Source organism: Myxocyprinus asiaticus, chromosome 50 (assembly GCF_019703515.2).
Source record: "Myxocyprinus asiaticus isolate MX2 ecotype Aquarium Trade chromosome 50, UBuf_Myxa_2, whole genome shotgun sequence".
Classification (NCBI taxonomy): domain Eukaryota; kingdom Metazoa; phylum Chordata; class Actinopteri; order Cypriniformes; family Catostomidae; genus Myxocyprinus; species Myxocyprinus asiaticus.
Window position 1 is genome coordinate 10,726,408 of NC_059393.1, and position 144,179 is coordinate 10,870,586.

General features: G+C 38.2%; 3 protein-coding genes and 1 long non-coding RNA gene across 8 annotated transcripts; 3 read left to right on the plus strand and 1 right to left on the minus strand.

Annotated features, from left to right (window-relative positions):
- The first annotated feature begins 8,588 nt into the window (after positions 1 to 8,588).
- Positions 8,589 to 13,201, plus strand: yju2b (YJU2 splicing factor homolog B). The gene is made up of 10 exons (XM_051694914.1): positions 8,589 to 8,825; positions 9,155 to 9,211; positions 9,309 to 9,362; positions 9,479 to 9,561; positions 9,658 to 9,713; positions 11,328 to 11,388; positions 11,489 to 11,631; positions 11,852 to 12,024; positions 12,112 to 12,250; positions 12,368 to 13,201. The coding sequence occupies exons 2-10, from the start codon at positions 9,209 to 9,211 to the stop codon at positions 12,874 to 12,876; spliced, it is 1,221 nt and encodes a 406-aa protein (XP_051550874.1). The 5' UTR covers positions 8,589 to 8,825; positions 9,155 to 9,208; the 3' UTR covers positions 12,877 to 13,201.
- Positions 13,202 to 16,957: 3,756 nt separating this feature from the next.
- Positions 16,958 to 61,351, plus strand: LOC127438855 (complement C3-like). 2 transcript variants are annotated; one of them, XM_051694766.1, is made up of 43 exons: positions 16,958 to 17,095; positions 17,220 to 17,255; positions 17,534 to 17,560; positions 20,953 to 21,142; positions 24,193 to 24,358; positions 24,469 to 24,539; positions 26,061 to 26,152; positions 26,436 to 26,518; positions 26,632 to 26,719; positions 28,135 to 28,237; positions 28,352 to 28,466; positions 28,738 to 28,853; positions 32,553 to 32,696; positions 32,800 to 33,015; positions 33,088 to 33,288; positions 34,853 to 35,011; positions 35,138 to 35,267; positions 36,904 to 36,969; positions 37,185 to 37,433; positions 38,136 to 38,457; positions 40,462 to 40,547; positions 42,516 to 42,655; positions 42,843 to 43,052; positions 43,222 to 43,288; positions 44,204 to 44,290; positions 46,875 to 47,078; positions 47,205 to 47,280; positions 47,361 to 47,520; positions 47,627 to 47,737; positions 50,855 to 50,999; positions 52,029 to 52,192; positions 52,505 to 52,660; positions 52,839 to 52,898; positions 55,407 to 55,497; positions 55,593 to 55,644; positions 55,724 to 55,811; positions 56,435 to 56,524; positions 56,632 to 56,737; positions 56,917 to 57,006; positions 57,101 to 57,184; positions 57,294 to 57,374; positions 57,459 to 57,606; positions 60,960 to 61,351. In XM_051694766.1, exons 1-43 carry the CDS (start codon positions 17,019 to 17,021, stop codon positions 61,102 to 61,104), a joined length of 5,292 nt encoding a protein of 1,763 aa, XP_051550726.1. In that variant the 5' UTR covers positions 16,958 to 17,018; the 3' UTR covers positions 61,105 to 61,351. The 2 variants fall into 2 exon arrangements, with proteins under 2 accessions (XP_051550726.1, XP_051550727.1); XM_051694767.1 differs by having other exon boundaries at positions 16,998 to 17,095; positions 17,223 to 17,255.
- A 24,436-nt stretch (positions 61,352 to 85,787) lies between these two features.
- Positions 85,788 to 96,236, plus strand: LOC127438857 (platelet-derived growth factor subunit A-like). 2 transcript variants are annotated; one of them, XM_051694771.1, is made up of 6 exons: positions 85,788 to 86,393; positions 86,827 to 86,923; positions 91,513 to 91,620; positions 91,705 to 91,892; positions 94,541 to 94,661; positions 95,741 to 96,236. In XM_051694771.1, the coding sequence occupies exons 1-6, from the start codon at positions 86,331 to 86,333 to the stop codon at positions 95,749 to 95,751; spliced, it is 588 nt and encodes a 195-aa protein (XP_051550731.1). In that variant the 5' UTR covers positions 85,788 to 86,330; the 3' UTR covers positions 95,752 to 96,236. The 2 variants fall into 2 exon arrangements, with proteins under 2 accessions (XP_051550731.1, XP_051550730.1); XM_051694770.1 differs by having other exon boundaries at positions 85,789 to 86,393; positions 95,738 to 96,236.
- Positions 96,237 to 129,344: 33,108 nt separating this feature from the next.
- Positions 129,345 to 139,519, minus strand: LOC127438858 (uncharacterized). Of its 3 annotated transcripts, none has more exons than XR_007896822.1 (7): positions 138,788 to 139,519; positions 138,642 to 138,710; positions 138,490 to 138,561; positions 135,390 to 135,517; positions 135,183 to 135,294; positions 135,016 to 135,097; positions 129,345 to 129,686 (listed from the first exon to the last, which is right to left on the minus strand). It is a non-coding gene; the product is annotated as an uncharacterized LOC127438858 (long non-coding RNA). The 3 variants fall into 3 exon arrangements; XR_007896823.1 differs by having other exon boundaries at positions 138,642 to 138,713; XR_007896821.1 differs by having other exon boundaries at positions 138,642 to 139,519.
- Positions 139,520 to 144,179: the final 4,660 nt, after the last annotated feature.

The following is a 144,179-nucleotide window of genomic DNA, read 5'->3' on the forward strand; positions in this document are numbered from 1 at the left end:
TACATTTGTATTGCACTGTATCTGAAATGTATACATTTACTATGGGTACACTAAAATTATTCCTAATTTTAGACAGCGTCCCTATTTTTGTCAATACCGAAACATAATAAAAAATCTGTAATAAATAGGAAACAACTAAGTATTCTTCATTTTTGTTGATTCAACATAAAATAATCCATTTTATTATTTTTTTTGGTGCCTATATTAACTTTTTAGTAATTTCAGAACTATAATTTATTCCCTATTATACTCTAATTTATGCAACTAATGTAAAAATCAATCACTTTTTTTTCTTTGCTAAATGTTAAATATTGAAGATTGTTGATATTCATAGAATAATATGAAACATGTCCCATCCTGGTCACCATAAAATTAAAATTAAAAAACTGTGTTTCGGTTGTGACCTGATGTTTTGGTAGTGACCTTATTTTCATGGAACACCCTTTATTTATTTGTTGTCGCGTCAAATCACTTAATGACACTTAGCAAGTATGTTCAGGTATGTTCAGTTTTTAGGCATGTTGTGGTCTGGTGTACATTCACCTTCAGTTTGACATACAAGTTGGAGTTGTTTTCCTGCAGAAGGTCTATAGCTCTTTCTGTGCTTTCTTCCATGACCTATGCTGTTTTTGACTTGCGTTCCATCTTGCACGAGTGTAACTTTTCTCCCTGTCTGTTAAGTCTTTTACATTTTTAAATTTTCAACTATTGTAGCCCATCCTCCTCAAAGTTTGATGTGTTGAGCATTCTGAAATGCTATTCTGCTCACTACAATTGTACAGAGGGGTTATCTCCATATACTTTATCAGTTCGAACCAGTCTGGCCATTCTCCATTGACCTCTATCATCAACAAGGCATTTCCGTCAGCAGAACTGCCGCTCACTGATGTTTTTTTGTTTATGGCACCAATCTGAGTAAATTCTAGAGACTGTTGTGTGTGAAAATCCCAGGAGTTACAAAAATACTCAAACCAGCCTGTCTCATCATGCCACGGTCCAAATCACTGAGATAACATTTTTTCCCCATTCTGATGGTTGATGTGAACATTAACTGAAGCTCCTGACCCGTATCTACATGATTTTATGCACTGCATTGCTGCCACATGATTGGCTGATTAGATAATCGCATGAATATGTACGTGTACAGGTCTTCCTAATAAAGTGCTTGGTGAGTGTATGTGTTATGTATATGTATAAATTCTGTATATTTTTCAAGTCTTTATATTTTCAAATAAATTCAAGAACATTTTAATATCACTACCAAAACAAATATGTCAATACTAAAACAACCATAGCTTGTTCGGTAATGGCAAAACAAATTTCGGTATTGACTGTTTCGGGTTTGACAATACATGCTAATCTTGCCCTTATATTAAAATGGCAGCACAGTAGAAGTCTAGACATCACTCATTTGAACAAAGGAAAGTCAAGTTAAGTCATTTTTACTTGTATAGCGCTTTTCACAACACAAATAGTTTCAAAGCAGCTTTACAGAAAATCATGCATTAACAGAAAATGAAACTGTAATGTCTATAAAGTCTTAGAGTCATCATTGTGTAGTTTGATTAAATATGATTGTAAATAGTGTATAAAAATAAATAATTAAATAATTATATAATAATTGTATTTATAACACCAGTGAGCAAGCCGAAGGCGACTGTGGCAAGGAACACAAAATTCCATAAGGTGTTGGTTCCCTATCTGTCACTTACTGAGGGGAACTGGCCCCCACAGTGAGCCTGGTTTCTCCCAAGTTTATTTTTCTCCATTAACATCATGGTTACTTGTGTAACCTCCGTTCCCTGATGGAGGGAACGAGACGTTGTGTCGATGTAGTGACACTAGGGGTCACTCTTGGGAGCCCGAGACACCTCTGGTCTTTGATAAAAGGCCAATGAAAATTGGCAAGTGGTATTTGCATGCCACTCCCCCGGACATATGGGTATAAAAGGAGCTGGTGTGCAACCACTCATTCAGATTTTCTCTTCGGAGCCAAACGGTCATGCTCATTGAGCTGAATACTACTGTTCATTCACCTCTGCTGGATCTGACGGCGCATTTCAGCGGCTTCTCCCTCCTCTGCACTGGTGCACTGCAGAGAACGCCCCTGGACGCTTCGGCAGAAAAAAACTAGAGAGTATATTTTCTGAAAGAGTTTTTCCCCTCTAAAAGAGTATATATTTCTCTAAAAGAGTGCACACACGGAATGTCTTTTTAAAGACGCGTCTTTTTAAAGATGCCTTTCCGATTGTGTGTTATTCCTGATTGCGGTCGTTATCTCTCAACTTCGGATGGTCATGTTCGCTGTCTTTCTTGTCTGGACGTGACACACACGGAGGCAGCGTTTGCGAATGGTTCATGTTCTCACTGTGAGAACATGACCATGGCAACGTTGCGTCGCGGCTTGCTTTCGTAAGATGAGCTCGCCAGCTTGTCTCACGGTGAGTCTGGCTTCTTGATCGGAGCCCGTGAAGATGATGAGCTCTCAAGCGCAGCATCGGAGAGCGGGCTTGTCCAGTTGGACGCAGATCCTCAGCTGGGCTTCCCCAGGCCGATGCCGAAATGACGGACATGCTTTCCCGGGCGGCCGCGAGCGTCGGGTTAGAGTGGAACCCTCTGCTCTTCCCTGAACCCTCGCGGCTTGATGATTGGTTTCTGGGCTCGTGGCGCCGCTCAAAGCAGCCACGCCCCGCTCCAGTGCCATTCTTCCCGGAAGTGCATGAGGAGCTGACGAAGTCATGGGAGGCACCTTTTACTGCCCGGCCCCAACTCTGCAGTTCCCCCGCTCTCATTACCCTCGATGGCAGGGCGGCCAAGGGCTATACGGCGATTACCCCGGTGGATAAGGCGCTCGTGGTGCACCTATGCCCGCAGAGCGCCACCACCTGGCGTGGACACCCTAAGCTCCTGTCCAAGCCCTGTAGGCTCACGTCATCCCTGACAGCTAAAGCCTACAGTGCTGCTGGACAAGCTGCCTCTGCCCTGCACACCATGGCTCTCCTGCAGGTCCACCAAGCCAAGGCGCTGAAAGAACTGCACGAGGGTAGTTCCACCCCAGATTTGATGCAGGAACTGCGCTCGGCGACTGACCTCGCTCTCCGGGCGACGAAGGTCACGGCGCGGTCTCTCGGGCTGACGATGGCCACACTAGTGGTCCAGGAGCGCCACCTTTGGCTCAACCTGGTCGAGATGGGCGAGGCCGACAAGACGCAGTTCCTTGCTGCCCCCATTTCCCAGGCGGGCCTATTCAGCGACACCGTCGAGGACTTTACCCAGCAGTTCTCGACGGTGAAGCAGCAGATGGAGGCAATCCGGCACATCCTACCCCAGCGCGGCTCAAGATCCTGCACCCCATCTGCTCATCGCCAAGGGTGTCCCCCTGTGGTGACTGCACCGGCTCCGCCGCAGCCCGCCCCTTCAGCCCGGCCCCAGCGTGGAGCCCACCGCAGGAAGCCGATGCCACCCATCTCACAGCCGGCGCCCACGGAGGTCCTCGAAGCGCCCCTGAGACGGGCGACCCAGGGACGAGGGAACCCACTCATGTGGAGCTGGTAAGAAGACCACTCCATCCCCCGGTGGAGGGCCGGATGGAAAATCTTTTGTTGCCTTTTTGTTTGATTTTGCCGCACGCCCAAGTGGCTGCGGTACCTAACAGTTCAGCAAAAGAGCGACTTCCTTCCTCCCTGGGTCACATACCTGGTGTGTACGGTCGTCACCACGACTACCATCCACGGGCTTTTTCTTGCAGGATTGGCACTCCAGCGGTGGCCTTTCCGCCCCTGAGCGCCCAGCTGTGGCACACAGCCACCCCCGATGTGGCAGTCTCCACGGGTTATGAGGACAGGCCTCTTCCTCCCCTGTCCCAGGCTGTTCCGGGGGTGGTCACAAGGAGCCAGGTAAGTGCTTCGATGTCCCTAGACTCAGCACGGCCACGACATGCTATGGCACCTCGTGCTCTGCCCCACCGCGAGGCCCCACCTGCCAGTACGTCCGACGACATTGTCCCCTTGGTCCCCCTCGCGCGGAACTTGGACGCGTGGCTCGCGCTTTCCAATCCGTCGCGATGGCTGATCCGGACCGTCCAACTCGGCTACGCGATTCAGTTCGCGAGGTGCCCGCCCAGGTTCAGCGGTATTCACTTTACCTTGGTCAAGGGCGAAAACGCTGCCACCCTGCGCACGGAGATCGCTACCCTCCTACAGAAGGACGCGATAGAACCTGTCCCTCCAGCTGAGATGAAGAAAGGGTTTTACAGCCCCTACTTCATCGTACCGAAAAAGGCGGTGGGTTGCCGCCAATCTTGGACCTGCGAGTACTGAACCGGGCTTTACACAGACTCCTGTTCAAGATGCTGACGCAAAAACGCATTCTAGCAAGCGTCCAGCATCAAGATTGGTTTGCGGCGGTAGACCTGAAGGATGCGTACTTCCACGTCTCGATGCTTCCTCGACACAGACCCTTCCAGCGGTTTGCGTTCGAGGGTCAGGCGTATCAGTACAAAGTCCTCCTTTTCTGCCTGTCCCTGTCTCCTCGCATCTTTACGAAGATCGCAGAGGCTGCCCTTGCCCCGTTAAGGGAGGTGGGCATTCGCATTCTCAACTATCTCGATGACTGGCTAATCCTAGTTCACTCTCGAGACAGGTTGTGCGCACAAAGGGACCTGGTGCTCTCGCACCTCAGCTGACTAGGGCTTTGGGTCAACTGGGAAAAAAGCAAGCTCAGAGCATCTCTTTTCTCAGATTGGAGTTGGACTCAGTCTCCTTGATGGTGAGCCTTACGAATGAGCGTGCCCAGTCGGTGCTGGCCTGTTTGAAGTCATTCAAATAGGCTCCTGGGGCATATGGCATCCTCGGCGGTGGCCACCCCGCTCGGGTTGATGCGTATGAGGCCGCTTCAGCACTGGCTCCAGACTCGAGTCCCGAGATGGGCATGGCACCACGGGACACATCGCGTGGCCATCACGTCAGTCTGTCACCGTCTTTTCAGCCCTTGGACCGACCTCTCGTTTCTACGAGCAGGTGTTCCTCTAGAACTGGTCTCCAGGCGCGTCGTGGTTACGACAGATGCCTCCAAAATGGGCTGGGGCGCTGTTTGCAACGGGCAAGCAGCCGCCGGCCTCTGGAGGGCCCACGACTGCATTGGCACATCAACTGCCTCAAGGTGTTGACAATTCTGCTCGCCCTGCGGAGGTTCCGGCCATTGATCCAGGGCAAGCACGTGTTAGTTCGGACAGACAGCATGGCAACGGTAGCATATGTCAACCACCAAGGTGGTCTGCGCTCTCGTTGTATGTCACAACTCGCTCGCTGTCTCCTCCTCTGGAGACAGCAGCACTTAATTATGGCATATCTCGCCCGGAACATGCCGCCACCGGTAGGGCTACGAGCCCATTCTACCAGAGGTGTAGCGGCTTCCTGGGCCCTGGCCAGAGGTGCCTCTCTAACAGACATTTGCAGAGCAGCGGGCTGGGCAACACCCAACACCCTACAACCTCCAGGTGGAACCGGTTTCGTCCCAGGTAGTGGCATGCAACACAAGCGGATAAGCCCGGGATAGCTGGTCGGGTGTATCGCTTGCACATAGCACCTTCCACCTCCCTTGGAGCTGAAGATATGCGCCATTAATTCCCAGTAGTGTTCACAAACTTTGTTCCCTGGTTGACTTCCTCCGAGCCCTGTAGCAGTCGAGTTTTTGGAGAGACTCGCTGCCGGCCCAGTACACGTGCTAATTAAGAGTCCTGTTCTGGGGTAGGTGCTCCACATGTGGCGGTTCCCTGTAAGGCTAACCCCATGCGATATATATCTTCCGCTAATTCGTTTCCCTGTTGGCAAACTGCGTCTTCCTTGGGCAGAGCCCCTCTGCATGTCTCCATGTTTGTAGTAACTCCTCCCCCATTGGGCAGGATCTACCTTGAAGACTCTCCACATGGTTGGAAAGACCATGTGACGTATTCTTCCACTTAAATATCCCCCCCTCTCTTTGGGCGAGGTGTGGTCTCCGCTGTGTCTTTGCCTTGGGAGGGACACCCCCCGACTAGACCTGGCGGCCCAGTCGGATAATCCCCCTTCTTTTTTAGGGAGTGGAAAAAAAGAAGGGGAAAAGAGGCCACGACTGGGTTAAGCCTGTCTCTATCTTTTGGGCAGTCGACTTGTCCCCAAAAAGGGCCGTTAGACACTCATAACTATGTTGGGGGAGGTTACGTGTTGACCTGGTGTGCTGGCTATGAGGCACACAGTAGTCTGCCACCACACACCGCAAGTTCACGTAACACAGTTCAGCCAGTTGTGGCGTTTCATATAGGGACCCCTAGTGTCACTACATCGACACAACATCGAGTGAGTGACAGATAGGGAACGTCATGGTTACTTGTGTAACCTCCGTTCCCTGATGGAGGGAACAAGACGTTGTGTCTCTCCTGCCACAACGCTGAACTACCCGCTGAAATGGCCGGACCTTATATCGGCTCCTCAGCATAAAACCTGAATGAGTGGTTGCATACCAGCTCCTTTTATACCCGTATGTCCAGGGGAGTGGCATGCAAATACCACTCGTCAATTTTCATTGGCCTTTTATCAAAGACCAGATGTGTCTCGGGCTCCCAAGAGTGACCCCCTCAGTGTCACTATATCGACACAACGTCTCGTTCCCTCCATCAGGGAACGGAGATTACACAAGTAACCATGATGTTAATGGAGAAAAATAACCTTGGGAGAAATCAGGCTCACTGTGGGGGCCAGTTCCCCTCTGGCTAACATCATGAATATAATGCTAAATATTAGTTATTTATGTGCAGTGCAAGTCATGGTTTAAAATTAGTAAACTAAGTAAGTGTTAAGGGCCAGTGTTTAAACAAAGATTTTGTATGACCTGTAAGATTAATGACTAATGTCTTTGAAGTTCATCCTGGATTAACTGCAGAAGTTCACATAGATGCATTGTCCTTTTAGTTGGCTGATGAAGGGTTTTGTTGGCAATTTATTGATAGTCTATATATTCCATTTTAAGAGAGTAGTCCATCATTAGACAAAGGTGATGCAGGTGACCAGTGAGATGCTTCGCAGTTCAACTGGCAGGTCATTTTGGTGAGGTCTATCCTAGGTCCAAGGTTCAGGCAATGGCATATGAACTGTCCCATGTATTATGGTTGGAGTTGGCTTCAGTTATTTGGAAAGTTACGAAAAACACATAATATTTCAAACATCACATTTTGTGTTTTATAAGACTAAAAACAAGTTTGGTAATTACAATAAGATGCACAACTTGCATAATTTCAGTAGTTCACAAATGACAATAGTCATACTGTTCATGTGTTACACTTGCTATAGTTTACTTCCATGCTGCTTCTTAGTCAAATAGCAATGTCAAATGTAAATCAAGTCAATCACTGAAACATCAGCGCCACCTTGAGTAAGAAATAGCATGTATAATATGTGTGTACATGCATATGATACTGATAATTCACCATTGTCACACAGAAAATCAATGTGATATAGGCACTTGTATGAATATAGTACTCATGTGTCTTGTAATAAACAAAGAAATAGATATCATGTGATAGTAAACTTATATAGATATGATTTATCATAAAAATATGTTTTCTGGAAATGCAACAACAACAACAACAACAACAACAAAAAAGCAACACTATTACACACCTAGGGTCTCTAATTATCCTATACACTTTTGGTACTTTGGCGGAGACCTAGCGCATGTGGAGGCTTCACGCTATTTTCTGTGGCATCCACGCATAAATCACCACCCGCCCCACCGAGAGCGAGAACCACACATTATAGTGACCCAGAGGAGGTTACCCCATGTGACTCTACCCTCCCTAGCAACTGGGCCAATTTGGTTGCTTAGGAGACCTGGCTGGAGTCATTCAGCACACCCTGGATTCAAACTCACGACTCCAGGGATGGTAGTCAGCATCAGTACTCGTTGAGCTACCCAGGCCCCAGGGTAGGTCATTCTTGAAATACCCTCAGCTTAAGCAAGGAGGGTCCTTCCTCTCAAAGATACATTTCTCTGCAACCAGTAATGGAATTTCTTCTTTGCCTTTCCAACCACTGGGTCAAAGTTCAACCTACATCTGACACTTTCATCTTTACATAAAACTATGCCTAAATATATCACCTGTGACTTAACTGGGATACCATACAGAGAGGGAGAGGGGCAGGTTTTAAAAGCGAGTGGATGAGGACCCTGGTCACTAAAGACCCGAGGTATGCGTTTAAGGGTTAAACCAAAGTGGTTCTAGCAAGTCAGTCCACTGGCGGCCATCTTTGGGACGCTCTCGGGAGGCTATTTCCAGTCATGCCAGTGCAGCTCCTATCTACTTGAACGTGGAAAGACCTAAATCTAAAAAAACGGTTGGTCAAGATTACGATCAAAGAACATATTTAAAATCAGCAATAAAATCTGACAATACTGGTTTCATAAATTGTGATTCGTTACCTCATTTTACGCTAAAAACACGATTTTCCCGGCTTGTATAGCTAATGCGCATGCGCATCCTCGAGTTGATTGACAGGTTATGCCTGTATATAAAAGGTGATTGGCTCTTTTAACTGTAAGGCAGGACTTCCTTTCTACATCCGTTGGGCGCTTCTTGGTTGAGCGTTCCAATTTCTCCTATTCATTTTAATAGAAGAGGCCCGTCTCTGCTGAATAGTCTCTGGTTAAACTAACCTTAAGCATATGCTACAGAAATATGACTAGACTAACTGTAGCATTCCTCCGCTCAACAGATGGCGCCCGTTCAGTTTTACCGTGACAGACGAAGCAACGAGGAAACTTAGACGCTGTTTACATCAGATGGGAATTTGGTGAGTATCAAATGCTGGAAATTAAATACATTTGCTGTTATAATTTTCATTGTGACGTGTTTTATTGCAAATGTTGTATATATGAATTGTTCAAATAGTAAAGTGGTGTGTTGTTTTGATGTTTTTTTTTCCATCTGGTTTGGTTATTTAGACACGTCTCAGATATCGACTGATCATCACACTCACATACATGTACAATGCCAAAAAACACGTCAGAGCCATAGTACTTTATGCTAATGTTAAGGCACTTGTGTTATTTTTAAGAGTCTTTGTGATACATCATTCTTACATGTATCTATATATGTTTTCTCTATCTTTGTTTCCTGCAGTTCGGTTTATTGATACTTACTGACATCATCTGGAGCTGATCTTAAACCAGCAGAATGGTATGCACCCTATTTTCCCTTGAGCTTTTCCACTGTTGTTTGATTTCACTTTTCTATCATAAATATTAGTTGTGTTAATGCTTCTTTTTGGTTCTAGGGTGAGAGAAAAGGAGTGAACAAGTACTACCCTCCGGATTTCGATCCAGCCAAGGTGAGAACGACAAACAGTTTCTCCATTCAGTGGACTCAGTCTGACAGGAGTGTTTTAGAACAGACCTGTGTGTTAAAATTATTAAGATGTGTAACTGTCTCACACTCATATGACAGCATGGCTCGATCAATGGCTACTGGAAAACCCACCCGCTTCGGGAACGAGCCCGGAAACTGTCTCAGGGCATCCTCATCATCCGGTAAAAAAAACACCCCCCCACACACATGTACTCATTTATAGGGATCTTTGTCTTTTAAATGGCTTTGACTGTGTTTATATTGTCTTATTCTTTTAGATTTGAGATGCCCTATAATATTTGGTGTGATGGCTGTAACAATCACATAGGCATGGGTAAGACTTTGAACTTGTGCTGTCAACACAATGACATAGATAGATAGGTAGGTAGATTGATAGATAGGTAGGTATGTAGATAGATTAATAAATAGGTAGACTGATAAATAGGTAGGTAGGTAGATTGATAAATAGTTAGGTAGATAGATAGATAGACTAATAGGTAGATGGTTAGGTAGATAGATTGATACATAGATAGGTAGAGAGATAGATTGATAAATAGATAGGTAGGTAGGTAAGAGAGAGAGAGAGATAGATAGATAGATAGACTAATAAATATGTAGGTAGATAGATTGATAAATAGATAGATAGATGGGTAGGTAGGTAGATACATAGATGGGTAGGTAGGTAAGAGAGTGATAGATAGACTGACTAATAAATAGGTAGATAGGTAGATAGATTGATAAAAACATAGGTAGGTAGGTAAGATAGGTAGGTAGATAGATTGATAAATAATAGGTAGGTAGATAGTTAGTTAGGTAGGTAGGTAAGATAGATAGACTAATAAATAGGTAGGTAGATAGATTGATAAATAGGTAGGTAGGTAGATAGTTAGGTAGGTAGGTAAGATAGACAGATAGATAGACTAATAAACAGATAGGTAGATAGATTGATAAATAGTTATATTAATAGATAGTTAGGTAGGTAGTTAGTTAGGTAGGTAGATAGATAGATTGACTGATAAATAGATAGGTAGGTAGGTAGGTAGATTGATAAATAGTTAGGTAGGTAGATTGATAAATAGGTAGATTGATAAATAGTTAGGTAGGTAGATTGATAAATAGGTAGGTAGATAGATAGATAGACTAATAGGTAGATGGTTAGGTAGATAGATTGATACATAGATAGGTAGGTAGGTAAGAGAGAGATAGATAGACAGATAGACTAATAAATATGTAGGTAGATAGATTGATAAATAGATAGATGGGTAGGTAGGTAGATACATAGATAGTTAGGTAGGTAGGTAAGAGAGCGATAGATAGATAGATATAGACTGACTAATAAATAGGTAGGTAGGTAGATAGATAGATTGATAAAAACATAGGTAGGTAGGTAAGATAGGTAGGTAGGTAGATAGATTGATAAATAATAGGTAGGTAGATAGTTAGTTAGGTAGGTAGGTAAAATAGACTAATAAATAGGTAGGTAGATAGATTGATAAATAATAGGTAGGTAGGTAGGTAGATAGTTAGGTAGGTAGGTAAGATAGACTAATAAATAGGTAGGTAGATAGATTGATAAATAGATAGGTAGGTAGATAGACAGATAGATAGACTAATAAATAGATAGGTAGATAGATTGATAAATAGTTATATTAATAGATAGATAGGTAGGTAGTTAGTTAGGTAGGTAGATAGATTGATTGATAAATAAATAGGTAGTTAGGTAGGTAGGTACTGTAGATGGATAGATAGATAGGCAGGTAGATAGATTGATAGATAGGTAGGTAGGTACTGTAGATGGGTAGGTAGGTAGGTAGATAGATTGATAAATAGATAGGTAGATAGATAGGTGGGGAGCTAAATTGAGAGACAGGTAGATGAGGCCTCTGCACATGCTCATGGTGGATGAATTGAATGTTAACTAATGAGTGAATTTGTTTTCTTGCTGCAGGGGTCCGATACAATGCAGAGAAGAAGAAAGTGGGGAATTACTACACAACTCCAATATACAGGTGATGTAGCATTCAGATTTCTTGCAGTTTGATTAGCTGATGCAAGGTACAAACCCAACATCTCATCTCAAACTGTGAGCTTCTGTTTGTCTAACCACAGGTTCAGGATGAAGTGCCACTTATGTGTGAACTACATAGAGATGCAGACAGATCCAGCCACCTGTGATTATGTCATTGTAAGTGGAGCCCAGAGGAAAGAGGAGAGATGGGATATGGCTGAGAATGAGCAGATTCTCACTACTGGTGCGAAACACGCACACACAGACACACTCTTATACAGTGGCTCCAAAAAGTTTTCTGTATGAATGTTATTAAATTATATAGCAAAATACGAAAGCAAGTGGCATCTGCAAACAAATGATGCTGGACTTTTTTATCACAACCAACTTTGTTGTGGTGTAAATAGTGGTTTACACCTTAATTATGAAGTTATTTGATTTGTTTTAATGTTTATGTATCACAGAGCACAGTGAGAAAGAGAAGCTGGAGACGGATCCCATGTATAAATTAGATCATGGGGGAAAAGATAAGGAGAAGCTACGTGCCGCCATACCATCTCTCACTGAGCTTCAAGAGCACCAGTCCGGCTGGAAAGACGACTTTCAAATCAACAGCACACTCCGCAGGAAGTTTAGGGTGTGTACATGTTGGCCACTTCAGATTTGGTCAGATTTCGGTCCCTTATGAAGCATTTGTGTGTTCATTTGTGGTTTCTATTTGCAGAATGAGAAGAAAGTGAAAGCTGAGGAGGAGGAAAAAGACAACGCAGTGCGACAGAGGACTGGTCTGTCCATCCCTTTGTTACCGGAGAAAGAAGAGGATAAGAAGCTAGCCTCACTGCTCACCTTCCAGAGCCCAGACTGTAACCTGCTTGTTTACCTTTCAGAAATGTTTTTTTTTTTCATTGTTATAGAATTTTTAATTCAATTGATTTCAGTTTTATTCTTTACCTGGCATTTATTCCATATTCCTTCTCCAGCATATGAAGACCGACAGCACACAAAAAGGCAACAGATATCATCTCGTTCTTGGTTTAGTAGCCCCTCCTCAGCAGCAGGGAGCGCCGCTGGAAACCTCTTGCAGAAGTTAGGCCAGCAGGGTCGAGGAGCAGCTGTTGCCAAAGCACTCGGCTCTTCTACGCCTATTTCTCACATCCTTGTACGCAGGAAGTCAGAGGGAGGCAAGACTGAAAATGGCAATAATACAAACTCATTGTGTGCTAAATCTTGCCCTGATGTAAACTTAGCCAATATGGACACTGAAGAGTGCAACGACACAAACAAATTCAGAACCCAACACGCTCTCTTTCCTCTCACAAATTCGGGGGATGAGAGTAAGGACATAAAAACTCAAAACTGCATTACAGAGACATACAGAGGAAGCACATCAGAACATTGTGGGAAAGAGGAGAAAAATGGTACTGGTTTATGTTCTGGAAAGTCTCTGGTTGCAGATTACAGTGACTCAGACTCTGGCAGTGAGGTCTGATGTAGACTGAAGATTAAATTAAGGCACTGCTTTAGTCATCTTATGGTAACATTTTCTGAATTGAAGAGTCTGTGAGTTCTGTTTTGGCTACGTGAAGCATTGAACATTGTGTTTGTTCTCCCTTTTCACATAATCTTTATTAGTGGTGTTTGCTAATGCAAGCCTCAGTGGTTAAATTAGGATTTTATAGATTGGGGAACCCTAAAATCATGCGAAATATGACATGACATGGTGCACCACCACCACTAACTGTTATGCAAATAATATCATTTGTAATGCAATATATGTATAAAAAGCGGTGCAAAATAAAAGCAATTTCACTAGACAGGTGGATCCTACAGTGTATTTTCTAGTAAACAAATATTTCTAAAATGATTAAAAAAAACCATACAAAATAAAATAGAGTATGCACATAAATAAATATACACATAATTGTGAAACTTTTAAAGCGTGATGATCTACTATGGTCTTTATTTTTCATGCGAGTGGTCCCGGATTCAAAACCTCCCCAGTAGTCGGTTACCCACCTTTTAATTGGTTTGATTTATATGGAACAGGATCAGGGAGCAAGAAGTGGAATGCGTGTCTGTATTCAGAGTTGTCCTGTCTCGTACAATTCCAGCACATGCCACGCCATTACCAGCATCTGCAACTGACTAGAGCACCGCATAATTAACTTCAAAGATTTTTGTGCAAGTACGCACTCTAAATGAGGATGGAATGTGTGATATGGATCGAATGTAAACTTTATCGGAGCACACAAGACATGGAATGGATTAACAGATCCATCAAAATTGAATTTATTTATTAATTTATTTGATCAAAGCTGCTGGTACCCAATTCCGGACCGTTCCAGCCCAGTTTAACTTCTGCATATGAATTTAAGTAATTCTTTAGTGAAAATATAGACGTCCATTTCACGTTTATGAGCACTATGAGAGAAGCTGGTTCACAGTGGCTCCTATGTTTTAGCTAAAAATAACACAAATTCCTTCACAAAAATGGGTTTGGGATGACATGAGGGTGAGTAAATGATGACCGAATTTTCATTTTGGGGTAAATTATTCCTTGGCTAAAAACCTCGGACTGAAGAAACACTCGAGGGGGACTAATATTTGTGTGATGAAAGTTCAAGTAGGTATAGCTGGAGGCAGGAGATCTCCAAATGAGGGTGGAATCTCCAAAAGAGGGCGGAGTTAATCCAAAAGGGGGTTGTGCCAACTCCAAAATGGGGCGTCACTTTCATGCAAGGTTAGCAAGTGGGTATAGCTGCAGGCTGGAGATCTCCAAATGGGGGCAGAATCTCCAAAATAGTGAGTGGTTTCTCCAGAAGATGGTGGGGTTAGTCCTAAAGGGGGTTGTGCCAACACCAAAAGGGGGCGACACCTCCACAGATGGTTAGGGAAAGGGTTAGGTAAGGAGCTCTCTATATCTTTGCTAGTGATTTGGAACTCTGGCTGCAGCTACTGTATATCCTTCTTGAAAAGTTGGCAACTCTACCAACTTTGATGCTTTACAGATGAAAAGATTGACAGTAAAACTCGGAGATGTACATGTGTTATCAGGTTTGGTTTTAGGGCATAAACCAATTGCAACATTACAAACATTAATGAACAAAATCACCATGAAATGAATGAAAATTAATTGTCATAAAAGCAATAGCAATTATGTCGCTGGGTCAATGGTTTCATCTCAAAACACTGAAACTCTTACTTTTAACCCTTCGTGCTTACTGCACAATGTTTCATTGCACAGTGATGTTTTTGCCCCGTTTGACATTAAAAGTGAAATTATCTCTGTACATCCAGTGGTCAAATGCTGATTTAGACGGCTCCATCTTCACCTGGCTAAAGACGAGTACTCGGTCGGTGTGCAATTTCACAACCCTTCCCCTCTCCCTCTCTTCCCAAAGCACTCGAAGAGTAACTGCACGTACATGGTAGGTAGGCTGATTTACCATGAAAAATTTAAAGATTTAAAAAAGAGAAAAATGACAGTGATCAATACGTTATGAACAATTTACTGCCATCGCCTAATTAATATTTAATCATCTAATCCAGGGCTACTCAACTTTGGAAAGGTCAGGGGCCGCAATGCTGGATCCCTGTACCCTCGAGGGCCGCACTCTTAATTTGTATGATTATACACTGTGTGTGTGTGTGTGTGTGTGTGTGTGTGTGTGTGTGTGTCTATATATATATATATATATATATATATATATTACACATTTGTGCTTAAAAGTTTGCATGCCCTGGCAGAAATTGTGAAATTTTGGCATTGATTTTGAAAATATGACTGATCATGAAAAAAAAAAACTGTATTTTATTTAAGGATAGTGATCATATGAAGCCATTTATTATCACATAGTTGTTTGGCTCCTTTTTAAATCATAATGGTAACAGAAATCACCCAAATGGCCCTGATCAAAAGTTTACATACCCATGAATGTTTGGCCTTGTTACAGACACACAAGGTGACACACACAGGTTTAAATGGCAATTAAAGTTTAATTTCCCACACCTGTGGCTTTTTAAATTGCAATTAATATCTGTGTATAAATAGTCAATGATTTTGTTAGCTCTCACGTGGATGCACTGAGCAGGTTAGATACTGAGCCATGGGGAGCAGAAAAGAACTGTCAAAAGACCTGCGTAACAAGGTAATGGAACTTTATAAAGATGGAAAAGGATATAAAAAGATATCCAAAGCCTTGAAAATGCCAGTCAGTACTATTCAATCACTTATTAAGAAGTGGAAAATTCGGGGATCTCTTGATACCAAGCTAAGGTCAGGTAGACCAAGAAAGATTTCGGCCACAACTGCCAGAAGAATTGTTAGGGATACAAAGAAAAACCCACAGGTAACCTCAGGAGAAATACAGGCTGCTCTGGAAAAAGATGGTGTGGTTGTTTCAAGGAGCACAATACTTGTTGATCCCTCTCCAAACATAGCACTTATGGTTGTGACCATAAAGCTCTATTTTGGTCTCGTCACTCTAAATTACAGTGTGCCAGAAGCTGTGAGACGTGTCAAGGTGCCGTCGGGCATATTGTAACCAGGTTTTTTTGTGGCATTGGCTTCTTTCTGGCAACTCCAACATGCAGCTCATTTTTGTTCAAGTATCGTCGTATTGTGCACTTTCACTTTCTGAAAAACTAAACAGGTGCCACATTGTGATGATGTAAAAGTGAAAGTGGAGATTTATAGTAAAAAGGACATAAATATTGATCTGTTTCACACCCACACCTATCATATTGCTTCAGAAGGCATATATTTAACCACTGGAGTCTTATAGATTACTTTTATGCTGCTTTTATGTGCTTTTGTGGAGCTTCAAAGTTCTGGCCACCATTCACTTTGTGTGGACCTACAGAGCTGAAATATTCTTCTAAAAATCTTCATGCGTGTTCTGCAGAAGAAAGAGTCATACACATCTGGGGTAGCATGAGGGTGAGAAATTAGAGAATTTTCATTTTTGGGTGAACTATACCCTTTAGTAATTATTTTAACCATAGGGGGTGTAACAGTTCGATTTTCTGATACAGATCAGTTCTGTTGCCACAGTGATTGTCAACTAGCAAACCATGAGTGTTCAAAATCACATACACCAGAGATGTGTTCAAAACAAGAGATATATCTAATTAGCCCCAAAAGTCCTTCAGTGACTAGTCATAAAGGTTTGTTCACCTCCCTTAGTGGTTTGCGCCAAAGTAGTTGTCGTCACTGCAGGAAGTTTATTTAATTTTTTTCACCTCACAATTCATAGAGATTTGACAGGCTGCTGATAAATATATGTTTCTGATGATGATATCGCAACACGGGCCACAAAAGCTCTCTCGAGGGCCGCATGTGGCCCGCATGTTGGGTAACGCTGATCTAATCCATAAAAAGTAACTGTAGACTATGAGTATTTAAAATTAAATGTAATCCAATTACAAGTACTTGATTTTCATAATCTGATTACGTAATTTAGATTACATTTAATGTTACTACCCAGCACTGACTATGCATTGCACAAGAATTTATCAAAGTTTCAGGATGACAGTGGGCAGGGGTAGTTTAGTAGGAGGAGGGCTATTTGTATACTTCAGCTCTGCTGTTGTTGTGGCCTCATTATTGTGAGTGGTTACTCCAGTTTGAAGATGCAGTTTCTTCCACTGCTGTTATGGATGGCATTGCTCTGTCACATGTCCGATGCCCAGGTTTTATCTCGAACACGGTGTGTTTAACATAACTATTCATGTACAAACTGCTGTTTCCCATTCCTCTCTTGTTATTACAACATTAATAATGCATGAACTTTATACTTCTCTTAAATTGATTTTTTGTGTGTGAATGAACAGCAGGAGGACAGTATGGAGACCTCATGTACGATTAAGGTATGTATCTGTTTTGTATCCTATATATTGGGCTTCTGAGGGAGGTAAGTTGAAAATAAACACTTTTCTTTATGGGTTGTTTTTGTTCTGTAGTAAATGTTCATTGTCATTATTTTCACATTGGTGCAATTACAAATAAATTTGCACATACTCTACCTGTGGTATTACACAGTAATGCAAGTAATGCTTGTTTTTTATTTAGTTTGTCTGGTGTTTAAAATCTGACAGCGGTTCAAATAGGGTTCATCTGTAACTGAGTGTGTTATCTGTGTTTGCAGTGAGCCGGTCCCTGACCTGTCTCCATCGTAAGTACACAACCTCCTTGTCCTATGCCCGTCATATAAACGCACACAAACATGCATAATCAATACAGAGAGCAGGTATTTCCACATGTCTGTTTTCTTTAGTGCAATCAAGAATCTACCTTGTAACTTTCAAATACCAGGACTATATATCACAACTATGGACTAAAACACAGACATTTTATGCTCATTTCAATGAGCTAAGGTGATTGTCTGGGGTATATGTGAAACCTTTCATTTCATCTGTTTCTTTCTGACAATTCATTGACTCTGGTTTTTATATATGTATGTCTCAATTCACCTCACTTGTTTATGTAAATAGTCTTTATGTTTCTGAAAATATACTTACCAATCACATATCTGTTGTCATACTGAGTATCTGTCTTACACACAGTACATTCACTTTTTGGCCAGTGGTTTCCTCCCTAATATAGCTTTATGTGGCATATGACCTGGTTTTAAACACTAGGCACTGTTACATATAAGAACTGATCTTAAAGGAATAGTTCACCCAAAAATGAAAATTCTCTCATTATTTACTCACCCTCATGATATCCCAGGTGTGTATGACTCTCTTTATTCACCAGAATATTTTTTGAAGAAAAACAGAAAAAAAAAAAAATCTTAGCTCAGTAGGTCCTTAAATAGCAAGTGAATGGCTTTTTTTTTTTTTCTCTCTTTGAAGCTCCAAAGATCACAGACAGTCAGCATAAATGTCATCCATAAGACTCCAGTGGTTAAATGAATATCTTCTAAACAATCAGAAGATGGGGACACAACCCATGTTTTTTAGTGGTGTGTTAAGATCCAAGAATTGTGGTTAAAGGTTCAGAGTTTTATGTGTGACATATTGGGCACTCAAATTTCCTTTTGCCTTAGACTCTGTATTTTAGGCAATGGGGCGGCCATCAATATAGGGGATAAACGCATAAAAAATTGGGTCCTGACCAGTGTTATGATTGGTAGACAGATCGTATTAAGGGGATGGGAGTTGGCTGGAGCGCCCTCATTTCGGGAGTGGTGCGTGGAGATGGGGAGGGTGGCAGCTTTCGAGGAGGTGTCATGTAGAAGGCTGGGGATCTGGGGTTCGTTTGTTGGGAAATGGGGCAGTTATTTGCTGTTTTTGGGGGACTCTCGGGGAGGGGCTGTGGAGAGAGAAGCATAGTTTTAAATGTGTATGATTATATATATATTATTTTTTGTAAACTTTTTCTACTTTTGTGTGTGTGTGTGTGTGTGTGTGTGTGTATACTTATATGTGACCACAGGGATGTTCGTTGAGGGTCAGGGTGGGGTTGGTGGAGGGGGAGGGGTAATAGTGGGAGTTAAATGTTGATTCAGTGTATATGTTTTGTTTTTCTTTAAACTGTACGAATCAATAAAAAATGTTAATTGGAAAAAAGAAGCTAAAGTTCAGCTAAATGTTTCACCATACTTCCCACATTAAAATGTATTAGGTAAATGTATTTTAATGTTGAAGGATATGACTTTGTGCATCAGTAATCATTATTTTAATGGCTTTGCAATGCAAGCATAAAGGATGTGAATATGAAAAATATATATATAGGGGTCCCCCATCTCTTTATTCACCAAGGGGTCCTTGGACTGAAAAAGTTTGGAAACCCCTGATCTAAATAATCAGTGATGGAATTTTGTAATCAATTATAATTACTATAATAATATAGAATGTATTGCATGTACATGGTTTATCCATGCAATTTTAAAGGAATATTTCACCCAAAGATGAAAATTCTTTCATCATTTACTCACCCTCATGATATCCCAGATGTGTGACTTTCTTTCATCTGCTAAACTCAAATGAAGATTTTTAGAATTTCTCAGCTCTTTTGGTCCATACAATGTGAATGGGTGCCAACATTTTGAAACTCCAAAAATGACATAAATCAACACTAAAGTAATCTATAGACTCAAGTGGTTAAATCAGTATCTTCAAATGTGATATAATAGGTGTGGGTGAGAAACAGATCACTTTCACATTCTCCTTGTGTTTTTGGTGATTCGCATTCTTCATGCAGATCGCCCCCAGCTGGGCAGGTAGAAGAATTTCAAGCAAAAAAGGACTTAAATATTGATCAGTTTCTCACTCACACCTATTATATCACTTCTGAAGACATGAATTAAACCACTGGTGTCTTATGGATTACTTTTACAATGCCTTTATGTGCTTTTTGGAGTGTCAAGATTTTGGCACCCATTCACTTGCATTATACTGACCTACAGAGCAGAAATGGTCTTCTAAAAATCTTAATTTGTGTTCTGCAGTAGAAAGAAAGTCATACACATCTAGGATGGCAGGAGGGTCAGTAAATGAGAGAATTTTTATTTTTGAACTATACCTTTAAGACATTGAATGTAAAAACTGGTACCAATATTCCACTGTTTGTGGAGTGTAAATTTTCTCTTCAGTTACATTTGTGTCTTCAGCATATTTTAGAAAATAATTATGAATAATACAAAAACATTTGAATCAAAATGAATTATGATGATCAAATGTAAGATTTTATGATGCATTGCAATTAAAAACATTAAGTAAAGAATTGTAATCGTATCAAATTGAGATATTCCTGAAACAACATCGTTGTTGATCCTGGAACAACATTCCCATAAACCAATCAGATTTTAGGGTTATGTTTAGACCTACTAAAGCTAGGGTTGGGGCTGCAACAAAATTTGTATCAACATTTGATCTTTTATTTTTTCATTATGCCATAAAGTTGTCATTTTACACGTACATAACTTTTTTAAAAACAAACAAACAAAGAAACATTTGATCCTAGTCCATTGTACTTATGTGTTTGTGGGGGGTAGGGTTGTTGTGACCTGTCATGTTACCACCAAACAAGGAAACTGCCCAAATTACAGACTGATCTCACAGTGAATTTGGATACAGTAGTTTAGGGTTAGGTTAATCACCCAGACGTCTATATGATGTGTGAGTTTACATCTGGAAGACGTATTTTTTGCTCATATGCAATACGTCTATAAGACATTTCCTTTCAGCTGTCATTGAGACATTAAGCAGATGTCTTTGAGATGTTTATGATTTAGATTGTTTGTTTGTAAATCTGATCTTTTTAAGATGTTTAGCAGACGTTAATTAGATTGCGATCTGGAAGACATTTTTTATGTTGTTTGCTCATCTGCAATACGTCTACAAGATGTTTCCTCTCGGATGTCAAAAGGCATATGATGTCTCAGATGTCATTGAGACATGTATAGTTTAGAGTGTTTGTAAATCAAATCTTTTTAAAATGTTTAGCAGATGTTAATTAGATTGCAATGCTTTCCAGATGAAGACATCTAAAACAGACATCTCGGAGATGTACCTGTGCTATCTGGGCTAGGATTAAATGGTTACATATGTTGTGTGTCAGGTTTACTCTTCTGACTCCAGCAAAGCTGAGGACTGGAACAAAACAGAACATCCTACTAGAGGGCCACAACGTGAACCAGGTTATAAAGGTCTCAATCAAGATCAGTGACTACCCGGTTACATCTGTTCTGCTGGAGGACTATGTCATCCTCAGTTCAGGCAACAGCTACAGCGCTCTTAAAACTATTGAGGTCAGCTCTCTGGAACTAATGTGCATTTGACTATATCTTTTCAAATGTTGAAAAAATTACTTTTGTTGTTGGTTAAAGTTCTCACTTGTATGAAGATATGTTGGTTTGTAATTCATGTATTTATGGGTAGTTATCATGAAATACATTTGGTGATTCACCCTGAGGTGTGACATGTGACTTTGGATTTAGACTTCATCTAAAACAATTCAAACATTTAGTAAATTATTGTATAATTATTATGCCTACAATTGTTATGACTATATTAACTGAGAGACTGCATTTATCGTACTTTTAAGAATTCATTTTTCACACTGCAGGACCCTTTAAAATGAACTAGTTCAGGTAAAAAGGTGATTAAAAATGGTGAAAAAACTTCACATAAAGCAACACATAAAATATACACTTTCCCTCACATTCATATCACTATAAAAAATTGCTGTAAATTTCCTAGTGTCATTCTTAAATACAATTTGTTATTAAAAATGTTGCATTCTGGGAGATCAAGAGCAGGTTCACTGTGAAGTGACTAGTTTTATGGTAAATAACTATTGTTTGCAAAGCATTAGGGTCAAATGAAAATTCAAACTACAAAAATATTTAAAAATAAAAACATGTACAAAAGTTTTTATTCAGACTTAATAGAAGTCTTAGTTTAATTTAGTGTTGTTGTTTTGTTATCAATAGTTGTGCTTTGTTTATAGTCGCCATTATGGTGATTAGCGTTCTCCTAAGCTGGCACCTTGGACCTTCTTTATTCTTATATTATGTTCTTCCAGCCAGTCAATTTGTTTAAGTAAAACATGAGTTGTTGCACTGTGCTACTTGGAAGACAAATTCTAAGGTCAGACTGAATGTCTGATCCTACCTTTCAAATGGCACTATATGTGGCAATAGTGATGCATTACACATAAAAGCAAAAACAATAAAGGATATTTCAGCAAAATTATATCAGCAAATTGAGTGTTTGATGTTTTTGATGAACTTACAGCATAACACGAATTGTTAACGAGACACACCGAGAAATCAACTCTCGGCTCATAACCCCAATTCCGAAAAACTTGGGACAGTATGAAAAATACTAATAAAAACAAGAAGGAGTGATTTGTAAATTATAATCACCCTTTGCTATATTGAAAGCATTACAACTACACATGATATGTTTTTCCTTTTGAATTTCATTGTTTTCTTTTTTAAATGTACAGTAATTTCAAATCAGATGATTGCAACACGCTCCAAATAATTTGGGACAGTCGAGTGTTTATCACTGTGAAACAACACCATTTCTTCTAGTAACACTTATTAAGCATTTGGGCACTGAAGGCACAAGCTAGTTAAGTTTAAAAAGTGGAATTTTCCCCCATTCATCCATTATGCAGGTCTTCAGCTGCACAGTTGTACAGGGTCTTCGTTGCCGGATGGTGTGCTTCATAATGCGCCACACATTCTCAATTGGAGATTGGCCTGCCTGCAATCCTGACCTATCTAACACCCACACTCTCATCTTCACAGCCATGCACTTGTAATCTGGGCAGTATGTGGTTTGAAGTTGTCCTCCTGGAAAATGTAGGGACATCCCTGGAAAAGACGGTGCTGAATCGCATTATATGCTGCTCTAAAATTTATGCATATCTCTCTGCATTAATGGTGCCCTCACAGATGTGTGAGTTACCCATGCCATGGGCACTGACACACCCCTGGCCCATATAGACACTGGGTTTTTGACCTGATGCTGATAACAGCTTGGATGGTCCTTTTCCTCTTTGGCCCGGATAACATGACAGCTGTGTTTTTCAAAAACTATTTGAAATGTGGACTCATCGGTCCAAAAAACACAGTCCTGTTCTACTTTCCATCTAAGATGAGCCCAGAGAAGTCGGCAGCACTTCTGGACAGTGTTGATGTATGGCTTCTCCTTTAAATAAAGTATTAACTAAAAATATCTGTGGATGCAGCGGTGAATGGTGTTGACTAACAAAGGTTTGCTAAAGTTATCCCAAGCCCATGTTCATGATATCCATTACAGATGAATGATGTTTTTTAAGACAGTGACGTATGTGGGATCAGAGATCACATGCATTCAGAAGTGGTTTTTGTCTCGCCCTTTACGCACCGAGATTTGACCAGATTCCTTGAATCTTTTAACTATATTGTGCACTGAAGAGGGTGAAATCCCCAAAACCCTTCCAATTTGTCTTTGGGGAACGTTGTTCTCAAAGTGCTGGATTATTTGCTGAAGCATCTGTTGGCAAATTGACAAGTCTCAAACGATCCTTGCTCTTGAAGGACTATGCTGTTTTTGGAGGCTCCTTATATACTATGACACAATTGCATAACCTGTTTAACATCTCCTGTTTCACATCGCCTTGTTATTTCAACTCGTCAAATTGTTATTAGTCTTAAATTGCCCCGTCTCAACACTTTTTTTGGAGCGTGTTGCAATCATCTGATTTGAAATTACTGTACATTTTCAAAAAACTATAAAATTAACAACATAAAACATCATATAATGTGTAGTTGTATTGCTTTCAGTATAGCAAAGGTTGAATATAATTTACAAATAACTCTTTTGTTTTTATTAGCATTTTTCATACTGTCCCAACTTTTCGGAATTGGGGTTGTACAAAACACAACAATGATGACAACTAACAAACATACTTTTACGTACAAAGTAAAAGCTGAACATTCATACACAAGTAACTTAGACAGCAATCAAAATAAACTAGTAAATATTAAAAAATCTAAGTAATTTCTTCATTACGCAGTGCATGCTGGGAACTTAGCTTTTAATTTCAATTTAATTTACTACTGTTAATTTAATTGTATACTGTAGTTGTAAAAACAGTATCTAGCTGTTAATTTCAGCAACAGCAAGACACCGTTAATTTTACAGTAACTTGCTGGCAACCCTGCTGCCAGTTCTTTACTGTTTTTTGACAGGAAAATCTTTAACAGTGTACATTTTAACCTAACATCCTGATTTAAAAAAGTGTACGATTATACAAGTAATTTTCTAGTTCTTTTCTAACATTATAAAACTGGTCTTTTGTCAGATCAATCCAAATATGGTAAATGCTGATGAAAAGAAGATGAAATATGTGCAGCTGGTTGCTCAGTTTGGTGATTTTCATCGAGCAGAGCGAGTGATAATGGTGTCATTTCAGTCTGGATACATTTTCATACAGACTGATAAACCTGTTTACAACCCTGGAGACACAGGTCAGCTCTCACATGCTGTTGAGCACTTTTCATATCAGTCATTGATAAACAATAATAAGTGTCCATGTCCATTTAAACCACACTTTCCTTCTCTCTCTGGAATCTCTCAGTGCGCAGCAGAGCTTTTGTATCCAATTCTGAATTCTGTGCTTTCGACAGAATAATATCTCTGGAGATTCAGGTGATTGGCTCTTCTATTAACATCATTACTGTACTGGCACAATTAGATTTTTCTTCCTCTTCTTCTTTTTCCTGCTCTTCTTCCTTCTCTTCTTCTTCCTCCTCCTCTTTTTCTTCTGTCTCCTTATTTTCCTTCTTCCTCCTCCTCTTTTTGTCTTCTACCTATTCTTTCTTCGTCCTCCTTTCTGTTTCTTCTTTCTTCTCTTCTTCTTCACCCTCTTCCTTTTTCTCCTCTCCTTTTTCTACTTCTCTTCTTCTTTTCTTCTTTTTCTTCCTCTCTTCTTATTCTTCCTCTTCTCCTTTCTGTTCCTCTTCTCCCTTTCCTCTTCTTTTTCCTCTTCTTTTATTCTTCCTCCTCCTCTTTCTCTTATTCTTCATCCTCCTCTTCGTTTTTCTACTTCCTGCTTCTCTTTTTCCTTCGTCTTCTTTTTCTTCATCCTTCTCTTCTTTTTCCTCTTCTTCACTTCACTTCTCTTCCTTCTTCCTCTTCTTTTTATTCTTCCTCTTATTTATTTTTATTTTTCCTCATTTTCTTCCTCCTTTTTTCTCTTCTTTTTCTTCTTCCCTTTCTCCTTTTCCCATTTCTTCCTCTTTTTTACTCTTTGTCTTTGTCTTCTTCTTTCCTTTTCCTATTTCTTCCTCTTTTTCTTCCTCTTTGTCTTCCTCCTCCTCTTCCTTTTTGTCTTCTCTTCTTTCTTCTTCCTCTTCTGTTTCTTCTTTCTTCCTCCTCTTCTGTTTCTTCTTTCTTCTCTTCTTTAACCTCTTCTTTTTCCTCTCCTTTTTCTACTTCTCCTCTTCTTTTCTTCTTCCTCCTCTCATTTTTTCTTCTTCTTCCTCTCCTTTTTCTATTTCTTCCCTTTTTTTCCTTCCTCTTCATCTTCCTCCTCTTCTTTTTGCCTTCTTTTCCTTCCTTTTTCTCCCCCTCTGGTTCTTTCTTCCCTTCTTTTTCTCCTCTTATCTTTATCTTCCTCTTTCTTTTTCATCTTCCTCCTTTTCTTGCTTTGAATTCTTCTTCCTCTACTTCTTTTCTTCTTCCTCCTCTTCTTTTTCCACTTCTTCTCTATTATTTAATTGTTTATTTTATACTATTCATAAAATTACCATCACTTCTTATTGTTTTTTTTAATTGCCATATGGAACAATGTTTTATGGTGTAATGGCACTTGTTGGTAGAGTAACACTAAACAATAAGGTTCCATTTGTTAACATTAGTAAATGCATTAGGTAACATGATCAAACAATTAACAATATATTTGTTACATCATTTATTAATCTTTGTTAATGTTTATTAATAAAAATACAGTTGTTAATTGTTAGTTCATGTTAGTTCATAGTGCATTAACTAATGGTAACTAACACAACTATTGATTTGAAAAATGTATTAGTATATGTTGAAATGAACTAAGATTAATAAATGCTTAATAAGCATTGTTCATTATTAGTTCATGTTAACTAATGTTGTTAACTAATGTTAACAAATGGAACCTTATTGTAAAGTGTTATCATTGGTACTCTGTTTCAGAACCCATATGGTATAGCAGTACACGGTACTGCAAAAGCCAAAGCAATTGATGGGATACTCTCAAACACCTATTCCCTCTCTACTGTGGCCAAGTATGCATAGAACTGTTAATTTGTGTTTCATAGACTTATACTAACATCTATAATTAATTACACAATTATTATGTGTATAATGATAATTTTTTATAATGTAGTTATACATGTATGATTTATAAATGTATGATATAAATATCAAATAGAATAAAATATATATTCATGTTATAATATTATATATTTGCCAAAATATAATAAAACATCGAATTATAATAGACACTTATTTCATTTTCCCAGTTCATTAGATGTGTAGCATCGGACTAATTATCTTTTCATTTCTTAGAGAAGGCAGGTGGAAAGTTGTTGCAAAGTTTGACCAGGGAAAAGAAAACGCATTCAGTAGAGAGTTTGAAGTAAAGAAATATGGTAAGCCCTTCATACACACTTTTGCTTTTATCAGATTACCAATTTTTCTCTGTGCAGTCCTTTATCTACTGTCATGCCTAGCTTGATTAACTCCATTTCACTTTGTTCCCAAGTACTGCCAGCGTTTAATGTCACTCTAACACCAAAGAAATCCCACCTCAGCCTAGATGAGGAAAAGTTGGAGGTAGAAGTCACAGCCAGGTGTGTTTCACTTCATATTAAAACAACAATCCGTATTTGCTGAAACATCACTTCCTGAAAGATGGCTTCAAAGTTAACTACTGAATTGTTGCTTTTCTGTCTCCTGCAGCTGTGTGATTTGTGACAATGTTTGTTATTTAAAAACTTTTGACACTGGGGCCTGGGTAGCTCAGCGAGTATTGACGCTGACTACCAACCCTAGAGTCGCAAGTTCGAATCCAGGGCGTGCTGAGTGACTCCAGCCAGGTCTCCTAAGCAACCAAATTGGCCCGGTTGCTAGGGAGGGTAGAGTTTCATGGGGTAACCTCCTCGTGGTCGCTATAATGTGTGGTTCTCGCTCTCGTTGGCATGATGAGTTGTGTGTGGATGCCGTGGAGAATAGCGTGGGCCTCCACACACGCTACGTCTCCGCAGTAACACACTCAACAAGCCATGAGATAAGATGCGTGGATTGGCGGTCTCAGACGTGGAGGCAACTGAGATTCGTCCTCAGCCACCCGGATTGAGGCGAGTCACTGCCACCACGAGGACGTAGAGCGGATTGAGAATTGGGCATTCCGAATTGGGGAGAAAAAAAAAACAACTTTTGACACGTTCCTTCTTTTTTTCCACATTTTATAATAAAATTCATCAAAACTATGAATTAATACAAAAAGAAGTATGAGTAGCTATGCAGTGACCAAAAATGTTAAACAAATCAAAACTGGGGCCTGGGTAGCTCAGTGTTAAAATATGCTGGCTACCACCCCTGGAGTTCGCTAGTTCGCTAGTTCGAATCCCAGGGCATGCTGAGTGACTCCAGCCAGGTCTCCTAAGCAACCAAATTGGCCCAGTTGCTAGGGAGGGAAGAGTCACATGGGGTAACCTCCTTGTGGTCGCTATAATGTGGTTCGTTCTCGGTGGGGTGCGTGGTGAGTTGAGCGTGGTTGCCGTGGTGGATGGCGTGAAGCCTCCACACGCGCTATGTCTCCGTGGCAATGCGCTCAGCAAGCCACGTGATAAGATGCGTGGGTTGACTGTCTCAGACGCGGAGGCAACTGGGATTCGTCCTCCGCCACCCGGACTGAGGCAAATTACTATGCGACCACAAGAACTTAGAGCGCATTGGGAATTGGGCATTCCAAATTGGGAGAAAAAGGGGAAAAAATCAAATTCAATTCAGTATTGAAGGTGTTCTCATGTTCGCTGGCCACTATGTGGCTTCTATTTCTGGTTCAATGTAGAATTGTTTTTTCATACATAGAACATTTATTTTTGTCTAAAGGGCTAGTTTCAAGCATTTAAGTATAAGCCTTTAGATCAAAAGGTTTTTAATGTGTCTCCAAACTTCTGATTGGTATAGTGTAAATAAAGCCATTTTCTCATACACAGATGTAATCTCATCTTGGTCTAAAGCAATTTCCCCTTTCTCCCAGGTACCTATATGGTGCTCCAGTTCAGGGTGTTGCATACGTGCTGTTTGGTATTGAAATGAATGGCGAGAAGAAGAGACTCTCATCTATGAAGCAACTGAATGATGTAAGTGAATTAAGAAAAAAACTATTTATGTAGTTTCTACTTAAGTAATTTGAAACATTACAGTAAACCATTCATAGAATGAGGCTATCATTACCCTTTTTTTATGAATTGCAGTTGGATGGAGGGACAGTTAGTTTGACCATGGAGGAGATAAAGAGAGTGTATCCTTATACAAACATCCTAGTGGGGTCTTCTGTGTATGTCAAAGCTTCAGTAATGACCAGCTCAGGTACCACTCACTTCTTTAAAAATTAAGTAAATCAAGAAATAAATGCAATATATTGATAATTCTGCTCTCTCCAAAACATTAACATTGACATGTTTTGGAATTGATGCCTTTGTTACAGCAAATGTATATAATGTCCAGTAATATTATGGATATATATGTCAAAGAAATATTAGCATCTCTTGAGACCATAAAATGCATGTAAATAGTATTATATTAAGTAGTATTATTTAGCTGCAAACACTCTTACATCTTAAGACCTTCTTCTCCTCAGGCAGTGACCTTGTGGAAGCAGAAAAATCTGGCATCAAAATAGTGACGTCACCCTACATGCTCTCCTTCAGAGACACACCTCAGTATTTTAAACCTGGCCTACCGTTTGACATAACGGTAATTTCATTGCTTCTTGTGCTTACTGCTTTACATTTACTGCTTAAAAGGATAATTCATCCAAAAACTTCAAATTCTGTCATCATATCTTCACACTAATTTCATTCCATACCTGACGTTCTTTCTTCGATGGAACACACAAGGAGCAGTTTAGCCAGAATTCTGTGCCGCTCTCTTCCATACAATGAAAGTGGATGGGGACCAGTAGCTATGCAGTCTCGCGTAGCCAGACCTTTGACTAAAACAGCAAAGATCTGGACTGCATAGAAGCTTAAATTGGCCAAAAACCGCCCACTTAGACAGGAAAAAAACCATCTAACTAACATGTAAAGTGATCAATCGCAGTCGGCTTTGTCATTACATGCTGTTTAGGGGCGGGGTTATCGGAGACATACTATAATAAAAGACAGACATGAGAAAATTAATAATTTAGATAATGGCACGGCAATCTCCTTGGTCGATTGCACAGAAAACACACAGGAAAATAGCAGAAAATGTGTAGAGAGTGCAAGTACAGCACAGAAAACCTCCGCACAGAGTATTTCCAACCTGGTCTCATGGTGAAAATGTGACTCTATGTACATTTTTGCAAAACTCATTATACGTGTCTCCAGGTATAAATCACTGCAGTTTCTAGATGAAATTAACACCACAGGTGCCACAACAACTGTGTTTTATTCACATTCACACAAATCATAAGGTCAAAAGCTGATTAGGACTTTATAAACACTTACTTTTCTCTCCATTACTCATACACTGCTATTTTATGATATCGGCACACTTTTACTCTAAAGCATCCTTTGAAAAATTAGACATTTTTTATGCTTGTACCTCCTAGTTATATGCACTTATTATGATACAGTTAGCTTTCAATATACAGTGGCATGCAAAAGTTTGGGCACCCCTGGTCAAAATTTCTGTTGCTGTGAATAGTTAATTGAGTAGAAGATGAACTGATTTCCAAAAGGCATAAAGTTAATGATGAAACATTCTTTTCAACATTTTAAGCAATATTAGTGTATTATTTTATTTTGTACAATTTTAGAGTGAAAAAAAGGAAAGGAGCACCATGCAAAAGTTTGGGCACCCCAAGAGATTTGAGCTCTCAGATAACTTTTACCAAGGTCTCAGACCTTAATTAGCTTGTTAGGGCTATGGCTGGTTCACAATCATCATTTGGATTGGCCAGGTGATGCAAATTTCAAAGCTTTATACATACTCTGACTCCTCAAATCTTGTCCCGACAATCAGCAGCCATGGGCTCCTCTAAGCAGCTGCCTAGCACTCTGAAAATGTAAATAATTGATGCCCACAAAGCAGGAGAAGGATATAAGAAGATAGCCAAGCGTTTTCAGGTAGCCGTTTCCTCAGTTCGTAATGTAATTAAGAAATGGCAGTTAACAGGAATGGTGGAGTTCAAGTTGAGGTCTGGAAGACCAAGAAAACTTTCAGAGAGAACTCCTCGTAGGATTGCCAGAAAGGCAAATCAAAACCCCCGTTTGACTGCAATAGACCTTAAGGAAGATTTAGCAGACTCTGGAGTAGTGGTGCACTGTTCTACTATGCAGCGACACCTGCACAAATATGACCTTCATTGAAGAGTCATGAGAAGAAAACCTTTCCTGCATCCTCACCACAAATTTCAGCATCAGAAGTTTGCAAATGAACATCTAAACAAGCCTGATGCATTTTGGAAACAAGTCCTGCAGACTGATAAAGTTAAAATATAACTTTTTGGCCGCAATGAGCAAAGGTATGTTTGGAGAAAAAAGGGTGCAGAATTTCATGAAAAGAACACCTCTCCAACTGTTAAGCACAGGGGTGGATCGATCATGCTTTGGGCTTGTGTTGATGTCAGTGGCACAGGGGAACATTTCACTGGTAGAGGAAAGAATGGATTAAATTAAATATCAGCAAATTCTGGAAGCAAACATCACACCATCTGTAAAAAAGCTGAAGATGAAAAGAGGATTGCTCCTACAACAGGATAATGATCCTAAACACACCTCAAAATCCACAATGGACTCAAGAGGCGCAAGCTGAAGGTTTTGCCATGGCCCTCACAATCCCCCGACCTAAACATCATTGAAAATCTGTGGATAGACCTCAAAAGAGCAGTGCATGCAAGACGGCCCAAGAATCTCACAGAACTAGAAGCCTTTTGCAAGGAAGAATGGGTGAAAATCCCCCAAACAAAAATTGAAAGACACTTAGCTGGCTACAAAAAGCTTTTACAAGCTGTGATACTTGCCAGGGGGTGTTACTTAGTACTGACCATGCAGGGTGCCCAAACTTTTGCTTCGGGCCCTTTTCCTTTTTTGTTATTTTGAAACGGAAAAAGAATATATAAAAGTAAAATTGCTTAAAATATTAAAGAAATGTGGCATTTTAACTTTAAGCCTTTTGAAAATCAGGCCACCTTTTGCTTGCTTAGCTATTCAAGGCAATAGAAATTTTGATCAGGGGCGCCCAAACTTTTGCATGCCATTGTAGCTAACATGGTAGAACACTGGACTTTGAACTCAGCAGACTGGGGTTCAAGACTGCTCAAGAACACAAGCTGAAACAGTGTCACAAAAGTGACATGAAAAGATGTGCTTGCTTCAGAAAATGTGCTTTTCATTTTGCTTATGCATTTTAAAACACTAGCAGGTTGGGTTTAGGCGTTGGTTGGCTAGTTGCTTCAGAAAAAACTGCTTTCATTTCACTTTTGCATTTTAAAACACTGTCAGCTGGGTTTAGGCATTGGTTGGGTTAGGTTGTCTTTTTTATTGTCTCATTTATATTGTAAAACACTAATGGTTAGGTTTAGGGTAATTTTTTTTTAAGGAATGTACATTTTACTTATTAAAACTCCAAATCCACCTTCAAAAGCTCGTCTGAATACAGCCTCATATCACTGGGTTTTGGCGCCCTCAACTGGACATTTCACTTTCAAACTGCAGCCAAACGTGTAATACACCACATAAATTACATTTTGCAAAAACGTAGCAATACTCACGAAAATTTAAAGACACCAGGCTGAGTATTTCACAGACCTAACCAAGTAAACAAATCAGAATATGCAGTCATGCTCATGGATATCCGCTTTACTTTCTGCAACGTGCCTCAAACAAAACTCTGAATGTCTTTAAAAGATTTAATGTCACTAACCTGGCAAACTTGGACAAATCTGGTGATTATTTGGTCCTCAAAAGTGCTCATTGTATCAACAGTTTCCAGTCAGACTGATAAAAAGTCCTGTATGCTTCTACTCATGGAAGTTCCATCAAACAAGCCAATAAGAATTGCACTGTGTGGCTCAAAAAGCGTTTTCCAATTTTGTGTGCTAGTATGTGCATCTGACGGTTAGAACACAGACTGTCTGATAATGAGACTAAAGGTTATGAAGCTCCAAAATGGAAAAAAGCACCATAAAACGATCATAAAAAGTTTAAACGAACAGATTAGAATTTAAGTTGATATTAACTGAAATTTTTGCCTAGAAAATGTTGCTTGACAGCCATGGTCACCATTCACTTTCATTATATTGAAAAGAGCAGCTTGGAGCACCTGAGGATGAATAAATGATGACAGAATTTTCATTTTTGGGTGAACTATCCCTTTAATTTATTGTCAGCTCATGAAATTAGCATAATTCTTTTGGCCAAATATAAGAAAAGTATAGTTTTTTTTTTTTTTTTTTTTTTCGCTGTTTAGGTTGCAGTGAGTCACCATGATGGATCTCCAGCTCCTAATATTCCAGTTCAAATTAGCTTTCTTCAAAGCCCAATCACTGTACACACCGGTACCGTCAGAACTTCTCTTAACATGCCTGCTATTATCACACCACAGATATTGAAAGTAAGTTTAACTTGTACATAAATAAATACGTGCACAATAGAAATATTATAAAATTGTGTTTAACTGACAGCTATTTTTGGTGAATATGTGGATTCTTGTGTAGGTGGAGACAGTAAGTCCATTACTTAAACCAGAACAGCAGGCTGTACAGGAGATGCGCGTGGAGCCATATTCCCCTTATCTGAGTTACAGTCAAAACTACCTGTATATTTCAATGGGCACCAACAGAGTGGAGGTGGGGAACAGTCTTAATATCAAAGTGCACATCAAAACTTCCTCAACAGAAAACAGAGGACTTGTGGAGCAGCTGACATATGCTGTGAGTGTGGGACTGGGGGGACGTTTTGAGAAGAATACTGTAACCTCAGAATTAACTGCGCTGTTTCTTTAGGTTTTAAGTAAGGGGAAAATAATCCAAGGCGGCAGGGTGAATGTCAAAGGCCAGGATACAACGAACATTCCTCTGCTGATTACCACAGAAATGTTACCTGCATTTCGGTTTGTGGCGTACTACATGTTGCCATGGAAGTTCAGAGCAGAAGTGGTGGCAGACTCGGTCTTGGTGGATGTGGAGGACCGGTGTGTTGGTTCGGTGAGTTCAATTTATCATGTAGAATTGAGAAGTGAATATACAGGTTTCCCACGGTCATGGAAAATATAAGGGAATCTTTAAATGCCATTTTCCAGGCTTGGACAAGTCATGGAAATATACATTGTAAAAAATAAATGTATTTATTTATTTAACATTCATTTTATATTTTTTAATAAAAGTGTTGAATTCCTCATAACAAACATTGTCACACTAAATAAAAGACATTTTCAGCAAATATTGCTCATTATAATAAAAAGATTTTACTTATAAAGTTATGCAACTTCACTTAATTTGCAACACAAGATACTGAGTTTATGCTGAATTAAAGAAACTGTCCAAATTAATCTGGAGTTTAGTAAACTCCTAAGTGAAATAGATTTTTGCTGTGCTTTCAATTTACTTCATTAAAATGAAAGCAACATAATTTCATGCAGTGAAGTACACTTAGATTTGTAAAAGTAAGTTTACTTGGGAAAACATATATATATATAGGTATTTTGCATTACTATAACTGTAACTGTCACTGATTTCTATAACTGTAAAAATATCCGTAATTTTAGCTGAGAAATAATTTAAAAATGCTACAGTAAAAAACAAAAAAAACAAAAAAATAATTAACAGGTATAGTTACCTTAAACTGTAAAAAACGATAATATATTTAACAAGACAATACATGTAATTTTACAGTAAAATAAGGCAGAAAAATAGTTTTTAGATGTAGAAGTATGATTTTATAGTATAATTAACGGTAAAAATTACAGTTACGATCAAAAACAATAATTGGGCGTTCCCAGAACTCCCTGCATGACCCATCACATTTCATTATATTTTATGGAAAAGTTATGTTTCTTCTTAATTTTTTGATATCAGTTATGCTTATATTCTGTTATATTATATGTAGTTTAGTTAATGTCTATTGCATTATTTTAGTGTCACATATAGTGGCCTTCTGTTACTATGGTGTTTAACAATACATTTTAAAGTGAAAAGCAGATTTTTATAGTTCCAGAAGGTTAGTATATTAAGTTTATATAATTTAATAAATGGTAGTGAACCGTAAAATATACAGGCATCAAAATGACATCCCATAATGCCTGAAAGATGGTCTCTGCCTTGTGCATAAACTTTTCAATGAATTTTGAGAGTTAAGAGTGTATGACTTGTGCGTGACAATGGATGAAATGGAAATGCAGACATTATTTTTAATGTTTTTGATTGTTGAATGGGGAAACAAAAACTTTTTGGTGAAAAGTTTAGTTTATAATGCAAATTAAAAGTAAAATAATTAGCAATATGATTATTTTCCCATGAGGGCATCAGTAAAGTCATCTGATAACAATTCATTAGTTACTGAATTACTGCTTGCAGTTTGATTTGATTGGATTGATGAAAAAAAAAAATCTTATCCAGCAATAAAAATGCCTGGAAAGGTCAAAGAAATGTGCATCAAATTCAATGGAAATTTCATGCACATTTCAGCACTTTTGTGGAATAATTTTTTGTACTTATATTTGAATACAATAAATGATTTTCGCTGTTGCAGTGAAGCTTGTGGTTCTATTAGCTCAATGTAGGTCCAGCGGATGGAGAAGAACTAAATAACTACACACCAGGCAGCAGCTTTAAATTCCAAGTTAAAGGTGACCCAGGAGCAAAGGTCAGCTTGGTTGCTGTGGATAATGCCATTTTTCTGTTGAGTAAAAACCGTTTGACACAAAGAAAGGTGCGTGAAGATGCTATTGACATATTACACTTCAGAAATGCAAGAAAATCACAATTTTGCCCAATAGGCCTTTAGCTTTAGAAGCCTTATTAATGGTTGTTACTCTTTCCTTTTTACTCCATACAGGTGTGGGAAGTGGTGGGTCAGGGTGATATGGGCTGCACTGCAGGAGGAGGCAGGGACAGTATGGGTGTTTTCAGTGATGCAGGGCTGATTTTTTATTCCAGCTCTGGTGTTACCACTGACTCCAGCAGAGGTGCTTCAAATTTACAGCATTTAACTACCTGGATATTTCCACTGAATACTATAATGGAAAACATGTGTAATCTCTCTTGCTTATACAAGGGGTCAGAAATTTTCTAACTTGTTGCCTAAGTCCAATGGCCATATTTGTTGTGTTTATCTTTTGTTTGGACACTATGATGTTGTCCAAGTCAAATGTGGTCACCTTATATTTGCTTTTAGGGTTTACTTTTTGTTTAAAAGTACATGCTTGTTGTACTTCAAATCTAGCAATTTTGTGCTGAGACATAAATGCATCCTGAAACCTCCTGAAAGTCTTAAATGAAGATAACTTGAGGATAATAAGTAATCTTGATAAAACTACACACAAAACAATACATAGTGCTTTTTCTGCTTATTGATAGGTTGAAATCAACATAAAATTAAAGGTTCTTAATGCTGACGATACCTTGAATTATCAAGGTTGCAATTCATCAGTGCAATTAGATTTTTATTTTTTCTTTGTTTGTGTAATAATCTTTTATTACAATGCATTAACTTGCTTTACCTTTGACAACAACGTTTTGGCTATACAAATGACCTGATTCCTTGGACAAATGGGAATATGTTTTACCGCCTGACTAATTTCACCCCTGTGTAAATAGCATCTGCCACAAAGTGCAGCTATTTGCACCCCAATAGTCTGGTGGGACTAGAGAAATATATGTCAGACTAGATATTAGGTGTCACTGCAGTGGTGTGGGGTGTAAAGATGGTGTGTGAATGTGTAGTGTCGTCCTAGCGACCCCGGTTCGAGTCTGTCTTTTGTCCCACTCTTTTTCCCATCTGATTTCCTGTTTCCACTCTTAATATTTCCTTTAATACTTCTTAAAATAATAGATCAAAATTATTATAAATGTTGATTTCATCGCAGTGATTTGGTCACGGTGAATGTCAGGGAGTGCAGAAAAGGGTTTGATCTGGAGGCGGGGTCTGACGACCGCACTTGTTCCCGCGGCTCAGCGTTGCTTGTGTGCAGATTGCATCACTGTATTACTAATACTGTAGTAACCATGTTTTTTTTGGCAGAAACCATCATTTTAATGCAATTAACCATGGTATTATTAAAGTAATATGGTGGTAATATAGTAACCATGATTAACTTTGTGGTTACAATAATTTTACTACAAAATACCATGGTGAAACTTTCATGGTGAAAAAAGGTTATTTGTTTCTAAGGGAAGTCTAAAGTTAGGTTTAGGGGTAGGGGGTTGTTGTAGTGTGTCTGTGGGACTCTAAATAAACACAATAAACACACTGCAGTGATGCCCATATACTGTATGTTAGTATTTAAATATGGGTGCAAATAGTATCTGACACTATTTGCACTGGGGTGTAAATAGAATGTGCCTATTTTTTTTTTTTTTTTATCTACAATCAACTGCAAACTCACATTAAGGTCTGATTCTATTTCATCTTGACTTAACACAATCCATTTAAATTCCCATGGCTAAAACCAAGTCTTGCCCTACAAGTACGAAAATAAAACTGATTGTGTATGTCGTATCATGTTGACTTAACATCAAGAAAGATCATTGTTTGAGCACAAGAGTGGGACAGACCTGTCTATGTTTTGACTTGTATTTTTAATGTTGGTTTCTTTTGAACAGGTGGTTGCAACAGTAGATCTAGGAGAAGACGTTCTGCTGCCAGACTGCAACTTAGAGAGCAGCTGGGTGAGCCAGCGTCACTGATAGCTGATGTTTTAGATAGTAACACTGACAGAGCACACGCTTAAGGGCATCAATATCAGAAATTACACACTTTATCTTTAAAAGGGCTTAAAAAAAAAGAAGAAAAGTTAACTCTCAAGGATATACTAAATTAGCAGAGTCCAGCTAATGTTCTAAGTCATTTTGAATTAATTTGCCAATGCGCACCTTTCTTTTAGAGAAGGAGTACTCCGACAAGTTTCTACAGAGATGTTGTGTGGACGGTATGAGGGAGATTCCTATGCCGTACTCGTGCTATCGCCGCTCCCTCTATATCACAGAGGACTGGAGCTGTGTCTTAGCTTTCCTCCGCTGTTGTGCACAATACAGAGGGGAGGAGCTGGGTACCATTACCAGACCTCCAACAACCACCACTCCACCCACCACCACCACCACCCTTATATTATTCGATGCACCTATATTACATAGTAAGTACCTGCACGCCATGACTTTGCCAAAGAAATGGCAAAACAATTTCATTCGTAATTGCTTTGGCAGTGTCCCTCATCTTATTTATTAGGATCTAATAAATAAGATCTACCGGTAATCAGTGTTAATCTCGCCAATTAAATTACTGATGAAAATATTTGTTGATAAAGTTTATTTCCAATGATAATGATGTTATAAAAAAAATACATCATAATGATAAAATATTTAACTAAAACTTACTGTTGACAAAAAAAAAAAAAAAAAAACAAACAAACAAAAAAACTATACTGCAAAATATTAACAATGCATCAGCAGTGTTTATAGAGGACAAAAAGTTACATTTTAGTCAGAATGTGTAACTTGCACTGTGAATACGCCATGTTCGTAACAATCCTGTAAACTGAAAAGTCTCTGAACCACAGAAAATTCACAATTTCTAATGGCTAATACTTAAGTATGCAAATTGTATGGTAGTATATAAGGAGCTCAAACATGAAGATCATTTTTCACATTGTCGTCAACTAAAGTGTTATTTTTATTGAATAATATTATGAGCTATTTTAGGAAAATGGGCTTAAGTAAATGGATGTGAAATGACAAAATACTGACTAAATTTAAAGAACATTTTTGTCAAAAGACAAAAACTATGACCAAAAACTGCAAAAATTAACAAGGACATCAATTTCCACTCATTACTCCAGGCTTTCATATGGATAGATATGCTCATGATGTCATTCGCCCACATTTATACGCATTGCGTCCCGACCGTCCATTGCTTCAAGGGCTTCCAGGGCTTTCAGGGTCTCGAGAAATGTCTGTCAGTGCTCGAGTGTTCGAGAAGTCAGAGACAATTTCCAACGTGAATGCTGTTGTAACTGCAAAGATCGAAGTGGAGGAAGAGGAGTTTGATGAAAATGAATATGCTGACATAGAAGACATTTATGTACGCACCAGGTTCTTTGAGTCATGGCTGTGGACTGATATCAGACTGCCCAACGTACCCAAGTCTGGGAGCAAAGATGGGTAAGAGTCTGGCCTTTGAAGTAGCATATACAACATTAAAAATTTAAATATTTGGAATTAGGGCTGTCACGATTATGACATTTGGCTGATGATTAATGTCAAACAAATAATTGTGATTATGACGCTTAATTGTCTGTTTTAGGACTTTCACAATTAATTGTCATATACACTACCTTTCAAAAGTTTGGGGTCACTTGCCTGAAATGTTTCTCATGATCTTAAAAACCTTTTGTTCTGAAGCTGTATGCTTAAATGTTTGATTAGTTTTGTAGATGAAAATATAATTGTGCCAACATATTAATTTATTTCATTACAAAACTAAAATTTTATAAAAAAAAATAAAAACATGTTTTTGAAATGGATGACTTGGACTGAATAATAAAGAAAAGCAGCCACTAAGTGCCCAGCATATAGATGGGAACTCCTTCAGTACTGTTTAAAAAGCATCCCAGGGTGATACCTCAAGAAGTTGGTTGAGAAAATGTCAAGAGTACATTTCTGAAAATTCTACACAAAGGGTGACTACTTTGAAGATGCTGAAGTATAACGCAGTTTTGATTTATTTTGGATTTTTTTTAGTCACAACATAATTCCCATATTTCCTTAGTTGTGATGACTTTACTATTATTCTAAAATGTGAAAAAAATAAAAATAAAATAAAGTAAGTGAACCCTAAACTTTTGAATGGTAGTGTAAATTGTTATATTTCTTAAGGTGCATGTGTGCTTCATACACCTTAAGATGTCATTTTACATATTTAACTTCAAATATATTAATAAAATAATAAAACGGGGATATATGATTTCCTTTTAAGGCTTTAAAATCTTTCGAATGACATGGAAAAATAATGTTTAAAATATCAAAATATTTCTACGTACTTAAAATATGTCTCTCTCTTTGGTCAACTTACGTTGTTGTTTTTTGACACTCAAAAATACATATTATTTTTTTTAAATACAGTATAATAAAATATTTTTATTATATTTTTACAATATAATATTATGCAATAGTTACATATTTCTGTCCTAATTTCTTCCCCTTTACACTGTATTTTAATGCTTTTTGATTAAACCCACAAGCCCTTATTTCTCAAGAGGCAAAACCTTTGAGATTTCTTTTCATCTTTTTATCACTCCACTGAAATAGAGTAAGCGTGCCTCTCCTCTGTGTCACTGCGTGTCATTAACACAGCGTTTATGAACCCGCTATGGCTGCGATCATTTGCCATTACACGATAGTTTAAAGTGAAACCGGAGAGCTTTGCGTTGACTGTTAATGTTTATATTTATTCGTTTATGCTTTCGCGGGAGTTTGGCACAAGCCTCTGCTAACAGCGCACACGTCAGAGTGCTTGAAAAGTGCTTCATGCTCTCTTCCGGACAGGAGTTGGATGACGTTTACAGTGTGGCTCAGCGACGCTCTGAGAGTTCAACTGAATGTCACACAAACACTGTGTTGATGGCATTAATAAATTTGCTTAAAATTCCCTTATTTTTGACATTAAAATGTGTTTGAAATTTGAAGTGAACAATAATCACGGTTATCTCAAATAACTGCAGTTATATCAAATAACCGCGTTCAGATGGTTATTTAAAAAAAGGCCTATTTGGAAGCAATAGTGTGTTAACTTTTGCACTTAATAAACATGCAGTAACACTCGGAAGTACTGATGTATGTAGTCAAGGATTCAGAGACCCTCCCCTTGAAATCCGATCACAAGTGGTCACAGAGAAGACGCATTTGAGGCACATGTTACTACTGGGTGTAAACGGTGATTATTTTTGCAATTCCGTTTGGTGACTAGTGGCTCAGAAATTACACACTTCAGCTTTAATAGGGTTACAGATTGGAGTAACACTCCATGCTATCCCCCCATGCCTCTTTAAAGTATTTAAAGAAAATGCATTGTTTGTTTGTTATTCAGAGGAGTGTATTTAATGTATTTATAGTATTTACATAAGATTTATGTACACTCTTACAGTAGTATGTCTGTATTTTTAACAGGTTAGCTGTATATACAGTGGACACTGTTCTACCTGACAGTATCACTCAGTGGGGGTTTCTAGGTGTCAGTGCTTCACCTGAAACAGGTAATCAGCTACAGTATATTCTTGTCTGTTCTCTGTCTCTGTCTGTCTGAGTCTGTTTTGACAGAGCCTCTCAACCCATCAAAGACCCAGACAGCAGAATCAGAATCTTTTAGCAGAACACTATGAAGTCATCAGCACTGCCTAATTTCTATTGATTGACTCATTAGTTGGGTTTCTATAGGATTTTGCATAAAAAATGTTGGATGGAAATGCCAAGATGTGAATAAAATCTCCAAAATGCACAAAAAACATACAGCATACACTTGCTTGAGGTGGACACATGTTTTCTTTGATAAGAAGACATGCACAAACTACAATGGAAAAACTTTTAAAGGGGTCATGAAATGCTCCTTTTTTTAATAGTTTTATTATCTTTCCTGAGGTCCACTGATAATGTTAGTGAAGTCACAAAAACAGTCATAATTTAGTAATATATGATCATTTTACAACCTGTCTCTGGCCCTCTGTCTAGCTTGGTTTTGACCTCAGCTCCTCCGTTAAATGCCCACTGTTCTGACTGGCTAACATCACGCAGCCCCTCAAATACAGCCATATTTGAAATACATTGGAAGAGAATGAACAACACCACAATATTATAAAACTACATTTCAGGGTTTACACATCACACTGATCCAACACATTGCATCTGAATTATATTAAAATTCATCTCAAGCACAACTGTTAACACTCACACCCTGTCTACACCAAATGCGAGAGGCGCGTCACATCAAAAGCAACAGAACCCATTATAATCAATGATGCTGTCTACCATGGAAGCGTCCGTTGCAGTAAACAGATCTTCCGTTCCATTTTCTGCTGCATGCACTGGCTGTACTACTGCCAACAACAACTCAAATAAACGGTTTAGAAAGTTTGTGTGGAAGCGCCAGTGTGAACAGCCTTAAGCCGTTGTGTCGCATCATGTCAACGGACGCATCCGGTGTAGAGAAGGTTTCAGCACCATAAACTATCAAACAGTCATGACATTTGAAATATTCATTAATGGAAATGTTTACTTATGTTTTTGATTGGGGTCAAAAGTGTTTTAACTGCCACATCCTTCAATGACAATTCCTTTGCAAAGCTTGAATCATTTTATAACTGGTTCACAAGCAATCCACGCTGAAATACACTGAAGACACATCCACATGACGCACATACATAGTCCAAAGCACAATGAAGATGCACACATCCAGTTTGCAGTATCATCATATACTGAGGTGCACATTGTCAGAAACGCATCAAAACTGTTAAAGACGTCCATATAGTGTGTTTAAATGCACCAACAATTAAAAATAGCGCAGATGGGCAAAAGAACAGTATATTGAGCAGTTTGTGCACACAACAAGTGGCAGCAGCTGAATGTAACTGAATGGCTTAAAATTGAGTTGTAATTTGACACCGCGTCTTTTAAAAGCGGTGCCAGAGACGTGACATCAGTCAAAGACATCTGTGTTGTCCATGTTTATATACAAAAATAATTCAAAATAGTCCAGATAGGTCCCATTTGTTATAATAATTAGACCAGAGTTAGACCACACTAGGCCACACTGTTTGCCCTGCTCTCTCTTTCTGTGTTTATGAACTGTGCCCCAGTGGGCGGGGCCAAGGGTACAATGATGTAAAATAGGCGTTGATGTTGTTGCTGTAGAGGCCACTGATCCTGTCTGTTGGTAAATCAAAGATTCAATGGCAGATGGAAGGGGGAATTTTCAGTTGAGATGCTCAGGATTAATAGTGTTCAAGGTCAAGTTGAAATCCACAGAATCTGTGCAAAACAGCCGGGCTTCTCTAGATGTTCGAGGATGTTGTGCAGGCTCACAACATAATCCACCAAATGAAAGGGGTTGAAGAGCGGCTTTTAGGTGGAGCCAGAATCAGGAGCTCAAACAACTTCATGACTACAAATGTCAGAGCTACGTGTCTGTAATCATTCCATCCAATAATTCAGATCACAATATCTTGCAGGTTTCTGTGTTGCCGAACCTTACCATGTCCGTGCATGGAAGCCGTTTTTTGTAGATCTGCGGTTGCCTCACTCGGTGTCCAGAAATGAACATGTGGAAATCAAAGCTGTGGTTCACAACTACAAGAATTCCAAACTCGAGGTTAGTTTCACAAACTGTAACCTAACATTAACAGCACTCTGCTTTGTTTTTAAACAGCTTAGCTACTGTCATGCCACTGAAAATGAAGTCTTATCAGAAACTTTGCTACTTTTAGTTAGTTACTCTCCAAAGCTGGTATATACAAGCCATAATTGTGCCCCAACCTGAATGATGTATCTGTGTGCAGGTAATGGTGATCCTGGGTAAGACAGAGGACATGTGTAGTGTGGCATTTAACGGACCCCACGCACAGAAAATTTTTGTACAGGCCAGCTCTTCAGTTCTCCTCTCGTACACCATCATCCCCCTTAAAACAGGAGAGCTTCCCCTACAACTCACAGCTGTTGCAGACTCCTTCATGGGGCAGGATGCAGTGAGGAAGAATCTACGTGTGGTGGTGAGTGGGCTCAGCTCTAACACATACTTCTGAAATATTTTTATATATTGTTTTTTTACTCCATGTTAGGTGCTCTGTGAAAAGTTCAACTCCCTACACTGATGTCTAGAAAGTTGCACAGAACTGAAGAGCAATACTTATGTGGTATGTGTTATATGTGGTGTTTTAGGTAGAGGGCATCCAAACAATTAAAGTGAGGAGCTTTGTGTTGAACCCCTCTGAGAAAGGAGACTTTGGTGAGTTCATAAAGTCCTTTTTACTTTTAATCACAGAGCTTCACAAATCCATTTTTGTGAAGACTAGTGTGGGTATTCTCTACGGCCTCTCAATATGATACATGTGATACATGTGTCAAACTCCAATACATTACGATGCATAACAATATCACAATTATATTGCGTGTGAGAGTTTGTTCCTATTTAGTTGGCATGCTTTTTATTAATTGAGCTGTAATAAACAATTTGAGTGAATAAAATGTTATTTTGCACAAAGAAAATGAAGCCTGCATTAAGGTCCAATATTTTTTGCATTGTGACATTAAACTCTCCAATTACCAATGTTTTAAATGATGATTTTTTCATTATTGTAGCAGATGTTGTTTTTTTACTCTATTACAAAAAAAAAAAAAAATGCTATTGTAAAATTATAATTTTTTCTCCCCTTTTCTCCCCAAAAATTATTTTTCTTAAATAATGTATTTTTCACATTGCAGTAATGAGAATGTCATAATGACCATCTTTGGGGAAAATGTATGTAACTGTCATGAAAATATAAAAAATCATCTAGGCTAAATTTTCTATGTGCAAAACCAACTTTCTTCTTTGTTTTTTTTTTTGTTTGTTTGTTTTTTTTTCTTTCCTTTTGGATTAAAATAAGACCCTTAGATTTCCTTGACAGGTTTCGAAAAATTTACCTTGAAACATGTCATGAGAAAAATAATTATTGTGTCGGCACAACCCTAGACTGCAGATACGTTTTGTAGGGTAGATTTTTTTTTAATGATTTTGTAAATTAAAGTTTGCACATTTCATAGTTGAGACTAATATGTTTTTATGTGTGTTGCGTGGGATTGGTGTGTTTTATTAGGCGGCACAGTTGTGTATATTAATTTATTAATTTAGATTTGTTTAAAATTTCCTCCATTTCTTCAGTTGGAAGACAGAAGGTAACAGTGGATAAGTTACAGTTGGACTCTGTTGTGCCAAGATCTCTGCCAGAAACATTTATCAATGTCAGAGGTTGGACATTTTATTAAGTCATATTCCTGATATGAAATATATTATAGTATTATTTTTTTATATATATATATACTGAATAATATTATGAAGGAATTCTAAATGTAGTTTAATGGTGCACTCAGTAATGTTTTCCCCATTAAAAAGTTGGTAACACTTTATAATTATGGTCCGTCATTAATAGGAAACTATGCAGGAATTAATGCAGGATTAATGAGTAGTACTACATTAACACTTTAGTTACTACTATTAACTAATATGGAAACATGATTAACCAATCAGTAAGTAATAGTGAACTGATGACTGGGAGAGTTCACTGTTAGGTAATCAATAATTACTAAATTAGATTTTCCTCATTGAGAACTATCAACTAACTATGGCTAATATAAAATAACTACTGATTAATTACTAATTAAAACATTAACATGTGCCTAAAATGTGAATGATTATGTTTTTATTGTGAAAATGATCATGAAATGCGCCTTCACAGAAACATGCGCCTCACGTGTGACCTTTGCTGGAATTATTTTATGCACATAACAGCTCTCTAAATCATGGCTACAGTGTCTGGTAGAGTATCATAGTCAGCTTACAGATGTATGTGCCCAATCTGTGTATTCCTTGGGATATCTCTTCTGTTAATTACAAATGATTAACTTCTGCATGTTTAATATTGCTGGAGGTCTTTTTAAAATAATTTTTAACCCATAATGAGTCAAATGTTACCACATAAACATGAAGGAATTACTAATTATTTTAAAGTGAGGGTCATGGTAACACATTATTAATTAATGAATACACACTTAAATATACACAAAAAATGTTTACTAAATATTTTTAAATACATTTTTTATTCATAGATACTGTAGGTTAATCTTACAAGAAGTGTTTAATTTTATGTGAATGTATGGTTCGCCATATTCAATGCTCGCGCTTAGAAAGAAGAGAGAGTGCAATTTTGCTCCCGTCGATCCGCCTGCACGCGGTAAACTTTAACATACATTCTGTTCTGTTCAGACCGAACATAGGCAAATGAGAAAACATGTAAAATTTATTTGATAAAAACTGTACGTATTTACAGAGTCTTGGGTGGAAGCACACAGGTGGAATCGCCCTCATGCTGCACGCCGGTTTTCTCTCCGTTTTCTGTTGAAGTCTTGTGGAGATCAACACACTTGTCCTTTAGACACATAATTTTATTATTTTACTATATAAATACTTTAAAGACTTTTAAAACATGTAGTAACCGTGAGCACCAGCAATTAAAAATATTATCCTGCTAAAGGTTTATAGCCTATGCAATTATGTTCAATTATTTCAGCGATTCATCATTCAATGCCAGAAATTTGTTTTGAATGTCTGTGAAGGTTTGTTAACTATCTGTTTGATTAAATGAATAAAATGTAGTAACAAACACTTAAGTATTCATTACTAACTGACAAGTAACAACTCAGTTACTATTAAACCTCACTTTAGAATAATGGTCCAGATTACCTTTAACTACCAAGGAAGGACACAGTAAGATCTCATTAATTAATAATGTGTTACCATGACCCTCACTTTAGAATAATGGTCCAGATAACATTTAACTACCAAGGAAGGAAACAGTAGGATCTCATTAATTAATAATGTGTTACTATGACCCTCACTTTAAAATAATGGTCCAGATTACCTTTAACTACCAAGGAAGGAAACAGTAAGATCTCATTAATTAATAATGTGTTACCATGACCCTCACTTTAGAATAATGGTCCAGATAACCTTTATCTACCAAGGAAGGAAACAGTAAGATCTCATTAATTAATAATGCGTTACCATGACCCTCACTTTAGAATAATGGTCCAGATAACCTTTAACTACCAAGGAAGGAAACAGTAAGATCTCATTAATTAATAATGTGTTACCATGACCCTCACTTATGATTAATAATGGTCCAGATAATTAGTAATTCCTTCATACTTATGTGGTAACACTTGACTCATTACTTATGGATTACCAGAATTATTTAAAACAGACCTTCAGCAATATCAAACATGCAGAAGTTAATAATTTGTAATGAACAGAAGAGATATCCCAAGGAATACACAGGTTGGGCACATGCCTCCCTATATTTCTGTAAGGTAAGCTGACCATGATTATGGCCGTAACCACCATAGACACTGAGGGGGACAAAATTCATAATATTGGTCTACAGATATGGATTTTTTTTCCATGGCTAATTATTACATTATTAAATTTGGTCCCCATCAAACAGAAAGGCTGTTCCATATTGTATATCACATCTAAGTGGGTTCAGTGGGAGACGCGGATATAAACAAGGAGACAGCATGCGAAAGTGAAAGCCGTCGGGGCAACGCACGTTGATGAAAGAATCAGTCTGCCAACTGAAAACTATTGATTTTGAATGATGCTGCATCCACACCACTAGGTGTCAGTGAAAGTCCAAGATGACACGAGCAAAAAGTTACTGAGTGCACCTTTAAGCAAATTAATGTTTGATTTAAATGTCAACTGCTATCCATATGAATAATGTAAATCTGTAAAGGTAAAGTACTGATCCATATGTTTTTGGTATATGTCTCTATAGGTGATTTGTTGGCAGACAGCATTGATAACTCCATTAATGAAGACTCTCTGGCAACGTTGATCCGTATGCCTGGTGGCTGTGTGGAGCAGAATCTGGCCAGTATCACACTGCCACTAATTGCAGCTCATTATTTGGACAGTAGTGCACAGTGGGACAAAGTGGGAATAAATCGCAGAGAAGAGGCCATCAAATACATACAGAAAGGTGAGAGAGGCATGGATGAAGAGTATATAAGGTTACACTTTTTCCCATTATTTTAGATAAAGGATTGGAGTTAGACATTTTTCTAAACCCGATGTACTAAAGTTTACAGTATGTCTTTCATCTCAGGTTATGAAAACCAACTTAATTATAGAAAAAAAGATGACTCGTACCCTCCCTACCGTAACGAAGGCACCAGCACATGGTATTCATGCAAGCACAGAACTGATTACAGCTTCATTTTGAGCATATACCAATAAATGTCTTTATATTCTTTCATCTTAGGATCACTGCATATGTAGTGAAGGTGTTCTCTATGGCACACTCGTTTATTTCTGTCAGTGAGAAGCATTTGTGTGGGCCTCTACTGTATCTACTAGAGAATAAACAGCGTCCAGATGGATCCTTTCAGGAGGACAATCCTGTCTACACCACCAGTATGACGGTGAGAAAAAAGATGAAAGAGAATTAAAGGTGTACTCAGTAATTTTTTTAATTGCACTGGTCGATAGTATTGTATATACATTATTTTGTGATGTATGTGTGTACAGGGAGGCCTGCAGGGTTCTGAATCCAGAGCGTCTCTGACTGCATTTGTGCTGATTGCTTTGGCAGAAGCACAAAATGCCATTACCTGCCAAAAGCCAGGCCTCAACATTGAGGTTAATCACTCTTTTTCCTTCACACACACACTTGTGCAAATAAAAAGCTTCTTTTGCCCTTTTTAATGACATTTTGTTTAAATACTATGCACAGTATACACATTATATCAGGGGTGTCAAACATACAGTTCCGGCCTGCCAAGGAGTCATCTCTGGCCCACGTGATGATTTGCGGAAAAATTAAATAACTGTATTGGGTAAGCCTGTAACTTGGGTAAGATGTATTCACACTATTATTTTATTAGCAACAGCAGAACAGATACACATTTAAATTTGTGGTGTTGCATGTAGCTATGTTATAGTTTGCAAGATCAGTGGAATTACGCGAGATATTCAGCGCTCGCAGAGTCACACATATCAGTGAACGCCACACGTCTGAGGGTGACACAAGTTCCATGGCCACACATTCCCACAGTGAAGTTTCTCTCACATAAGAAATGACAACATGGACAGGTCCAAGGATAAATATTAGATGTAATAACTGTTGCATTGTTTACGTCCCATTTAACTATTAGTAATTTTAAGCAGGTTTATTTTCGGTTTCAGATGGTTTATTGAGGCCAAATCTCCAGCAAAAGAGCGAGCGATTCTCTCTTTTTCTTGTAAATATTATTGCTTGATTCCCTCCAACTAATTGTGTGTGTATTTGAGATGTAACCTCTGGTTAATGAAATTAGTAAATTCTGTGTTTTTCCTTTTGTTCAGAGTAAAATTAGCACCCGCCAAATGTGGATATTTTATGCGCAGTGGTGGGTTATTTCTGTGGCGGGCAACTTATACAAATCTTGGAGTGACGTGACAAGAAATGCTGTCAGACACAAAGATGTGCGTTTGAAGAAACACACTTGATTATATTTTGAAGAACAGATGAAAGAAAAGCCGTTGATTCGCTGTGTATTCAGAGGCGCTCTGACACCCATAAACGCAGCGCTTCTCATGGAACACATGCATGCAGAGTTCTCACCGTTTCTGCTGTTTCAGTCGTCTGGAAATCTCAAGAGATACTCTTTAGTTTAGTTCGCTTGATTTCCAAGGAGCAGTTCACATTTACACGCATTGTGAATTCAACATTTCTTAATTCCAAACATGTGTGGCTGAATACATAACCATACAAACTTAGCAAATGACATTAAACATTAATGCAACATTAATGAATTGTCATGTGTGTCATCATAATTCACTACAGCTTCAGAAGAGGTGTTTTATATACCTTTATGAATAACCAAAGGAGCTGGTAAAAAAATCAAAGTGGCTGGTGAAATTGGGCATTCACAGCCACTGTGGCTGGTAGGCAAATTTAAAAAAAAATCTTTTTACTCTGAGGGGCTGAATGAATATGTGATTTTCTGCAAGGTGTTTGCTCTCAGTCATGTCGAAATGTTTTATGTACAAAGTTGATAAATTATAAAATTTTGTTTTAAGATCTTTTGGCTTTTTACTGGGATAGATAAAGTAGAGAGGTGACAGGAAATTAGAGGGAGAAGAGTGGAATAAGATCGGGAAAAGACCTCACAAGCCAGGACTCGAACTTGTGTCACCCACAATGCATCAGCACCACATGTCATGAGCGCAGCCCGCTATGCTACAGTTCTGACTGTTAAAGTTTAAATATAATTTAAAACATTATTTAACCAAAGTTAAAGAATACAACAGTTAGTTCTGGTCCTTGAATCTGATTGGACAAGAGACGTTCCATGAGCCCTGATGGTCTGACACCATCAGCACTCGGACACTACTGTTTGTCTTTTATTTTTTTTTTACATTACATATGTTAGCCAGCAGATGGTGGCAAAAGATAATTTTTGTGTGTAATATGAGCCAGTTGGTGATGTGAAGTGAATCCGCGTCAGCCACTGTTTACATACAACAGCGCCCCGTGATCGATCATATTACTACTACACTACTAAAGCTAGGAAATAGCTTTAAACGAATAACTTCAGCATTACGGCTGAGAGACACAACAGACTGATTGATTACAGAACTCATGGCGCTTACCTCTTACCGGAGTTTCCACATTGGAGAGAAAATACTGTTCAAAATGGCGGAGGAGATTGCGGTTTCTATAGTGAATGAACTGTTATATAGTGAAGGCGCACTGGCTACCACTGGATGCTATTTTTCCACTGAGAAAGCTGTTCTTCAGAAATCTGACAGCGTCTCTGCTTTGGAGTGGCAACAGGTGATCGCAAACGCTCCATCTCTCTCTCTCTCTCTCTCTCTCTCTCTCTCTCTCTCTCTCTCACACACACACACACACACACACACACACACACATCCATCCTTGATTATCCAATAACTTGTTAGAAACAGCACAAGCCGTGATACTATTTCTGAAGTGACATTTTTGAATTACTAACGAAGGCTTGGACGCATCATTTGTTTTGAACCAACAATGGCAGATTCTGATCCGCCGCGTAATAAAGTAGTTCCATGCACAAATACATTTTTATGACCGTACTCAGTTTTTCCTAATTTTTTTTAATTTACCTGTTCATTGAACTGTTGTATATAAGCAATATCACACTCACAATCATGCTATATGGCCCTAAATCAGCAATGCTGTGATTACCTACAGCACTCGTCCTGCGGCCGAATCACAGCAGTGCTGATTTAGGGCCATATCGCACTCTTGCTCGTGTGATATTGTTTAAATATATATACACACACACACAGTATATATAATTTATAAATGTAAACTTCGGCCCCCAAAGCAATGTCGCTTGGTCCAATCAGGCCCGTGACCCAAAATGTGTTTGACACCCCTGCTAGAATAGTTAAAATAGTATGGTCTTATGATATTCCGAATAGCCTCTGTCTTATTTTCAACCAATCAACGCATTACTGATTATGGGCACGGGTGTCAATATATGTGGCATTTCCAGTAAACAAAAGAACATGCATTTATCTCAGTACAGCTATTTTAAAATCTGCATGTGTGTTTGAAGAACAGATTTAGCATGATTAGAAGATCTTGCGAATCTCATGTTTCAGTTCTTTTAATCGTTGCACGAACAGCCGAGCCCCAGCTCAAAGTTCACAACTAGAAGAGGTCTTTGCGTCAAAATGTCATATATTTTAAATGGTGCTTATTACATGTTCTCCTGTTGATCATTGCAGGACAAGTACAGAAAAGCAGCTGTGTATCTAAGGGAACAATTTCCCCTGCTGAAGAGGCCATACACAGCAGCTATAGCATGCTACGCTTTAACAGTATCCAACCAAGGCTGCATGAAGAGCATGCTGCTAAAGTTAGCCTCTCCAGGTACTCAAACTTACCATTTCAAAAAAAAAAAATGTAGTCATCTTCCCAAAGGCTGCAATTACACTGCAAGGCTTAATGCAGTCTTGATCCAGTCTTTTGACAATTTTGAATAATGTCAGAAATAAAAGGAAAATCACATAGGAGAGTTAAGACTTCGGTCAGACATCCAGATATCGGATATGTCTCTCATTTAGAACTACATTTGGAAGTGGGTCATATCAGATGTGGAAAAAACTAGTGTGCAACAATATCTGATCTGGTGTCAGATGTGAGTAAAACATCAGATTTTTTTTTGTGACCGTATAAATGCAGTCAAAGACACTGTTTCCACCTGGTGTTAAAGTACTTTTTGGTGATCCGATCACAAGTGGTCATTGCTAAATACAGGTGGAAACGACGTCAGACACATTTTGTGATCAGATCACTGAAACCACATACGGAGGTAATCAAAAACGCATGTGATCACATCGCATTTGAAATGTGAAAAGCAGTCCGTCCTGAATGTGTCCCAGACAGCAGCGAGAAAACATACACCAGCACGAGAACTTCACGGAACTTCTCGCTTTGTCTGATATCAACATGCATGAACACAGGTGAAAAACACACACATCTGAAGCTCAGGTTAATACTAAAATAATGGAGAATTCTGCTTGAAATTATGCAATTGTGCTTGGATAAATTTTCCGCTGCTTTTGGGAGTAACAGTGCGCCGTTTTTTTTTTTCGCTTTCTATGTTTTTTTTTTTGTTCTTTTTTTTTTTGTGGTTTAATATCATGAAGTAATATACTTACATGATTGATGTATATCGTCATGAAATTAGAGACCCTCCCCTCGAAATCACAACACAAGTGGTAACAGGATATGCATTTGAGATGCATGGTAATACCAGGTGGAAACAGAAATGTGTCTCGGTTGACCACATGTGATCGGATTACCGAAAACGCATGTTAATACCTATTGAAAACAGGGCCATAGTGTTCTGTTTCATCATTTCCATCTCTCTCATATTTCTCGCTCTCTCATCAACAGATCATACTCACTGGCCTGACTCTGATAATCGTTTCTTCACTCTGGAAGCAACTGGCTATGCATTGTTAGCACTGCTCAAAGGAGGCCATATGGAAGAGGCAGCCGCCCCCTTTCGATGGCTGAACGAACATCGTGGCATTGGGGGAGCATACGGCTCTACTCAGGTAAAAACCACAGAAGTAACCCTGCTAAAAAGTCTTAACTGGTCTTAGCTGGTCTTCCATTCTGGTCTGGCTGCTCTGGTTTTAGAAGGGTTTTTAACACTTGTGAGCTGGTCAAGCTGGGAGACTAGCTGGCTGACCAGCTAAAACCATCTGAAAACCACTATGACATATCTGTAAAACCAACTTAAACCAGCCAACGCAAGCAAACCAGCTTAAGCCCCATATCAGGTCCCATATTTGTATAAGGTGCATCTGTATTTGTAGTGTCTGTATATGTAGTATACTGTATATGCAGAATGCTTTCTTTCCCAGTCCACCATGGTAGTGCTGCAGGCCCTGTCTGAGTACCTCATGAAGAGGCCTCCTCCTCCTGATCTTAATTTGCTGGTAGAACTCAGTGTGCCCGGTCGCAGTGATGTACGCTGGACCTTCAATCCCAAAGTGGCTTATGTGGCTCGAACTTCACGGGTGAATATCTGATAGTGGACTGTATAAAACTCGCTTTCAATGTCTTTCAACTAGAAAGTGTTCAAACTGGTTAATCTATGGTCAACAAACTCAGTTGTTTAAAGATCACATTTTTGAAGACAAAGGTTTGGGATTAAGTACATTTAGCTCTGTTGGTCACTTTGATTATCTCATATAGGTACCTTTTGACCAGGAATTCTCAGTAGTGGCTTCTGGGAATGGCAAGGGCATATTGGAGGTACATGAACACACATCTACATAAAAGCATTTGCTACAATGTATTGATTTAGATTATAAAATCGAGATTAGGGATGTGCAAAACTTTGTATTTTAAGAATCGACAAGCTGATGGGTTGTCTGAACAATTAGAGGACTAACAGTTGTAACAGTTGCTCTTAGAGTATTAGCACTTCGTCTTGCTGCTATAAGTTGCTTCTTTATCATCTTGTTGCTAAAAGTTGTGTCTTTAACATCTTGTCACTAACAGTTGTGTCTTCATCTTGTACTAAAAGTTGCATCTTCATCATCTTGTTGCTAAAAGTTGTGTCTTCATCGTGTACTAAAAGTTGCGTCTTCATCATCTTGTTGCTAAAAGTTGTGTCTTCTTCATCTTGCTGCTAAAAGTTGCATTTTTTTTTCATGCTGCTAAAAGTTGCGTCATCATTGTCTTGCCACTAAAAGTTGCATCTTCATATTCTTGCCAATAAAAGTTGCATCTTCATCATCTTGTTGCTAAAAGCTGCGTCTTAGTCATCTTATCACTAAAAGTTGCGTCTTCATCTTGCTGCTAAAAGTTTAGTCTTCACTATCTTGCTGTTAATGGTTGCATCTTCATTATCTTGCCACTAAAAGTTGCATTTTCATTTTCTTGCAGCTAATAGTTACGTCTTCATCTTCTTGCCGCTAAAAGATGTGTCTTCATTTTTTTGCAACTAATAGTTGCATCTTCATGTTCTTGACACTAAGTTGCGTCTTCATCATCTTGTTGCCAATTGTTCTCTCTTCATCATCTTGCTGCTAAAAGTTGCATCTTCAGCATCTTGTTGCTAAAATTTGTGTCTTAATCTTCTTGCTGCTAAAAGTTGCATCTTCATCATCTTGCCACTAAAAGTTGCATTTTCATTATCTTGCTGCTAAAAGTTGCATCTTCATTATCTTGGCGCTGAAAGTTGCGTCTTTATATTGGCGCTAAAAGTTGCGTCGTCTTTATCTTTCTGCTAAAAGTTGTCTTCAGCATCTTGTCGCTAAAAGCTGTCTTAATCTTCTTGCTGCTAATAGTTGCATCTTCATCATCTTGCCACTAAAAGTTGTCTTCATCATCTTGCCAATAAAAGCTGTCTTCATCTTGCCAATAAAAGTTGCGTCTTCATTATCTTGCCGCTAAAAGTTGCATCTTCATCTTGCTGCAAAAAATTGCGTCGTCTTCATTTTGCTGCTAAAAGTTGCGTCTTCATCGTCTTTCTGCTTACTGTTGTGTCTTCATCATGTTGTTGCTAATAGTTGCGTCTTCATTGTCTTTCTGCTAAAAGTTGCGTCTTCATCGTCTTTCTGCTTAGTTGCGTCTTCATCATCTTGCCGCTAAAAGTTGCGTCTTCATCGTCTTTCTGCTTAGTTGCGTCGTCTTCATTTTGCTGCTAAAAGTTGCGTCTTCATCGTCTTTCTGCTTATTGTTGTGTCTTCATCATGCTGTTGCTAATAGTTGCGTCTTCATCGTCTTTCTGCTAAAAGTTGCGTCTTCATCGTCTTTCTGCTTAGTTGCGTCTTCATCATCTTGCCGCTAAAATTTGCGTCTTCTTCATCTTGCTGCTAAATGTTACGACTTCATTGTCTTTCTGCTTAAAGTTGTGTCTTCATCATCTTGTTGCTAATCTTTGTATCTTTAATATCTTGACACTAAAAGATGCATCATCTTCTTCTTCTTGCTGCTAAAAGTAGCGTCTTCATTTTCTTGTTGCTAAAAGTTGCATCTTCATCTTGCTGTTAAAAGTTGCAACTTCATCATATTGTTGCTAATAATTTCGTCTTCATCATTTTGCTGCAAAAATTTCGTTTTCATCATCTTGCTGCTAATAGTTGCATCTTCATCATCTTGCTGCAAAACGTTGCATCATTATCATCTTGCCCCTTATAGCACTAATGCAAAAACTATCTAGACTAACTAACAGACTAACATTCTAATCGACCTCACTAATTGACTAGTAGATCATCCTGACCCAATCCAATCAAGATAGTGGGCTCTATTTTCATGACCGTGCAAGGCGCTGCAATACACGCAACGACCGTGCGCTGTCTTATTCAATATTCGTGAAAGCGCTAATTCTAAGAGCAATTTTCGTGCCAGTGCATGTGGTTGGGAGTGCTTGCGAGCTTTAGCTTTCACTACTAAACACTATAGCAATGATGATAGCAAACAAAACAGGAGAGAGTTCACACAGCAGGGACGTAGTTATTGCGCTAAAGAATGTTAGACACAAATGTTATATATTTCTATTACTTTAATGCATTACATACAGCCCATTTACATTACCAAATTTGTATGAATAATCTGTCTTCATTTATATCGACATTGCTTGACAGCGCAAGATTGCACGAAAATATGAAAACTTCATGGCCATGCCCACTGACTTTGCTCGTTTGACGTATTGCAAAGTGCTGCACTTAAGGCATAGTGCTCTTAAAATAGGGCCCATTATCTAGTTATACTGGAGTTAGGAACTGTCTTTCTCTACCATTTTATTTGTCCCAGGTAGTGACAGTTTATCACCAGCTTCCCGAGGTGTATGAGAAAAGCACATGTAATGGCTTTCAGCTGGATGTGTCCATCGCAGAGACTGCTGGTGTGTTCTCTACTCAGTTTGACTGTCAACAATATATGGTGTAAACAGTTTCATTAAGATCATACATCACATCATACATTTTTGGTCCATTCTAGAAAAAACCCCACCAGATGTTGAAAAGTCCTACAGACTCGATATCACTGTGAAGTGAGTATTTATATACAGTTACACACTTTCTGGTCTGGATATGACTAGTGAGGTACCCACAATTCTCTGCTTTTCTCAGAGCTCTGGAGGGACACCAAGTGAGGATGGTGATTTTGGATATCGGCCTGCCAACTGGCTTTGAGCCTGAAAACTCTGACTTAGAGCTGGTGAGCTGGTGGATCATTTAAGAATTAGATGCAGAATGCTGCATCAGTGATTGTAGCTTGCAGTGATTGTTGCGTACATAGGCAGCATTTTAGGGAATCACAAATGCACTCCCAATGCGAAGTCTCTTCCAAAATGATGCAGCTTCCTAACATACTTAATCTCTGGCCAAAATTTAAGGCAGAATATCATGTCTCTTTCACAATGTATAGCTATGAGCTCAGTGAAAGAATTTATCCAAGATGGCGGATAAGAAAAGAATGTCCATTACACTACATACAGTTATATTATATTATGAAAAGGTATGCAATAATAAAATAGTTCAGTTGACTTTTCTACCCAAGTGATTAAAGAACTGTGTTGTTAGCTTAGCAAAATGCTAACTTTAAACACTAATGCAATAAATTGTTGAAATGAAATAAGTTGAATCTTGCATGCACTACTTCACGTGAAGAGCGCTATTTGAGTGGCATGTGAAGTTAAAGTCTATAACAAGTGTTCCAAGTTAATCAGAGGGTTTCATGATGGTTAGAATGCTGCCTTAGAAATAAAGCTTCCTATGTAGGCAATATACGCTAAGCTCACTAGATTTGGAACATAGCCAATGACTGGGTTGCTTTAACAGCTCACAAATTCAGTGGACCGCTACATCAACAACTTCCAAGTGGTGGACAACCTGAGTGACAGAGGATCCCTCATAATACACCTATTTAAGGTAACCTAGCAACCACCCCTATTAGCTGATTTTTATATTTGTTGTTTTAACATGATGTCAATATAGGCAACATTAAATATTTGTCTCTGTCTGATGCTCTTGAGCAGGTGTCCAGCACTGACGCAGAGATGATCTCATTCAGACTCAATCAGAAGTTTAAAGTGGGGCTCCTCCAGCCTTCCACTATTACAGTTTACCAGTACTACAACAAAGGTTCATGCTTGCACATTTACAGTATTTCTTAGTGCAGTTGTTGGGACTTTCTTAACTCCTCTGTGATGTGATTTCTTAGCAATAATTAAGTACTATCTGCAAATAAATATTTTAAACATGTGCTATGTGATGATTGATTACTAATGGTATGATTGTGATCATGGTGTCTATTGTGTCAGATAAATGCTGTAGCAGGTTTTACTCTCCTCCTGAAGACAAACAGCAGCTGGATCAGATCTGCAAAGATGATGTGTGCCGCTGCACACAGGGTCAGTCTCATATCTATCACACACCTACTGTATCTTTTTGTTTTCAGTCAACTTCATTTATTTTTGCTGGTTCTAAAAGAGTTTTCTTTCATAGGTGACTGCTGTGTAATCAAAGCAGACTCCTTGTCTTTTGGTGAAAATCAGAGAAAGAATGCTGTGTGCAATGGATTACATCATGGTGAATATTTCTTCTATTACACTGACATTTCTTTTGTGTGGGGATCTCTTGACATCCATGATCATACATGATCTAGCCTCAGTAAACTGATCTGATATCTTCTCTTCAGCCTATAGGGTTAGACTGATCAGTGTCAGCCAGAGCCACTATGACCAGTACGAGATGGAGATTGTGCAGGTTATTAAAGAGGGTAAAACACATCCCTACTTTCTGGATCATGCATTTATAAATTAATTTGCATATTATTATATTTATTTTGTGTTTGTCCGTACAGGGATGGAAGATGACTTGAAAGAAAACAACAGGAGAATGTTTCTCTCTCATGCAAGCTGCAGGGCAGGGCTTAGTTTGAGAGAGGGTCAGGACTATCTCATCATAGGCCCACTCACTGATATTTGGCATGCAGGAAGCTCATCCAACAAGTGAGTAGTAGGAAAGTGGGGATTTCTGGTCACCCTAAATGGTGGGAATATGCCTTCTTAATGTCCGTCCCCACACCCAATATTCAACCAATATTGGTTTTTCAATGGTTTTTGTTTTATTTTTTAAGCATTTGGTCCCCAACATTCCTGTTGATGTGGGAGAAAAAAAAACATGTAGAGTCTCTCTACTGGTTATTTATGTTAATTAAAAACCAACATAAAAGATTGTTAAAATTATTCAAAATAATCATATACCATAAATGAACCATTATTCCAGCTAATTTAATTCACTTAAAAATGTACAACAAAAAAGCTGAAAATAAGGTGCCCAACCAATTGATTCCAAAAAACTCCCCATCTTCCATTGTTTGTACAAAAAGATAGTTCCACCCTGAACTCACACCATTGGTAGAGCCAACTGAATTTTTCACTCACATGTGACACAGATCCTCTGTTAAAGGGATAGTTCACCCACCATGGCAATGCGAATACATCACACAAGAGACCGCTTGGACTCCACCCTCTCCTGAAGCTTACCATCACGTTGGATTATACTTAAAAAGTACTTAAATATTGATCTTATTTTTTTGCACCAAAAGTGATCGTATTGCTTTAAGACATTAATTAAATCGCTGGAGTCGTATAGATGACATTTATGCAGACTGTCTGTGATTTTTGGAGCTTCAAAAGAGAAATCTCCATTCACTTGCATTTTAAGGACTTACTGAGCCAAGATATTATTCTATTTTTCTTCAAATCTGTTCTGAGGAAGAAAGAAAGTCATACACACCTGGGATATCATGAACGTGAGTAAATAATGAAAGAATTTTCATTTTTGGGTGAACTATCCCTTTAATTGGATGATCGTGTGAACAGCTAAAGGTGCTTTGAATCTGACTTTCTCAATTCTGATCTGGGCCACTTTCATATGTGGAAATAAATCGGACTTATCTGATTTTTTCCAATGTGTCTTTGGTGTGAACAGCCAGGTCAGATTTAATGTGATTTTTACATGAATCTACCTCAACATTCATCATTTACATACTTGATTTCCAGCGTATAGGCTATATGCCTGTTATATTTTAAAACTTTTTAAACTATTTTAAAATAACTGTCTAGTTAATGCATTCAGTTTCTTTTTAAGGAAAGAAATTAATGATTGCGTGTTAAATATGCATATGAAAATTATAGATTTTCCGAAACAGATGTAGATTTAACGGCACTCTTTGGTCGTATCACTCGCTAAGAAAACACAGTTCCTATATTTCTCAAACTGTATCAAAATACGAATACAAGACAGTCAATGGAAATCTGAAATAAAGAAGATAACTCTTCTTACCTTGCATATCCTTGCATATACTGTATGTAATGTCATATTTCCTGCTGTCTTTCGATTTTATGGTGTGTTTCGCTCATAGGTAATATTACACTTGAACTTGGATGATTATTTAAATTCCATCATACATAGGCAAATTACTACATAAAAATACTTCATCCATGAACGGTCTTTCTCCATCACTCCCGGACATACAGTAATATCAGATAGGCACTGACCTATCTGCATTAAAAATGGATAATTACATTTTTAATTATAATTTAATTCATTATTCATACTATAATGATGAACATGCCAGAGTTTGTTATACACATGCTCAAGGAGTGCAACACGCATGTGGATCAGTTTAGGAGTGCCAGCTGTTCAGACCAGTGTCTGATACGGGCTACATTTAACCTCTTAGGGCGTACTCACACTAGGCCCGGTCGCCTTGTACCATGCCCAAGCACAATTGTCTCCCCTCCCCACTCCCTCACTGGCCTGCACTCACATTGCACTTAACGTTCTGGGCCTGAGCACACTTCCATCATTACGATGCGACTTTTTGTTTTGAAGAAAACAGGAAGAAAAGCGCTCTCGCAGAGCACAAAGGAGTCCATCATTGTAATGTTACTTACTTTGTGGCTTATTTTGAGTCATTTGGGGCGCAGTGACACACAGCCCTCTCAAATGCCTAATTGTCGACAGCATCGTACCACTGGAATTTATCTTTTTCGTCTGACGAGCTGCCAGATTTACGGAGTGCATTCCGTCCCTTCAGATTCTGAACCCACAGTTTTTACAGCTTGTCACGTCATTGCTTAGTGGTTCTTTGGTATCCACGAGCACGAAGATAGTCACAAAGTTTACCAAATATCTCGTAGTTCTTGTGTGGTCTTGTGTGTTGTATCCAGTTGTTCCTGTATACTTTTTATCTGCCCAAATTTCTAGTAAACACTGCACCTATGCCGTAGACCAAAGTGATCCCTTTGCCCAGTCGCATCATTAACGTCATGTTTCGAGTTCCGTGCTCGGTCACGGTTAGCGATCACACTAGATGCGTACCGTGCCTGAGCCAACTGAACTGTGCCTGAGCCCACCTCTTCGGTTCAGCATACCGTGCCCGGGCACGGTACGGAGCTATCACACTAGTTATACGAACTGGACCTTAGAAAATGTATGAGAAGAAAATCATCAGTAATATAGGTTCTCATCTATAGAAGATGAAATGTTACACATCAAAGCTGGGATTCTCTAGATTGTGCCTCTAGACATCCCAGAAGCCAAGATATTCAACAAAACAGTGTGAAAGCTCTCAGCACTTCATAAAAAGACTTGTTGTCTATGGGTGAGGGCTAAAATGCGTTAAATGCGTTAGCACCACCTACATTTCAGATCAGTGCAATGCGATGGAAGGTGATGGAGGAAAAAAAATCTAGTACTTGCTACCATCCAGTGAAATAAAATAAGACTTTTTCTTTGACAATTGATGAGAGAACTGAAATGGCATGCTTTTAAACTTTATAAATGTTTTTTAATCATAAAATTGTAAACATATACAATGTTATTTATTAATTATTGCAGTAATTTCTTAAAATTTGTGGGGTTTTTGGTAAAATGAGACAATTTTTATGAAATGAATCCACTGTATGTGTGAACAGGGAGCTTTTAAATTTGAGTGTGAAAATTTTCAGGCGGCAGCCCAAAACTCCTACAGTGTTTAATGTCATGTGAATGACATTCAGCTGCGGTGTGAACGTTGCCAATGTGCAATTGTCATTTGCACCTAGTTGGGTTATTTTACCACTTGTTCCACCACAGATAAGAGATAAAGAATGAGAACTGTGCCAGCCAACCCTGGTCTTGCTTACAATGGTCAAAATGCACAAAAGCAGAATCGTCCACTTTATTATTTTATAGATAATAACAATGGAAATTACAGTGGTGTATTGACCACTGAACTACACATTTCCCTAGTTTTCAAAATTCTGATCACATTAGTTCATATTTCACAATTCACTCACTCGTTCTCTCGCAGGTATGTGTATATGCTGGGTAAGGACACATGGGTGGAGCGCTGGCCATCGGTGTCAGAATGTGGGAGTGGCTCCACACTGCAAGTCAAATGCACCGAGCTGAAGAACTTTGCAGAATCACTGACACAGAGCGGCTGTCAGACTTGAGAGATCTTATAAACCATTTTATCTGACCACACGAATGACAAAACCAAACTATTTTTATTCTGTGAATTTTGCCATTCTGTGTTTTTGATTTAAATCTATATGTCACAGCTCTCCATGTACCTTAAAAACACACACACGCAAACAACAAACAATGATTTTTCTAAATTGTGCAATCTCTGCCAAAACTTTTGTTTTTGTGGCATACTGTATTTTACTGGATATCATTGATAAAAGTATTACAGAACTATATTGTTGTGTTGTATATTTTATTTAAATTAGCCTCTATAGATGAGTCACAAGACCCAAAACAGACCTTTATTGTTTTTCTTCACCTGAATGCAAAAGGTCAGTGGTCAAAAGCTGCTAGAAAATACTGATATCCAGCTGTGTAAATGTGCTACCAGGTTTTGGGCCTGTTTTATCAAATATGTACTTTTACATATATAAAGGCCTACTGTGGAAATACTCGAGTGGTTTTACTGGTTTTAATACAGGATCAATAGATAGATGGATAACATATAACTAGGTTAAGTACTTTAAGATTACAGTGTATCAACCAGTTTACTCCATTAACCACCAGAGGGTACAGTTTAGCTGGAATAAACTGGCATTTTCAGTGAAATCTTCTGCCTTTCATTTCCAGTTTAATATTAAATGTTAGACATCACATTTAGGTATAGATTGAGATGTAATTCATTTTAAATTACAGTAAGATGCAGAAGACATGATCTTAGCTCAAGCATCACGGCACCTAACAATGTGTTCTGCGAAATGTTAAAGAGTTAGGAGCTGAGAGTAAGAGTAGGAGATTCATCTGTCCCAAATGCAACCCAGATATGCTGATTTCATTCAGATCACACTTGATTTTTTATTATGAATAATTTAATAATTTAGTTTCTTTTATTTTGGAACATAAAAAGGATGTCTGAAATAATTGTAAACAGTGTAATCTGGAGCATGTCAAAAAACAAAACAAAACAAAAAAAAATCTCGTTACCGCAACACAAAACCCTGGCCAAAAATCAGAGATGCAGAGTATTGACAACATTTAGTAGAGGCTCTAAAATAATTAATCATTACTCAACAGATTTGTTTACAAATAAACAGTTTTACACAATACTGAAAAACAACCAACTTCGCACCTTGTTTTTTATATTTTTCCAGATTAATTCAACTAGTTTTAAATAACTATGTGTCCAATGGTTGATCTAAGAGTAAAAGATCAGATCTGGCATTAAATAATTGTTAAAATGTTCTTATATATTCTTAAGGTATTGTACATTTTTGTACATGCCGTAAAGATAATTAATAATTTATAGTAAAAAAATAAGATGACAAGAATCCAGGTGAATTCTCCTGCTGATGCATCATGGCAAAATACGTCTTTATTTCACAAAAAATTGTAGTCTTGCAGTAGAGATAACTTACTTGATGAAAAACACTTTTTTTCCCCATACTATTATTCCAATGTTTGGAATATCAGTTTTTTTTACATTATTGGTTATATATTTGTCTGTTTAATGTTTAATTTCTGCACATACACCCACACACAGCGCAAACACTCCCACTCATTGCCACTTGCGCCTTGTGTTGGCACAAAATTGCGCTTGGAATTAGCGCTCTCACAAAAATTTTATAAAGTCGCTGCAACACTAGCCGATTTTTCCAGTGAATTTCAGGTGTGAGATTCATTTACATAATCGCCGGCAAATAGGTGAGAGAGAGCGTGCATTAGCGTCTGCCAGCGGGAGGTCGTTAATCGTGTGATTGTTGGGACTCCCTGCTGAGTTAATGGTTCCAGCAAAGTAAAAAAGGATCCAACATGACAGAAAAAATCATTCTATCGTTGGAGTGGGCTCTTGTGTTCTCTTAAAAGTGACCAATGAGATTCTTTTTCTGAGGAACAGACAAGACATCAAGCTAATCTGAAAGTTTTCATCGCACTCAGCTGCATATCATCATAAACGCTGATTGTAATCCATAGTAATTCTGTCTCCAAGCATTTTTCCACACTAAAATGACAAATCGGAAAGTGAAGGCACAACAGTCTGGTTTTATTAAACCTAATTTGTTTACTCACTGAAAGCTGCATATGGACATACAAATTCTACAGCAAGCCTTGAGGGGATAAATACACAATCACACATTTTTACAAGGTAAGTTACTCCTTGAATAACATCCTAAATCACTCTATTGAAATTGTTTATGCTCATGCGGTACTCCTGATGTTATTTCAGCGAGAGAGTGAGTTGTTGTGAGTTGGTATATCAGTCAGCCCCCCACCACTCTTAGGCTGTGTGTCCACCAAAGCGTTTTTTTGCAGCTGAAAATGCCAGGTGCTCTTCTGAAAATGCCCAGCTGGGAGCACTTGAGAGTGCATTGCAGGCACAGCGTTTTTTTTCAGCTAAGATGCTTCGGTTGGTATGATACGTAATATCTGCAGAAGTAATGTGTTGCAAGTACCTATTTTCGCAGATAGTTTGTGTTATCAACAAGTACTGAATGTAAAAATGTCAGCACAAGGAAGAGTACTTGCTCTGGTCCTTGTTCTGGATGAAGGGAAGACTGAAGCATTATTCTTTCATATTAATATTGTGGTAGTCCGGGAATGTCATCTGGTACATACATGAATACTCAGAGACCAGCAAACTCCTCCATTGTTGTTCAGACACTGTACAAGTAGGATGTTACGAATGGTCGTGTGGTATTTGTCCCACCCCTCCTCCATGTGACTGGATGGTTGGGTAAAAAGTGACAGAGACGAGCGCTGCGTTTACCCAATGTTGAAAAATTTTCAACACTCGGCGACCAGAAAAAACGGCAAGCATGCAGCGCTCAGTGTGGAATAGATGCTCAGCGCCTCGTCATGCTGCTGGCTTTTTTAAATACGCGGTGCTCCTATTGCAGACAATTGAGAAAATACGCTGGCCTCAGGAAAAAACGCTTTGGTGGACACACAGCCTTAATCGGCAAGTGTGTCATACCTCCAAATGAAGACAGCGAGATCTAAAAAAAAACAGTCTGCAAGTCTGTCACCCTCAGCCAAAATTGAGTTGTTTGGAGTCTGCTAGTGTGATGCCGACCTAAGATGTAGCGCATGGCCATTGTGAATTATTTTTTATTTTTTTATTGTTTATTTTGTTTATACTACATCTAATGGTCCTATTTTTGAAGCTGGAAATGTTAATTGAAAATGAACCAGAAAATTATTTAAAAATCTAAAATAATAAAGTCCTTTGTAATCTTTATGTGCACGATGGAGCACATGTATATCAAACTGTATCTCAGAATAGAATTAGAAATCCTCAATGCCATGGTTCAAGCTTAGTTTCATGTGAATCACCCACTCTAAGCCTTTGCAGTCCTCCTACAAGTCCACACATTGGTGATGTAATGTTGCATAGACTGCTGTATAAGTGCAGCTCGGAAAATGGGCACAGAGTAGGGCAGAACAAATGGGACACTCATATGGTCTCTTGGACTTCACATCATAGTAAGACCTCAAGTACAAACACCATTTAGGACAGCCATACACACACACAGCCAAGACATAAGAGATTGTGTGTGGACAACACATTTGTGTGTATGAGTGTGTGAAAGACCCTAAGCGCTTCATACCTAGACACAACAGAGGAAGCAACAAACAATGCTACTGAAGGACACTGCATAAGAACTGAAGCAATAAGGCTTACTGTTTAGATTGTCTGGCCTGTTTTACTGTAAAGATATGCCCTAATTCACTGGCCCCATTAAAACACAGCATCAATCATTACAAAGTAGGCATATGGCCAATGGTTCAATTACTGGCAACGCCACATACAGTACATGCTCACTTCACTTCTCTCACTTAGTCCCTCCTTCATTCTCTATCTCTCTCAAACACCCCTTCATCTCCACTCACCTGCCAACTTTTTAAAGTACCGACAGGTGTGGAGTTAAAAGATAACCTTTAAATGCATTTTAAGAGTGTGGTTAAAAACCAGACACAGTTTAAGACAGTATGTATTCATGACTTCTTCAAAGTCAAAAAGGAAAAACGTCCGTGATGCTGACTTTTAATACTTAAAAAAATAAATAAATAAATAAATAAATAAAATAAAAATACTGATGTAAGACTGGCTCCTTCCTGAAATCAAGTGTTCATCTTTATGCAATGATGGTGTTATGGAGGTTCCTCCCTTGCCATTCTTAACATTCTCTTTGCCAGCATGTTGGGTAGATATAGACACCAACAACCTAAACCATAGTTCTGTGATAAATTAATATTTCACTCACATACACTCCTAAAACACTTCACATAAAACATTACAACACATCCTCTCATCCTCAGAGAGATTGAGAGACATTTTTCATTTTCATACTTTTGTATTAGCCTGTTACTGTATCTCATTTCATGTTTACAAGTTCGGGCATGCAATCTTAGCACTCACACTCTTACACATAAAAATACATTCATACCATCCATTACTGCACTTAAGCTTTTGTGGAGTGTCTGATCTCAGAGTCAGAGATACATGCCTAATGATCCACACCTTCTGATACATCAAAATCTGCATTCCTTTTATCACCTGGTATACTTTCAACTTGTTTGGTGGTGATAAAATAGATAAACAAATAACTGTTGTTACACAATAATCACTTAAGTATATATCACATATCACAATGCTGCTTTAATATTTTTAATGAACAAAATATCACTGATATTAAGCTATCACATGGGAAATTCTGACTGCTTCCGTATGTTCACGTACCCTGAAATCAACCCTTTACTGCTGAATTACTGACAAGCACCATCGCCAACAGACATTTTTGCATTAATTCAAATATATTTGTCTTTCCCTGTGGTGCTACTGATAGCACGTTGTGCGGGTAATCTCCACAACACAGGTTGCGGTCCTGTTGATACCAGTAATTGTATTCATGCAAAGAAGGGTAAGTGTGATTCAGGGGTTACATTTTTGCTTTAAAATTACATTTTTACTCTACTGACGGTTAGGTTTAGTGTTGGGGTTTCATTAGGGTGTAAAATATGCATTCCTGTTGACTGTATTACGCCATATACAACAAAAAAATACATCTCGCTTTTAGCACCACACTGTGGACATTTAATATCAAAAACACTTCAGTTTCAGCCACTGGGGGCAGTGTTTTTAATTTCGGTAAGCATAGACTGATTTCACAAGCAGAACTTTTCACTCAGTTTTTCCATCAGAGGACCATCATTTTGGTCAAACAGGCATTTTCAAACTCCAAATATTTAAAGCAAGAAGTAAAATACAGTAAAACAATATAATTAAAAATAATCAACGCATGAATATAAGAATCAGAATTTAACAATACATACAACTGTAATATTTACCAACATAAAGCATGTCAAATGCCACTTGGGGACTTCCGCATACATTTTTGAGTGATAACTCAAGCATATTATTGAATCAAGTGCATTGAACCGATTCATTTAAATGGACAGTTCAAAGAAACTGATTTGTGGATATGAATTGAATTTCTCAATGAAATAGGCATGGCTACCAACATCACACGGGAAGTCGATGTGTTGCTACCGGATGTTCTAGTACCCTCACATTGACTCCATTCGGCTGAATTACTTATAAGTGTCATCTCCCATCATACATTTTTGCATCAGTTCAGATGTGTTTACCATTTCCTGTGGTGCGGCTGATAGCATGTTGCGTCAGCAGCCTCAGAGACATGGGTTGTTGTCCTGCATTGAAACCAGAAAGTAATAACGTACACATAATCAGTGACAAGCGTGATTCAGAGGTTGCATTTCACTTTTAAGATTACATTTTTATTCCATTGACGATTAGGTTTAGGGTTTGGGTTAGGGCATATGGTTAATTAAATATGCTTTCCTCTGTATTACATTATTTAAAGTGAAAAACACCTTGTTTTACTACTCACTTTGGTGCCCCTCTTTGGACATTTCACCCTCAAACTGGAGCTCAAATGTGCCCATAAGTTTAACTTCCAGCTTCAGCCACTGGGGCTAGTGGTTTGAATTTCAGTAAGTGCAGAACGATTTCAGCTGAAGAACTTTTAACCAACTGTCACCGAATAGACAGTGAGATCTTTCTGTGACTATGTTTATATGGACACCAGAAAGCCATTTATTGCAAGAAAGCCACTTAAGGCTCAAAATTGGTGTATGGGTTTACATGAGCTGTGTTAACAGCTTTCTCCGTATTTCCGTATACATGCAGCTCGGTCAGTAAGCAGCTTTCTCTACAGCAACGTAATTTTCCCACAACGTTTGTGTAAATAACAAACATGGGATCCGGGGAAGACTTCACTATTTTATTCTCTGTTTCTTTGCTCTATTTCCAGATATGCTAGAGTTATTAATGTGTTTGGTTTCTTAACTTTCTACTGCGACCTGCAGCAGAATTACACTGCAATAGTAGGGTTTCCCTCTTACGTCAAACTCTGGGATTCCCCCAATGTATGAGCGCATATACGCAAACGTGAGAGACCGTCAATATTTTACACTGGTGTGTATAAATGGGTATAGTTTATAGTTTATGTGATTTTCTCCCTGTACTTCCAGAAATGTTGAATTCTTTCCACTGGGTTGACATGTTGTTGGGTTCCATCCTATGACGTTTGTTATCCCAGTCTGTTCCATGCACGTGCACTCTTCACGCTTACGTGTTTACATGACCACAAAAAGCTGCGTTTTTCGAGAGAAACCTAGGTGTGTTTAACCTCTTTCTCTTAATCCCTTAAACAGCATAAGGAAATCATCGTTCTTGTTTACATGATGTTTCTGAATGCTGCTTTCTGCAAAAACCCTGGAATAAACCGTGTTCTTAATTGCATGTAAATGTGGTCTGTGCCTACAAAGGTTTAAATCACTATTACACGCTATTAAAAATATCTGTCTTAATGCTCACACAATCTTAAGTCAAGACACAAAGAGTGGGCTCGATTTTACCATTTAAAAAACATCATGAAACACAAAAGTGGTTATTTGATATGATCAACAAAATAATTGTGAAAATATAGTAAATATTCAATATGTCTCCAAGGACTAGTGTGAGAAAGATTATTTTCATATATATTTTCAGCATATATGCTTGTCAGTGTCAGCAGTGCACCTGTTATTAGATTGCACTGTTTACATCTCCATCATAACAAGTTCGTTCTCTCTTCTTTTTCACACGTACTAACTCTATATTTAAATGGTCTCATAAAATTCAGGGATGGGCAGTTAGGCCTTTTTGATCTATTATTGTGGTGAGAGCAGGCAGAGAAAAAGAAAAATAAGTTTCAGTTGATCAGGCTTCAAACAAAGTCAAAAAGTCCACCAGCACAGGTGTGTGGGCATGTGCGTGTGTTTAACTGTGTGTTTAAGTGCTGAACAGCTCTTGTACATGTCATCGTCAGCAGTTGACCATGAATACCCTTTTTTATCTCACACGTTGCATTTTTGAAATGCTACTAATAAGATTAATCACTGCCTAATGAGGGGTTTTCTCTACACTGATGTAACGATGATGTCACCAACCTGCAGTTCTCTCACACACATACACACATGCTTTTCGCACTCAAGTGTGAACAATACTCTCACTTCCTGCCAGTTGAGCTCTATCTTAAACAAAGTCGAGGGAAGAGTGGAAGCATTGTGTGATCGCACAAAAATTACCTCATTATTCCAGCGAGTAACACTATGCTTTCATGTATTTCTCTCACCATATGACACTGCAGATAAGTGGTACAAGAGACAATACACTGTTCGCAAAACCCCCTGCACTTGTGACTGCTTTGCTAATTGCACTAATCACTCGTGTTAAACAAAGTTCCTTTAATCACTCTAGTGTACAATAACAACCCAGGCAAATCACAAATTGCGTCACATGGACTAAAAAACACCTTTCATTGGCATTATGCACTTCAGTTATGTATGTTTCATTCTCTATGAAAGCATTCAGCGTCATTCATCCCAAAGACAGTAGAAAACAGGTGCGGCATAAAAACAAAAGTAAAAGATCAAAAGGGGACAGTGTTTGTCAAGAAACATAAATTGGGAAAACCAATTACACAGGAAAGAACCTGAAGAATGCAGCATTAAAGGAATAGTTCACCCAAAAATGAAAGTTCTGTCATTTTTTTCACTCTCATTTCGTTCCAAACCTATGAGATTTTTTTGTCGAACAAGAACTATTACTGTATTGCCAGTGCTGGACGGATTACTTGTCAATTGTAATCAGGTACTGATTACAAATTACATGACAAAAAATGCAATCAGTAGTGTAATCTTGTAGATTACATTTATGGGGTAATCTAATCCGATTACTTTTGGATTACTTTCAACCGAATTCTGCATGGTTTAATCGTTTGAGTATTGCATATGTCCATAAATTCAGATAAATGATTGCAAATGTAAAAATATGAAGAAAGTTTTCATATTTTCCACCGTGATGCTGATAGAAGTCTAGGTCCTCCATCAGTGACAGAATCAAATATGTTTGAGATTAACAGGCATTTCTTATTGGAGTTTCTAAAATTATGGACAGGTTCTCAGGGCACGTTAACACTAATGCGGTAACGCAATTTCGCCATTTTACAAACGCCATCCACGTGTGGTAAGAGATCAGCCCAGTTATATTTGTGAATCGGCGTTACAAAAACGTCTCAAAGTTATCACTACACTAAAAGTGCATTCATATACAGGTGCATCTCAATAAATTAGAATGTCGTGGAAAAGTTCATTTATTTCAGTAATTCAACTCAAATTGTGAAACTCGTGTATTAAATAAATTCAGTGCACACAGACTGAAGTAGTTTAAGTCTTTGGTTCTTTTAATTGTGATGATTTTGGCTCACATTTAACAAAAACCCACCAATTCACTATCTCAAAAAATTAGAATACATCATAAGACCAATAAAAAAAACATTTTTAGGGAAATGTTGGCCTTCTGGAAAGTATGTTCATTTACTGTATATGTACTCAATACTTGGTAGGGGCTTCTTTTGCTTTAATTACTTCCTCAATTCGGCGTGGCATGGAGGTGATCAGTTTGTGGCACTGCTGAGGTGGTATGGAAGCCCAGGTTTCTTTGACAACGGCCTTCAGCTCATCTGCATTTTTTTGGTCTCTTGTTTCTCATTTTCCTCTTGACAATACCCCATAGATTCTCTATGGGGTTCAGGTCTGGTGAGTTTGCTGGCCAGTCAAGCACACCAACACCATGATCATTTAACCAACTTTTGGTGCTTTTGGCAGTGTGGGCAGGTGCCAAATCCTGCTGGAAAATGAAATCAGCATCTTTAAAAAGCTGGTCAGCAGAAGGAAGCATGAAGTGCTCCAAAATTTCTTGGTAAACGGGTGTAGTGACTTTGGTTTTCAAAAAACACAATGGCCCAACACCAGCAGATGACATTGCACCCCAAATCATCACAGACTGTGGAAACTTAACACTGGACCTCAAGCAACTTGGGCTATGAGCTTCTCCACCCTTCCTCCAGACTCTAGGACCTTGGTTTCCAAATGAAATACAAAACTTGCTCTCATCTGAAAAGAGGACTTTGGACCACTGGGCAACAGTCCAGTTCTTCTTCTCCTTAGCCCAGGTAAGACGCCTCTGACGTTGTCTGTGGTTCAGGAGTGGCTTAACAAGAGGAATACGACAACTGTAGCCAAATTCCTTGACACGTCTGTGTGTGGTGGCTCTTGATGTCTTGACACCAGCCTCAGTCCATTCCTTGTGAAGTTCACCCAAATTATTGAATCGATTTTGCTTGACAATCCTCATAAGGCTGCAGTTCTCTTGGTTGGTTGTGCATCTTTTTCTTCAACACTTTTTCCTTCCACTCAACTTTCTGTTAACATGCTTGGATACAGCACTCTGTGAACAGCCAGCTTCTTTGGCAATGAATGTTTGTGGCTTACCCTCCTTGTGAAGGGTGTCAATGATTGTCTTCTGGACAACTGTCAGATCAGCAGTCTTCCCCATGATTGTGTAGCCTAGTGAACCAAACTGAGAGACCATTTTGAAGGCTCAGGAAACCTTTGCAGGTGTTTTGAGTTGATTAGCTGATTGGCATGTCACCATATTCTAATTTTTTGATATAGTGAATTGGTGGGTTTTTGTTAAATGTGAGCCAAAATCATCACAATTAAAAGAACCAAAGACTTAAACTACTTCAGTCTGTGTGCACTGAATTTATTTAATACACAAGTTTCACAATTTGAGTTGAATTACTGAAATAAATGAACTTTTCCATGACATTCTAATTTATTGAGATGCACCTGTACATTTTTGAAGCCGACTACAAAAGCAATTTAAGAAACTAAAAGTAACTTTACGGTGCTAATCCAGTTGAATATGAAATGACATGTATTTGTGCATTTTGATGCCTTTGATGGACAAAACCCTTCCAAAGACATTGCGACACATGGTTATATCACACAGCGAGTGATAATTCAAATAATAATTCAAATATTTTTTTGAGTTAGCTAGATTTGCGATGTAAAGTAAAAAAAAAAAAAAAAAACCTTGGAATCATACCTCCAAATGCTTCTTTATTCTTATGATTTGACATAGAATCCTTCGCAGTTGACAGGATATTAACCTTTGGAAGACAGAGTTTATATTGCACAGTTATGTTTTTGCCACGTATCTCCTTAAAAATGAAATTCTCTATAGATCCAGTGGTTAAATTCTGAGGTAGACCACTCCATCTTCACCTGGCTGGCTAATAGCGAGTATCAGTTCTGAGTGCAATACACACAACCCTCCCAATCTCTTCCGAAAACACTCGAAGACTTACTGAACGTAGAATGATAAATGTAAAAGATTGAAAAAAAGGGAATGATTAGGATGATCAATAAATGATTAACAATTAACTGCCTTTGCCTTGTTAATATGTAATCAAGTAGTCCGATTACAAGTATTTTAAAATGAAATTTTAATCCAATTACAAGTACTAGATTTTTTTATCTGATTATGTAATCCAGATTACATGTAATCCGTTACTACCAGCACTGTGTAGTGCATGACTTAAGATGCATTTTACCATTTGCATTACATAACCAACTACATTTACAAGCTTATTCCAATGTGATCAAGTTGCACGCTCAATTGTTAAAGCGTTGCACTGTAATGTGAAGGACCAGAGTCCTAAATCGACACGTAAACTAAGTGACATTCATCAGCAACTGCGTTTTTCATCTCAAATTTGCATTTTATGACACTATAAGTTAGGTTTAAGGTTTAGAGTAGGGAGATAGATTTTGTTGATTTAAAACTCAGTATAGCATTATCCTTAAACAATTCATCTGAAAATGTAACCTGCTTTTAGCGGCACTCAGTGGACATTTCACCTTGGAACTGCCACTATATGAACCACGTAGTCATTTTGCAAAAATGTCACCACAGTCAAGTAATTTTCATGAGATCAAGCTGTAACTTTAAGTGAGAAACTGACAGTGACAGAAGTCATTACAATTCACTTATATTCTTTTCCTCCATCGTAACTCTAAAATCTAATTTGCACTTCCACAATTGCCATAATGCAATAGATTATGATACATGCAAAACCAATGCCTGACATAAAACCTGGCACTACACGTGCCATATCTGAACATATGTGAGATATGAATGGTACGAATGTTAGGGTACAACGGGGCTAAAGGCACCCCTAAAGGAAATGTTGCTTTTTTTTCTGGTCACCAAATGTATCAAGGTCAAAATGTTTTATTTATTTGTATTGAATATTGATGGAGCAACATACTGTAATTACTGTACCAGAAGGTTGTTTTTCGATTAAAATACATTTTTAAAACAAAAAGGTGGTGAGGGAAACTTTTACCCCACACTTGTGGTAAAAGGCTCCCTCACTTGGAGTAAAAGGCCCCTAGGGGGGTTTAAAGTGATATCGCTGTAGATACCAGGGAAATAGTTATAGGGAACAATTTTTCAACTAAAGCACATCATTTTGAGACACAAAGATGCTTTTTTGAGTGACAAATTAAGATGATGCTTACTCAAAATAACAACTTCAGAAAAAGTCAACCATTTCCTGTTCATTTCAAACACTTTGGACATTTTTTTACATCTCAAGTATTCTATAAACAAACTAATCTGTATTATGATTGGATGAGTCAATGTGAACCCACTTTGAAAATTTTCAGAACAAAGTGGGGGAGGCTTTTTATCCCAAATACTGTCCTTTCACTTATTGGATAGTTATTGAAAAATGTTTGATTTAATGACCCTAATCAAAACTGAAAATGATAAGTATTTTGTCTCAAAAGAAATGTGTTAATGTCAGGGATTTTCATTAGCTACATACATTTGCAACATTTTAATAAATATTACAAATTAGATCAAATTGCCTCAAAATCAAACTTCAGACATTGCATGCAAAGATCTAATGGAAGAGGAACATTTTGCAGTGACAAACATGTGTTTGGGAAAGTCTTGTGGTAGTTTTTGATGCTATTTAGTGTTTTGGGAGAAAATAAAATCAATGGAGCCTTTTACCCCACAGAGCTTTAGCCCCATTGTACCCTATTTTTTGCAGCTAAACAACAGTCCCTAGTCACTGCTGCTTTCACTGGAAGCCACCGTGAACATTTTTGAATTCCACTGAAAAGTATGACAGGTGTGAAACAGCATGAGGGTGAGAAAATGATGACAGAATGTAAATTTTTTAGTGAACTATAACCCTTTTACTCCAAGCAAACATACAGAGACAAAACTCTAAATATAGATTAGAAGAATGACTGAGAATGTGTGTGTTTGGTGGATCTGTTTCCTCTGCGCCTTTTGCAGGTGCTTGTAATACTGTTGCTTACAGCTGAGCTAAAACATCCACAATTCGCACATACACCAGCTCACTGACCCATCCATCAGCACTGAGCCTTGTTTACCCAAATATCTTCATCACTGTCACTCAGAGGAAGAGGGAAGAGGAAGGAGAGAGGAAGATGTGGGCCACTCAGCAGTGCTCAGCACATCTGTTCAATGATAAACAGAACAATGCCACAGTGAACACTTATCTTACACATGCAGATCAAGGACAGGGGAAAAAATAAAAATGACACAACGGAGAGACAGAGCAGGAGGGAAGCAATGAAAGAAAGAGCCTTTGTTTTAGTCTATGAAGAAGAAAAAAAACAGAAGAGAAGGAATTAAAATGGAAAACAGGAAAGCACTTATCTATTTTTATTTGCTTGAGCTTTATCTGTAAAACTACTCAGACATGAGGGATCGTTCAGATATATTGCTTGTAAGTGCTCTGTTGAGCTCATGTTTGGAAGGCCTATTTTGTGAATGTGGTGACTACACCAATCTCAGGTCCAGTGGGAGGCTCTGGCCATTTATATCTAAAACAACATATTTTGAGTGGTGATTTCCCATACAAAATTTGCCACTACAATGTTAAAGTGTTGTGGGAGGTTATTAGCATGTACGATTTGGGGGATTTTTTATGCCGTTTGTATTGTCCACCAGATGAAAATCGTAAGTCTGAAGTCCGCTTAGAAAAATAATAGCACACCTCTCCTCAACAAGTCGTATTATTTCAGATATTCATGCCAGTAGCACAAACTGTGCAGAACAAATTAGTCTTCAAAGTTTATTACTTGGGGTTAGGGGTTTGTTCAAATCCCTACCTTAAGTATGAGCAGTAATAATAGTGATGCTCACCTTAGAAAACACCACTAATGATTTAACCATCCTTAGTCACTGCTGCCAATTACAGTGCATGTGTAAACCCTGTAAGACAGAGACTTGAGGCCTTAAACAGTGCATATAAAACTTTAATACATTGTTCCAGAGAGCAAGAGTATTCCAAGCTGAGTGAGTACACACATGTAAGAATGTTCCTGCATGTGTGTTAGTATGTGTATGTCAGATCTGAGATATCAAGACATAGGTTTATTCTCATTTGAGCATTCAAGGCTGAAACATCTTGACCTCTTCCACCACACTCACACGCAAAATTCCCATCCTAACCAAGCAGATGTTGTTTGACGTATGACAGTTGTATCTATGAGTAAACTATGGCATATTTAAGCACATTCAAACATTATCCAGGATAAGCCTTTGGTTGGCCACCACCCAATTGCTCCCGCAACAATGCATGTTAGATTTTGGTCAGGAGCCAAATAAGGTTTACCGTGAGTAAAGGCTTTGATGTTTTCTCTGACATCAGTATCGGAGAAGCTACAGCTTCACGAGAGCTAACCTTTTGAAAAATGAGTTAGTTACACAACAAGCTACAAACAAAATGAAGGCAACATTTTTAACCCTTATGCACTGTTCGTTATTAAATCACGTTCCAGTTGTTCCTGGTCAAAAGTATCCAGAAAAAATAAAGTGTGAATTTCTTTTTTTTTTATTTTTTTTTTTATATGGTTATGAAAGAAATGTAACAACTCTAATTTAAATGATGTAAAAGCACTAAAATTGTGTATTTTGGGTGGGTTTTGGGGTATTTAGACCTTATTTTATTTTTTTAATTTACTCATTTGTTTACCTATATGACCTTGAACTTTTTTTAATGAATATTTTATCAAATACTGAACCAATCCCCATAAATGATATACTGTTAAAAATCTTAAGAATCAAACTGTCCATTTAAAAATAATAAATAAATAAAACCAGATGAAATTCCAAGTATAAACACTAGATGGCTGCAGAGAGCTACTTATTCATCCCTGGTTGAAGAGAAGATGATTTCTAGATTTTGTCACAAGTTTTGAATTTAGAAATACAGTATATTTAAACCAGGGACTAAAAACTAAATGTTTTTCATTTCTGTTCATTCTGAGCAAAAACTGTATTTTTTCGTTCCGGTTCAGAAGTTCCGCAGCCTCCTTTCCAAAAGGTTACCAGTTAGAACAAAATAAAAGAACGGTTAATTACGTTCATTTTAAAATGGGTGAAATACCAATTGCAATGTTGCCAGATCTCACAACAGAAACAAGCAACGTGGTCTGGAAAAACAAGCCCCAAAATAAGCCACTTGCCTCACCAAAATAAGCGAAAATAAGCAATTAGGTTTTTTTTTTTTTTTTCTGTGTGGTGGATATATCTGCATAGAAATCATAACAAGCAGTTATTTAATAGTCAAGTATAATTTTAATTACAGATCTATTTCTCAGTCAAAACCTGACAGCATCAAATCTGTATTAATGTATCAGTAATTCTGTGAAGACTTGGTAACAACTGAAAAATTTACTTTGTACCTCTAATAATGTTTCCTTTGAACCTGGATTAGCTGTGCATGTATATGTAGTAATTATACGTAGTTGTTAAAAAGGTCTTCATTCACAGAATGCTTCATCCACAATGGCGATTAGGCAAAGAAATGTGTGATGCAGCAGTTTCTTTCACAATCAAAGCATGTTTCATTTTTTTCGGGCAAGATGAAGTGGTGCAGTTCCAAAAAAGGAACTGTGATAAACCCTTTGGCATTTAGTTTCATCAAAAAAAAATTATCAGACCGAAATTAACCAGTTATAACCAGTTACCAGCATTTAAAAATAAAATGTTCACTCCAGAACAATTGAAAATGATTTTGTTCCAGTTTTCGGTTATGTTCTGCTAAAAATTGTGTTCGTTTTCGGTTTTCGTTCCTTGAGCCGTTTTTAGTCCCTGATTTAAACATTATCAAAGACTACTTCTGTCAAAGTTTACAATTTTTTTTTTAGGTTATTTTTGTCAGTTTTTGCATATTAGTAGAATAACAAGTAATAACCTAATTGATCTCTGGTTGTAACAAGATGAATGTGTGTGTTGTGTGTGTGTGTGTGTGTGTGTGTGTGTGTGTGTGTGTGTGTGTGTGTGTGTGGGTGGGCAGGCTTGGTTGGTTTACGCGTAAATTTTTTTAGGTTACAAACAGGTAATTACAAGGGTATTATGCTATAAATGTGGTTTATGAGGACATTTCTAGTGTCCTCATAATTCAGATCACTTAAAAAACATACTAAACAAAGTTTTATTGAAAATGTAAAAATGCAGAAAGTTTTTTTTATTAGGGTTAGGATTAGGGGTAGGGTTAGGGGATAGAATCTATAGTTTGTACAGTATAATTATGTCTATGGAGAGCCCTCATAATGATAGCCGCACCAACGTGTGTGTGTGTGTGTGTGTGTTTTGCATTCTTGATGTTTGGTAGTTTCACCCCTTCATTTCTGAGTGTGTTTTTCTGCATTGTGGCTGTTTTTTTTATTTTATTTTATATAATAAATAATGGGGAAAAAATCTTAGATTTTTAGTGTATCCCATTCATTTCCTATGGCGGTCACTTTTGACCGGGAACAGTACAAGTGTAACTTTTTTTTCTACCACTTAGACTGATTGAATCAGCTCCAGTTTATTTGTGTGTTCAGATATCAAATGGATGAAAAGTCACCAAGTCTCATACCCGTCAGATAAAGGAAACCAGTTTTATTGAAGAAACAAAATTGATTTCGGTCAAAAATGACCGCACAGTGCATGAGGGTTAAGAGGGCAACATCTTTCTGAATAATGTATGTAACGATTAGATGACCTAGTTTATTTTTTGCAATCAGGGCAGTGATCACCTTGCACAATGACAAGGATCTCATTTAGGGTGACAACATTAAACTTAACTGATAAATCTACACAGAATACAACTAAAAAGCAAAATAAATTAATTGTACAACTAAATCAAAAACATAGTAATGGACAGAGATATTTAACAAAATGTTTTTGCAACAAAAAAGTCTGTAACAGATAAAGGACGGGCAAGGAGGAGGTGGAAACTGGCTGAACAGTCAACGTAACTTTTAATGTAAAACTCAACATAAAACAAATATAAACAAACACACACACATACAGCATGGCTGCGTGCGTCTCTCTCTCACTCTCGAACTGGCATCTCTGGCCCCCCTTTATCTCGCTCTCCTGCTGATCATCTGATTCAGCGCTGACTGTGCACCCTCACGTCCCAGCCACGCCCTCCTCCTCGTCACACCATCCAAATAAATCAATTTGCAAAAATGAAGTGGACCTCCCAACACTACTTGTGAGAGACTAGACACTTTAAGACACTGTATTTGATTAACACCTTAAAGTTGTGCAACTTTTGAGGTTGGTACATCAATGCAAATTCCAACATTTTATTCACTTGTCACCTGCAATCTTGTTTAAACAGGTGCGATCGGCATTTTGAGTATTTCAGTTAAGTCACGGTAGTTCCTTTCTGCACAGACACGCCTCCTTTTTATGTAAATAAAATTTGCGTCGCGCATTTAACATTGCACTATTACAGCCTGAGGAAAGTAGGTGGTAAACAGATTTGATTCAAAACAGATGTTTGTGTACATTTTGCATCGATCATAGCAGTCGATGTAGTCAAGCACAATACGGTATGTTAAAGAGATGATTCAAGTGTCTGGATCACAGCAGTAGAGTAATGCTGACTGAACTGTCCCCAAATTGGCCTGGTTGCTAGGGAGAGTAGAGTCATATGGGGTAACCTCCTTGTGGTTGCGATTAGGGGTTCTCGCTCTCAATGGGGCACATAGTGAGTTGTGCGTGGTTCGCGGAGAGTAGCATGAGCCTCCACATGCTGTGAGTCTCCGCAGTGTCATGCGCAATGAGCCACGTGATAAGATGCGCAGATTGACAGTCTCAGAAGCGGAGGCAACTGGGACTTGTCCTCCACCACCTGGATTGACGTGAGTAACCACGCCACCACGAGGACCTACGAAGTAATGAGAATTGGGCATTCCAAATTGGGAGAAAGGGGGAGAATTTGTTTTATTTTTTTTTATAAAGAACAGACATAAATGAAACAACTCTGTTTAATAATGATACCAGCATTTTTTATAATGTGCAAAACGACTTTTCTTTGCTCCTTGGCAATTCACATTGAACGAATCTGCTGAAAAGGTAAGTAAAATTATTCACATGCACGTGCACATCCCCAGTTAACCGAAGTGGTTGGTTTCAAATCTGTGGGTGTTTTCAAACAGGGATGGACGTTTCAAAACAATCCAATGAAAGTTGGGAATTTCAATGTAGAAATCAGTGGGCATTTCCAAACCAGGCTAGGTGTTTCTAAACTAACCAAAGAAAATAGGGAATCAGATGATCCACAACACGGCACATTGGCTATGTTTACATGCACCCTCATAATGCGATTAAGGCAATACTGCAATTAAACCATTGCTCATGTAAACAGATTATTGCGATTATTATATTGCAATTATGCTAATAATCAGAGTAATGATAATCGCAGTAAGATAAGTGGAGGACTCCTATTTTAATAGCTTTATACTGGCATGTAAACGTTTTAATCGCATTTCTTCCACTCTGACTAAAGTGCGCCGGCGCCAGTGCTGCAGATGGATGATGTTACGCTCAAGCACAGTTTCAAAAACATCACAAAACAGAAACTGCACTTACTTCTCGGCTTTATGCGAAATGGCAGTTTCTGGCAGTGGTGCTCCCCCACTGCAGAATCTACAGCCCCACGTCAAACGAAAACATATTTTTCCGAGTTGTGAATGTCCGTTTGCAGTCTGAATTGAAAGTTGGTAAGTTAAAAAAGACTGTATACCACAGAAAAATGGCAAGTACGTCTTTCAAATGAGTTTGTCCTCGCAGGTGGAACACATTCAAACAAATGACTCTTACGAACCGATTTTTTTAGCGTATCAAAACAGACAGCGCATCCAGTGTAGTTGAAAATGACTCTTATTAACCGGTTCTTTTAATAAATCGTTGAAAAAGACTCACAAACTGACTAATTTTCCTTATGCCAAGCTGTATTTAAAGACATATTTGCAACAAGATGTTTTTTGTTATATTATTTTATAAATTAGCATTAAAAACATCACATTTCTCAGCGAATAATAAGAGTATTGGCAAGTAGCATGAAAACTGGATTGAAGAGGTTTGCCCAAACCATGTAAACATCTTAATCTAATTATTGCAATAATCAGAGTATTTGTGTACATGTAAATGTAGCCATTTTGTGTCATATCGCAGTGGTCTGCTTCATCCACCGCTGTAAAGCGTTCACAGCCGGTTAGCAAAAACGGAATTGTGCTGTGCAAATTGTGTTCAGCACAGATCTTATGGGTGTGTTTTCACAGTTGTCTTTAGTGAATCGGGTGCTAAACCAGTGCAGACAATGCTTGCAAATAAACAGCGTTTTCATTCCAAGTGAATTCGCCCCTCAGTTGTAAGGCTGCATTTACAATACATTGTGACATAAAAACAGCAATGAAGTATTTTGTCATGCTACACCACTACTCGATGGAAAAGGCTTACTGGAAAAGCTACATAATTTTGAAAACAGCCAAGCTACTGTTATACTGCTGTAGCAATCAATATCTAAGAAGGAACCTCCTTGGTCTAACTCGCCTGCACTGTAAAGAGCACTCCTGCCAGCTACAACAAATACATGCTCAATCACACCTCCCTTTCCTACATTTCTTCTTCCATCCAAGGGTCTCCTTATTAAATTGATTGAAGGGATGAGATGAGACATGCACAAACACACAAAGTCTATGTATGAAAAAAAATATGCAAAGCCAGTAATTGGAGGATGGTGAGAGAAGTCTAGTCTGTGTCTCTTTGTGTAAACTGTCTGGACTGCTCTTGGGAATTTCCCTTATTTTTTTTCCTTGCTCAAGCATTGCAACACAATGTTATTCTTGTGAGGGCTTGAGGGCTTGTCTCTGGTGGCAGAGGTCTCGGTTTGTTAATTCCTCTGGACACACTGAAGCTCTGCAGGAGCCAGAGACACTGAGGATGGATGAACAGTGTTTGAATTGAGAGAGCAGGAGGAGAGATGGAGAAGAGGGACTTTTTCCTCAGCTATCAATAATACTTTTGTCCCTACATTTATATATTTTTTGTCTTCTTAGGAGTACGACAGGGCAAACCAAAATGACTGATGCCATCATTCCACAGCCAAGCTGTCAAAAAGCATGTTCCATTACAGATGAAAACATTTTAGTTCCACTGTTTTGGCATTGATGCTGCAGTGCATTTTAAGACACACACTTTCTCAACTTTCACTCACCTTTAGAAGAGCCAAATTACCAAATTACATCCAGTGTAGAAAGGGTGTTAAGCATCAAAACTTCAGATATTGATGCAGTATGAAGAATATTGATCCTCACATAAAAATGTTGATTCTTGATTTTAGTATTATCATGAAAGTTACCGTGTATCTTACGCTTCAAAAGAAAAAATATATAGTAGCAAATAGATGCGTAGTATAAGAACTATATCTCCTGCTCGACTTTACACACAAAAATGCTAAAAATAAACATATGATAAACAAAACAGAATTTACACAAAAAAAATATTTTAGCCCTATTTTCTTTATTTATCCATTTCAATTTAATAACGAAATTCCATCAAATTAAATTGTTTAATTTTTAAAAATATAAATTAATAAAACATAAAATATTTCATGTTTTTTACTTTATTTTGTTAAAGATTACTAAATTACATTTGATTGAATTTTGTTATGAAACTGAAATACACAAATCTTAATAATTTTTTAGTGTAATAATTTTCCATTTAAGCCTATAAATGTAATAAATAAATTTGTCTTCTAAAAATAATATTTAAAATTACCCATTTTATCCCAAGAATTTATATATATAAGAAAATAACATTTAATAGAAGTATCGTATTAGCATTATTGGCCTTGATAGTACTTGGTATCGGAACGTAAAAAATAAATAAATAAGTGGTATTACTCATCCCTAACAAGAACAGTAAATGAGGACTGATTTATACATTTATCCATTCGAATACCTTAAATGTTACATTTATCCATTAAAATGTTAGTTTGGCCATTTGACATCATTGATAATTTTATTGAATGCTTATTTGTAATTTTTAGAGCTTTACAGCCCCTTGTAACTGTATACTTTTGTTGCATGGAAAAGAGCAGCATGGATCTTCAAAAGGTGTCATTTTGTGTTCCAGGGAAGTGAGAAAGTTTTTTAGGTATCCCTTTAAAAGTCTCTCACGTCACATACAGTAAGTTTGACCAGTTTGTATGTGTGCATTGTTTGCACTTATTATTCTCATGCTTGGATGGATGGGAAGGAGAGCAAAGTTTTTGGTTTTGGCAGAAATCCCAGCTTGGCATGGGCTGCCGGTGCTCGTGGTATGTGTGGGTATCCGTGTGTTTAAGTATGTCTGTTTGTGTCTTACAGAAAAGGTAAGAGTATGCATCTGTGTGCTCTGTAGAGGTTTCCCACACACGTTACTGCTAGATGTGGTTGTGCTGTCTTTGGGGTCTTGAGACTATGACTCATTACCTTTGGCAAAGCAGAATCTCAGGGGACTTTAACTCCCAGTCCCTTTTTTTCTCTGCCTATTTTTAACACAACCATAACAGAAGTCTTGTCATTTGCTTTTCCTCATATTAAACTTTCGTTGAAAGATAACTGTCCCTATCAAAGAATTTATTTTTCCCTGGTATCAGCTCTTTCAGTTCAGCTCATTTGACCTTCATCTCCCCACTCCCCCTTCTCTCTTCATTGAGATGTCAGTCATGAACTACATAGACGCTGCTTTGCAAAGCTGGATTTCCAGATTCTTCACCTGCTGAAGCTTTATGTGTGTGTGCATTGGTCCTCACACATTCCTCTCCATCTTACGGCTAAAGCTAGGGTCAGGAATACTTGTCACACACACACACAAATCCACACAAACATTGTAATGGGAACATGCACAACCAGCCAAAATACATTTTCAGTATATGCTGAAAACCTATTATCGTGTGGTGAAGTAAATATATGTAGCAGAAATGATTAAGTACTTTCTACACTGAATAAGTTAGTTTAAGCATGAACTTGAAAATAGTAAGTAAATTCTACATTTGTACTCAATTCAAACATAGCTTATAAGTAAATATTATTTATGATTGTTTGTTGTCTTAACAATGCGTCATCATGTATCAATCCTAAAGTAGAAAACCTTGTCATATTTATTCGCTAATTTGAGTAAATTTCACAGGTAAATAAAACAAGTACATTTTACAAACTTACTGAAGCTGGTGTTCCCAGCATGCACCAAGCTTGAATAATTAATGAGCTTGCATGGTTTCGCTGTTTGCAAGTTAATTTACACTTTTTATTGTTGATTTTGTTGTTTTGTTTGGTAACTTTTTGTTTTGTGGAGTTCTAAGTTTCATTTTCAAAATTCTGTTTATTGTTATCATCAGTGTTTTGTGCACCAAGTGATGATGTCTGCATGCGCAGCTCTGTATCTTGTTCCAATCGCGAGTAATGCAAGGTGATGTTGTCTAATCGACTGCTTACCATGCATTCAGCTTCCCTGTGAAAGGTTTCCTTGTGTCATGTGGTACATATTTTAAAGGAAAGATCATCATATAAATTTTTAATAAAATTTTAATTTAAGTTTTATTAAGTGGCATGTACATCAGATTTGTAAGTAAAAGTTACTGTATTAACTATGTTAAAAGTTAAATGTACTCACTCAATTTAATCAAAATTATGCCATGACGTTAAGTTGATTTTACTTAATTTTATTGCATTAAAGATTTACTTTGAAAAACTGAGTGCAAAAACTTGCAAAGTAAATCTTTCTAGTAATTTTTTCGGTATACAACAAAATTCCACCAAATTTTTTTGTTCTGTGTTGCTGGTATGAGTAGACTGATGGACAACTTCCAGAACGTTCCATTCTTCCACCTTTTACCACACCTTACAAACCCAATTTCTGGTGTGTGTGTACATGCATGTGTCTGTGTGTGCATGTGTGTCTATATATCTGCCATTGTTTCAACTTCAAGACACTGTGCTCACCTCCTGTAGTCTCTTGTCTTCGCCCATCCATCTTCCCTTTCTATTTTTTTCCACTTATACTTGTAGCCTATTCAGTCTTGCTTTCTTTCCCATCATTTCTCCTCAATAGTTGTCTGTCTGTGGTGCTTCCTGTCTCTGTGGGTCTAATTAAGGATTCACCCATCTAAAACTGAGAGAGAAAGAGGAAGAACATTGTCTCCAGTAGACCCTGAAACTCACTCACCCTTATTTCTCCTGTTAGACATTAGTCTGTCAGAACGTGACTAATGTAAACACCGTCTGAATCTGAACCAAATGAGTTAATCATTAACTCTTTCTAATAGCTTGGAGGAAAGCACCTTACCAACTCACCTCCAAAATGTCTCATTTTTGTATGATAATTAGTGATTATCGTCAAAAAAAATAAAATAAAATCATTTCTGTATGACTGATAATTAGCCAGTATCATCCAAAATGTCTCAGAATTTGTGCTATTAGCAGTTATCATAAAAAATGTGAATTTAGATGGATTTACATGGATTTGCTTATGGCAAGCCGATCTGACTTTTAATCATTCGCTGTATTTCAACAATTCAATTTTCAGTAGTTAAAATATTAGGAATGTAATTACTAGTGAAAGTAAAATTTTCTTATATCAGTAATTATATTTGCACTAGTAAAAATTTTAAATCTTGATAACAAAAATGACGTCATCACTTTAAAAAATGTTTTTTATATCTGTAACTGCATTTTTACAAGTAGAATTTCACAAAGATCGGTCATCCACTCCTATTCAGAACACAGTTATGGATATCTAAAATACATTTCTAACTAGTTAAGATTCCAATTTCACATTTCAGCAAATCACTTCTTACCAGTAAAAATCACCATTTTTGGTATCAATAATGATATCGTTACTAGTGTAAATGTCAATTTTTTTATATATACATTTTTTTATTACAACTCGTAAAAATTTTCATTTTTGATGTCAGTAATTTGGTTTTCACTACAGGCAATGTACATTTCTGATATCTGTAATGTGATTTTAACTAGTAAAAAAGCCTTTTTAGATATCCATAATAACTCTCCAATTTGTTGATATCTGAAATCAATTTTCAGATATCTGAAATGTCAAATCTAACATGTTGAAATTCTTACAGATTTTAAAAACTACCATTTTCAAAAGTGACTTGATATCAGGATTGGATATTTGCACTAGTAACAATGTAATTACTGATATAATAAATTACGTCATCACTCGCAGAGATACACATTCTTGATATCAAAAATTTAATTTCAACTAGTTAGAAATAAATTGTACAAATAATAGCGTTATGAAGAGTGGATGACCGATCACTGTGAAATTCTACTGTTGAAAATGCCATTACAGATTTAAAAAATTACAGTTTTTACTAGTTGAAATTAAATTTTTGAAATCAAGAATGTGCATTTCTGCCAGTGATGACGTCATCTTTGATATCAAAAATAAACATTGTAATACTGATATCAAAAATGAACACTTTCACTACTAATTACATTCCTGATATCAATAATTAGCATTTTAACAATTGCAAATTTAATAGTTGATTTCCAGCTAATGAGTTAAATGTCAATTCGGCTTGCCATAAACAGCTACATTTTGAAATAGCCGCCAAAACGATATTTGAGCACACGAAGCTTTCCACTTTTAAATTCGAGACTGGTAGCTTGTTTCCACGTCCTCACTTGTCAAACTGAGAAGATGTGGAGCAGGCAAGAAAAATGAGGAGTAATTTCTATCTTCAGTGGGTTAGCAGGGTGAAACACATCCAGTTTTCCTTGACGCGGCGACTTGAAAGGCTCATGCAGATTACCTCGTGCTGAGGGGGCGCGCCTCGCTGAGTTTAAAGTTGAGATGAGAGAAGCGTCCGTTCATTCACTGTCAGATCCCCTACACGCTGCACAACCTGCTGAAGTTTGAACAAAACAAATTATACACAAAGGCCTAAAGCGTGGACAAATAAAAAGGAATATTTTGGATAAAGTTTGGACTCACCGTTACACTACCAGAATCTTTTCGTTCCCGGGATAATTTTTGGATTTAGATTTGAATTTAATTCACACGCGATGCAGTCAATGGATAAAGTATATTTTAATTTATCTTCCTTTTTTTTTTCTTTTTTTTTATGAAATAATCTTACAGCAATGGTCTTTGTAACGGTGATTTGTACTGGACTATCACATCTCGCGCGTACATTTAATGGAATAGAAGAGAGAAGAATTCATTGATACGAGTGAGTTTGATATCACACGACTTTTTTTCTCTAGGTTGTGAAAACTTTATCCTTGGTGGGATTTTTTTCTGGAAAGGCATGTTCCTTGGCTCCATGCCGGTTGGAGCATCTCTGGGGCTCCGGTCGGGAAGGTTTCGCCTGCGCTGGGACACTTTTGGACCACAGGGGAGATGAGAACCGCGCTGATCCAATTTCTCTTCTGCTGCTTCTTCCTGCTTTCAGCAGCCGCTGAGGTGAGATCGATATCCACAGATATACACTGAGGGCAAGGGAAGTAACACGATGTTTTCCATTCAACTAAAGAGAGATATTCACTTTAAAAAGAAAGAGAGAGCATGTTGATTATAAGGCCTGTCACTACGCAGTTCTTTATTGCAACTGGAAATGGTCAAATAATAACACCCATTCCTTTTGCACCGATGCGTTCTCCGCGCAATTGCGCATAAAATTGGCCTTTTACGCACACACACACACACACATATATAATATATTGGGTAATTTTGCATGCAAATATGTGGAGGACATCTTAGGAATGCAATTTATGCTCTCAGTCGCAACCACCATATTTAATTTCAGTATCAGAGCCTATGCTTCACATGCGTAGTTACATGCATAGTGTTTTTCTTTACAAAAAAAAAAAAAAAAACTATTTTTTTTTTCGCCTAGGAAGCGCCGATTCCCAAAGAGCTGATCGAGCGACTCTCCAACAGCGAAATCCGCAGCATCAGCGACCTCCAGCGGATCCTGGAGATTGACTTCGTAGGTAAAGTCTCACAGTTTTTCCGCGTCAGTGTTTTTTTTTTTTTGGAAATAAACTTTGCATTCATTTGACACAAGAGTCCTAAAGCTTCTGGGCAGCGACAACACCATGTGTCAAGTTGCCAAAGCGTTTAGGCGCAATGTTAGGATGTAAAACAAGGCTGTGGGGAAATATCCTTTCAGAGGAGACTCTCTCAATCTTTCACTGCGCTCAAAGTTCACGGACCTCGCCATTTAATCGAGTTTTTACCGAACGCCTCAGCAGCTGTTGCCTAGAAACCACAGTCCCGTTCCTGCGCTCGCGGCGCCTCACGCAGCGCCCGAGAATTTGAACTTGGTGACTGATGTCACATTTTGGCGGGACCAACATCCTAAATCCAAACAAGTCAATGTCTCTTGAAAATGTTAAGCTACATTAAGCAAGACAGATTTTTAATTTACTGAGGCGACACTATTGAAAGTCCTCTTAGTGTTCTTCTCCACAATTTTCTGCAATTCATTTAGCTCGAACTAGTCTCCATTCATGTATAGCTTTGAAGGTAATTTGTCTTAGATGTGCTATCTATTTTTAATAAACATAAAGTTTTTTTTTTATTCAACCTGAAGTGTGCAACATTTCAGTGTTAAAATACTTTTGCCTATCCAGTTTATTATGCAGAGAGACAACTATAAGCCATAGGTGGGTGGATTTCCTCAAAAACTTTAAAAAGTAGTAATGTTTCGATCCAAGTTATGAATTTAATTTATGAGTAAAATCGTAAAAACAATCCACAAATAAAGCAGTGTTTCCATCCCAGGTGTATAAGAGAACAAAATCATCACTTTTGGGGAAATTGGCGCAAAATACTTGTGAAAATGGAAGCTGATGCCGGCTCTTTTTAAAAAAAAATTAAATGTAATGAATTACTGAATAAATAGAATACATTTTATAGGAACATGAATGTGTTTACATCGCAGTTTATGTGCATGTCTACTTATCGAATAAAAATTAATCTACCTCACAAGCACGTATAGTTTTTTATGCGCATTTTGGGGATTTTGATTCGCCTCTTGGTGTTTCCATCCAACATTTTTTCTGCGACATCCCAAATTACATAAACATAACTTTGTCTACTTGCGTTGTATAATTGCATGCATAAACATTGATGTAAACCCAGCTACTGTTTCTCTTTGGTGCTATAAAAATTGCTCTGTTTGTTATGAGTGGCCTGTCCATCCCAACCAAGCAACATTACATCGACTAATGATGTGTGTTTGGGGTGGGACTATCTGTTTGTTTAATCTACGAAAGGTGGGGGAAGTTGTTAATTTTAGCAATTTTGTTTGGTGACGCTAGTGACACAGAAATTACACACTTCAGCTTTCAGATTAAAGTCTGAAAATCTCCCACTTGTTTGTTTGCCATTCAAAATCTAACCAAAAGCGATGATGTCATTGTCAAATTTGCATCCATACGCCGACTGGTCTTCCTTCTTGCATTTATTTGCATAGTGAATTACGTCTTCAACTTTTTAACCATTTATATCCGCCTTTTCACTGAAAAACACGCGTTGTGTTGATTCCTGTGCACAGCCGACAAAAAACAAAACACATGCTGAGTGGCATGACCAAGGCAATGGGGTGTTCACGCATTCAGTGTCTTTATGTGACAAAGTATCGGCATGTAATTTTTAAAATGAGAGTTTGCAATTTCTGGTGATTCAAGCAACAGCGACCATTGGCAATGTAACAAAAGCTGAGTTTCCATCCACATATTTTTATCTCCAGAAATGCACATATAAACATACGCTCTTAATTAAGGTGAATAAATGTTTCATTTGATAGGAAGTCGCGCATAAACTACGATGAAATCAAATTTACAAAATATATCCCTTAGAATTTATATAGAAATATACTGTAGATGCTCATGAAAAAGTCATGTGACTTGGCCTCAACCAGTGATGTGAATGCATAATTCACCCAATGAATCAGTATCATCGCATAACATCTGAAATGTTGCTCTGGTTATTCTGGTTATAGCCGGACACAAAGCCTGTCATCAAAATGATTGGCTACTATTTCCTCCCAGAACATTTGTCTGCACGCTCTGCAAGTAAGTCATTACATTAAAAAAAAAAGAAAGAGCCAGAGTGGCTTCAACTTCCATTTTGATTTCTATTTGGCGGCAGTTTCCCCAGTAGTGACTTGTTCTCTTAAATGCAGGGGCTGCTTTAATCGCAAATTGTTTTCGCGATATTCCGATTTTGTGCGCAAATTTATGGAAACAAGCAGTGCCTACAATGCCTACTAGCGACCTACAGTACAGAGACTCGGCAACCTATAGTTTTTTAATAGCTGTATGTGTGAACGCCCATTAAGCCAGCTCTGACGCGGCATTTGCGCAGAACCAAAATCTAAAACCTAAGTTTACCAAAAACTTTAGCTCTATTCTTTTAATGCTTTGCAAGCACTGCTTGGAAATGCAAATCTAGCTACAACTGTTTAACTTTTACCATTACTTGGAGCATAAAATATCCCCAATCCTGCAAACATAAACTTCCAGTGCAGCTAATGAGGAAATATGCTACAGCTGTAATGATATGTGTCTCAAATTTGATTTCCCCATAAGATGCTGTAATTGAAATGCAAACAGCTGCGTCTGTGTGGCTGGTGCCTGAGGGAGGTCAAGAGACTCTCTCCATTATAATGTTGTCATGCTGCCTTTATGAGTTGAGTGGGGCTGAATGCCAACGCTGCTGTTATGTATTATTCATGTTGAATTCCTTAGTTTGTGTGCGTCTCTGCGTGTGAGTGTGTGTCTGTGTGTTTGAGAAAGAAAGAGACTGAGGCTGAAGTAGTGTTTGCGTTTGTGAGGTCTGTTGCTCTGCTAACCAGTGTGTGAAAAGCCGAGTGAGTCGGCCGGCTACGGTGCTCAAGCCTGAATTAAAACCACCCTCCTCTTCCATTGGGTGGTTTCCGGGGGCAACAACAGGGGCATCTCTCTCCTCTGTTGTCTGACTCAATAGCTCTACAGAACCAGTAAACAGCCTGATTAAACACTGCACACTTCGGTCATCCTAAATTCAACCAAGACTAACAAACCGAACTGCTCATACATGGCTTCAGTGAGAGCAGCTTTCTTAAAGGGATAGTTTAGGAAAAAAAGTAAAATCTTTCATCATTTTGTCACCCTCATTTTGTTCCAAACCTGTATGACTTTATTCATTTAAAGAGTGCAATCCTTCACCAACTTCAAAAGCTCTCTGCAAGGCTGTTGAGTCTAGCTGTCTTCTGTCTAGAACCAGGTGTCCTCAGGCAGTGCATATATTTTCTTTGTGATCTGTGTATAAAGGAAATGGAGAAAGTTTTGAGATTGAAGTGTGCTGGCAAGTTGGCAGACACCTTTATGGTTTACTTCATAATCAGACCGGGTTTTCTTGATTTTTCCATCAGGCTGTTGAAAGCGGTCTCATACCAGTTCACAAAGAGGTTCCATATCTGCCAAAGGGCACAATTTTTCTTGACAATAGTGAGAGGGATTGTGGCTTGTTATGACAATGGATGCTAGGTTGTTCTTTAGGGCTGGGTATTGATACAGATTTCCCGATCCAATTCGATTCCGATTCACGTGCTCTCGATTCGATTTCGATTTGATACCATATCGATTCATTTGGGTTTATTTGAGTTATAATGTCCCTTTTACTTACATATAAAAGAAATTATCTACCAGCTAATGCAGTTAATTAAACAGGGGACCTTTTAACTAGGTTTATTAGGAAAATATTAATTGTACTAATTATATTTGATTAATTTTTCTTCATTTTGGTCACATTTTGGCTTTTTAAAAATGAACAAATAAATGTAATCAATCAATAAATAGATATTATATTTCATATATTATTTTTGTTACATATTTATTGTTAAATTGCATAATTTGCACTATTTGTAAGTATTTACACTGATTTGTTGAACACATGCTAAAACAGGTACTGTCTCTTTAACACAAAACTGCATTTCTGTAAACAGCACTTTTAAATGAGCGCATGTTAACTAGAGAGGACTCTAATGGCTTTACCTCATCTTTGCGATGTGTGATTAAAATTAAATGTTTTTTGTAGTTGTTTTTGATCAACAACTGACTGTAAAGAACAGAAAGGTTATTAAAAGAGACATTATTCAATGACAAATGGGTTGCGTGGATCTCGTCTTTGGATACACATTACACGGAACAACTTTTACTCTCAACATGTTGCGAAAGGATCTCGCTGCCCAACACTTCATGACTAAACTACACAATTACTGGTGAGTAAAATGCAAACATTTAACAGCCAGCTGCCAAATATATTCACTTTAGTCACATAGCGCAAAATTTGGTTGCAAATGTGAGTGATTTCCTCTCCTTGTAGTAGAGGGTTGCACATTGTGTGAAAGATCGATCTTGGAATTTTAGAATCGATATAGAGAACGTTCAAATGAAGATCATGATGCATCAGAAAAACAATATTTTTACCCACCCCTATTGTTCTGCAGGTCATGTGTTAACACTTTGACTTGTACCAATGAGCTCTGCTGCTCCTATTGGTTCATTGACCATTTTTGTTCTGATTGGTGCAGAGAATGATGTGGTGGAGGAAGTCAAACAAGGCCACCATAAGGAGCATCTCTATGACAACAGACACTTCAAGAACTCAAACGCACACTCTAGACGCAAAAGAAGCATTGGTAAGAAACACTCAACTCAAAAACACACATATTGCAAACCTCAGTAGATTGACTGATTCTCAAACGAGTGTCCTGTGTGTTTAGAGGAGGCAGTGCCAGCCGTTTGTAAGACTCGCACAGTGATCTACGAAATCCCACGCAGTCAGGTGGACCCCACGGCCGCCAATTTCCTGATCTGGCCTCCATGTGTCGAGGTGAGACGATGCTCAGGCTGCTGCAACACCAGCAACATGCACTGCCACCCCTCCAGAAAGCACCACAGGAATGTGAAGGTGAGTACACACTCCTTTCTCCTGTTTATATAGTTATAGCTTTAATTAAGATCACTGTCAGTGGCCACTTACAGTACACATGTTCAGGACATTTGTGTGAAATCCTGCTGTATAAAAGCACATTTCTTTTCTCCTGTTTGTGTTAACATTGTAGCTCTGTCCTAAACTTTGTTTACTCACTGAGAAAGTGACACAGTGCTCCATCACAAAACCTACTGAGATGCCTACCTAGAAAGCATTTTTGGGCATCACAGGTAAGTAAATTTTGCATATGATGCCCAAAAATGCTGGCTAGGTTGGCAGCTTGCAGTATAAGGTTTCAAGACAGCCTATGTAAAACATGACATTTTAAAAGATCGGTCACATTTACCTTTGCACGGAAAAATTGCACAGGTGAAGAAGGTATGGACAGATGTCAAGCGAGTGTGAAACCCGCAAAAACTACGTGCCAAACAGCCTCTTTTTTATGCTGCACTTTACACTCTGGGAGAGCAAAGTTATAAAGAAACTCACGCTAAAATGACTTTCTCGTCCATTGCGAATATTCAGTGTAGCTATGTACGAAGCACCGCCCACAGAGAAGTCAACTGCCAAACAAAGCAACTTCCTATTGGTCAACGCTGCAAATTTACATGTCAAAATTCAAATCTTGGGAGGAGAAATTTCTTTGCCATCATAAGTCCATCAGACAAAATTCCTTTTCGTGCAAATTCCAATTTCACTGTGCATAGGTAAATGTGACCAAGCCTTAAAGGGTTAGTTCACCCAAAAATGAAAATTCTCTCATCATTTACTCACCGTCTTGCCATCCCAGATGTGCATGACTTCTTTCTTCTGCAGAACTCAAACAAAGATTTTTAGAAGAATATCTCAGCTCTGTAGGGCCATACAATGCAAGTGAATGGGTGCCAAAATTTTTAAGCTCCAAATTTCACATAAGGGCAACACGACTCTGGTGGTTAAATCCATATCTTCTCAAGCTATATGATAGGTGTGGGTGAGAAACAGATCAGAAAGTCCTTTTTCCTTTACTTTCACTTTCTCCTGTTTTTGGTGATTCCACTCTTCGTACATATTGATTTAAGATAAAAAAAAAATGACTTAAATATTGATCTGTTTCTCACTCACACCTATCATATTGTGTCTGAACACATGGATTTAACCACCGGAGTCCTATGGATTACTTTTATGCTCCCTTTGTGTATTTAGGACCTTCAAATTTTTGGCACCCATTCATTTGCATTGTATGGACCTGTAGAGCTGAAATATTCTTCTAAAAATCTTCATTTGTGTTCTGCACAAGAAAGAAAGTCATACGCATTTGGTATGCCAGGAGGGTAAATGATGAGAATTTTCATTTTTGGGTGAACTATCCCTTTAAGAGCCCTTTCATCAACACACATTTGACTGTTTATTTATTTGAAGCTCATTAGTGGTGCCTGTAATGCACGTAACTCATCCTGCATCATTTGTGCTACGAATGGGATTGACACCTACGTGTGGCTCATTAAGTGAGATGTGCTATTACTTGTCAGAGATCAGGCTAAACAGTTTTCTTGAAGGATGATAAAACAATCCCAGTGACGTATATTGAAGGAGAGAATTATGCGGATGCAGATTCAAGCTCTTGGCCAACGGGTGGTCTAATTGAACATACTGACGTGTTCCTGTGTTACTGTGGTGGTAACAAACCTCAGAACTCAATGGGGCAATAGAGTTACCTACAAAAGTCTGCGGCATTAAACTGGATTTGTTATTATCCATGTAATTTGCTCGAAATGTATTGACTTAATCTTACTAGCTCAGCAATATACTCTTCAAACTGTTGCTTCGCCATTACCGTAGCTCACTGTAGAAGCTCATAGTTCACAATAATGAGGCAACTTTGAAAAACGCATTCTTGCGTTGTTATTAATTGTGGTCTGATGCATTTCGGAACATGACACACTTTCATATCATGGTCACAACCAGACAGAGCACCTGACACACTTTGGCATTATTTCCTCATTATTGTGGAAATTTGGTTTTAATGCAAATCGCTTGTACAGTGGGCATTTGGCTGGTGACCAGCTTGAAGATTGTTTGCTACTCTTTGGGCTCTTTTTCAGCTTGTAAAGCTTTTCACATTTCTCAAATTTAAATGTAACAAGAGCAAGGCGTAGGACGTGCCAAGGGGAGGACAATGTCAATGAGAATTTCAGGGCCACTGAACATACTGAAAGAGTTTCAGCCTAGACTTCCGCGGCGAGTTAACGAATAGCCCTAACCTTGAGTTAACCGCAGCAAATATCTGTCTGTTACGCCACTGCATTGGGGTGTGTTATGTTCTGTGTATCTCTGTAGCTATGTGTGTGTGTGTGTTCAGACCTGAATAAAGTATTGTATAAATGGGCCTGCAGGGCGGCTGAGTTGGCGGGGAGGGTAGGAGTCTGTCAGTATGATATGAGATGTGTGTGTGTTTAGAAAGAGGTTTGAGGCGGCTCATCTACATTACAGGAAACCGACCGAGGCACATTTAGCTCTCACCTTATCTCACCTCTGGAACAGCAGAGGAAAAATACACTGTTGATAGGGTTATGACTGTGTGCTTGCAACTCAGAATGTTCTCACACTCGCCCTTTCTCTCTCTCGCTCTCTCTCTCTCTCAGGTGGCCAAGGTAGAGTATGTACGCAGGAGACCAAAGCTCCGGGAGGTGCAGGTGCAACTGGAGGATCATCTCGAATGTGTGTGCACGTCCAAACATCACACAGAGTCCCGCATACACACAGGTGCATAAATACAACTGCCCCAACACACCCACTCTGCCTTGAACATTTTACTTGTTTTATTTTTCCCTCTCCACCCTTTGTTCCTGTCCTGGTCTTTTTCCTCCATCCCTCTGTTAACAGGCCAGCCCAGTGCTAGAGCTAAAAAAAGAGAGAGGGCAATGGAAATAATGATAAACTTTCCAAAAACGGCAGTAAAGATTCTATTTTTGGATAAATTGTCAGTAAGATGCTCAGCAAGCTGGACTGACCTCACGTACACCACCAATCAGTTGTTTCAATTTGTGGGATGGTGCATTTTTATCCCTCAAAATGACTTTTAAGTTCAGTCATGAAACTCTACATGGCGCAAGCTGATAGGTCCTTTCACATGTAATCCATTAGCCAATCAACTAGCTTACTCCCTCTTTGTCTTGTATTTAAATTTGCTTAGATGTTTACAAATAGCAGGTCTCACTGCCATGCATTACGAGAGTTTTCTCTCTGAAACCCTCCTCCTTCTCAGCACCGCTGGTCTAGAAATGCTTCACAGGGATTGTTTTATGTACTGTATAATTGTGCATACAGTCTTACATGCTTAATGCAGTATGTTTTATAGATGTCTGATTGTGCAGCAGCATGTCTTACATGCTCAAAACAGCCAGTTTGTGTTTTACTAGTAGCAAATCTTTGTTCTTGCTCTGCAGTAGTAGCAGCGTAAGCAGATCTAGTCCGCAAAGACCAAACCTACTTACTTGTCATATCCATTATAATGTGTCATAATTTATTATGCCATGACTGAACTCTAATTAGAAGAATCATGAGAAAAAGTGTTGGAATTACAGGAATAATTATAGGAATGTCTATGAATTATCTGAATTAATGGTTATAGTGGGACTGTAGTGACATGAATGCCGAAAATCATTAGCTGGGATTAAAGGAATTCAGGGTTAAATGGAATTAAAGCTGTATCGACAACATCTGTGGCACTGAAACGTACATTTCAAAGAACATAACTACAAGAGCATTTTTTTGTTTGTCAGTTCTGCAGGTGTGCTGTCAAAAGGCTACCAATTTAACAACAGGTTTTTAATCCACAGCAGATATAAGGTGAGCATGGCACTCGATAAAAGAAATCGGAGGAGGGGAGTGGCAGTCATTGCATCCAATCAGATAACTGGGATTGCACAACAGCCAGCGAGCGATATCATCTGGAAAGACGTGGCAGGCACAAGCTGTTTAGCCCTGAATGAATCAGAGAGGCCTTCTTGGATCATTTTGGACTTTTGATGCACCTTTAGAAGGGACTAAACACAAAGACTGCCATGACAGAGACTCAGAGAGCCTGAACACGAACTTCCATAGATGTCAAAATTCCCGACATCCATTTCCAGAACCTTTTAAAGGAGCATCTATTGTGACTGTATTTGTATATCAAAATGTATTTTCTCCAGCAAATATCTGTATCATCTTATTTTTGTAACTGACGATTTTCTATCATCACTGATCTTCTCTTGTATATGCCATAGAATGAACAAGTACAACAAAACACAAACTACAGTAACTGATACTAATAAAGTACATACACTGTTTATACAATTTGCTGTGTTCGTTTGACAGACTGAGCCAAATATACTGATTATTGTTTGTGAAATATGTGCAATCTAATAGCAACAATGAAAGACAGAAATAGAACGAAATAATTATTGAAAGCTCATTATGCTGTGTCCTAACCAGGAGTGATCTGATAAAGTGACAAGCAATCCTATTTCTTCCATGTTAAGATTAGCTTTTGTCCTAAACACCCATGACCGCAGCAAGCGATGGCCGACAAGACATTCTCGATTGGTTTGGTTTCTATTTCTGTTCTGCTGGGTAGCCCAGCACATTGTCAAATCTTATTGCTCCAAAATTCATATAGCTGTATACATATGCTACCTTAAAATGTTGAAGTGATCTTATGTATCACACATTAACTAAGTGCACATTAACCCCACCTCAAAGTCGTGTTTACCATAAAAATATCTTGTATCAATTTGACGAATCAAACTTCTTTTGCTAGGTTTTTGTCATGAGGGTCTTTAGATGGTACATGCAAAATTTCGAAACTGTGAATAGGAACAACAATCTAGGACAAGTAAAAAAAAAAACATTTGTTTTTCTGAAAACTCACTTCAAACTTCGCTAATCCTTGTAAGTCTGCAAACATCATTCGTAGAAAGTAACTAGAGTACTTAGTAATGAAATTACTTTGCCCCTGACAGATCTGTTCTTTCAAATTTGTCAATTTTGGTAATTTTCTCCACTTTTTCAAACTACTTGGACCCCAGCTATGTTTTGCAGCTATATTTAAACATTGTAATTGTGAATTTTAAATGATTTAGTTTCCGTGCAGTTTGTTTACTGTTGATTAAGAACGTTTTTTTTTTGTATTTTTGTATTTGTTTTTTTACCAAAATTACATCGTAATCACATCATCGTCTCGATTTCCACACTTAGAACTTCACATGGGACTTGAAGGCAGCACAAGGATAAAAAATGTTCTGATTGGCTCTGATTCTGTTGTTTCGCACAGTCATTTGCTTTCAAATTGGACTATAAACTTACCTGACGCTGGGAACTGTGTCACACCTGGTTAGAACATGATGTTAGAGTCAATACAGTATGTTCCAAGGATCTATGCTGAATAAGTACTATGCAAATACTGCTCTTTCTCTCTAATGTGATGATAACTGAAAGGATGGAGACTGATGAGTTAGTTTATAATAGTTTTGGCATAACCAAAGCAAGCGTCACACACAAACACACATTCAAATCCAAACCACTATGATCTAGGGCCAAACTATGCCCTGAACAGTCGCCCGGTCCCTGTCTGTCTGCGCATAACTGCTCCAGAAACTTTGATGGGGCTCTTTGAGTTGGCTTGTACTAAACTGCCTTTATCTTCAGAATGGGAGCTAATTATAATTGCCAATTGCTGTCACAGACACTGCCGTTTACACACAAAAAACAAACAAGTGTTTGTAGACAGTGGTTAGCTGAGAGACAAGGTCATTGACAACGTCATGATGGTTTGAAATCTCGTTATGTAACAAGTCTTTCCCACAAATGAGAGTATATGTATCTTGCATTCACTAACACAACATTAGTGCTGTTGCCTGTCGGTTTGAGCTCTAACACACACATGATTGCTTTACTTTAAACCACTGGTTTGGGTGTGTTTAAAGGCACAATAGGACCAGTGTGTGTAGGATGTATGTGAAAGGCCATTCCTTCAAATTGGCATTACAGTCTGCGTGACTAAAGGTTGGGTATTTCAAAGTATCACAATATTTTACCTAATGATATTCTAAAAACCATGATTCAATATTTTTCATTTTGTCACATTAATATTTTTGCGAGAAAATAGACTGAGTGGCACTCAGAGCAAGTGTGTGAGAAGACAAAATATACCATAGCATAAGATCAACAAAGAGTCAATTATTTCTATTCAACCAAAATGCAAATGAATCTATATAGACTATAACACGTTTCATTTGTAAGGATGCCAGAACAGATCATCCCCACAGTTAGACTGCAAGGGTTTTCGTGTAATGATAAAAATGCTGCCACAATCTGGTTCTGGACATAAAAGTCCTATTCATTTTTTTCCATAGGAAAATTGATTATTAATAATAACTTTAACCGTTAAAGAATAAACCGACTGTATTGTTAGCTTTAAGGTTGTTAATCGATGGTATATGCTTCTGCTGAAGACATTAGTCCATGCTATTTCAACTAAAAATCATGTTTACTTGAGAAATTCCTGGTGAAGAACTACTAGGGAATAAAAACTAAATGTTTTTAATTTCGGTTCGTTCTGAGCAGAAACAGTATTTTTTTCATTCCCGTTCTGCAGCCTCCTTTCCAATTGGTAACCGGTTAGAACGAAATAAAAAAGAGTTTAGAATGTGCTAAGGGAGGGTGACATACCAGTTGCATTTTTTTTTTTTTTTTTCAGATATCACAAGAGAAATAAGCCACCTGTATGGACTTGCCTCACCCAAAATAAGCAAAAAATAGCGATTACATTTTTTCTCATGTGGGGGAATTTTCAGGATCTAAATCATAACAAGCACAGTACACAGTAGCCTACATAAAATAAAGTATTTTCAATAAATGTATTCTTAATATTAAATATATCCCCAAAAATATTTCAAATGTTTCAAATATTCATTTGGCCACCAAAAAGTTATGAATAGCTTAAATCTCTGCGTGGGTGCGTTTGGACTAAACTTCCCTTTTTTTGGGCCAAATGATTTAAAAATTTTTAACATTGGTTTATAAACTAGCAGTTTCCTTCAAAATCAAAAGACATGCTCATGTTTTACTAAAAAGAGAGAATTTTTTCGGGCAACAGGAAGTGGTGTAATACTGAAAATGAACTGTGACAAACCATTTAGACTTTGGTTTCAAGAAAAATTAGTATTTATTAACCGGTTACCAGCACTGAAAAGTAACATTTTCACTCCGGAACCACTGAAATGGATTTTGTTCCCATTTTCGGTTTCGTTCTGCAAAAAAAACATTGTTTGTTTTTGTTTTTCGTTTTTGTTCCTTGAACTATTTTTAGTCCCTGAGATCTACACTACCCATGATCCTGAGGGGAAACAATTCACCAACCAGAGAGTTGCAGCAAACAAAATGCAACAAAAGAGCTCTGCAGCGACCGCCCACTTCCATGAAGCACTGTAAATATTGAGTCAGTATCCCTACACTCTCAAACTACTTATATATATTATACATCTGAATATTTGGCAATAAACTTAAAATATATTTTTTTCTATACTTATAATCAATAACTTTTAATTAAATCAATTACATCATTCGCAATGCTTGTAAAGTCTTTCTGTCTGTTTGTCCGATTTTCAAATATTTTTTTGCTTCAAATCAAAGTTTGTACTGTAGTGATTCACCTCAGAGCTGGTTGGTTTGGTTCATTGCTTAGAACTCTTTTATGAATTTTTTAACCAACAATTAATGGAAAAAAAGATTCATTTTTGCACTCTATGGAGATGAGTGAGAAAAGAGTAAAAGATCAATACCATAGCCAGGTCTGTACTGATTCCCACCCCTTTGTGTGACTTTTTTGAGAGTGTTGTCTCTGTACGGCTGTGTGTTTTGTGACAAGCATGTGTGGGTGTGTGTTTTAAGAGTAGTCTTTGCTGTCCTCATTTATCGGCATAGTCTGACTAATCTGAATTCACTTAGCCTTAAAAAGAAAGAGATCACTTTCACACAGTTTGCTCTGAAGTACAGACAGTTAATTCAGCTATTAAAACTCTGTCATGTGTGAAAATCAGGTTTATTGCGGTTAATAGTGTAAATTACACAACAGCCTTTTCCAGACTGTCTGTTGGACTCGGGTTTCTGACCTCAGACGGAAGCAAACAATGGAAAGGATACAGGGAAGTTGTTTCTCACACTCACATTTCAACCCATTTTCTCCATTATTTCCGTCTTTTCTCACTATCCCTCTTTTTACTGAAGGCCTTCTTTTCAGAACAATAAACAACCACTTCAATTGTCTTATCTCCTACCTCGGCAATTGACTCTGTCAGCAGTTTTGACAGCTTTTGATATTGTCACCCCTTTGGAAACACAACGTTTTTCTCCTCCAGGGTAGAATTAAATATATTCTCTAGAACACAACATGGCTTTAGTTACACAAAGTGTCGATATGAAATGAAGGATACAACCCTGTAAATCTTTGGCCTCAAGGCAGGTAAGTCCATTTCCTGTTTTAGCCTATCCCACCTGGCCACTTCCTGACCTAGGGGTTTCAAGTAATCTCTCTTATGTCACAACATCCTTGAGAAGAGATCGTGAATGATTCAACCATTTTTCCTACAGTCCCATTCCATATGAATGGGAGAAAACGTAACACTAAAGATGGCAGATGTAGGTATGCAAGTCCCACCTTACAGTTAAAAGAGCCAATCACCTTTTTGATAGAGACATTGTCTGTCAGTTCGAGAACACACATGTGCATTCTTGACTGGGTCTTTTTAGCTTGATAAGAGCCAAAGAAGTGCAATTTATGATATCATTGTTGTCAGATTTTATTGCCGATTTGATATATGTTAATCTTGACCAGCCACTTTGGAGATTTTGGTCTTTCCCCACACAAATTGATAGGAGCTGTACTTGTATCCATAGAAAACAGTTGTCCGAAGGCATTATTAATCTGGCTGCAGAGTTACCTGACTTGCCTTAAAGAGGCTTTGCTAAAGTTCCTTGAATGAAACAAAAATGAGAGAAATGAGACCGTAAAAGTATAGAGTTATAAAATATACAGTGTTGGGTAGTCTGGATTACATAATCAGATTACAAAAATCCAGTAATTGCAACTGTATTAAATTTCCCCTGCTGTTGCCAGCGTCTACGGCCATGAGGGCCGTTCCCCTACCACTGTCTGCGCCCATGGCCACGGAAGCCGTTCCCCTGCAGCTGCCAGCGGCCACAGCCATGGAAGCCTCGACACCCCAGAATCAGCACCTGAAGCCTCTGCCATCCCAGTGCCAGCATCCTCGGTCATGAAGGCCATTTCCCAGTCGCTGCCAGTGCCCACGACCACAGAGGATGCTGACCTGTCCCTATTGGTATCCACGGCCATGGAGGTCATTTGCCCTTCCCTGCCTGTGCTCACAACCATGGAGCTCGTTCCCCTGTCACTGTCAGTGCCCCCCAACCATGGCAGTCGTTGCCCTGTCACTGTCTATACTCACGACCATGGAGGTCGTTCCCCTGTCACTGCATGTGCTCACAGCCACGGAAGCTGTTTCCCTGTCACTACCTGTGCTTACAGCCACGGAGGCCATTCCCCAGCCTCTGTCGGTGCCCACGACCATGAAGGCTGCTCCCCTGTTGCAGCTGCCTGTGCTCACAGCTGCGGAGGCCGTTCCCTTGTCATGGCCAGTGTCCATGGCCACGAAGGCTGTTGCCCAGCCATGAGCAGTGCCCACGCCTGAGCAGTCCATGTCTCCGCCCCCCTGAGCCGCTCCCTCCTGAACCCTGTCCAGAGGCTGCTGCCCAGTTCACTGTCCCCTCTGCACCGAGGCTGCCTCCCAGGCCACCAGACCCTGCCTCTGCCCTGAGGCCTCCTCCCAGGCCTCCGGACCACGCCCCTCTACTTCCCTAAGTGTTCATTTTGTTTGTCTTGTTTTTTTTGTTTGATGTTCCTGTTGGGGGGGGGGGCATTTATCCCCTTTCTGTCACGTGTTTCGTGTACGTTATTTGTGTGAGTACATGGGTCCGGTTGTGACCACCGTGCGCAAGTTACCGCCGTGCACTCTCCGGTGATGTCACGGTCCTGTCACCTTGTCAGGTTGGGTTTTTGTCTAACGAGGACCATGGCATCATCGTTCCCTGTTTGTTTTGTTCCAAGCATGTCAATGTATTTGCTCTCATGTGTTCCAGCTGCGAGCGGCATCTGCCCCTTGTTTGTTCACACCTATATTAATCGTGTGTCATGTCTGGGGCTGAATTGTTAAATGTAGTTAGATGTTGAATGTTTAATGTTGTTCAGTGTTAACTGAGTTTTTGAGCATTGTGTTTGATGTTGAGTACTAACCTCACTCTGCCTAGTTGGTCCTGCCTCATGTATATGTTGGTTGCCCGCGTGTTGGGTGTGTGGTTGCCTTCCAGTTTTGTTGCATGTCAGCTGGTCTTCCACGGAGGATACCTCATCTCTGCCCACGTGTCACGAGTTAAGATCGCCCATCTCTGCTGGGCATTGTTCTGCACCTCACTAAGCTTCAACAGAGGAATCTACTAATCTTTTCCTGACTTCCACAATGCACACACTCATCCTACGAACACTCTTCACAGACTGCTCCTTGCGTGGCCATGGCACGCATGCTATCGTAGATCGCTTCCCACTGCTGCAGCCGGTGCTGGGATCTTCGATATTGCACAACCCAGTGACTGCCCATATTTTTTGTTAATAAATGCTTTGAACTGTTCCTCTGCTCTTGGGTCTGTTTGTCTCACTATCGATCGTTACAATTACATTCTTGATTATATTATCAATCAGCCAACGGCAATATCTAATAAACTCCAAATCTTTAAAAGAGTGGTTTGAACCAAAGCCAAAAAATGTGCGATAGAGCGTGACAGTGCGGTCCTGTTCCTCATTAAACTTCAAACAAAAACAACTTGACTTTCAAAGAGATATTTGCCTTACAAACATTATGTGCATTGAAAAAGACTCCAGATCAAAACTTTTTTAATCTTAATGCACTTTTTGCATTTGTAAATGTTTAAATAATGAAGTGTAAATTGGTACTTAATACATTTAAAATTAATGATTTGATTTTGCAAAACATGCAATAAGTATTCAAAAAGTTATCCAAAAGTAATACAATTAGATTACCCAAAAGTGTAATATAAAAGATTATGTAACTAATTAAAATTTCAGTCATTTAATTTGTAATCCATACATTTTGGAAACAATCTACCCAACACTGAACATATATGTGGACAGGGAGCTCAGATAAATTGGTCTTGGATAAGACATGTTTGAGCTCATTATGAGATCTCTGAGTTTTGCTTTCAGACTTTCATATTCTGGCAAAAAGTGTGAGATCTTTTAGGGAACTCCTCTGAAACTCTGCTCTCTTTTTAATCTCATTGCTGCCTAGGAGTAACAATGGCTACTTTCACAGTGCATCTGAATGTGGCCCAAATCTGATTTTTTCTCTCACATGTGACACAGATCTGTCAAGTCATTTTTATTTGTATAGCGCCTTTCACAACACACATCGTTTCAAAGCAGCTTTACAGAAAATCATGCATTAACAGAAAATGAAACCATAATATCTATAAAGTCTTAGAGTCATCATTGTGTAGTTTGATTAAATATGATTATGAATTGTATATAAAAATAAGTAATTAAATAATAATTGTATTTAGAACCCCAGTGAGCAAGCCGAAGGTGACTGTGGCAAGGAACACAAAACTCTATAAGATGTTGGTTAATGGAGAAAATTAACTTTGGGAGAAACCAGGCTCACATTTGGGGCCAGTTCCCCTCTGGCTAACAGCATGACTATAATGCCAATATTACTTAATTATGTGCAGTGCAAGTCATGGTTTAAAATTATTAAACTAAGTAAGTGTTAAGGGCCAATGTTTAAACAAATATTTTGTAAGAACTGTGAGATTAATGACTAATGTCTTTTAAATTCATCCTGTATTAACTGCAGAAGTTCATATAGATGCATTGTCCTTTGTTAGTTGGCTGATGAAGGGTTTTGTTGACAGTTTATTGATAGTCTATATATTCCATTTTAAGAGTGTAGTCCATCATTAGACCAAGTTGATGCAGGCCGAGATCAGTGAGGTGTTTTGCAGTTCAACTGGCCAGTCATTTCGGTGAGGTCTATCCTAAGTCCAAAGTTCAGGCTATGGCATATGAAGTATCCCATGTCTTATGGTTGGAGTTGGCATCAGTTCATCTTCTGAGGTCCATCGTAATAGACTTAAGTGATGTCTGGCTGGCACCGGCTGCATTTTGTCATCATCACTCAGAGACATGCAGCAGTGGAGTCCGATACCAAGCAGGGATGAAGCTGCATCCGGACGGTTCTGGTGACCTCAGGATAGGAGTCCTGAGGTTGAGACATGGAAACAAATAGAATAATATTAGCATAGATGCCATACATTTTTTTTGCAGAGTTATAGATCATGATCAATGTTTCAGGTTCCGGCAGACCTAACTAAAGCAGCCTAACTGTGAGTTGAAGGATAAATTAGGTGTATGCCTGGCTAAATAGATGAGCCTTTAGTCTAGACTTAAACTCAGTGAGTGTGTCTGCATTCTGAACAGTGTTAGGGAGACTATTCTACAGTTTAGGAGCCAAATATGAAAAGGATCTACCTCCTTTTATGGATTTTGATATTCTAGGAACTATTAACAGGCCAGAGTTTTGCGATCGTAATGAACGTGATGGAATATAGCATGGTAGAAGGTCACTTAAGTACTGTGGAGATAGACCATTCAAATCTTTGTATGTAGTTAACAGAATTTTAAAATTAAAACGAAATTTAACAGGCAGCCAACGATAATAAAATGGGGCTAAAATTATCATATTTCTTGGTTCTAGTCAGCACTCTGGCTGCTGCATTTTGAACCAATTTTAGTTTATTTATTGAACTTGATGGACATCCTCCCAGTAATGCATTACAATAATCTAGTCTTGAGGTTGCGAACACATGAATTAGTTTTTCGGCATCAGCAACAGAAAGCATGTGTCATAACTTAGCAATATTTCTTAGGTGGAAGAATGCTGTTCTACAAACACTGGAAATGTGATTTTCAAAGGACAGATTCGTATCAAACATAACACCTAAGTTCTTCGCTGTTGAAGACGATGTAACAGTACATCCATCGAGAGTCAAATTATATTTGAGTGGCTTATTTTTAGAGGTTTTGGTCCAATAACTAGTACCTCTGTTTTGTCGGAGTTGAGTAGAAGGAAATTTCTGGCCATCCAATCTTTGATTTCATTGATACACTCTGCTAATTTGGAGAATTGTGAATTTCGTCAGGTTTTGAAGAAATATAAAGTTGGGTATCGTCGGTATAACAGTGGAAAATTATTCCATGATTTCTGATAATATCTCCCAGGGGAAGCATATATAAGGAGAAAAGCAGAGGCCTTAAAACGGATCCCTGTGGCACTCCATACTTAACTTTTGTTTGATTTGACAATTTCTCATTTACACAAAGTGGTAGCGGTCTGCTAAATAGGACCTGTTAATTGGATGATCCTGTGAACAGCCAAAAGCTCTTTAAATCTGATATCCAATCATTCAAATCCGATCTGGGCTATTTTCATATGTGGAAATAAATTGGATACGTATCTGATTTTTTCCAATGTGACTTTGGTGTGAACAGCTAAGTCAGATTGAATGTGATTTTTACAACATTTGCAATTTGCACGCTTGATTTCCAGCGTATTTTAAAACTTTTAAACGTGAGTTGAGTTCAGCAATTCGTTGATGATTGCACGTTAAATATGCGTATGAAAAGATACAGATGTAGATTTATATAATGGTGCTCTTTGCTTGTGTCACTCGCTCAGAAAACATTTCTATATTTCTTAAAATGTATCAAAATATGAACGCAAGCCAGTCAATGGAAATATGAAATAAAGATAACTCTTCTTACCTTACATATCCTGTATGTAATGCCGTTTTTTCTGCTGTCTTTCGATTTTATGGTGTTTCGCTCGTAGGTAATTTCACAATTGAACTTCGATGATTATTTAAATTCCACCATACAAAGGCAAATTAAATAAAAATACTTTATCCATCAACTGTCTTTCTCCATCACTCGCAGACATATTATCAGATAGGCATGTGTCCTATCTGCGTTAAAACGGATAATTACATTTTTCATTATAATTTAATTCATTATTCATACTATAATGATGAACATGCCAGAGTTTGTTATACTCATGCTCAATGAGTGCTATGCGCATGTGGATCAGTTTAGGAGTGTTAGCTGTTCAGACCAGTGTCTGATATGGGCTACATTTAAAACATCATGTGAACAACCTAACAAAAAAAATCTGATTTGACCAAAAAATTAGTTCTGGGCTACATTCAGCTGCGGTATGAACATAGCCAATATTAGAGATCTCATTTGTAATTTGTCTTATACGGGGTCACAGGTGTGTATATATCGGCTATTTAACTGCTTTAAACATGGCACATTCAATCTACAATCAGATTTTAGAGCAAAAACTGATAGAATGGCTCCTTCGTGGTTATCCACCTCTGTTGTTTCAGGTTTGCTTGTGGAGGATTATTCCAGCTGTGACATTCTACTTTAAGGAACAGAGTAGGTTAATACTCTGGGGGGAGGGATGGAGGATTTGATCTAAGATGAGAGAGAGAGTGTGTGTTTGGTGATAGGGGAACTACAGAGGCTCAATCAGAGCAACAGTGAGGAGAAGTAGAGACATGCAGGTCCGGAAACAAAAAGGATGGACAGGGTGGAAGGGGAAGATGAGTTGAAGGGGAGCTAAACTGGCTGATCGCTATCAGTTAAACGCTCCAAACAGAGCCACTCTTCAGCAGCATTCATCCATCTGTCAATCCATCCTTCTAACACACACATTTGTGTGTCTCATCTCTGACCCTCCTATGGAACTCCCACTTTGTCTCTGTTAGACGCTGAGACAAAAGAAGGGAGGGAGAGAGAGCGAAAGAGAGTGATAAAAGGAACTGATAAGAGGATGTGTTGCGGACACTAAGTGCTTTTTGATGAACTCTCTGCTTGTGTTCTTCAGTTACTTAAACAGTGGGAGGTCTGTGTTTGTGAGCATGATAATTTTCAGTGTGAAAGAAAGAGAAATTTAAGGAAGAACTGAATTCTTCATAAGTTGAAATGTTCATAAAATGATGTGGAAAAAAGTGAAGCACTGATTAGACAATAATTAGCGGCTTTAGAAGTCAATATTTTGATTGTTTTATTCCCATATCATTGAACATAAGCCGTCAACAATAATCCATTTAGCAGTTAAGTTTATTAATTTGTCCTGTTCTCACAGGACGTTCTTACATTCAGTCTGCGCCATTTTTAATTGTCGGTCTATGTACATATCAGTCAGTCAGACGGTTTTTGAGCATCTCACTGGTATTCAACGACATAAATGGTGCAATATTTGTACAATGTTAAAAGTAGTTGAAAAAATCAGCTGATCAGCAGGAGAGCGAGATAAGGGGCAGCTGAAGACGCCGGTTCGAGAGGGAGAGAGACGCACACGGCCGCGTTGCATGTGTGTCTGTTTATGTTTGCTTAAGTTAATTTATGCATTAAAAGTGTATGTTGATTGTTCAGCCAGTTCCCGCCTCCTCCTTGCCCATCCTTATACTGTTACAATGAGCGGCTCTCATTCCGTGGCTGCGTTGCCTGTGAGGTTTTTGAGGTGCGCTGACTGCCCCCATAAAAACATGACGTTACATGTACTTCAAGCTTGAAATGGTAGGAAAATACCACCCAAATGGTAGAAAAATACTTTTTCATTATTACAGAATTTACGTATGGATCAGGAGGCATGATGAACTACGTTAATTGTGAGTTCATTTTATATAATTACATAAAGTGTTAAATTGAAGCTCTCGTTTTAAGTTTAAGTGCTTTGACATTTTTTACAGTCAATAGACAAAATAAATTGAGTTGAGGGATTCCGGAAGGACCGTTGGAAGGAGTGAAGTGAACAGCTATTTACATATTCCCTTATCGTTGTTATTGGTGGAATTACATGGACATGGTCCTCCCAAATCTTCATTAGGAAATACATTTGTGAAAACTTACCAGAAGATACCACTGCGAGTATGACTGTGCATGCAGTGACTCTCTATACTTTGTTACAGATTGTCCCCTAACCTATTTATTTTCTCTTCCGCTCACACACACACAACACCCATTTGTAGGATTACAGGCTGGTTCCATTCATCCCATGGTAAAGACGACTACTCTGTTTGGGCTCACGTTCTGATATAATCCATCCACAGTTTTTCATTACCCACAAATCCATTAAAAGCCCTGTGATGCTCGAGCGAGTCACCATGTCCGAGAGAGAGAGAGTGAGAGAGAGAGAGAGAGATACTGCAAACGTATTTAACACACACTGGGGCATCACATGGGGCATCAATTTCAAACAAGGGATTGGATTTACCAGAATTACAGATAAAGTGCAGCAATGCCATTTAAATATAGACATAGGGATTACCGTGGAAAACTCCACAGAGGGATTTGTTGTTAAAACTCTTTGTTTTATCGTCACACATGGAGAGTATGTCAGGGGGGTTAGGGGTGGATGGACTAAGATATCCTGATCTGAGATTAATAGATATGGCTATTTATAACTCAATTGCACTGTCCAAGTGAAAGGCATGAATTATATTTCAAGTTGCATTAATGTCTTGAGGATAAAATAACAATAAAGTAAAAATTCTTCCAAAACATTATTATATTTCTTTATTACACAGCTCTCTAGAAAACTTTCAAGAATATTGAAAATGTATACAGTATATGTCAAGTTTAAAGTAAACTTCACTATAATGACCACTAAACTGTATGTGTTGTCCCAGGCAACGATTTCCAACATAGCTGTGCTAGTTTCATGTCTATTGTGTCCATTGTTAGGTAAATTACCAATAACTAATTAACTAATACACTACAAATAACTAATTAAATCTGTACAATTAAAATAAAATTACTTTATTGACTACTTCATCGAAAGTAATCACTTTACGATTGACCTTACTTTTAAGTTACTTTCTAAACACTTTTCACAAAAAAGTTTTTCTTTTATTCAAATTCAAAAATGAAACTAATTTAAAATGTCTATTTTTCCTCCTTGTTCATTGTCGCACACATCATACACTTCTCCCTTACAATGACTTATTAGACAGCGTATGCTCTTCAACTGTCACAGAAACGCAATGAGATGTACTTATGAACATAATTCATTTTTGAAATTCTACATAAATAATACTATTTTAGAAATGTGTAACCCAAATAATGGGTTAAACTTAACTGAATCTTAATCATGAACTGTTATTCTGATTATTGGACTAGAATTTAAAATGTAAGTACTGCACTACTTATTTACTTTTAAGTAATTTGACTACAGTAACAAATTACTTTGTAATCAGATACACCCAACAGTGCTTGTATAACTCCCTAGTCTCTTTCTTCTCATGTAAATGTAATAATTTGAACTTTCAATATAGATGTCAAATCAATAGTCAATTTAAGTCAAGATAATGTTCAGTTTTCATTATTGCTAAATAAATATTAAATTATTTATTATAGGTTATTTATATATTAATAATATATTACTTTATTATATTATATTATATTGAAATAATGTGTTTTTAATTAGCCTAAGAACTCATTTGTGGTGCCCTGAGAGGTCAAAACAGATAACGGGGAAGTGGTGGATAAGGCCGGATGTGCAGGTTTAGAAATGGGGTATTTTGGGGTTAGGGCAGCAGGGCTACTCCGGACCACTGGAGCAAAAGTAAGTCTTTTTATCAGAGGAGTGAATTATAGGAATGGAACAGGTTGAGCCTCACAGAAAGGACAAAAGAAAGCTTATGAGCTGACAAGTTGAATCACTAAATCACCACTATGGTCTCTCTCTCTCTCTCTCTCTCTCTCACACTCACACACACACACACACACACACTTGTGCGCTTTAAAATAGCTTTGGAAACACTTTAGATAATTTGTGTGTGTGTGTGTGTGTGTGTGTGTGTGTGTGTGTGTGTTTTATTAAGTTGGAAACAATAAACAACCAATAAATTTGCGTATTGTGATTTTTAGTAAGAATAAATCTATGTACAGATCATTTTTGTATTTTATCATATGGCTGTTTTTCTGCCATTTTTACTTAAGGATATACAATATATAACAATGATTTTAACATGGTTTAGGGGGTATGCACAACACAAAGTGGAATTTGCTTGTCAGAATGACAAGCAATAGATGATCAAGTGAACTGATTCGCCCAACAGCTTCAGCATCTTTAAGAGACATCTGGGCATCCGTTTAAGATCACGGAAATTTAGAGCTGTTTTTTGCACACACACTTGCTCTCGCTCTTTATTCCATCTTCTTTTATCCTCTTCTTTCTCCGTGCTGTGACCTGCACTAGGCCTAAATCTCCTGCTCTCTCTTCACGCTCGACTCTCTGGATGGTTTAAGTGCTGGCTCAAGATGAAGAGGAGGGGAAGTGAACGATTGGAATAAAGGCAGGGGTGAAGAATGAAAAGAAGCAGTTGCCGCATGCCATTCAGGGGATGTCTGGCTCTTCAGAATAACAACACCTCAAAGTGAAAAGGGAGAGAGGAAAGACACAGAGGAGGAATGAAAGAATAAGGGAGACACTTCACAGAACAAGGAGGAAATGTTTAGAAAATAAGGTGGAGGAATTTAGGAGACAGGGGAGAGAATGAAGAACAGGGGAGGTGTAAAAACAATACAAGTGTAGAAGGGGAAACCTGAGGCATTTAGTGATTTAGAGACCACTGAACCAAGACAGAGGAGTGGAGAAAGAGAGAAATAGAGAGAAATGGAGGGAGAGAATAATAGAAGGGGAAACCCGGTCAATCCACCTTTATGTGATCACACAAATCCAAAACTAAATCCTAATCTTAATTTGTGGCTATACTTTTGAAACAATGTGTATTTTAATGTTTATGGACCGGCTCCATTCACTTCCATTGTAAATGGCTTATTGTAACCACAATTTTATTTGTATTTTTTTTAAATAAACGAGTGATGAGTTGAAACTATTTTTTTTTTGTGGTAATCAATATTTGGCCACAAATGCTATCGATTGAGCTTAACTTGCATCAGATCTGGATTATTCCTTTAACGTTGCGCGATTCCCTCCCACAAAAAGCAGGTGGTAAACTACATTTTATTAAAGAGATATGTTTGTTTATATTTGCTTTTGACAACTGTGATATCCTCCATACCTAGCACTACCTAGCAAGATATGTTTTACATTTTTTGGCCACATTTGTGCCATTAATTCAATTGAAGGATTCTTTAGTGAATCAGATGCTAAAACAATAAAAACCCAAATAAATAAACAATGCAATTAACGAGTGCAATTAATTCTTAGTGAACTCCCCCGTAAGCAAACCCCACTATGCAATGTCATATTTCAAGACCATCCCTACATCTACACTCCTACTCGGAAGGAGAGTCACCTAGTATACAAAGGGCTTTGAGCTGCGATTGAGGCTTTAAACTGTTTCCCTCAGTCAGATGATTGAGGAGCCCCTGGGTTTACATTCACCCTTGACTTACATACATCACACCGAGAGAATAGACACCCAGTCCAGACTGATAAAGAAGGCGAGATGGAGGGAGCCGAGGAGAGAGGGGAGGACAACGGAGGAGAGGATGAGTTAAAGGGACATAAAGGAAGATTTAGCTGCCGTTTATTTAGAGCCTTCCACATAGGGGATCTCTCTCCGTGACATTTGACCTCTGACCCCTGACCGGGGCTTTGTTAAGCAGTCAGGTGCCAACTTGCCCTGAGGCAAGATGGGATTCCATCACCCCCCATGTCTCTCCTTTACACATACACATTCGCTCCATACTCTCTATAGAACAACAAATAAGATTTAGCATTATTGCACAGTTGATGAGAGTAGTAGACAGTCTTTGGGCACCATCCGCTGAGTGACTCAGCAGCTCAGACAGCTGATTTTGTCCTAAATGCCTCTAGGGATTCCCACAGGAAAACCAACTCAAACACTTTTGAGCCACAAGCGCAGCTTTGAAGAGTCTTGAGCACGTTTCTGCACTCCTTACTGACATAAAAGATGCATGCTTGTATTTGGATTTTCAGGAATATTGTGTATTGAGCATTTTGACCCTAGGCTTTTGAGATGCTCAGATTTAGATGGTCAGAGGCATGGCAAGATTATAACTTCATTTAAAAATGTCTATTCGCTTGCCATGTCTGTGCAAGGTTAAATCCAATATATGTAAATTCATGATGCAACCTTGTAAACCTGAAACCCTGTAATACCAGAAAGCGACTTGATGTAACTATCCTACAGTGGCGATTCCTTTAAGACTACACTGAAATTTATGATGGCACTGATACTACTGCAAAGATAGGTGTATAAAAGAGTGTTAATGGGTAGAATACAGACAAAAGAATGATGATAAGAGAGGCAGATCTTTGGGCAGATGTGTGAATGGCTTTCGCTGCAGACGGCACATGAGTGTAGCAGCATATATAACAACAGACTGAATGGGCACTTAAGAGTATTTGAGTAGATTTATTAAACAAAAACAACAACAACAAAAAAAATCGCATGACATCGTCTTGGACACTGTCTTTACGCGAACAATAGGGCAGATATAGGTACACTAAATATGCATCAGCTCGCTAATAAGTGCATGCTGGTGTGTTCATGTTGACTGACTTTAACTAACTGAACAATGTAACTGGAATTAGCTGTTGGTCTCAAAGTAGGTGAAGCTTCAGGTCACATCTACCAATGACGTAGAGCAATGGCAGTAATGCTACATTCCAAACGAAGTCACGGGTGCTAATATCTGAGTTTAAATTTCCCACTTTCGACTTCAGTGAATTCCAGACAATCAGACGTCACGGTCACATGAACACATGCCAAATGCATAAGCACAGCCCAGCCTTCCAGATGCTAGCTAGCTTGCTATCTAGTAGCTATTTCACTAGCAAAATAGGTGAAATTGTTGGCAATGATTGAAACACAAACAATTCTTCTTAACATCCTCTTGTATATTTATTGTACATATTCATACACTTCGTGCTGTGAAACTATTTAAATGTTTGTTTTTATGTTTCACAAAATCAAGCTCCATTTTCTGCCCGTTGGTCACCGCCATCTTGGAAATGATGTTTGATCTGCTCCGAGTTCACAAGTCTGATGTCCGACTTCGGGTGGCATTCCAGTCATTATGTTCTAGTAGGAGGTGGGGAAATTTCGAGTACTGAGTAGTCTGGAATGCAGTATATGAGGGTGTTTAGCAGCTGGGAACAAGTTTTCCTAAAAGTTTGCCACGGCGAACTATTACGAACCACCGAAACTAACTCAAAAACACATTCTTTTTGGACAGATTTTGTTCTAGATGACATCACACCCGTTCATTCTTTGATTTCGTAGAACGTATGCAGTAGGCTAAAGGGAGCTTTGTGAGCACTATTTGCATTGAATCTGCATCTAATTGCTTGTTGCACATTGGGCTTTCAATCAAAGTGTTTTTGTCCCATCTAGAAGCCAAGCTATGTGATGGTAAATGGTCAAATGGGAGGAACTTTGCAACAAACAGCCAATAATTAAAACGATGATGTATGTGATTGACAGCGTTTGAGATGTAAAAGCACCACTGTCAAGTGCAGTGTTCGGAAATACCTTGGCATTTATTTCCAATCTGATATAACGCATTTATTTCAGTATTCAAAAATTGGCATTTTGCCTATTTTGTTGCAAAAACTGTTTTGAGCTTGGTTAATTCATTTAGTTAAGAAATGTCTCTGTCTGAGCATTAGTTTGAGCAGCTTTTAAGAGCAACTTTGCAGACACCAAAAACAATAGTCCGTACTTCTCCACTTTTGAAAAGCACCACCTGCCATAGCAATTGTAAAAGCACTTTTTACTTGGAGTAAACTCAAAACTCAAACTCTACCCACCGAAGTTGGAAACGTGTAATAAAACTTCATGCACCTAGAAAAAGTAGCCCCACCTCAAAAGGACAACTGGCCTTGAAATGGCATTATTTACCATTTGCTAATTCTGTTCCCTCTTTCATTTGGTCAAGGCACTGCATTTTCCACAGATCTGCAATGTCAGATCATTCATACATTATGACAGTGATGTCGCAATATTCAAAGAGTTTGAGCACTGAACTTTAAATGTAATGTTTTGACAGTTTTATCATTGTTTTCATGTGAGTAAAGCTACAATAGTTTGGCCTTTGTTCTATGCTACCCGTCACCTTAGGGTCCCTCGGCTCTGAGACTGAGAGGAATCCTCAAGCTTAGAGTGCAAGATCAAACAGTGGGGAAACAGAGAAAAGTGTCTTTCAGCTCTGCAAAACAGCCAAGATTAGGGCAAGAACATCATAGGAGCAAAGCAATAAAGACATGTAAAGCCTGCGGGTCAGAAAGAGAGAAAGAAAGAGAGAGGGGCAGGGGGAGGAAGAGAGAGACCCAGATTTTTAGGGCAGTTTGTTGTTGATAGAACAGAACATTATACAAGCATATTTCACCTTTATCCCCACATAAAAAACACATTATACATTTATATATATATATATATATATATATATATATATATATATATATATATATATATATACTACCGGTCAAAAGTTTTGAAACACTTCAAAACATTCTTTATTATAATTTGTTATTTCACATTTTAGAATAATAGTAAAGTCATCAAAACTATGGAATAACATAGTGGAACTATGGGAATTATGTTGTGACTAAACAAAATCCAAAATAAATCAAAACTGTGTTATATTTTAGCATCTTCTAAGTAGTCACCCTTTGCCTAGAATTTGCAGACATGTACTGTTGACATTTTCTCAACCAACTTCTTGAGGTATCACCCTGGGATGCTTTTTAAACAGTATTGAAGGAGTTCCCATCTATGTTGGGCACTTATTGGCTGCTTTTCTTTATTATTTGGTCCAAGTCATCCATTTCAAAAACTTTTTTTTCTTAAATACAATTTTTGTTTTATAATGAAATAAATTAATATGGTGGCACAATTATATTTTTGTCTACAAAACTCATTTCAATCATTTAAGCATACACCTTCAGATCAAAAGATTTTTAAGATCATGAGAAACATTTCAGTCAAGTGTTTCAAAACTTTTGACCTGTAGTGTATGTATATATATATATACACTATATTGCCAAAAGTATTCGCTCACCCATCCAAATAATTGAATTCAGGTGTTCCAATCACTTCCATGGCCACAGGTGTATAAAATGAAGCACCTAGGCATGCAGACTGCTTCTACAACCATTTGTGAAAGAATGGGCCGCTCTCAGGAGCTCAGTGAATTCCAGCGTGGTACTGTGATAGGATGCCACCTGTGCAACAAGTCCAGTCGTGAAATTTCCTCGCTACTAAATATTCTACAGTCAAATCTCAGTGGTATTATAACAAAGTGGAAGCGATTGGGAATGACAGCAACTCAGCCACGAAGTGGTAGGCCACGTAAAATGACAGAGCGGGGTCAGCGGATGCTGAGGCGCATAGTGCGCAGAGGTCGCCAACTTTCTGCAGAGTCAATCGCTACAGACCTCCAAAGTTCATGTGGCCTTCAGATTAGCTCAAGAACAGTGCGTAGAGAGCTTCATGGAATGGGTTTCCATGGCCGAGCAGCTGCATCCAAGCCATACATCACCAAGTGCAATGCAAAGCGTCGGATGCAGTGGTGTAAAGCACGCCGCCACTGGACTCTAGAGCAGTGGAGACACGTTCTCTGGAGTGATGAATCACGCTTCTCCATCTGGCAATCTGATGGACGAGTCTGGGTTTGGCGGTTGCCAGGAGAACGGTACTTGTCTGACTTCATTGTGCCAACTGTGAAGTTTGGTGGAGGGGGGATTATGGTGTGGGGTTGTTTTTCAGGAGCTGGGCTTGGCCCCTTAGTTCCAGTGAAAGGAAATCTGAATGCTTCAGCATACCAAGAGATTTTGGACAATTCCATGCTCCCAACTTTGTGGGAAAGTTTGGGGATGGCCCCTTCCTGTTCCAACATGACTGCGCACCAGTGCACAAAGCAAGGTCCATAAAGACATGGATGAGTGAGTTTGGTGTGGAAGAACTTGACTGGCCTGCACAGAGTCCTGACCTCAACCTGATAGAGCACCTTTGAGATGAATTAGAGCAAAGACTGCGAGCCAGGCCTTCTCGTCCAACATCAGTGTCTGACCTCACAAATGCGCTTCTGGACGAATGGTCAAAAATTCCCGTAAACTCATTCCTAAACCTTGTGGAAAGCCTTCCCGGAAGAGTTGAAGCTGTTATAGCTGCAAAGGGTGGGCCGACGTCATATTAAACCCTATGGATTAAGAATGGGATGTCACTTAAGTTCATATGCGTCTAAAGGCAGATGAGCGAATACTTTTGGCAATATAGTGTATATATAAACATCACTTGATATACAGTATAGCAGTTAGGAATAGTTCAAAGCCACTTGGGGAAAGCCCTGCTTGTCTGTGCGTGCTGGGGCAAGATTCTAAACTGGGATTTTGAGTTTGACAAACCCACCTCTGTCAATTTTTCTTCTTTCATTTTTTTTTCTTTCATCAAAGACAAAATTCCTCAATGGCAAGCGGGTAACTGTTTTAATGCGATCATGATGTTCACAGATTTGAGAAGCATTTCACATCAAAGGGGAAAGAAGGTTGGGGAAGAGGTTAGGAAAATGATATGGAGAAAAAAAAGTATAAGGAAAGGAGAAAGGGGCAGGGGAGAGAAAGGTGGGGGGATGAGAGAGAGGAAGAGGCAGGTGAATTTATTCAATGATTCTATGGGTTTTGTACCCCTAAGATTGTATTGCACTGTAGGGAGGCAGCATAAAAGTGTGTTCACACTGAGAGTGATAAAATCTAGAGATTGCACCAAATACTTCATTAGTATTACCACTAGTTGATGTGTTCAGTCTGTGTTGTTGTGCATCATATGACTTCATATAAAGCTGAGTTGAACTGTGCCCAACTTTGCCACATTGCCAATGATTGCTGTCAATCATGTTGACTCAAATCATCAACTCGCATTTAAAAAAGCAATTACTTCTGGTTGCTTTGTCAATGCAAATCACTGTCAGTAAGAATGCCCCTTTAGGGGTCGTTCACATAAGATATACTCTTGCATTTAAACAGCTTGATTGTGGAATGTTATAGGAAAAACTGTCTTGAGATCCGTTATTAAAAGTTGAACGTCTTTTAAATTCACACTCCATCTTAAAAACATGGCACTCATGGCACGATGAAACAACAGTGAGACATATCCCGAGTGAACAGCCTTTAGAGTTGTAGGCAGAGGCAGAGTTCAAGGGCAGTGAAACAGCAGCGCACTCTCATGCATGCTGGCGTGCCAGCTGTAATCTCTTGCCAGATGTGTGCCTGTGAGCCAAAGCTACCCTGACAACATCCCTACTCTTTCTACTCTCACTCTCATCCTCATCATCCTCTCTTTGCAGCTGTCTTCCCCAGCTTCTTCATCCTCCACCTTGCCTGACTTCATTCACATTTTGTCTAATGCTTCTCTTCTTGAATTTGACAGAACATATTCCTAAATCCTTCAAATGGGTCTTATGGGCCCATTGGTGTCAGATTTCTATATCCTGAAAGAAAGACCAGTGCTTGCAACAGTTTTCATGGTATATTTCCCATGTAGATGCAGTTTCTGTGCTGTCTTTTCAGTGAAAACAGCTTTAAAAGGGAAAACAAAAACAATTGCAATTTAGTACGCAATTATTACAATTACAGCCTGAGCTCATTAAATTATGCGATGTTGCCGACAGTTTTGCAAAGTGACATTTTCGTGTTCATTACACGTATCACGGCACTTTCAAAGTGAAATGTCCACTCAGCGGCACTAAAAGAGAGTTAAATGTTCCACCAAACAGGTGAGGTTTTAAGTTTAATGCATTATTGAGTTTTAAATAAACAAAACCTACGTACCTCCTACCCTAAACTTAACCTGTTGTGACATGAAAATCAAATGTGAGATAAAAAATGCAATTGCTGTAGCAGCCACTTAATTTTTTTGTTGATACTCTCTTGTTGACTCCCATGCTCTTCAGGACTCATACCCCGGTCCTTTGCATTGCAAGTGCAACGCTCTATCAGTTGAGCTACTGTGTAATATGATCACAATCAAACAAGCTTGTGAATGTAGTTGGTAAACATTATGTAATGCAAATGTTAAAATGTAATACCTAACAAGTGATGTGCTCTAGTAAAAGTGCTTTGATGTCATAAGATAAGAATTGTGTGATGAACAGGGTGAAAAGTGTTGATGAAAAGTAGGGCTGCAACTAACGATTATTTTGATAATCGATTAATCTAACGATTATTAGACAGATTATTCGACTATTCGGCGATTATTGCAATGATTAATCATTAGCTCTTAACCGATTATTCAGCATGTGCCCCGACTTAAAAGTTTGTATTAAATGTGCTTACTAACAATAAAGTGAACAAAATCATCTTATTACCTCTAAATGACATTCACTGAAATAGAGGAAAACAATACTTTTTATTAAGTTTAATTCAGTAAAGAAATTCACTACAATAAATCTTATGTTTATCAAGTGTTTTTGTCTTGTTTTCCATTTAAAACTGTCTAAAAATCCTTAAAACAAGATACATTTACTTGAGAAGCAACATATAAGATATTTAGACTTGCTTTAAGAGAATGTCTCTTAAATATAAGTGTATTTTGTATATAAGTGTATTTTTTCACTTGGTTGTACTTCTGTGAGTGCAGTAAAGACAAAATATACTTATATTCAAGATCTAGTCTCTAAAAGCAAGTCTAAATACTGTATCTTATATGCTGCTTCTCTGGTGAATGCATCTTCTTTTAAAGGATTTTTAGATATTTTAAAATATTTGTATTTTTAATATTATATTCAACATTCTCAGATATTTTTTTTTCTTCTGCAGTATAGCTGCTAAAGTAAATGTATGTTGTTTTAAATATTGCTAATGTTTTAGATATTTAAATTGGAAAACAAAAACAAATAAAAAACATACTTTGTTGACGTGTATAATGGGGTGAAGACTACCCTCTCTGATCTTTCTGTTCACTTCAATCCATCTTTAACTCACAAAAAAACAAACTCTCTCGTATTAATAAAGCTGCGTACTGCCAATTTTCTTCACGATAAGAAATGCACAGTGACACATATATTATGATTCAATAAGTCACGAGCCATCACGTTATAATCTAGCTGAATTAAGCGCGCATGCTCGAGGGATGAGCATCCCCGTGACAGAGTGTGCATCAGCCGGGTGTAGTTTCATTCACTCCCCCTTAGATCGAGACATTCGCTCAACTCATAGAAAAAGCTCTGACCGCACAGAGAAATGCCAGTTTCAGAGTCTGTTGACTAATCGTTTCAGCCCTAATGAACAGATAATCTGCCGTTTTACCCGTGATTTGTGTAAAACAACTCGAGGGTTGTTGTAGCACCTCTAGTGTTGTTTCACCAGGAAAATGCCACGATAAATACAACAAAAAATTTTTTGCAAACAAAGTTTGAATGGAGTCTGTAGATTAAGCAATTTGGGTTGAATTAATTGCAAAAAATTGTGCAGACAAAAAAGAAAATATGCTTTGCAAGCACTGTAAAGAAAAGGAGCTGCACTCAGTACCCTCAATGACCTATGCTGTGTTTTGATTAGTTCAGCCTTCAGGAGTCTTTGAGATAACACATTTCTAATTCACTGCCTTTGGGCAATGAGGAGCTTCTTGAGGATGAACAAGCTTAAAATATGCCTCAGGTGTCTAAATCCCTCTTTTGGCAGAGCACATAGCCAAAATGTCTTCAGGCGACAAGGATTGTGAAACAGTGGAATGTTTAAGATGGTGGCTATGGGATGCACTATGCCTTTCAGATCAGGGACAGACTCCTTTTCCTCAGGCTACTAGTGCAGTGAAAGGCCTGGTGGTCCTGGATAAAGCTTATCATGTTGAAACACATTTGTATCAACACAGTGATACACACTGACTTATAGCTGAAGGCTTAATGTAAGGAAGTCACTGACCTCAGCATCTGAGACACTAAACAGAGAATTGAGGAGAATTGAGCAAAAGTGTTCAGCCAAGGTGCCAACACTGTCGAGTTTAAAATCACCACAGGCTTAACCTGGGCATTTAGTCTGGGTGGTAGGAATACGATAAGATAGTTATGGAGATGCCTCCAGGACAAGATGGCTTAACCTGTGATCTAAGCAGGGTGGACCAGATGGTGCTGGTGCTGGTGTTAAAATAGCTTTCCTAAACTAATGTATCATTAGATAAGAGCACGTATCCTGGGCAGCTTGCTTTTAGTGGCTCAGATCAATCTCTCAGAGCTCAAAGGCCAGAGGGAAGCAGAGTTTTACTACACATACTGTACATATGAAATGTTTCCTACTGAAATCAGTTTTTGCAGCGAGAGATGACCATAATTGGTCTTAACTACATAATAAACAAAATAACATTATTTTTGGTAACATGTTCTAATGTTTTATTTTTATTATTTTATTTTTTATTTTTAATGAGAAACAGAAATTACACAAATCTAGAATGATGGCAACAGTAGGTCAAAAGTTTTGCTGCTGAAATTAGTTTGTGGCAAATGTGAGCTCCAGTTTCCACGTGAAGTATTTACAGTGTTGTTGTAAATGATAAAATACAGTAAACAGAAATGCATATTTTATTAACTCTACCCCCTAACCCAAACGCCAACCCTAAGCCTAACGTCACCGGAGTAAAAAATTAATTTTAGAGGGAAATTCAAGGTAAATTAACTTTTGGAAGCATCAAGTTACATACTCCACCTTTTAACTACACATTGTCATACAAACATCTAGTCAGTAAGAGAGACATTCATTCAGTACCAGCTCTGATGGATTCAGCAAGTAATTTCATAGATTGGTTCAAACCGAAAATTGTCTTTTTGACAGATTCATTGAAAGAGCTAGCTCATAACCTTTAGAATCTTTTTCTTTTTATATACTTTTAAAGATACTTTTAGAGGCTCTTTTATATTGATATATTTATAAACCTATTGCACTTTATTTAATGTTGCACTGATCGGATTGCATTTAATTTCGTTGTACATGTACAATGACAATAAAGATTCTATTCTATAAGAATAATTCACTCCTGAATCGGATTAATCTAGTCAAGCTTTGTTTGTTTTTGCATGCAGCCTGTGAAGAAGACACAACAGAAAGATTGTGCGATGGTGTAAAATGACCATTCATTTTGGTAAAAAAAAAAACACGCACGCCAAAGCAATGTTTGTAAGATGCTGAGTCCAAAATAATAGCCTCAAATATAAGAAAAAGGCTCGCATACTTACTTTCTGCTCCCAAAAAATATATATTTTCAAAGTTATCGTTTCGACCCACACAACAAGTTCTGAAGAAGACTCTTGTGTGGGTCAAAACATTAACCACCTCGTTACTTATTAAAAATATATTTTTTGGAGCAGAAAGTAAGTGTGCAAGCCTTTTTTTCTTATTTAAGATGATCGGTACCCAATCATTTTATCTCATCTCATTCTGTTCAGACTACAGACTAACTCTGGTAAGTTTATTTGCCGTCACGCTGTAGATTCATAGTGGTGGAGGAATCCCTGAACAAATGCATGAACTTCCAGTTGTACAGCAACACACTGCTACACTCATTCACACACAGTTTCAAATGCGCACACATACACTCTCATTCACATAAAATTCCATGCTGCTTTCATATACAAACCCCCACCCGCACTCCTTGATCTCCAACTTCTGATATGTTTCAGTCATCAGTGCGTGATTGTACCCAAGAGATCATAGCCATTTATTTTCTGTTTCCTACAGTTAAAGAATGATGTCATAGGTTCAGGTATTCTTTTGAGAACAGAGGGGTGGCTGTGAAAATAGAGTCAGCTCAGGTTTTCCGTGCAAGGGCCCTGTCAAGCTGGAGTCCCCTGTTCCCTCCAAGTGTGTGGGTGGTCTGGTCTGGGTCTCTTCAGGATATCGTCTGGTTTCAGACCCACCCTCTCCTCCAGTGTTAGCGGTGAGAAGAGAACATGATTAAGTCCAGTTTTATCATGTTACGCTAAAGCAGCCTAGTTAGAAAAACCTTTGGCAAAACTGCAAAAGGCTCTGTTTAAAAAAAGAAAGTAAAAACTCACATCCTATTTTCCTATTTTGAAGCTTTGAACAATCAGCAGAGGGAGAGAAAACTGGTGTCTCAGCGGGGACTCGCAAGAATTCTCATGACTCAGAAAAAGAAAGGAAGATGGAGAGAGAGAAAGCGTAAACAAGAACAACAGAACAAAAGGCCATGATGGAACGCAGCAGAGAATGAGAAATTATGATAAGGTCGAGGTGAAGCTTTTCGCATGGCTAAGACCACATGCTATCATCTCTAAAACTCATCTGTCATATTTCAAAGAGAACCATCTTCCACTGTCCATCCAATCTAGCTGTTCTGGGGATAGTTACAGTTGGAGCTTAACCATGCACATCCATTAATAAAATGCACACACGACCCGAGGTTTACAAGTGCATGCAGACACATGTTTTTGACGTCCAGAAGTCACAAAAAATTCAAGTAGTATTCTTCACTGCTGCGTGTTGTTTCAAACACCCTCTTTTGCAGATGAGTTAATGAGAAGGTCTGTATTATTTCACTCTTCTGCCAGGATGGCCCCGAGGTAGGGCTGGTACGAGTGTCTCCTCCATATCTCGCTCTGTGTTTAAGGCCGATGTTTATGGCGGCCCAATGACCCAAGGCCAGCATGTTATATAGAGCTCACACACAGACTCTCCTCATTATTGCCCTGCTCGCATACTTACCTAGCTTCCACCCGGTAATCCAGCACACCTGTGCAGGCTGTAAGACCCTACGATCCCTGCAAGGCGCCACGGTCAAGCTGGGTGTGGTATTTATACCTGAAAACCCAGGACCAATAAAAGCGTTGGCTCTATAACATGGTTGAAGTTCTGGAGCAAAAGGAAGGACTTGGAAAAGTCAGGTCAGATGAAGTTTGGCTTGGTGTGTAACAGTGACCCCAAGAAGAATTTGGACACTTATGACCTAAGTATAATTCAGTTTCCATGTGACATACAGTACATATAATGAACAGCACTCGTGGCGCAAATTTTGTAATCTGCACGGTATGCATGGAAGGACTGTCTGTGTGCAGTCTAGTTTTTTTAAATATGTGGAGAGTCCGCGTCTTTGCATGTCATCAGTGTATGTGCCTGCCGTTGGCTGTTCTAAAAGAGTATCGCAAAGCATTCATATAGACGGAAGCGTCAAATGCATCCATATGGTCTTGCGGTCAAAAGAGTACACTTTGAAAGGCTGAGCACTCAACCGTGGGCAATACAGAAAGTCAAGCGTAAAATTAAGTATACCCTAGCCTTTAAGCAACTAAATGTATTAATTACATTGGATTAGATAACAAAATATCAAACAAAGTGGAATCTGTAGTATATAAATGACGCAAGACCTTTTCTCAGAACTAATTTAGCTTTTCTGAGCCATTTTTGCAATTACTTTTAACCAGCCAGTAACAAGGTAATTTAAGTTGATGCACAGTGTGAACTAAGTTCCACTTTGGTTTACACAGGTATCCCAGCATGGAAACTAATGGTGTAGTTCATCACTTTAACAATCAACATGTTAGTTTGAAAACAAGAAATTGTCCAAATACTGTTTGTCTACATTTTGAACAACATTCTATGTATCTATTGTTTTATCATTTAAAAACTGACAAACGTCTTTGCTTAAAAGGAGTTCTATCTTTCTTTAAAATAAATGGCACTTGTTTTAAAATTTTGTTATCTAATGATGTCACAATCATTTCTCATTTTTAAATATCCAAATATGTTTTGGGGCCACTGTACTTCTTTAATTGTCAAAGGAAAGTTGCTTTTACAGGGTCTAAATTTACTTCTTTTTGGTGTTCTTAGGACTGAGAAAAAACAAACATGGGTTTGGAAAAATTTTTATTACCACACACACCCGCAAATGGCCTATGGGAATGGTGGCAATCTAGAAATGTGATGCCTTGATCAGAGCACCGTGGTTCCTGAGAAAAGCCTGACATTGCTCATACTTATGGTTAGGGATTTGAATAAACCCCTAACATTATGCAGAGAAGAGGTATATGTCAGATAAGTAAAGTGGGTACTGAGAGCAGTTCTACACAGGGCACTGGCCCAGGAAGAACCTCTGTATTGCTCACCACCCACTCTGCACATAGACACATTTAAGAGTAATCAGAGCTCACCACTGTACCTCATGTTCCTCAGTCAGCCACACAAAGAAGGCCTTCTCCCCTTTTGCTACTCTACAAGAGGAGAGCCACCAACCACAGTCTGAACTTCCACTTTAAAACCTGTTTCCATCTCAATGGAAGCACCAAAAACTATCAAATACCAAACCAGCAACTGCATGAAGTGAAAAAGACCTTAAAGATGGTAGTAGTGTTGCTTGCCTTGGCAAACAACATTAAGGCAATGATCAGACTGTCAGTGCAAATCTTTTGTGCATATCCGATTGGAATCCAATCATATTTAGCATGCTGGAAAGGCAAAAAAAAAAAAATCACATAAAATATGATTTGTATAAATCAGTTTCAAGCTACATTCAATCCTATTCAAATCACATTTCCGGAAATCCGTTTCAGTCTGACCGCTCTGATCAGACCTCTAGTGGCTCCTTTTTGCCTTATGTCACTTTTCCATGCCTCATCAAGACACATTATATGCTACACATTGTTGCAAGAAACATGCTGGCAGTAGTAGCTGAAATAAACTGTGTGGTAGCAGAGTGTAGGTCTAGCTGAGAATGTTATTAATGGAATCTTCCCGTGCCCATTCTGAAGTTTGACAGCCACATAATTTCATCAAAGGTGGCTACCAAACAAGTCCACCAGTCACAGCTACTCTGTCTGGACCACACACCGCTTTGAACTATGATACCAGAGGAGACGCCAGCACGAAATACTCCATCTCTGCCTCATAAGGCGTGGTCCAGCACCGTAGCTACACATTGCCATGTTATAAGCTAAAATCACTATTCCATTCCTCTCCATGTTGTGTACTGCAACCAATGCAGATATGCCAGAAAATGAAGACAGCCACGGGACACACAAATCAGATTTGATCAGTTGCGATACACAGTGTAAACAGTCAATCATGAAGATCGGATTCTGTTCGAATACACAAATCTGACTTGGTCTGACAGTCTGAACATAGCCTAACAGTGCAACGATCTGTTTCCATGAGTTAAAATCCCATTCATTCAAAATAAAATCATTGATTTTTACCGATAACTTATAAAACTTTAAAGTCAAGCTCTGAGGTTAATCGATTATATACAGTATGCGTCTGCTGAAGCTATCAGTCTGTGTTAAAGTACATTTTTAAAATGTTGTATTTAATAGTTGAATTCCTGGTAGAAATTACACTAGCTGTGAATCCTGAAGAGAAATATTCACCAGTCAGAGTTGCGGCAAACAAAGTGTGGGCAAAAAAACGCCCACTTCCACGAAGCACTGCAAATGATGCAATCGAATCAGTCTCCCTACACTCTCAAACAGCTTGTATATTTGTTTATATTTGAGTATTTTGCAATAATATTAAAAAAATGTTGTTTCTTTACTTATAACCAACAACTTTAAATCAGTATTTTTATATTTTTACATAATTTCCAATTTCATAAAGTCATTCGATTGTAGTTCATTCCCTCATTAGAAACGTTACAGACACAGTCTTGTACCTTTGTCTTTTTGTGATATATTCAAGTATTTTTTAGCTTAAAATCAAAGCTTGTAATGTTGTGATTCACCTTGGAGCTGATTGGTTTGGTTCATGGCTTAGAGCTCTATTATCAAGAGTTTTAAGAATTTCCTATTGAAAAAATAAATGGGAAAAATGCTTGCAAAACCAAGATGAGTCGAAAGTGAGCAGCCAATATTCGATCTAATACAAAGGTCATGCAGCTGATTGTAAGTTGTGTTATTAGGGATTATGAATGCATTATTGCAATAAGAATACCTTTATAAAGAATTACAGTATACACTGCCTGGCCAAAAAAAAAAAAAAGTCGCAATTTGGATTTAAGGCAGTGTTATGATCTGGGGATGCTTCAATTTATCAGGTCTAGGCTCAGCAATGTTATGCGGCAATAAAATGAAGTCAGGTGACTACCTGAATGTACTGAATGACCAGATTATCCCATCAATGGATTTTTTTCTTCCCTGACGGCATGGGCATATTCCAGGACGACAATGCAAAGATTCATCTGGCTCAAATTGTGAAAGAGTGTTTCAGGAGCATGAGGAATCATTTTCACAGTTGAATTGGCCACCACAGAGTCCTGACCTTAACCCCATTGAAAGTCTTTGGGATGTGCTGGAGAAGACTTTATGGAGTGGTTTGACTCTCCCGTCATCAATACAAGATCTCGGCCAAAAATTAATGCAACTCTGGATGGAAATAAATGTTGTGACATTGCATAAGTTTGTGGAAACAATGCCATGACGAATGTGCACTGTAATCAAAGCTAAAGGCGGTCCAACGAATTATTAGAGTATGCAACTTTTTTTTGGGCAGGCAGTGCATATACAGGCTTCAAGTAGAGTTTCACCTATTATATTGTACATGTTTGCTCATTGTTCTCTCAATGCAAATGCTGCAGACCTTGTTTAGTTCACCCTTGTACGACCTGTCTACAGTATGTAATCCATTAACTCTTGCCTGAGGCACAGATGCAAGCTGTATATGTGTCTTTAGACAATTCTCTGTCTTACTGGATGTGACAGTGCAAGAGTGTCTGTGTGTACAATGACCTACATTCTACAGCCTACACCTTTACACATTACCCATTTATTCTGTACAGCTGCCTATTTACTAAAGAGTTTAAAGTCTTAGTGCATTGCTTAAGGGTTCTACAGCATAGGTCGGTTTGTGTGTGTGTGCGTGTGTGTAACGTACGTTGTTTACTTTTGAAGTTCACAGTTCTTTGGCTTTGTAAAGACAGTGTGTCGAGTGACAGACTCCGAGTATCCAAGGAGCAGCGAAGAATAAACTAGCACAGGGCGACATTCCTCCATACACAAAGTCATTCTCTTGCTTTCTTTTTCTGGATTAGCTCTGGGCAAAGCTACTGTGTATCAAAGTGTCAGTCAGGTATGTGGAGCCAGTGTCTGTTCAGAACAGACTGTTTAAATGGGTGCTGGGCTCTGTAACGCGGATGTTGCTGTGATGGTGCCACTGTTTTGGAGACCAGACTGACATGCATTTATACTGTACATTTACACAGGTTCTGACTCCGAGTCAAAAACAAAACAATGATTGACTCTGCTCATTTGTGACCTGCTGACATTTGGTTAGCTTAAGATTCTAGTTTAGCTCGTCCTGACTATGGACACACTATAAGGATCGTTAATAAGCATAAATAGCCTATATACTCACTTTGAAACTAGTCCATTGAGTGTCCACAGAGCTGACATCAATTTGCTGGCCAACCGGACAAATTCTTCATCTGTTCCAAAGGGAATTTTTAAAGTGGCTTTTAGAATAGCAGTTTTTGATTTGACAACAGTACACACAGTCATACCTCAAAGTAATTTTGAAGCCATTGTGTGCTTTAGTTTAGAAATGTAAGCTGCAAATAAGTTGCTACATAAGGCCTACAACGGTTGTCCCATCATTCGACAAGCTTGTTAGCGCAAAATAAAACGCTAAACTTTTTGTAATGTTAACCACAGGCCTTATGTTTACTCAAAAATCGAAGTCCTAAAAAGCCAATAGAAATTTTAGAAACCCGTTACTTGAGAATTCAAATTCTCTTCTGGTTTTCAAACTGAACAACTCAATGGAAACCTTCATCTAGCATTGTTTGCCATGCCCTGAAGTTGCTATGTGGAGGACTCTTGTACTTGACCTCACCATGAGTCAAAGGGGTTTAAGTAACTAAGGCAAACGTCACGTAATATGAAGTTTTAGTGTTTCACCAATTGTAACGTTCATATCTTTTTACTCTCCTCACAGAAGTCCTGTCTTTAATTATCAAGGAAAGGCCTCCACCCAGTGGAGAGGAGGGAGAGGAACAATGAGAGCAGGCTTGTGGTTGACACAAACAAGGTAAACATATTATAACATACATTTCTGACGCATATTGAAAAGATTACTTGAACATGAAACATGTTTTTTTTTATTATATATATATATATATATATATATATATATATATATATAGATATATATATATAAAACTAAAGTGATGTACTGTATAATGCCAGTAGGCTAATTATGTTTTGTCGTACGCACTCGAGCATTCTTCTGTTGCCTCCTCTGGCACGCGCTTTCTGTTCACAAAACTCTATTTGGCGCCAATTATTCTTACATGCTAAGACTACTTATTAATGTTACTCATATGGTAGATTTTACAGCATTATTCAATGTTGGACACATATTGTTCAATTAAAGAGTAATTTTAGCAAATCATTTCTTATATAATGTGCAGTGAAATTGTGACAAATGTGTTCATGCACTATATTAATTAAAATTTAAAGAAAATGTTAAAGAAAGCCTTCAAAGAAAGGTTAAATCAGCTGGATCAAACCATAAAACAAATGAACACAGTGAAAACTGAAGGTGACTCCAGCTGGCTGAGATCCTGATTAAACAGTGAAAAAAGAGAATGCATTTGCCTTAACAACAGAGGGCCACTTTCATTCCCATGACTGTAAGAAATAAAATATCTAATATACTTGTGTGTATTAGAGAGTTAGAGCAATAATTCACCCCAAAATTAAAATTCATAATAAACCCACCCTCGTGTCATTCCAAACTCTTATGTCTTGTGTGTAATCTTTTCATGTCTTTTTGCCATAGGAAAGTGAATAGTTACTCTGGGCTGTCAAGGTTCATAAAGGTAAAAAAGCATACCACAAAGTAAATGCATTCAATACGACTTGTGTACTATTTTCCAAGTCTTATGAAGCCACAAATTTGATGTGATGAAGAGATAAAAAATGTTGATATTCACCCTATACCTTTAACACAAACTGTATCAGTAACACTTTATAATAAGTTTACATTTGTTAACATTAGCATTAGGTATCATTAGGTAACAATTTATTTTTAAAGCAATTATTCATCTTTGTTAATGTTAGTTAAAAATACAATTGTTCACTGTTAGTTCATAGTGCATACAACTTTTGGTTTTAAAAATGTATTACTATATGTTGAAATTAACATTAACCGAGATTAATAAATGCTGTAAAATAATTGTTCATTGTTAGTTCATGTTAACTAATGTTAACAAATAGAACCTTATTGTAAAATGTTACCATTGTCTCTTTAACAAGAACAATTTCACCAGTTTATAAAGTTCTGAACATTTATTCAGACATTCTCCTCAGAAACAACACTATACAATGAACAGCACACATTCAGCACAATGAGGCTAGGTGTGTGGCATCATCCGGTTGAGTATTGGTGGAGGGTCCTATATATATAAAAAACAAAACAGAATCAGTTCAATTCTCATTTGCCTTCACAATTTATCTGTATAAGCAGATGGGAGATTGGAAATATCATCTGCTGCTCTGCCGAGTCTTTGTTTCTTTCTTGCTCCATATCCTTCTTTGACCGAAAGACGAACCTTCAAGCAAGTGTGAAGATAAGTACAACCCAACTGTTCAGTGCCTTGAAGATCTTTTACCTAAATTAAAACAAAAAGTTATCTGTGTTGATTTTGTTTCTATTACTATAACCATTAAACAGTAAATGTACAGTCTATACGTACTGTATATAAAAGCAACTCAACTCAACTTTATTTATAAAGCACATATAAAACAACAAAGTTGACCAAAGTGCTTTACAATTATAACATTTTAAAACACACTGTAACGTTATAAAAAGTACCACATACAAAAACACAAGTAATATAAAACACAAAATACAAACACTCCAAAAAGTGTAATGTCCTACATTTCATTTCTAAGACTTGAAAGGCCAATGTAAAAAGATAATATTTCAAGCTTGATTTAAAAGTCTCAACAGAAGGAGAATGATTTTGAAGGGGACGATTATTCCATAATTTTGGGGCAATTACAAAAAAAGCTCGATCACCCTTTGATTGTAACCTAGACCGAGGGGCAGCCAGCAGCATTTGATCTGTAGATCTTAAAGGCCTCGAAGAGGTATAGAGGCTTAAGAGATCTGCAATATATTTCGGAGACTGATTGTGCAATACATTAAAAGCAAATAATAAAAATCTTAAAATTAATTCTATACTGAACTGGCAACCAGTGAAGAGAACACAAAACAGGAGTAATATTTTCTCTCTTCCTAGTACCTGTTAATAGACCTGGATGCAGCATTCTGCACAAGCTGCAGACAAGATAATTGCCGCTGACAAATTCTAGAGTAAAGACTGCTGCAGTAGTCCAGGCAAGATGTTATAAAAGGGTGAACAACTCTCTCCATATCTTTAAAATTAAGTAAACGTTTTAATTTTGAAATCATTCTAAGCTGGTAAAAACTGACTTTAACAACTGAGTTTACTTGTTTATCAAATTTAAGAGTGGAGTCAAATATGACGCCAAGATTTTTCACATTGTCTTTTACGGTCATTGATAAAGGAGCTTGTCTCTTTGCAAATTCTTCTTTATGTTTAGGTGTGCCAAAAATGACAATATCTAACTTTCATTTAGCTGGAGGAAGTTATTTGACAACCATCCTTTAACATCTTCCAGGCAGTCCATGAGGGGCTTCAAAGACTCATTTTTCTAAATTTTCAAAGGAAGATCTAGTTGTGTATCATCTGCATACTGGTTGATTAGAGATGCCATGATGGCAACAAATAGTCCCTAAAGGGCACATACATAACGAGAACAGAATTGGACCCAAAATAGATCCTTGAGGGAGGCCATATTTTAGGGTAACTGAGGAGGATGAGGAGTTTCCGTTCTCCCTTCCAGGTATGACTCAAACCATTTTAGAGCAGTCCCACGAATGCCAACTTCACACTCCAGACAGTTTAAAAGAATGGCGTGATCAATAGTGTCGAATGCGGCACTACGGTCTAACATAATTAAAATCACAGAAATCCCAAAGTCATTTGAGACATTTAAAAGAGCAGACTCTATACTGTAATGGGCTCTAAATCTTGATTGGAAATTATCTAAAATATCATTCTCCAGTAAAAACGGTGAAAGCTGGGACAAAACAACCTTCTCTAAATGTTTCTGATTAAAATTTTTTTTTATTGATGCATATAAATAACAAAGCAAAACATATATACAAAATCAACATTTAACCTCACTATTTCCCCTCCCACCCTGACCCTCAACAACATCCCTGTGGTCACAAATGATTACACACACACACAAATCAATGCAGCAATGACAGCGTGCAGTCTTTTGTAATAGTTGTCTATGAGGCCCCAAATTCTTGCAGGTGGTATAGCTGCCCATTCGTCTTGGTAAGATGCCTCCAGGTCATGCAAAGTCTTTGGTGGTCTTTCATGAACCACAAGTTTGAGATCTCCCCAGAGTGGCTCGATGATATTAAGGTCAGGAGACTGTGATGGCCACTCCAGAACCTTCACCTTTTTCTGCTGAAACCACTGGAGGGTCAACTTGGCCTTGTGCTTAGGGTCATTGTTGTGCTGGAAAGTCCAAGAGCATCCCATGCGCAGCTTTCGTGCAGAAGAATGCAAATTGTCTGCCAGTATTTTCTGATAACATGCTGCATTCATCTTGCCATCAACTTTCACAAGATTCCCCGTGCCTTTAGAACTCACATACCCCCAAAACATCAGTGAGCCACCACCATGCTTCACAGTGGGGATGGTATTCTTTTCACTATAGGCCTTGTTGACCCCTCTCCAAACATAGCGCTTATGGTTGTGACCATAAAGCTCTATTTTGGTCTCGTCACTCCAAATTACAGTGTGACAGAAGCTGTGAGGCGTGTCAAGGTGTTGTCGGGCATATTGTAACCGGGCTTTTTTGTGGCACTGGCGCAGTAAAGGCTTCTTTCTGGCAACTCGACCATGCAGCTCATTTTTGTTCAAGTATCGTTGTATTGTGCTCCTTGAAACAACCACACCATCTTTTTCCAGAGCAGCCTGTATTTCTCCTGAGGTTACCTGTGGGTTTTTCTTTGTATCCTGAAAAATTCTTCTGGCAGTTGTGGCTGAAATCTTTCTTGGTCTACCTGACCTTGGCTTGGTATCAAGAGATCCCCGAATTTTCCACTACTTAATAAGTAATTGAACTGTACTGGTCAAAATCAATGCCAAAATTTCACAATTTCTGCCAGGGTATGCAAACTTTTGATGGCAAGATGAATGCAGCATGTTATCAGAAAATACTGGCAGACAATTTGCATTCTTCTGCACGAAAGCTGCGCATGGGACGCTCTTGGACTTTTCAGCACGACAATGACCCTAAGTACAAGGCCAAGTTGATCCTCCAGTGGTTACAGCAGAAAAAGGTGAAGGTTCTGGAGTGGCCATCACAGTCTCCTGACTTTAATATCATCGAGCCACTCTGGGGAGATCTCAAACGTGCGGTTTATGCAAGACGACCAAAGACTTTGCATGACCTGGAGGCATTTTGCCAAGACGAATGGGAAGCTATACCACCTGCAAGAGTTTGGGGCCTCATACACAACTATTACAAAAGACTGCACGCTGTCATTGATGCTAAAGGGGGCAATACACAGTATTAAGAACTAAGTGTATTCAGACTTTTGAACAGGGGTAATTTCATTTTTTTCTTTGTTGCCATGTTTTGTTTTATGATTGTGCCATTCTGTTATAACCTACAGTTGAATATGAATCCCATAAGAAATAAAAGAAATGTGTTTTGCCTGCTCACTCATTTTTTCTTTAAAAATGGTACATATATTACCAATTCTCCAAGGGTATGCAAAATTTGAGCACAACTGTATATCATAATCACACAGATTTAAAACTAAACTTCTCTCTCCACTGTTCCTCCCCGAGAGCCCTTCAAAAACTCAAAATAGTTGCCACATTTCCCAACAAACAAATCTAAGAAACCCAATCATCTAAATGACAACTCCTCAAAAGCCGCCACCCTCCCCATCTCCGTGCACCACTCCTGAAATCAGGGAGCTCCAGCCGACCTCCATCCCCTTAAAATAATTTGTCTGTGATCATTACACTGGTCAGAACCCAATTTTTTATGTGTTTATTCCCCACATCGATGACCGCCCCATAGCCCAAAACACAGAGTCTGGGACAAAACGAAATCCGAGTGCCCAATACGTCACACATAAAATTCTGAACCTTCAACCAAAATTTTGGGATCTTAACACACCACCAAAAAACATGGGTTGTGTCTCCATCTTGTGATTGGCATCGCCAGCAGGTGCGTGTTTCTTTAAGACCAAGCCTATACAATCTAGAGGGGGTCCAATAGAATCAATGTAAAATCTTGAATTGCATCAGATGCACCCTTGCGCCTCTAGATGCAGACTTGACGTTTTTTTAGAATCCTAGCCCACACTCCTTCCTCCACATTCTCTAAATTTTTGATAAAAATGGTCATTTGGATATTGGTCGAAAATTATGTAATATAGTAGGATCAAGATTTGTTTTTTACATTAAGGGCTGAACCGCTGCTTGCTTAAGACAGGGTGGGACGTTATCATTTAATAAAGAACTGTTGATAATTGATTGTACAGTAGATCCTACAGTATCAAACAGGTCTTTTAAAAGCCAAGAAGGACTTGGATCGAACGGAGTGGTTGTTGGTTTAACCTCGCTGATGATGTTTGCAAATGTTTCAAGAGAAATAGGCTCAAATTGAAAAAAAAAACCCAACAACAACAACAAAAAAAAAAACACAGGAGCTAGGGATAGGCCTTACTGGGTCATATTTGGAAGTTATGAAATGTAATCTAATAAGATCAATTTTATTTATGAAGTTAATCTTCACAAACATCGGGGTTGAATCAACAACAGACAATGGTAGATTGAGCACCTTGTTTATAGTGTTAAAAAAAACTGTGGGGTTATTGGTATCTCTATGGATTATTTCAGAAAAGCATTTTGTTCTAGCGGATTTGACTGCATGCTGGTAATTGTGGAGAGAATCTTGTAACATTTCATAAAAGATTTGAAGTTTATCTCTCTTCCATTTTCGCTCTGCTCTCCTATAGATCTGCCTCAGAGCACGAGTCTCGTCATTATACCAAGGCTGTGGTTGTGATTTGGCGTGTCTACGCCTAAGAGGGGCAAAATTATTTATAATGTCCAGACATGTAGAATTAAACAAAGCAGTCAGCTTCTCTGTGCCTAAGGAGGGCTTGGATTCAGTAATACTAAAAAGTGCTGAAGCAACATAAGACTCAACAAATAGATTAATTGCAGACTCACTGACAAAACGTGAATAAGTGTCAGCCAGTGGAGTTTTAGAAATGAAAAAGGGAAGATTTGCATAAAAAAAAGACAGGTTAATGATCAGAATGGCAATTGTCTTGTACTACATTACAAATATGAAACCCCATGGATAAAACAAGATCAAGAGTGTGTCCATGTCTGTGTGTAGAATCATGGATGGACTGCTTTAAATTCAACAAGTTCAGAAAACTCTCTTGCCAATGGATTAGATGGATAACATACATGAATATTAAAATCCCCAATGATTAGAAGATTATCTGTTGTGTGAACAGTAAGCTTCATAATCTACCAGCTCTCTGTATGACCCACATGTAGACCTTGTTGTGATGATTAGATCTAAAATTATTTGAAATCCCTGTATTCATATCACCAAGTCTACACTAAACCATGATAAGACCACTACCTTCAAGGACCTTTAGGTGAACATCATCTTCAATTTAGAGAAAAATCCTCCTTTCTCTGGCTCTTCCTCTCTACTCTGTTCTGATTCTGAGGTCTGTCCAGCCTGATAGCTTAATTTAAAATTAAATAAGTGTGTTTAGGGCTAGGGTAAGTCTGTAGTCATTATAAATACTGTAGCTTTATATATAAAAGAGAATATATGGTGATCTACCTTTGGCTGGTTTGGTAACTCCATTAACAGTCCCCTCCACATCGGTCTCATCTTCTGCATAACTTAAGAGTTTGTCAGCTTCCTGTAGAGAATCCATGAGACACATGAGATAAACACAAACAGGATATGCATAAGTGTGTGCGTGTGTGCCTGTGAATGTCCCTTACTTGGGAAGTTTGATTTTGATATGTAATGGTCTCCGTAACCAAAGCTATTCATGCGTAGGATGCCTTTTCCTGCCAGTTTTATCTTCTGGTCTGTCTGAATGCCTGGAGGAATCTGAAAGACATATCCTCTTTTAGCCATACAAAAACTTACAGCACTGATGAATTCCATTAAGGCTCTATAAAAGTCTCTCTTTTTTTTTCTCTAACCGCAATGTCGATGGTGCTGTACAGGCCCTGTGCTCTGATTTTTCCCCCCAGTATCGCTTGTGCTACTGAAATCATCACACAGAATGGATATCAGACCCATCATGACGAAATACTGGACACCTCTGGACCTGCAACACATTTATAAATTGCTTGAATCAGCAGTAGTTTTCAATTTCAATACAGATTTAGATGGTGCGTTCACGTCATGTCGGAATTACGAGATTCCGATTTGTGAAAAGCATTCACGTCTTCGAAGAACTCGTAATAACAAGTTGTAAACTCGGAATTCAATGAAAGCTCCGACGTGACAGTCATGACGTCACGTGAAAAGAATCAATATGGCAGCGGCCTCGACAGTTAAAGGTAGTAAACCAGGAACATTTTCTATCTTCTTAAAACATTTTCAACAATATATAGAGGTGAATTAATGTAGTGATAAATATTTTTGCTGTTATCAACAATAAAAACTTTTTTAGCACTATGAGTGTTGTCAGAATTAACAGAATGAAACAGAAGGCAGGGATTTGGAGATGTGCTTTTTCAAATTGAACTCCATTCAACCTGAAACAGCATTTTTTGCATTTGAATGTGCATTTTTATTCACTGAGTATTCATATTTTGAATTGTATTTCGACAGCCTTACAAAGCAGTGCAAAACATGTAAAATACAATTAGGGCAAATTGAGTAAACAAGTTGTATTAAGTAAAATGACCATGACTTGCACTGCACATAATTAAGTAATATTGGCATTATAGTCATGCTGTTAGCCAGAGGGGAACTGGCCCCCACTGTGAGTCTGGTTTCTCCCAAAGTTATTTTTCTCCATTAACCAACATCTTATGGAGTTTTGTGTTCCTTGCCACAGCTTGCTCACTGGGGTTCTAAATACAATTATTATTTAAATATTTATTTTTATACACAATTTACAATCATATTTAATCAAATTACACAATGATGACTTTATAGATATTACAGTTTCATTTTCTGTTAATGCATGATTTTCTGTAAAGCTGCTTTGAAACGATTTGTGTTGTGAAATGTGCTATACAAATAAAAACAACTTGAAAATGACTTGAAATGAAAATGAACAGTTTTAAATATTAAAATAAGAATTGGGGATGTTAATGAATAATCAATGATCGATTATTTGTTATTAATTGTTTGTTCGATTTAGCTTCTCAATCATCAATTTCAGCACAAATGCGTTCAGTAATCTTGCCAACAGATACAGAAAACACTGTCTATACAGTCATTCACAGCTAGAGAGCGCACTGCTGCTTGTGCAATGCATGTCACGTCCAGTCAGCAAAACAAAATAAAAAAAAAACAGACGCACATCCTTCACTTCCTTGCTAATCATGGAGCATTTCTTTATAGATGAACATTACGTTCACTGCATAAACCATGGTAGTGTGTTAAAGTCCAACATGACAACAAGCACGGTCTCCACGTATCATCCGCACCAACAATCTCATCAGTTTTCGCCCGGAGAGCATGCAGGTTTGAATTCACAAATTCATACCAAACACACCCTCAATGTATTAAAAAATACACTTAAAGGAATATTCCGGGTTCAGTACAAGTTATGTTCAATTGACAGCATTTGTGGCATAATATTGATAACCACAAAAAGGTATTTCGACACGTACGTCAAATAAAAAAAAATTAGATTACAGTGAGGCACTTACAATGCAAGTGAATGGGGCCAATTTTTGGAGGGTTAAACACAGAAATGTGAAGCTTATAATTTACAAAAGCACTTACATTAATTCTTTTGTTCAAACTTGCATATTTTTTGAGCTGTAAAGTTGTTTAAATTGCCATTTTTACAGTCATTTTAGGGTTTGTTGACATTACATCGTCATGGCAACGAAGTTGTAAAATTGGCTGTAACATTACATAGGAAAGGTAAGTAAGTGATTTAATCACACTAAACTTCTGTTAACGCTCATATTGTTTATGTCTTGTGGCTATACTTTTGAAACACGGAGTATTTTAACGTTCAAAAATTGGCCCCATTCACTTCCACAGTAAGTGAGTTTTGCTTTTTTTTAAATAAAAGGACGTACGAGTCGAAAATCAATTTTTGTGGTAATCAACGTTATGCCACAAATGCTGTCGATTGAGCTTAACTTGTGTTGAACCCGGAATATTCCTTTAAATGAAAATGTATTAAGAGGAAAATACCAACTCAAATTTCTTAAGTGTATTTATTTAAATTATTTTTAAACTGTAGGCTACGTACACATACTGTGCTTACTGTACTCCAGTGGCAATTTTATGTTTCCACGTTTCCTTCTACAGTACCTAAACTCATTTTAAACATCTCCGATGCTGATGTTTTCAAGTTTGCATCAGAACGGTTGATTAGTCAAAAATAAAACTTTGTATAAATAAAGCTGTGATTGAAGAAAAATAAGCAACTTGTATTTTTTGAGTTTCAAGCTGTCGATTTTCATTCATGAACGTTTACAACTGTAGATTACGAAAGTTTCAAGAAATTTGCAACCCTAATTAGAATAATCAGCAAATTTAACAAAAGCACTATAAAAAAAACTAGAATAAAGAAACATTAATACAAAGGATAAATTGAAGACATATTGAAGGAGTAAGGTATGAAAGGATGTGCTTTTCTAAAAATAATTACTGACCAATCAGCATCAAGGCCCGAACTATCCGTTTGACAAAACATAAAACTAAATATTCCAATACTAGCAATAATGATCATTCGTTTAGTAACAGAGACACACAAGGGGAAATATTTTTGAACTTATCCTGAATGTAACATACATGTATGTCTTCCCAACTGGCAAATTTACTGTCTGTCCATCCTATACACCTGAAGCACAGCTGCAACAGACATTCAGTACCTCATACATACACAGCACTGCTCACTGCGATTTTTGGAGCTTCAAATGTCTGATCACCATCCACTTGCATTTTAAGGACCTACTGAGCTAAGATATTTTTCTTCAAATGTGTTCTGGTGAAGAAAGGAAGTCATACACACCTGGGATATCATGAGGGTGAGTAATGTTTGGTGAACTATCCAAAAAATTCACTCAAATACACACCAGTGCACACCAAAACCTTCCTTACCTCATATGCTTCGGCCAGTTTGGCAAACTTCTCTTTTGCTTGGGGGTTGTCTGGATGGTATTTCTTGGCCAACTGAGAGAAAATATTCATGTTAAACTCCCAGAGCAAATCAGCCTCAAAGATGAAAACTGATTTGACATGAGTTCTCAAACCTGGTAGTATGCTTTCTTAATCTCTTTCTGAGTGGCTGTAGGAGGAACCCCCAAAACCTCATAGAAGTCCTGCTGAAGGCACACAGAACTGGTATGGAATAATTGACAGCTGAAAAATCTACTCTAAAACATACAAATGCACAAACCATGAAGCTCCATCAAGTATGAAGAGACATCTGGCATCAGATGTTGTCTGTTTGATGTCCTTCAAACAATTTAAAGGTGCTTCAACGATTTAGACCCTGCTGACTTGCATTGTATGGACCTACAGAGCTGAGATGTTCTTCTAAAAATCTTTGTGTTTAGCAAAAAAGTAAGTCATATACATCGGGGATGGCATGAGGGTGAGAATAATGAGAGAACTTTCGTTTTTGGAAGAGCTAGCCCATTAAACAGACAAATAAAATGACGGTTGCCAGTTTTGAGAACGCTATTTTGCTACTGTCGCTTTTCACAACTAACGTCACAATACCTATGAAAGGTTTATTAAGAGGGGGCGTTACAGGTGGAAGATTTTTTTAATTTTATTTTTTATTTCAGTGACATAAATGGATAAAACCCTCCATCTATAACAATGCCACGTATTCCCTTTTCCTGATATGTCAAAGCAAAATAATTCTGTAGTTCATTGCATCCATTTTGCTCGTACGTAAGCGGCTCACTTGACACCCCCTTCAATGTCACACCTCCTCCATGCCTCCAGCAGCTTAAATTACACCCGTTACATAACTGCGAGTCCCCCTTGTCGTCAAAGACAAAATATCTCCGTGTCTAGAGGAATTTAAGAGTGCACAGCTACCGCGGTGTCCAAGTAAACCGGTTGACAGCCAGCGTGAAGCGCGGCGGGCACTGGAAGCGGCCATGTTTACATCGTTCTATCGGCCGGCTGTACACAGCGCATGCGTAAGGGGTGTTTCACATTTACAGGCGCTGCTCGGTTTTCACCACTAGAGAGAGCTGAATGAGCACAACATCGTGATATACAGGACAGCTGCCCTAAAGTGTATACGGACAGTGTACAGTTAAAAGTATATGAAAGTCGTTTCATCAGACATATGTATTAATTTTAAGGAAATAAAACAAGTACTTTTTTAAGATTGTTTTTATTTTATTTTACAAAACAAGCACAGAACTAGCAACATCATGATCAAGGGCTTGACTCTCAGGACATACATACTGTGTGTGTGTGTGTGTGTGTTTGTGTGTGTGTGTATCTATATATATATATATATATATATATATATATATATATATATATATATATATATACACACACACACACACACACACAGTACTGTGCAAAAGTTTTAGGCACTTGTGAAACATGTTGCATAGTGAGGATGTCTTCAAAAATAATGCCATAAATAGTTTTCATTTATCACTTAATGCCATACAAAGTCCAGTAAACATAAAAAAGCTAAATAAATATTCAGTGTGGCCACCTTTGCCTTTAAAACAGCCCCAATTCTCCTAGGTACACCTGGACACAGTTTTTCTTGGTTGTTGGCAGATAGGATGTTCCAAGCTTCTTGGAGAATTCGCCACAGTTCTTCTATCTATTTAGGCTGTCTCAATTGCTTCTGTCTCTTTATGTAATTTTAGACTGACTCGATGTTCAGTGGGGGGCTTTGTGGGGGCCATGACATCTGTTGCAGGGCTCCCTGTTCTTCTATTCTAATCTTTTCTATTTGCAAAATAATGTTTGTGAGTCTAACATTTATATTCCCTATTGACACACTAAAGCTGAAGATATAAATAACCATCTTAAGACAAATGTTTGTGTGAAACATCTTATATGCCTAAGATTTTTGCACAGTACTCTCTCTCTCTCTCTCTCTCTATATATATACGTATGTATGTACAAGTATACACACACACACACACACACACACACACACACACACACACACACACACACACACACACACATGTAAGATGATACAGTTGTGCTCAAAAGTTTGCATACCCTGGCAGAAATATGACTGATCATGCAAATATGTCTTTTATTTAAGGATAGTGATCATATGAAGCCATTTATTATCACATAGTTGTTTGGCTCCTTTTTAAAACATAATGGTAACAGAAATCCCCCAAATGGCCCCGATCAAAGGTTTACACACCCTTGAATGTTTGGCCTTGTTAAAAACACACAAGGTGACACACACAGGTTTAAATGACAATTAAAGGTTAATTTCCCACACCTGTGGCTTTTTAAATTGCAATTAGTGTCTGTGTATAAATAGTCAGTGAGTTTGTTCGCTCTCACATGGATGCACTGAGCAGGCTAGATTCTGAGCCATGGGGAACAGAAAAGAACTGTCAAAAGACCTGTGTAACAAGGTAATTTTTACTAAATTTTAATCTTTATAAAGATGGAAAAGGATATAAAAAGATATCCAAAGCCTTGAAAATGCCAGTCAGTACTGTTCAATCACTTATTAAGAAGTGGAAAATTCGGGGCTCTCTTGATACCAAGCCAAGGTCAGGTAGACCAAGAAAGATTTCAGCCACAACTGCCAGAAGAGTTGTTCGGGATGCAAAGAAAAACCCACAGGTAACCTCAGGAGAAATACAGGCTGCTCTGGAAAAAGATGGTGTGGTTGTTTCAAGGAGCACAATACGATGATACTTGAACAAAAATGAGCTGCATGGTCGAGTTGCCAGAAAGAAGCCTTTACTGCACCAATGCCACAAAAAAGCCCAGTTACAATATGCCCGACAACACCTTGACACGCCTCACAGCTTCTGGCACACTGTAATTTGGAGTGACGAGACCAAAATAGAGCTTTATGGTCACAACCATAAGCGCTATGTTTGGAGAGGGGTCAACAAGGCCTATAGTGAAAAGAATACCATCCACACCGTGAAGCATGGTGGTGGCTCACTGATGTTTTGGGCGGGGAGGGTTGTGAGCTCTAAAGGCACGGGGAATCTTGTGAAAATTTATTGTAAGATGAATGCAGCATGTTATCAGAAAATACTGGCAGACAATTTGCATTCTTCTGCACGAAAGCTGCGCATGGGACGCTCTTGGACTTTCCAGCACGACAGTGACCCTAAGTACAAGGCCAAGTTGACCCTCCAGTGGTTACAGCAGAAAAAGGTGAAGGTTCTGGAGTGGCCATCATAGTCTCCTGACCTTAATATCATCAAGCCTCTCTGGGGAGATCTCAAACGTGCGGTTCATGCAAGACGACCAAAAATGTTGCATGACCTGGAGGCATTTTGCCAAGACAAATGGGCAGCTATACCACCTGCAAGAATTTGGGACCTCATAGACAATTATTACAAAAGACTGCACTCTGTCATTGATGCTAAAGGGGGCAATACGCAGTATTAAGAACTAAAGGTATGCAGACTTCTGAACAGGGGTCAGTTCATTTTTTTCTTTGTTGCCATGTTTTGTTTTATGATTGTGCCATGTGATCTGTTATAACCTACAGTTGAATATGAATCCCATAAGAAATAAAAGAAATGTGTTTTGCCTGCTCACTCATGTTTTCTTTAAAAATGGTACATATATTACCAATTCTCCAAGGATATGCAAACTTTTGAGCACAACTGTACACTGTTCAAAATTAAGACAAAAATTATTTGATGACTTTTTGGTTAGAAAACATAGCAAAATTTGTTTGTTGTTGTTTTTTTGTTTTTGTTTTTTTACCAGTTTGTTAAAAGTAATTTTAAAAATCGTTAAAAAAAATAATAATATAAATAAAATAAAATCTCAATTTCAGGCAGATGCCCCTTGGTTTTATATTTTGTATCTAATGCAATGATATTAATACACATTTAAATGAGTCTTCTGTGTGCAAATACTTTTAGAGGCCATTGTATATTATTTATAACCTGATAAGTTATTTCTGTAGTCAACATTTTGGGATATTCTGTGAAACCAAATGTTTAGGGGTGTGGCAGAAATTATAATATAATATAATATAATTTGCAATATGAATAATATGAAACAAACACTATAATGATATAAGTATTTTACAGGAGGGTATATAGCACTTACAGTATATTTTTCACTTTCGTGTAATATATTCTTGGACACAAAATTACAAATCTCCTCTCATGAGCTCTGAACTAAATAATAACTCTTAACTTTATCCTTGGGGTGCCGTCTTGTGTTTTTTGTTTTCAACTCTTTCCACATTGTCTCTCCCCCTGGAAAGACTTGAAAACTGCTTCCATAGCCAGGGTACACATGAAGTACACTAGCATTTTAACAGACCTGAGGTTTTTGGGGAATGAAAATTTTATTTTAAACAATATATACTGTATTCATATAACTCCACTATTTCCACAAGTCACAAGTGTGGTCTAACCCTGACTCTTTTTAATACCAACAGTGCCGTGTTGCGGGCCTGTAATGACTGGAGTTTGGAAAGCACTGCGACCCCCTGTTGATGATGTCATAATGAGTGTGGCTGATGTCATAATAAGCTTGGTTGCTGGTTGGACACAAAGGCGTGTGTGTGGTGAGTTTAACCACTGCATCGCTTATACCACATCCACAGGCTTGTATACGCCCAGCTCTGTGTGAGAAAACGACATGTTATTTGCAAGTGGGGATATGGGAGTCTCTGAACGTGTAGTTAACTCTGGGAAACCCAAACGAGATGTTTTTGAAAATTATGGAAACTCCACTGAGATAATTGTCTATGTGTGTGCATGTATGTTTATAGAAATTATACATTTTCTATCTTCAGTGGGTAAAGGGCATTGCCAGATATTTTACCAGCATAGTTCTGCTCATCATTCTTTTTAAACGGGAAAGTTGACATCAATCCTCTATCAAAGCAATCAGCCCTGCTAAAATAAGCATGACTAACATATGTATTCAATTAAGACAGTCCCACTGGTCTATGTGTCTCAACTGCTTTCAGTTGCTCCCCTGTTCTTTTTCATTCTTTCCCTTGCGCACTCTCTCTCTCTACATTGGTAAAGACTAAAGTATTAGTATAATCAAACTAGATCTTTACATTTTCTGAAGAAAATGTAAGTGGAGCTTGCCTATGCAAAACCTACTGCTACCTGTTAGGCTATTGTTGGTGACTACTAGGGTTGCCAGCTGTCCCGTATTAGCCAGGACGTCCTGTATTTTCAGCAAAGTGAAGACGACCTGTAAGAGACACACATTGTCCCATATTTAAGCATCCAAACACTTAAATAAAATTCATATTTTCTTGTATTTAAAGCATATTGTCTCTTATTAAATCCGCAGCCTGGTTGGACTGCAAAACGCAGACTGATCTCTCGGTGAATTTGGCGACAGTAGGTTGAAAGTTCTTCAGCTAAAATCGGTCTGAGCATGCCGACATTCAAACTACTGCCCCCAGTGGCTGCAACTGGAAGTGTTGTTGAACTTATGAGCACATGTAATCTCCTGTTTCTGGGTGAAATGCCCATGCAGGGATGCCGAAAGCAAGTTGTAAAGCAAGTTGCTTTTAGTTGTAAATTATGTCAGGGCTTGACATTAAGAAATGTCATGTGCTTGTGGGATTTATGCACCTTGGGGTGGAATAAAATATGTAA

Excerpts from the sequence above, each read along its gene's own strand:
- LOC127438855 (XM_051694766.1), top strand. The coding sequence starts at position 17,019 with ATGCAGTTTCTTCCACTGCTGTTATGGATGGCATTGCTCTGTCACATG. Across the intron at positions 55,498-55,592 it reads GTCCATCGCAGAGACTGCTG|AAAAAACCCCACCAGATGTT; the intron begins GTGTGTTCTCTA and ends GGTCCATTCTAG. Across the intron at positions 57,607-60,959 it reads GCAGGAAGCTCATCCAACAA|GTATGTGTATATGCTGGGTA; the intron begins GTGAGTAGTAGG and ends GTTCTCTCGCAG.
- LOC127438857 (XM_051694770.1), top strand. The coding sequence starts at position 86,331 with ATGAGAACCGCGCTGATCCAATTTCTCTTCTGCTGCTTCTTCCTGCTT. Across the intron at positions 86,924-91,512 it reads CCTGGAGATTGACTTCGTAG|AGAATGATGTGGTGGAGGAA; the intron begins GTAAAGTCTCAC and ends TGATTGGTGCAG. Across the intron at positions 91,621-91,704 it reads TAGACGCAAAAGAAGCATTG|AGGAGGCAGTGCCAGCCGTT; the intron begins GTAAGAAACACT and ends CTGTGTGTTTAG.
- yju2b (XM_051694914.1), top strand. Across the intron at positions 9,714-11,327 it reads TAACAATCACATAGGCATGG|GGGTCCGATACAATGCAGAG; the intron begins GTAAGACTTTGA and ends TTCTTGCTGCAG. Across the intron at positions 11,389-11,488 it reads TACACAACTCCAATATACAG|GTTCAGGATGAAGTGCCACT; the intron begins GTGATGTAGCAT and ends GTCTAACCACAG.